The following is a 134922-nucleotide window of genomic DNA, read 5'->3' as shown; positions in this document are numbered from 1 at the left end:
TTAGACGAAGACAGGTGGAAAGACTATGAGCAAAGATAGGTAATGATTTGTCGGCCCAGCTATGGTGAATTCTCCGGAGAGGGCCACTTCGAAAAAAAAATCCGGGAACTAGCCAATAGGTGGAGCCTACCAATCGGGTCATTGAAAATGGGGCTCTGTTTACCGGTTTCAAATTGGATTAAGAGGAGAGCTCCGCCACTGCAACTCCCCTGTTCGCCTGATGGTGAACTGAAAAAGAAGCTCAGTGAACTCACTGGATGACGACTTTTGAAGTAGTTCTAGTAATAGAAAAACGGGGCTGTCGATCAGAAACTCAGTGAGATGTGGTTCTGCCATCGTCAGAGAGAAGATGAGAGGAAGTCGAGTTTTTAGCAAAAGAGTCGCCGCTACAACAGCAAATATAGTTCCATAAGATGGTAGAAAATTCTTTAAATTTCTGCGGAAGTCGAACTCTGGAATGTTCTCGGGAGGATAGAAGCACTCGAATTTTCCCGTTCCGTCTCATCCTTCTTTTCCCTATAAATATCGATTAAACTGCCGTCGTTTCCAATTTCTTGTAGAAGATTTCTCAACCACACTAATTCATAGGTAGTGTGCGCCATGGCCCTATACTCGACTTCAGCACTGCTTCTGGCCACAACCGCCTGCTTTTTACTCTTTCATGTCACAAGATTTCCTCCAAGAAATGTGCAATAGCCTATAGTAGATCTTCTGTCATTCACTGAGTCTGCCCAGTCTGCATCTGTATACCCAATTACTTCAAATTTTCCTCCTGATTTATACAATAGCCCACGGCCTGGAACTCCTTTCAGATACCTCACAATTCTAAGGACTGCATCCCAGTGAGGTATACGAGGGTTCTGCATGAATTGGTTCACCACACTGACTGCAAAGGAGATGTCGGGTCTCGTGATAGTCAGATAGTTCAGCTTTCCCACTAGTCGTCTATACCTTCCAAGATCTTCAAATACTTCTCCTGTATCACTACTCAACTTAACATTTGGTTCCATAGGGGTCTCAGCCGGTTTTGCACCTAATAGTCCTGTTTTTTCCAATAGATCAAGAACATATACCTTCCAAGATCTTCAAATACTTCTCATGTATCACTACTCAACTTAACATTTGGTTCCATAGGGGTCTCAGCCGGTTTTGCACCTAATAGTCCTATTTTTTCCAATAGATCAAGAACATATTTCCTTTGGCACAGATTTACACCTTGTTTTGACCTGACAACTTCTATTCCCAAGAAATACTTTAATGTTCCAAGGTCTTTTGTTTGAAAATGATTTTGCAGAAATACCTTTAGTTTGTCAATTCCTAATTTATCACTACCGATAATGACAATATCATCCACATAGACCACTAATAAAATCTTCCCAGCTTCTGAGTCATAGCTGAACACTGAGTGATCAACCTGACAATGCTTCATTCCAAAACTCTTCACCATTTCGCTGAACTTCCCAAACCAAGCACGTGGAGATTGCTTCAACCCATAAATTGCCTTGTTCAGTTTGCACACCTTACCATCCTCCCCCTGAGCAACAAACCCATGTGGTTGCTCCATATATACCTCCTTCACCAGATCACCATGGAGGAAGGCATTATTTATGTCAAGCTGAAAGAGAGGCCAATCATACATAACTGCCAGAGAGATTAGTACACAAATAGAACCAATCTTAGCCACAGGAGAGAATGTCTCCATGTAGTCCACTCCATACAACTGTGAGTAACCTTTAGCAACAAGTCTAGCCTTCAGACGCTCCACACTACCATCTGGCAAGTATTTCACAGTATACATCCATTTACAACCCACAGCATGCTTACCAGGTGGGAGAGTATTTAGTTCCCACGTTTTAGTATGTTGAAGAGCAGAGAGTTCCTCCTCCATTGTCCACCGCCATCCAGGTGAATTAAGAGCTTCTTGAACATTGTTAGGTATGGAAATAGAGGACAAAAGTGAAACAAACTAGCGATGTGAGGTAGAAAGACGAGATAATGAAACAAAATTGGAAATGGGATGGAGGGTAGAACTGCGTTTACCTTTCCGTAAGACAATGGGTAGGTCAAGGTCTGAAGGTTCAGCAATAGGAACCATGAGAGGATCCGCAAATGAGGTAGAAGCTGGAGGAGGGGCCGGTGTCGTTCGACGTGTATATACTTGTCGGATCAGTGGTCGTTCGGTGGTGACCTGCACTGGATGAGGTGATGAGTCTACTCCCGCAACAGCATCTGGAACTGGATCACTGACGGGAAGAGGAAGAGGAAGTAAGGGTGAAGACAAGGGTGCATCAGGACTTGAGAAGAAGAGTACAAACTCAAAAAAGGTGACATCAGGGCAGACATAGCACTTTCGGGTAATGGGATTATAACACTTGTACCCTTTTTGAGTCCGAGAATAGCCAAGAAAGACACATTTAATTGAGCGTGCATCTAGCTTGTCTATTCCATGACTCAGATTGTGGACAAAACACACAAGCCAAAGACATGAGGAGTTAATGGAAATTGAGATAAAGTGGGAAACAAGATAGAGAAGGGGGACCGACCATGAAGAATAAAAGAGGGCATCCGATTAATGAGAAAACATGCAGTGAGTACAGCATCACTCCAAAACCGTTTAGGAACATTCATGTGGTGAAGCATAGATCGAGCAATTTCAAGAAGCTGACGATTCTTCCGTTCAGCTACCCCATTTTGTTGAGGGGTGAATGCACATGAGGTCTGATGAATAATGCCATGTTGTTCTAAATATTGTTGAAATGAATTAAGAAAGTATTCACGACCATTATCTGAACGGAGAACTTTGATTGGAACACCAAATTGTGTGCGTATTTCAGCATGGAATTTTTGAAAAATGGAAAATAATTCACTTCTTTCTTTCATTAAATAAATCCATGTCATTCTTGAACAATCATCAATAAAGGAGACAAAATACTTGTACACATTATAAGACTCTATTTTGATTGGACCCCAAACATTTGAATGGACCAAAGAAAAAGGACTCAACATACGACTCTCAACTCTTGGACTGAAGAACACACGACAATGTTTACCAAACTGACATGACTTACATTGCAAAACTGACAACTGACTCAATGACGGAACCAACATCTTGAGAGCCTTGAGAGATGGATGTTCCAGTCGGCAATGCCATTGTAGAGGAGTAAGTGAAGTCTGAAGAGCAATTGAAGATCCACCATCGTCAAGGTAATACAATCCACCAGCTTCATGCCCCCCACCAATCTTCTTCCCCGTCTTGAGATCCTGAAAAATACAAATAGAATGAAAGAAGGTAACAGAACAGTTAAGAGCTTTGGTTATTTTACTGACAGACATAAGATTGAATGGAAACTTAAATACATATAAAACAGATGATAAGGGCACAGAAGCCATGTCAACATTACCAACACCACAGATGGGAGATGAGGACCCATTGGCAAGTGTAACAGTTTGTGATGTGGAGGTTTCAGAAAGAGAAGAGAACACACCTGGAGTCTCGGTCATATGATCTGAGGCTCCAGAGTCAATAATCCAGGGAGAGATTTTAGATGACATGCAAGCAATACCTGAATGGGCAAGTGTGGTAGTGGTATGCTGTGAAGTAATTTGAAGGAACCGTTCATACTCATCACACGGTACACTCACCATCTCCCTCCCACAAGTAGATGCAGATGTGGGAGGAGTTCGGTCTGCCTAAGAATGACATGGATTTAGTCGATGGTTTCTCATCTTTTATGTGCTTCAATTTCCTCTTTGCCTTGAGAAAAACTTCCACAGATTTAGCCCATGGAACATAATTCTCCCCATTTAGTTTAATTGAGGTCATCTGTACACCTAGGTAGTCAGAGGAAACCACCACACTAGGTTTCTGATCATTATACCCATCTCCTATTGCTGCCATTGTACTCTTTCATAGTTGCCTCTAACCTGAATTCTCAGCAACAAGCTGACTGTTGTTATTCAAAAATTTGATGTTCTAGCACCTATAGCAACTCCTAAACACAACAGTGGGTACACACGCCTTGTTCTTATTCACACTACTGCTGATTTCACAACACCACTGGCCACATATGCATCAATTTAACACTCACTAATCACATGTAAGCCCTCTTACATCCACTCAATAGGGATTGTGCAACACAAGCACCACAACATAGTTAAACCTGTTACACCCAATTCAGACTAGTTTAGCAGTTTTAAGAGAGCACTACACACCCACAAAAAAAACTCGGCTAGGTCACAGCATTACACCTTACACCACTTGGCCACTTACAGCAGCCCTAACACCACTCAACAACTTACAGCAACCCCTACACCATTCGGCTACTGCACAGACAACCCTTTCTAGGGCAACAATGAACCTACTTCTCTATGTTCTGATCAATACTAACAACTTCTTTAGGTTTTCTACCCAGAAATATCAGCAACACAAGAAGAAGAGATAACCGACCTTCCTTTGAGAATATCAACCAACCATTCACTGCTAAAGTCACTTTTTTTTATGAAGAAGGTTACGCGCAACAGAGAGAGACGACCTGTGATGTTTCAGACCTAGGGTGAACCAGTTCTCTCCATTGACTGACCAGAAACGAAGGAGGGGAGTCACGAACACTGCTGAGGTGCTTTACCAACTGAAGTAGGTCAGGAGCATGGCTCTGATACCATGTTTCGAATGCTGCTATAGTAGTCCGAATCAGGAAGAGAAGGAAGAAGAAGAGGAAGAAGAAGAAAGAAAATAAGGGTCTGTTGAAATCTGATGGATTACACATACAGTTGACCCCCTTAATCTTCATTAGATTCTAATGATCTTTACAAAGACAAAAATGCCCTTACTTAAGTGGGGTAGGGTGACTCTAATAACACTGCCACATAAGCAAGCTACTTAACAAGCATAAGAAGACTAAACTACCCCTATTCGGCACACTTAACATGAGCAAAATACGGCAGTTGGAAAATGGCATTGAGGATAACATCATTAAGAATGCTCCATGGGACCGAGATTCAATAAGAATGTCTTACTTGGCAAATTGTAGACAATGAATACATTCAACAAATAAGGGTGTTCTGTTAATTGTACCGTACATAATAACAAAGTGAAAATTCCCATTTAGTAACCTATACTTTTGGGCCTAGTGTTATTTTGGTTCTTGGAAGGAGTGCAAATACAAATATATAGAATGTAAAACCTTGAACTTTACAAACCATCCAAATTTATAAAAAAATTAATTCTCAAATCTTTGCCTCTTCTATTCAAGAAAGTTTGAGTCACCAGAATGTCCATAAGGATTTGAGACTGTTAATTTTTTTGTCAACGTTTGAATTGTTTATAAAGAAAATTATATGACACTTAAAGGGCATTTATGTCTTTTTCAAATGCCACTTAACGGCTAGTTGATATCTAGTTAACGATAGGTACTAGGTTGACATGTTTTGAAAGCTTGGATACTAAATTATTGTATTTTAATATTTCGGGACCAAAATGACATAGACCCAAAGTACATGTACTAATTGGGAAATTTCCCTTTATAATATCATGTTTTTCTGAGAGATCACATCTGCACCCCACAACGTCCCACAACACATCCCGACCATGTATTGGAAACATCTAATAATGTATCAGAAATGATGAATTGATTATGTCATCATAGGAGATGTTCCCAATACACAGTGGGAATGTGCTATGGGACGTTATGGGGTACAGATCTGAACTCTCTTTTGGGTATTAGAGTTAAATGGTTAATATAATTTTTTGGGTCAATCACTTGAATATACCATTGGTATAGCTAATATACTCAAGTACAATGTTTTTTGAACTTTTGTTGACTCAAACACTCAAATCGTCTGACCCAGGAACCATTCAAGCAAATGGTTCTATTTCACCCTTAATCCATTCTTTGACCAAAACTATTGACTTAGATTGCTGACCAAGCAGTCAAACCATTGACCCGTTTGACCCCACCAGTAGTTTTGGATGTTTTAATTTAATTATTTTGACATTTTTATTATTTTAATTTGAAACGAAACATCCATTCAAACCATATGATCAAACCGCTGACCAAAAACCTATGACCAAAGTGGTTCCAGTTTCATGTTAATTTTTAAAACATTGCTCAAGTATACCTTGTAGTTTGCAAAACCACTTGAATATATCCTATAAAATGGCATCACATGACACAAATAGGTCATCTTTTAACATTTAAGGTACATGCCCATTAGTCTTTTTATATCCCAATTTTACTTCTCTTCTTCTTTTCTTCTTGTTCTTTTTATTATTTGTAGAGGCAGAACGGAACCAATCCGACCTGTCTCCAAACCTAGCATCAACCGATCTATATATCAATGGTGTGTTTTGGTCAGTCATGAGTGTAGTCGCCATAAAGGTTTTAAAAATCGGAATGGACTGGAAACCATTTTGGAGATCGGTTCTTAGATCAAACAGTCTGATCATCTAGTTCGAACAGATAACCCATTTTGATTTAAAAAATTAAAATCAAAAAATTGTCAAAAACTGTTGTTCGGGTCAACGTTCAAGCACATGGGTCTGTGGGTCATTGACCAAATCAGCGGCTTTTGGCCCATGAGTGGTTTTAGAGTGAAATGGAACCGGTTGCCTAACCGGTTCTCTGGTCAACCTGCTCAACCGTCCAATCTGGTTCAGTTTTCAAAACCATGGTCACCATTGCCATTTGAAACAACCATTAGACTTAGTTTAGAAGGAGTACAAATACAAATATATAGAGTATAAAATCTTGCATTTTGTATTATTTTGTATGCATTTATACTATATATATTTGTATTTACACTCTTTCCAAACTGAGCTTTAATGAATTTTGTTTTCCTCAATAAATGTTCCAATCTAGTATGATAAGAAAATTTATATTTTAGGAAAAAAAACCTTTCGTGTGGATAGGGTTGTTGACGCAGCGTGGAAGCAATGAGAACCGGAGCTGGCTATGCAAGCACCGGGCGTTCGCTAGCACCTAGTGAATAACACCGATTTCTCTAGGAGAGAGAAAAGGTGGCGAAAACCCAAAGAAGAGGACTCAAGAAAATCTGAAAATCTGAAGTATGAATTGATGAATAACTTTGGGAAAATAGCAGTATTTATAATACATTTGGAAATTGTAAAAGAACTAGGAAATAATAACTAGGATAGATCTAAACATCTAATTTGATAGGATCGAACTCTCCTTGGTTTGATCTCCTCCGTCCGATCTCCCTAGGTGCATGGATCTTGGATTATCTTGCTAATCTTGATACTTCTTGGAGTCTTTCTTGATAATCTTGGAAGAGTCTTGTTCTATCTTGGAAGAGTCTTGCATTATCTTGCTAATCTTGGAAGAGTCTTGCTAATCCTGGATTCTTAGATCCCTTGCTTATCTTGAATTCTTGGATCTTAGTTAACTTATCCTTATCCTAGGAAATGCCGCCCCTAGGGATGAGATGGGCCTTGTGATGGGCCTCCATCATCCTCCCCCACTTGGAGAGAACTCGACCCCGAGTCGTGACTAGGGTAGGCGAGTGTTATTTCCGGCAGGTACCGATGAAGGTCAGCAACGTTGAAGGTCCTGGACATACCCATATGATCTGGTAAATCTACTACATAGGCATTGTCATTGATATTCTTCACGATCTTATATGGACCATACTTCCGAGGCTTCAACTTGTTGTAAGTACCTACGGGAATCCTTTCCTTCCTTAAGAAGACCATAACCTCATCACCTACATCAAACACTTGAGGTCGACGGTGCTTGTCTGCGGCCATCTTGTACTTGGCGTTGGATTGCTCTAGCTTCTGCTTCACGGCTTCTTGGACGGACTGGATTTGTTCTGCCATCTATTCTGCTGAGATATTTGCGCTGGATACTCTGGGTAGCTTCACTAAGTCCAGTGCATGGTTAGGGACCTTCATGTATACGATGGAGAATGGGGATCTGCCTGTAGAACTGTGCACTGCATTGTTATAGGCGAACTCAGCCTGGGCAATGGCGAAGTCCCACTGTTTTGGCCTTTCTCGGCATATGCTGCGGATTAAATTCCCTAAGGTCCGGTTTACCACTTCTGTTTGTCCATCTGTCTGCGGATGGGCTGTACTGCTGAAATTAAGTGATGAATCAAGCATCTTCCACAGGGTCATCCAAAAGTGACTTAGGAACCGTGTGTCGCGATCTGAAGTGATGGTCTTGGGTACCCCATGTAAGCGAACAATCTCCCTGAAAAATAATTTGGCTGTTGCGGATGCATCTGCTATTTTCTTGCATGGGAGGAAGTGAGCCATTTTTTAGAACTATCAACCACCACGAAGACGGAGTCCATGTTCCTCTAGGTCTTTGGCAAGCCTAGCACAAAATCCATGGATAAGTCTTCCCATATAGCAGTAGGAACGGGTAGGGGCATGTAGAGACCTGTGTTCTGGGTTTGTCCCTTAGTTGTCTGACAAACATAGCACCTGCTTACGATGGTAGACACGTCCCTTCTTAATTTCGGCCAGTAATATCGCCCCTTAACGGCTTCTACTATTTTGTCCCTTCCCAAGTGTCCTGCCAATCCACCCCCATGCAAATCCCTGATGATCTTTTCGCGGAGGGAGGTGCAAGGGATACACAGTTGTTCCCCTTTCATAAGGAACCCATCATAAATAAAGAAGTCCTCTGCTGGCTGGTTAGTCACACATTTCTCCCATACCTGTTGGAAGTCTCCATCCTGGGCATATAAGTCCTTTAGGCACTCAAAACCCACAATCTCAATGTTGAGGGTCTTGATGAGAGCTACACGCCTGCTAAGTGCATCAACCACTTTATTTTGCTGTCCTGTCTTATACACAATTTTATATGGGAACTTGTCTCGGAAAGCAGACCATCTGGCATGTAAATCACTTCTTAATTGCTTTTGCCCACTAAGATATTTTAGGGCTTGATGGTCAGTGTAGAGAACAAATTCTTTTGCAATCAAATAGTGTTCCCATGTTTTCAGGGCTCTAACCACAGCATAAAACTCCTTGTCGTAAATAGACCACTTTCTCCTGGCTTCACATAATTTTTCACTAAAGAAAGCAATTGGTCTTTTCTCTTGGGACAATACAGCCCCTATGCCAACTCCACTGGCGTCACATTCAACTTCAAATAACTTATTAAAATCTGGCAAGGCAAGAACAGGAGCAGTACATAACTGTTCTTTTATGAGAGTAAAATTTTGCTCTTGTTCTTCTCCCCATTGAAATTTCCCCTTTTTCAAGCATTCAGTAATGGGAGCCATGATACTACTAAAATTCTTAATAAAATGCCTATAGAAGGTTGCCAATCCATGAAATCGCCTGACATCTGTGACAGTGGATGGGGTTGGCCACTCCCTAATGGCTTTCACCTTTTCCTCATCTACTTTCACACCATCCTTGCTTATAATAAATCCCAGGAATAATAAATTATCATTCATAAAGATGCATTTCTTCAAATTAGCATATAATTTATTTTCCCTCAATGTTTTCAGAACCTCCCTAATATGTCCCACATGCTCAGTGATAGATTTGTTGTATATCAAAATATCATCAAAATAGACTACCACAAATTTACCAATGAAGGGGCGCAATACCTGGTTCATCAGCCTCATGAAAGTGTTGGGTGCGTTGGTTAGTCCAAAGGGCATGACTAACCACTCGAACAAGCCATCTCTAGTCTTGAAGGTTGTCTTCCATTCATCTCCGGGACGGATCCTGATTTGATGATATCCACTCCTGAGATCTATTTTTGAGAAAACTACAGCTCCGCATAGTTGGTCCAGCATGTCGTCCAGCCTAGGAATGGGAAATTTGTACCCAATGGTGATCTTGTTAATGACCCTGTTGTCGACACACATTCTCCAACTGTCATCCTTCTTAGGTGTTAATAAGGCAGGTACTGCATAAGGACTCATGCTGATTTGAATGTGTCCCTTTTTCAATAATTCTTCTACCTTTTCCCGTAAGATTTCATTCTCCTTAGGACTCATCCTGTAATGTGGGAGGTTAGGTAGACTAGCACCTGGAACAAAATCAATATGGTGCTGTATATCTCTTATGGGAGGGAGTTCATTTGGTAACTCCTCTGGAACCACATCATTAAATTCATCCAGTAGTCCCTGTATTTCAGCTGGAATTGTATTTTCATCATTAACATCTTCTCATTTTACTACTAACAAATGTATCTCACGAGTATCCTTACATTCTTTAACAAATTCAGCATGATGATGGGTGATGGTAAGGAAATTTTTTTCATGTGCCTTTGGAGTATTTGTAATATTTTTTTCTGCTATGGGTAACAAAGTATAACGTGTACCTTCTTTTTCAAATTGGTAGGTATTCTTCCTACCCATGTGCCTTGCATCTGTATCAAATTGCCAAGGCCTCCCTAACAAAATATGGCAAGCATCCATATCTACAATATCATAATATGCTTCATCATGGTACTTACCAATTGAAAAAGGTACCTTGCAGCGTTCTTCCACTCGTACGTCACCTCCTTCCTTGATCCACCCAATTGTGTATGGGTTGGAATGTTTTTCAGGAATCAGCTGTAATTGTTGGATGACATCCCTGCAAATAATATTTTCCTGACTACCACTATCAATAATTAAATTAAATAATTTTCCCTTGACAGTACATCTGGTACGAAATAATCTGTGCCTTTGAGAAGTATCCTTATTTTTCTAGGACAACATTAATTTTCTTACCACACAAGTATACTCCTCATGTTCATATGGACCCTCTTCACCCTCCCCATCAGGTCCACAATATACTTCCTCCTCAATATATTCTTCCTCCTCCCTTTCTACCATATTAACTGCCTTCCTCCTGGGACAGTCACTGGATCTATGTCCAACCTCATTACATTTAAAACATTTAATAGGAGCAAGCCTTGCATAAGGGTTACTGGGTTTAGGAGGGTTGGAAGGATTACCTCGAGTATGTCCTCCTGTAGTAGCCTTACCGGCGTTACTTGTACTTGTCGGGTGAGAGGGTTGTACTGCCGGGACTGATTTGTTCCTGTCGACAGTTGCCGGTCTGCTGCCGCTCCCGCTGTACCGACGATAACTATCACTGCGTGCCTTGTCTTGGAACATTAATTCTGCTTTCAAGGCTAGGTTCCTTGCTTCCTACACACTGAGAACCATCTGTACACCAATTTTATCTTTGATGGTCGGTCTCAAACCGCTTAGATAACGGGCTGCCTGCTGGTTATCACTTTCAGATAATTGATTTCTCTCAGCTAATCTCAAAAATTCAGATGTATATTCATTAACACTGCGAGAACCCTGTGCACACCTCTGATAAGATTCAAACATATATTGTTCATAGTCAGGAGGTAAAAATCTACCTTGTTTCATGCGCCTCCAGGTTCGAACAGGACCCCTTCCTTCTCTCATCCGGGTCTCTCTCATCCGTTCCCACCAAACAGATGCGCCTCCCTTTAATCGGAAAACTACTAATTTTACCCTTCGTTCCTCTGGTATTTCCATGTAATCAAAGAACCTATCGACTCTTGTGATCCAATCCAAAAGTCCCTCTATACCAAGATCTCCACTAAAAGTAGGAATATCTACCTTGAGTTTAAATTCATCATTATTTCTACGGGGATTGAAATTACCTTGATTATGCCAATTTCTACCGTTTCTGTCGTTGCCGGGAAGAACTGGAGCGCCACCAAATTCGAAATCATCATCGCTGTCGTCGTCAAGAACTGGACGTAGGGACGCAGTAGCGACGGGTGGTCTGTCGTGGTTGTCTCCTTCGATCTGCTGTGGATTTTCCCGGTTCCGTGGGACAACCTCCCGTAACAAGGTTTGCAGTTGCTCAGTCACCTCTGCCAACTGTCGTTCGATGTTACGTGTGGCTGTGCGCTGCTCTTCGATTGCTCTCCAAATAGCTGGAAACCCCTGATCTTCGTCACGAGGTGGGTTGCGACTGCTACCATCTGGGTTGGACATGACTAGGTGAATTCCCTGCTCTGATACTACCTGACGCAGCGTGGAAGCAATGAGAATCGGAGCTGGCTATGCAAGCACCGGGCGTTCGCTAGCACCTAGCGAATAACACCAATTTCTCTAGGAGAGAGAAAAGGTGGCGAAAACCCAAAGAAGAGGACTCAAGAAAATCTGAAAATCTGAAGTATGAATTGATGAATAACTTTGGGAAAATAGCAGTATTTATAATACATTTGGAAATTGTAAAAGAACTAGGAAATAATAACTAGGATAGATCTAAACATCTAATTTGATAGGATCATACTCTCCTTGGTTTGATCTCCTCCGTCTGATCTCCCTAGGTGCATGGATCTTGGATTATCTTGCTAATCTTGATGCTTCTTGGAGTCTTTCTTGATAATCTTGGAAGAGTCTTGTTCTATCTTGGAAGAGTCTTGCATTATCTTGCTAATCTTGGAAGAGTCTTGCTAATCCTGGATTCTTGGATCCCATGCTTATCTTGAATTCTTGGATCTTAGTTAATTTATCCTTATCCTAGGAGCTACCGCCCCTAGGAATGAGATGGGCCTTGTGATGGGCCTCCATCAGTTGTAGACTTGTAGTGGTAGAGCTCCAAGAAAGGAAAGAAGCAAAAATGAGAAGAAGAAGAAGAAGAAGAAAGAGGGGAAGGGCATGCTTTGAGAATTTAATGAACAATCAAGGACATCAATGTATTCAATGACAAGTGTATTGTAATATAGCATTTGAGTGTATTCAATGATAAATATGTGACACATGGCAACATATGTAACGCAACGTGGTATTCACACTTACCTATAATGTTGTTTTATCCAAATGTCACACTTTACTTTTACTTTAAAAAGAATGTTTTGACTTTTGCCAAAAGCATTTTACAGCAAAAAATAGATAGATAATTGATTTCTCCATTCGTAATTTCAAAAATATGAAAGTAGAAGCCTATCTTTTTTTATCTTTTTTTTGGTAAAGTAGAAGTCTATATAAACATAACCTAAGCTGATTAAATTAACCTTGGGTCATTTACAAAAATATTTCTTATAGTTTTATGGATTTCTTAAAACACCCCCTATAATTTTCAACTAATTCACTTAAGCAACCTATTAAATAGAAATGGGAAGTGATGTTTTTGACCCTAATGTCCATTCAAACAAGTTTAAATGTTTAACCTACAAAAGTTAAAAATGTAAATTTTGTTCTTGCTACTAATAAAGCATAAACAACCACTTTGGTCAATTTGGTTGTATATTCAAAGGAGGATAGGTTGTTTTAAATAAAGAAATGCCATTGTTCTATCAAACCAAGGTTCAAAATATCGATATAGGGTGATACGCTCTATTGGCGTATCGGCTTGTATTGATACTACTTTTTTTTGTTTTTTTTTTCAAATCTGGTTCAAAGGGTTTGGTTTAAGGCCGTTCTACCCCCTGAACCACTCGTCGACCCGAAACACCTCCAATAGAGGCATATCAGAAATGTCCCGATATGGTATCGACCGATACAGCCGATATGTGACGAAATTTTGTACCTTGTGTCAAACATGTTTCTTTCTAAAAGTTTATATGATGTGCTAAGGGTACTTTTGGAATAAACAACCATGGCCCCATGTTCACTTGATTTAGGTGGCCATGTAGTCATTTTCAAACAATAATATGAAAGGTTCTAAATCGGTTGCAAACTATAGAAGGTATTTTTTTTAGTAAAATGCAAGCTATAGGATTGGTTTTAGTAAATGCATGAAACTATAGGGGTGTTTTAATAAATGAACCAATAACCTTTTACTAGAAATGACAATTTGACCCATCTCCAGGGGACTCTACCCTGCCCCACCCCTATTGGGACAGTTTTTTTTAACCATTGATCGGGGTTCAAGGTGGGTTTTGGGGAACCCCAAACTCTGGAGACTGGGGACAGGGTAAGGATAGTATTTGTCCACCCTGCCCCGGTCCCAACCCTAACTATTATATCATATTATATTACATTACATAATATAATATAGTTCTATGTAGGTTTAAAAAGTAAAAGCAAAAATAAATTTGCAAGTAAGAATAATCAAGCATAGCAAGGAAATTTCGGGGATCCTGAGGATGGGAATGGTGTTGGGATGGGGTTTGGGGTGGAAATGGGGCGTACAAAACCCAACCCTGTCCGTTGCCATTCCTACCTTCTAAATTTCACACTTGTGGTGGGGACGTTGGGTATTGTTCTCAATCACCAAAACGGAAGAACCTACGCTTAGAACAAAAGCCTCTCACCGCCCAAGAAGCAGATTAGAAAATAAGTCTTTTTCCCCTCGTGAAAAGTCAGGAAGAAGATAAGGGAAAACATGCCTATGAAGGTAATTTTTAGGTATTTTAAAAAAATTAAAATTACATACCTACCATTGTATAAGGTGTTTTTTTTGGAGAATGACTGTTCAGCCTACCTCAGAATTCTTAGCCCCATTGTACAAGTGGGATGAATCCTGATTGTGAATTGATGCCAAATCCAAGGGCAGGGTACAATTTATAGGGGGACTACTAATAGACTATGAGAAGCTGTGATTTTAGAATTCTACAGTGGGTTGTAATGTACTTCTCCATTTTTTTATAGTTTACCTTTTTGTTATTTGGTAAAAGTTTTATGTGATCTTGAAAAAAATGAAAAGGCCGGTTGATAACATTAGTTTAGGCCCTTTAGATCTCTATTTGGTAATGTTTCATAAGAGATAGAGGGTTGTGGAAAAATTCTTGAAAATTTTTCTAAAACATTTAAAGGATTTTTTAACGGCCTTGGTTTTCGTAGTTTTCTTTTTCTTTTCTTTTCTTTTCTTTCTTTTTTCTTTTTTTTTGTTAGAAGAAACAAAGACAAACCTTATGCTAAAATTGCATGCCCGTTAAATGAATGTTGAGAAAGCCACTTATCATTGGAAACTTAATCATGGAATACGGAATTAAAAATTGTGTCTTCTGGTTGAATCATAACAATTTAGATCGTCTTTGAGTTTATATCCGGATAGTAAACCAGGCAGGAATCTAGATTCATCGTTCATGTAGATATAAAAACGTAGGGAGTACGCCCTCCATTATCAGAAATGGGATGTTCTCTAATCACCTATATTCATACTTAAATTCAATTCCTTAAAATTGGGATGTGCCGATGTGGATTAGATTGATTTAAATTGATAAATAAATATTAATGAAAGGTTTTCATCATTAATTCACCTAAAGGGAAACTATAACAAGTGGGTTCAATTCCAGAACCCAACTGAGAAAAATGATTGAAGAAATATAATACCATGTACAATTAGTTGAAAGTTTAAACTACCAAACAAAAAGAGGAAAAAAAAAACAGAGCATACAGCACCAATAGGCCTACAACCGCCTTCTCTGAAATAAATACTGAAGTAATACTCGCTTCTCCTAAAGCTCATACATATTATAAGTAAAGATGTTTCTGTCATGGTTTCCCCAGTGACCATTCTTTTTGTGTATAAATGCATTGACACTTTATGTGTTCGAGCTCATAAAATGAGACTGAGCTACTTGCTTTGCTTCCCTCCAAAGATGCCTTTGAACTCCTGGAATGAATCAATTTCATTTCTGCAATTAGCCAGGAGTTGCATGCAGTTGTTACCACCAAAGGGTCACCATCCTAGATTTGGAGGGGCAGAAACTTGTAAGAATTCAATCCCCATCAATAGGGAACCTCACTTTCCTTCGGGTGATCAACCTTGAAAGCAACAATCTTCAATTCTTCATGGTGAAATTCTATAACAAATTGACTATTTGTTCAGGCAGCAACCTCTCAATCTGAATAAAAAATCTCTACACGGGAAAATACCAACCAATCTGACACACTGGATCTTAAACTTATTAATTTAATAGAGAATGATCTTTGTAATAAAAATAACTCTATAGCTCAGCTCTATGCCAGAGTTTGAATCATTGGGTCTTGCTGCCAGCAATCTCATGGGAAACAACCCACCCTGACTGGGCAACACTTCCCCGCTTGACTTCTAGTTGGAAACATTCCAGATGATCTTGGCCGACTTAGCTTAAAATTCCTCCATATATCTTAAAACAAGCTTTAGGTACACCGCATTCCCCTCTCCCTTTGCAAGCCTTAGAGGCTTTATGGTGTTAGGAATAGTAACAGTATAAAAGTTGTATTCAAATCCCTGTATTTTGTTCCACCAAGAAGATTGTGACAAAGATTTAGTTTAAAGAGGCCCTTTAGATTTTCCCACTTTTCAAGCTGGATTACTTCTTTAGGCAACACCACTTTGTTAAGTCGAATTTTTTAGGAGGGAATAGCTTGTGGGGAGACATACCTGCAATCCTTGGAAACTGTCAGCAACTTCAATTATTGCAACTTTCCAGAGTCAACCTTAATGATACCATTTCCATAAAACTTATGAACCTCACCTTTCCTATTCTCTGATTGCTTTAAGAGGCATTCAAGAACAGATATTTCCGGAAATAATTTGACTGGAGAAACCACGATATCTAGAGGAATTTCCGTTTCTAGAGACTTTTAATCCTTTTTCTTTTCAATAATTTGGAGGGTGGAGTACCAAAAGAAGAGGTATTTAGAAATAAAAATGCAATTTCATTACTTGGAAAAAGTAATAAGCTCTGTAGAGGCATTGCAAAACTACAGTTACCTACATGTGGAAATGAAGCACACAAGGTACTAAGTGCAACACCAATCAAAATTATAAACCCAATTGTGAATGGGGTTTCATGTCTGGCAGCTCATTTGTATCTCTCCTACTCTTTATTGGAAAAGAAAGTCAAGAAGAAACTCTCTTCCACATCTTCTGAGGATAAACTTTTAAAAGCTCCCCATCAGGAACTATTCAAATCAGCTAATGAGTTTTCTTCAGTTAATTTGATTGGTAAGGGAAGAAATGGTTCAGTATACAAACAAGTTGTTGCCACAAGTCCTCAACCTTCAGCAGCAACTAACTCCCAGAAGTTTCATTGTAGAAATTCAAACTGTTGCTCAAGTTTGGATCACAAATGTAAATGATTTTAGAGCTCTATCTTTTCTGAATTCATGCCCAACTGGAATCTAGAGGAGTGGTCGCTTCCCAAAGTAGAGAAACATCAGATAAGGAAATTGAACCTTACCAAAATACCAAACAGAAGCCTCTGCATTGGACAATATACGTCACCATTGCCATGAAAAAGTTATACATTGTGATCTAAAAGCCAATGAATGTTCTTCTAGATGATGAAATGAATGTCCACGTTGGTGATTTTGGGCTATCAAGGTTCATTTTTGAGATCTCCATTGATATTTCCTCTCAAAATCAATCTAGCTCCTTCCAGCTAAAAGGAATAGTTGGCCACGCTACTCCAGGTAATACCTCACTCATTTTTCTATCATTTTTACTTCTATTTTTTAATTGTTGCAAGTTGCCTAGTTTGTTGATTTGAGTTGGTAGACTCAAATCATTGGTCAAAATAACCAGTGAACACAAAATATTTAAAGTTTCTAGTCTACAAGTAAATATAAATACATAGGAACCAACCATCATAAGTAATATTAGCAAGAGCAACATACCAATGGTAACCTTTAGCAATATTGCTGGGTATGTTTACTTGGAAAAATTTGTTCTTTGAGTTTCTATTAAAACAAGCTTTATATAGAACCATATATCCCATCCCATGAAGTCAATTAACTAAGGACTAACACTTCTCTAGCTCTCTACAAAATTTGTTGTAGTCTTCTCTGTGCAAAAGTATAATTTTCCTTTATCACCTGCACAAACTCCCGTATATAAAGGAAATGCAGAAATGGGCTTTAAAATACAAGGAGGACAAGTCTTTTCTTTCCCCACTCGCTTCTGCACTTGCCATTCATTGGTTATCCTCTTGGAGGTGCCATCACTTATAAACATAAAAAATCTTGCCATCATAAAATAAAAAACTTTACTTTTCCCACTCAGTTTATCCTCAGTTTAGCTCACAATTTCAATAAGTTTTACCAGTATATAATCGTAATAGTAACAGACTAAATATGTCATTTGTAACTTGCAGAGTAGGGTGTTGGTAGTGAAGTATCTACAGAGGGGAACATGTACAGCTATGGAATCCTTTTGGAGATGTTTATGGGAAAGAGACCTACAGATGACATGTTCAAGGATGGCCTAACCCTTGATAAATTTGCTGCAATTGCCTTTCCAGAAAATGTAATGGAGGTTTTGGATCCAGAAGTCCAGAACTACTTCAGAAGATGTCAAATGTGCGGATAATGGCAACATGCAGTAGCATGAAACTAAGATGATGGACCATCTGGTTCTCTCAAGAGAACAAATGGTGAAATGGGCATTCAAGATGCCATCAAAGATATGCATGCAATTGTGGACTCCTTTCAAGTCAATAATTTGTATGATGGCTTGTAGTTCTCTCAATGGGAAAATTGCCATACGAGGGAAGACACTAATTTCATTCAACAAAAAAAAGGCTTCTTTTTATGATCTACATTCAGATCAAAAGTACCTTTTAATAATGGAGTAAAACAGTTACAGAACATCTCATGCCTGATGATATCCATAAAAAACCAATAATATCTTCACTCATCCTACTTGGTAATGTTGTTCATTCATTCATCCTACTAAAATATCTTCTTAAAAAACAATTAAAATTATAAAATTATTATTTTTTTGTGTGAGAACTAAAAATTTAGGACCCTAACATGGACTTATTTGGGCTTGCCTCGAGTGGCATGGCACAAAGACGACTCATAGAATTAGGAATGTAATATCTTTTACATCATATTAACTACTTGAAGTAATGCAATTGAAAAAAAAAAGAGATTGTGGGCTTTACATGCTTGAAAATGTTTTATATGTTTGATTTTATTTTTAAATTTTCATTTGAATATGCTTTACATGTTATGTTTATGTATTTTAATTTTAGATAATAGGTTTTTTAAAACCATTAATTTTAAAAATTAAGTTTATATTTCTTATTAATATTTCTTATTAATATTTTTTATTTTTTTGGCATTTTTTTGAATTTTCTGACATTTTTTTTTATTTTTTTTTATTTTTGTATTTTTGCGCCTTGCTTCAAAAAGGTGCATATCTCGCCTTGCACTTCTCGCCTCGGGCGCAAATTGGCCCTTGCGCCTTGCACTTCTAAAACATTGCAAGGCATAGTATAAGCCTTAAAATAATTATGGAGGCCACTGTATTAAGATAGGTGTTTTCTTTTGTTTTATTTGTTTTTCAATTTTTCTTTGTGTTGGGCGGAGCATGGCCACCCTCAGGTTTTGATTAGAAAAGATGCAAGTGCATTTGTGTTGAAAAAGGTTTATTTAATAAGGATTGGAAGAAAAAAGTTAAAAGAATAGCTTGAGAAATTCAGGCCTTTTTTTTAAATGATAACTATATTATAAGGAGACAAAATGTCCATGAAAGGAAGTACAAGATCACTCCCTCAACAACATTGAATTAAAAAAAAAAAAAAAAGACAAACCCATCCATACAGACCCGCAAAAGCACTGATACCGAAATTTGCCATCAAACTTGGGCCGAATTCCCCTCTCGATCAAATAAGATAAATATAAATCGCGAACATACGAAACCTAAAATTCCAAAAAAGAGTTTGAAAGAAGAAGACAGTGCCAGAATTGGTAAAGAAATATAGTACACTGAAATTAACGATTAACACAATTTCAAAACCCTAATTACCATTGCAGACTACTCAACACTATAACTGAAACAAATCACCCAACCAGGAAAAAAAATGATGAATTCACGAGAGAATGCAGAAATTGAAATTTCAGAATCACATTAAGCATAATTCTATACAAAGGCGAACTGAAATTAATGAGGAGGTCCTCTCACAAAAAGATCAAAAGCGAAACGATCCCAACTAATATTCACACACAAAAGGTTTGTAATTCATGGATCGACGTGACAAGACAAGATCGAGCGCACCTAGTGTACATAAACATGATCAAACACTTGCTCTCACCGCTTGGCATCGTAATCGACGACTTCCGAATCGGTAACAGATCGGGAGTGCTGGACGATTGATCGTCCGATCGAGTTGATCCATTCCTCCTTCTCTTTCTCTGAATCGGCGATGAAGTACATGGTCTCTCTATTGGTGGAGAGCTCGAAAGCGAACTGTTTATTGAGGACGTCTTCGGCGCCCTTGACGGTGAGGCAAGTTCCGACGGGGATCACGCCGCGGGGCTTGGAAGCACGTGTGACGTACGAGTCCTTGAACCAGAAGAGCTTGCCTTGCTTGAGAACGAACCACCGGCGACGCCATGTCTTGATGTACTCTCCCTGCTTCGTCAGCCATCCGGTACGCTCGGGATTCGACCAAAATTCCACTCCGTCGTAGTCGTCAGCCTTCAGGGATGCACCTGTCGCGGCTCGCCAAAGGCTCGCCATCGCTTTGCTCTGCTCGCTCGTTGTGTGTGGAGCGTCGAAGAAAGTAAAGTGCCGAGAGAGAGAAGAAAGAATATCTCAAGTCTTAAACCTTTAACCTTAACCACCGTTAGTGTGGGCCCCCAGAGCAAGGTTGTCGCTGGAACGCCACTGTGTATGGATATTAATCATATATCATATGAGATTATATCTAACCTTTCACCACGTAAGGAGAGAAAACAGTGGGCGAAGTAACAACTAACAACCGACAAGGAGAAGTGGAGATTTATATGCAAGTGCAGGGTTTCTGGATCTGGATGTATGTATCCATCAGAGGCTCAAATGCCATATCTGCTCATCCCTACACTCGGGGAGTCGTTGATTCAAAACCCATTCGAAACTAGTGAATGATCTCGTACTAACAGTAAGGTTAAATTTAGGTTAGGAAATTAATAATGTTAAATTTATATTTATTAATATTTTAAAAAATAATTTTTCAATATGGATTAAAAATGGTTGTTGATAATTAATTTTGCTTTTTTTTTCATTTTTTAGGAATGTATTAAAAATAGTAATAGTGGGTTGTGGGTTTTAATAATAATTTTTCAGAAAATATCATGTATTTAATTTTTCATAAAAATGAAAAGGTTATATGCATGAATAGTGGGAATTGCCACAGGTCTAATTTTCTAGAAAATGAGAAGGTCATTTGTCTAAATGGCGATAATAGGCTGTAAACTTTACAAAAAATTTCTTATTTGAATATTTACTAAAGAAAATAATCCTTTGAATCCAAATCTGCTCCTCACACCAACTTGATAGCAGATTGCAATCTGCATTTGGGAACATGGAACATCATGGATTCATGGGGAGATGTTACCCATGTGCAGCTCTATAATGCGCCAGGTGGTTGTTAAGGAGTGCCACGTGAGAAGCAGAAGCTTCTTAACTATAACCAGCCAGAGACTACCAATTTGCTAGGTGACACCTTATATTCTTTTCCTCTAGGAAACAAAAAGTAGATTATAGTCTTAATTTGGTCCCCAAATTTTAAAACACGATAATTCAATATCTAGACTTTCAAACTGCAGCAATTCGGTACCTATTGTTAATCAACCGTTAAGTGACATGTGAAAAGACACAAAGACATTCTAGGTATTATCTAATTTTCTTTATCAACCATCCAAATGTCATTCTCAAAATTATTACAATGTTCATTATCTTCTTCCTCAAGAAGATGAAATAAGTTTTTGAAATCCACTCCACAAAGTAGGACGAGTTCTTGTTTTACAAATTGATCAACTGCTCGTCCACTTAGTACTCACCTTACTTCTGAACATAGCTGAGATAGTAAGATAGCGGCCATGGCAAGGGTCATCAGCACATATCATGTTCTTGGCATCCCACAATTGCTAGTCAACTCTCAGACAACCAAAGCCTGATATTGTTGAGAACCACATGAGATCAAGGGAGCAAATCCGACCATAAAGAACTGGACAATTCACGGAAAGCTTCCTCAGATCAGAGTTCAGCTGCCCAAGGAACACGAGACAACGGGTGACACCACTCATGATTGCAGAGATCAAATGGTTCAGATCGCAAAAGCCGATAGTAGTGAGCTTGAGAGTCCTGAAGCAAATATTATACAAAGCTTCGTTATCAACAACCATACACTCATTTGTATTTTCTACAAGCTAATGAACAGAAAAGGGTTGCATTGTATGGCTCAACCACGGTATTCGAAAACCTTTGGGGAGGGAAAGACAGAAAATGCGAGCATCATCCGGTCAAGCTATTCTTCCCTTATCTTTGAAATGGGCAAAGTACCCTTACCAGAACCAGTTCCTCCACCTAGAGTGGCAAACTTGAAATCCCTGAAGATAGTCATAGTTCTCAACCTCCTTCCTTAAGACATCAAGAACGGAATCGATAAGCTCTACAAGGACCCTTCATCTCTCTCTCTCTCTCTCTTCCTCCCGTCTTGTCTCTCTCCAGCAGTCTCTCTTCAAGATCTGATTTGGGTCATTTAGCAATGTTTTAGTATCTCAAGGCAAAAGATAATGAACAATGTTTTTGGAAGGATAGTTTTGATTAGACCTGTTCATGGGTTGGGCTGGGTTCGGGTCGGGCTTTCACTCTTCATTAACAGGTTTTTTTAAGGTTCAAGCCCGAGCCTGGCCCAACCATTGGGCCTACAACTTGGGCCCAAGCCCGAAGTCAAAAGCTCAACTTGTTGCCACTGCTATCGCTGAAGCGGTTGAACAAAGAGAAAGAGAGAGAAATTATAAAGAAAAAAAATGTATATATTAAATTATTAATATATATATTATAATAAATATTATATATTTTATATTACATAAATTAGTCAGGTCGGGCTGGGCTTTTTTAACAAATCCCAAGCCCAGCCCGAAACACAGTCGGGCTTGGTGTTTTGGGCCTAAGGTCAGGCCTGCGGGCCTAACTACATTTCCAAGCTTGATCGAGTGTCGGCCGAGCCGAGCCGGGCTACCCGGCCCATGAACAGGTCTAGTTTTAACATTTTAAAAGTTTAAAATCACATATGTCATCATGTGATATAGATAATTGACGGGCTACTAACGGTAGGTACTAAATTGACACGTTTTAAAAGTTTGGATACTAGAATGCTGCATTTTAAAGTTTTAGGACCAAAATGACACTAGACCCAAAGTATAGGGTACTAATCGGGAATTTTTCCTAAAAAATTGATGAGAATCTTCATTCTTGGCAAAGGAGAATAGCAATGAGAAGTTTAGTCATTAATAAAATTCCTTTTTTATTTAATTCTTTTTTTATTTAGAGTTATATTAGCTTGTAAAAAATATAAAGTATAGAAAAATCTCAGCCTCTAATTTAATTTTTTGGAAATTGTGGTAATAAAGTAGGACCGAGAGTTATAAAGTGGCATGCATGCCAATAGAAGGGTTGTGTAGTCACAGTTCCATTTTCATAGTATGAATTTCCACCTACTTATCATTTGCACTTTTATATGTAGAGTTTTCATAAAATATTACTCTTTTTTTGTCAATCTTATTTGTCATTTTAATAGTAGTGGAAATGTCATGTCATATATAAAACAAATTTTATTGATATAATATGCATATGAGCATGTCTATATCTATATATAAAAGTGCGAATATAAAATAAACAATTTTTTAAACTAAAATTACTCACTATTTCTTTATTTAAATTTAAGAAAGAGTATAAAAGTTATTTTAATTTATATAAATTTAAGTTAAAATTACAATTAAATTCAATAAATTACAAACAGCCACCTTATACTTTCCCATAACGTTCAAGGACTTATTTTGGTAGGGCGCACAGTTTATTTTATTTACAAAGACATTTGTAAGATGGCTCAGTATTTTGAAACTTCTTTTTCTTTTGTTAAGCGTTCCGGTAATCAGGTATTTCACTCCTCAGCAAAAAGGGGAATGAGGGAACAAGGTTATTTTTGTTTTGATTGTTGATTGTTCCCCTTGGCTTGTGCAGTTAGCTACATCTAATTCTCAGACTGTTGCTTGATCTTTGTACTGGTTTGTCATGGCTTTTAATATTAATGAATGTTTTTTTTGCTTTCTCGTCGAAAAAAAAAAAAAAAAAAACTTGAGAACACCTTGATAATGATTTCATCAGTGACTTGGGAACTGTTTTGGGTCTGATTCTTGGGTCGAATGGTCCAATCATCCGGTCCAAAAAGATGGCCCGCTCTGACAGAAAAAATTAAAAAACAAAAAACAGTCAAAAACTGTTGTCCCTTGGCTGGGTGATGGTTTGATGGTTCAGCCATTCGGGTCAACGGTTTACTAATCAAACAACAGTTTTTGGCCTAAAAGCAGTTTTGGGGTAAAACAGAACTGGTCAGGTGACCGGTTCCCGGTTTTTCCTGCCCAGTTTTGAAAACCATGCCCCACCCCACCCCACCCCACCCTGGCCCAAAAATAAATAAAAAAATAAAAATTCACCTCTTCACCTCTTTATTATTCCAGCCTTTGTAGCGACTCTCTCCATGGAATCAAGTGCCTTGATAAACATTTCGAATCACATTCAATTCCATGAGAGCATCTTCGATATCCATTCTATCTCCCTGTTTTTCCTCAGTACATGCAACTCCAGCAGTCCTGCATTTTACTCATCATGACCATCAGAGTTTCTGCATTACTGGTAGTTTGATCACCTTCTTCTTCTAAGAGTAAACGTGAATCCACGATTTCCATTATTCTCTCAGGCAAAACAACCTTACAGAAGTGATGAAGGTTTATGTCATCCCTAAACATCTCATCAGTTAGCCACCTTGCTGCAAGCATCTCCAGCAGAAGAATTCCATAACTATATATCACCATGTGTAGAAACCTCTGCACCCATACCATACTCTGCAATTGATGCATTTCATCATATTTTAGTTCCATACTTAGTATGTTCAAAGGCAAATAGGTACTAAAATCCAAGAGAAGTATATCTTCAGAGGGAAATTCACTGAGATCAGTGACCAGACCATATAAACCGGACTTATATTCTGAACTATAACCCTTGTTTACATAGGTGTTAAGTCGGTCTCAGGCTCTCTCTCAGCCCATGATCACCCCCAGTTACCAATAATCCTCATTAAGATATTAATTAATATGATCAAGATGTACTAATCCTGTTCACGTCATAGTGTTTTTGATTGCATTATGAAAACATTCACTAATGCATTGTAGACGATGAATGGAATCAGCCTTGGGGCTTAAAAGAAAAGAAAAGTAAAGTCAGAATTACTAATATAGTTGTATATAAATTATAATTTATAAAGTAAAAGAATTGCATACCTGGGGCAACGTACCCAATGGATCCCTTTATCGCCACTGAACTGCTATGATCCTTGCCAAATGTATTATGGGGCATATGGAAGAATAGGAATGGCAAGATTTTCAATGACAAAATCATCCCCCCCCCACCCCCGGCTATTCTATTTAATAATGCCAGAAGATCTTGCATCTTGGGAAGAATGTAGTAATCTTCTTACCCAAAAGGAAAGAAAAAATCAGAAGAAAGATGTTTGGGTACGATGGATACCACCCGCAAGATTTGTAATAAAGATAAACTGATGCTTAAAAAAAAAAACTGATGGTGGATCAGCCATAGGGTGTGTAGCGAGAAATGACAAAAGGGAGATATTGAAAGTAGGTGCAAGAATCAGGGTTATTGCTCAATCAATACCGCTGAGGCATGTGCCGCCTTAGAAGCCCATGAAATTGCCAAAAAGTTTACAGGCAAAAACATTATTATTGAAGGAGACTCCAAGTTAGTGATTGATTGCCTGAGGGGTAGAGATACCCCACCATGGAATTTGAAGATCATCATCAAGGAGAGTCTGAATCAGATAGCTACATTGTAAGTACGTTATATAAGCACTTTCAAATTGACACTTGTCCCTTGAAATATCCCTAATTTACTCCTGAAAAAGATTAAAGATAACTTTTAATAGTTGTTAAAATATTTATAAAGTGCTCACTGAATGTGCTTCCTATGTTGTGCTTATTAAATCCAATCTAAGAGTACTACATCATATGCGAGAAGTGGAGGCTCAGCATGCAATACATCCATGTGTTCAGAGAAGTGAATAAAGCAGTGGATTTCTTGGCAAATACAGGTCACCAGGGGATCATCTCGATAGATGTCTCGAGAAGCCAAATGTTAAACTTCATATCTGTTATGCTGACATTTGTGGAAGAGCTACGCTTAGAACCATTTAATTAGTTTGCTAGTTTAGTAGCATTAGTTTGTTGTGTTTTGTGTTGGTTGTTTTCTTTTTCTTGTTATTTGATCCAATTAATTAGGGCTGACAATTAGTTTGAGTAGTGAGTCAAGATGGGTCAAGTCACCCATTTGGGTCATAAATAAAAAAGGTCAAGGCAGATCCGGTCAAGGATACCTAGACCCCTCTAACCCATCGTCATTTACAGAGATGCTTCTCCAGTTCTCCTTGACTCCATCAAATTGCAGTTGCAGTGTAAAGAAAAATAAATCGAGTTTTGCAGATCCCAGTTTTTAGGTTTAATCATTTTAGAGAGTCAAACATTTAAAAAGATGAACTCAAGAGTTTTTGGAAATTTGAAAAGTTGATATTGCAATCACGTCACGTTTTTAAACTATTTTTCTGGGGTCAAATCTTGTCTGTTTTCCTGATTTTGGTGTCATGAGAAAATTTATGAAGTAATCTATCAAATGAGACCAAGATCTTGTAAACCATGTATGCTTTTAGAGGGTTATCACCAATTTACTAATGTAAACCTGTGGTGGGATGTTTATCCGCTTTTTAAGCCTGTATCTTGGAGTTGTTTTGGTCTGTTTATCTTTAATATGATTTCTAGTAGCTATTTAGAGTTGTTTTAGGAGTTATAATCCACATATGAATGTCTTCATGGGATACACATGGGTTTAGCAGTCATAGTGAATTTTGAAATTAATTGCCTATAAATATAGTTCTTGTAATTCAACCTTTAGAAGAGAATAAAATGAAGTAGTTTGAAGCTTGTGTATTTCCAAAGATGAAAGATCGGTGTTCTTAATATGTTTGGTTTGAAGGAAAATGTAGGGAAAGATAAGGAAATGGTTTTCCTGTCTTTCCCTTCCTTTTCCTACCTTTTCCTTCAAATCCAACATAGCTTAAAAGGTTTTTTCATCTTTCTCTCTCTCAAGGTGTAGCTTTTCTACTCTCTCTCTCTATCTCTCAAGTGCAGCTTTCTACTCTTTCTTTTCTCTACTTTCTTCCACGTTTTAGATCAGATACTTTTTTACCTCCCCATTTCTTTCTGCTATATCATATTTGTATTCTTTCTTTACCCACCATGCATACCTAGTAGAACAACTCTTCTTGTGTTACGGACCCCAGACCCAGCCCGAGCCAAGAGATGCTTGGCCCACTAAAGGTTGTCACCGACTCAACCATAACCAATTCCAGAGTCGGTTAATGCCAATACTGGGTGTTATATTGATTCCTATCATAACAACCCATCATTACCAATCATGGCTTAGCACCAATTACCATACACCATATTTGGGTAGTTATAACAGCCATCTAATAGGCTCTATAAATTGTACTCGATGTCAAGTAATGGAGATTATTGAGTATTGATTTGTTATGTTCCATCGTCTCCATCTCTCCCTGAATTAGTTGACTGCCCTCTTTGAGCGGTGCTCCCGCACTACAGCTCGGGAGATTGTGTTTTTCACTCTTCTTAGAGAAAGGCATATATCATTGTGCTACATCAAGTTCCTTGATTTGATGATCCTAAATCCCATTTCAATTGGCTGGTAGCTGATTTAACAATTCTATGGATAGAATCCATTCATTAGAATTACATCATCTCATCGTCATCTAAGCATTGTCCCAATTATATTGGGTCGGCTAAAATCAGGATCCATGACCATCAGTCTGGCAAAAGTCTTAATTCCAGCTGCCATGCTGATACAATCCTCCTTTTTTATCCGGGCTTGGGACCGGCAGTGTAAGACAAGCTCACATTGACAGAGTTATTCATTGCATCATCTAGACTAACATATGTGTCTACTAATATACTAGCATATTATGTTTGCTATACAAATCCAGAAGCATACAATTAATTGGGTGGCCATAGTGACCAAGTTGGCATGATCTTTGCTTAGCGTCTTGTAGATAGAAACTAGCCACCTCCTCTTACAAATTGTACATTTAAATTTTGGTTGGAGATAGCTCAGTCACATTGTTCAATTTCATCAAGCTTTACAGTTTCATCTTCAAAAGGTTACTACTGAAACGGGGGAGGCTTATCTTTGAGCTTCTTGGCTATTTCAGAAACATATTTGCCCTGGTAAAATGCTTGTTGTAGTTCTAATTCTGTTGGTTGGCGTGACCCATCTCCTGCAAAAGTTCCAGCACCATAAGAGGAGCCGCCCTTTACCTCATTCATCTCAAACATGCCACTCCCAAAGGTGTACCCAAGGGGAACATATATCATTCCATGGTGTGCTAATTGTGTTATGGCAGTCAATCTGCAACAATGAAAGCCAACAAAGAGCCAATATTCAAGTGCAGATAAATATTGGAAAAAATAAGGCAAAAAAGAGAAATGCAGACAAATATTTGTTACATACCTTCCAACTTTTCGGAAGAAAAAAAATCCCCGTTAAAGAACTTGAATTCACAATAAAAAGAACTTACTTTGGGATTGTTCAGCATAAATATATGTTGTCATTGAAACCTACTACACCAGTTTGTCTTGCAATGTTCCCCCTCTACCTTGTTTCACTTTTTTCTCTATTGGTCATTTTTACAAAGTACTCTCCTTCCAAGCTACTGGAGGCTTCTAAATACTATTGCTTGTTTGATCTAACGATGTTGAGCTGTACTACCTGAAGGCAAAAGATTTTGTGGCTATGTACTAGAGGAGCAGTCTTGTAGAGGCTTTGGAGTGAAAGGAATGCTAGAACTTTTGATGAAAAGTATAAACAAGTGGAGGAATTTATTGAACTGATAATGATAAGAGTATCACATTGGGTGATAGACATGTGAAATGTTCAAAGGTTTAACTCTAAATGACATTACTAGGGGTTTGGCATACGAGTGGCAGGATTTCAGATTAGAAGACAACAAAGGTAGCTGACTGGACTGTACCGGCCATTGGAATGCTTAAATTCAGTTTTGATGGGTGTTGTTATGGGAATCCAGAGTTGTCAGGTGTATGGCAAGTTGTGAGGGACCACTGTGGCAGCATATTCTCAACTTTCCAGGCCCAATTGGTCATACAGATAGAAATGTTGGCCTTGAGTCAAGGTTTGAAGATGATGGGGTTGTAGGGAATGAAAGATGTAAAAATGGAGAAAGATTGTCAAACAATTATATGATGGATAAATTCCAAGAATCAATTCCTTGGGAATTTAGGCCAATGGTGAGACAGGAACACCACCTAGGTTCCACATTGAACATCTCATTCAAGTTGGTTTCTAGAAGTGCTAAAATGCTGGCAGATTCTTTGGCAGGAGCAGGGGTGGGAAGGGATCAGTTAGAATGGAGATGTCCAGGGCCTGGGTGTAATCTGTAATACATTGATAATTGAACAACTATTTTTGTTTGTCTTTTGCTTTTCTGAGAACCCCTTGTGGGAATTGTAATATACCTTTGGGCCTTCTACTCACTTTGGTGAGTAGTCTGGTGGTTTCTTAAAGAAATTATCATCAGTCATTTATCCAAAAAGAAACTACTACTGCTTGTTTCAGAAGGCTTCTGAACTACTTAAAGAAGCTTCTTTCAGTATTGCCAACATGAATGGTGATTATTTTTTTTAACATTTAACAGCCTGTTATACCCAACTAGGAAAGAAACTTATCAGGTCTTTGTAACTAAAAATCTCTGCAAACTTCAAAGAATCACTTCAATCTTGTTAACCTCAATTACTAGAGATGTTTTCATCTTCAGAATATCAACGGCTTCTAAAGATCAAGAATGCCTCTACAAAATGCTTGTCTAATACAGATCCTAGAATTGCAAGAAATTGCCAGAAAGTGTGCAGACAACAGAAGTTGCAGCAAGACCATCCATTCTTGTAAACATATTTCTGAGGTCCTATCAAAATACTTGCAGGCAAGGACCATGAGCCACAACACAGTTGACCATCAATAGGATCTGTACTGTGTAGACAGCAATGTATATGAAGGTTGTGACCAAGCACACACGAAACTTAACTTGGAAGAGAACAATAGCCTTCAATGGTGGGTTTTTCTGAGGGAAGTCCACAATGGGCAGGACAGGCTCCACAACAGAATATCTATATCTATCTATATAAATATATTAAGCTGAAATGTGTACGTAAGAATGCCTGAGGATGAGGGAAATGTAATCAAACAGTATTTTATGCCTTTTTTCTAGAAATTACAAGAATGCCACTCTCTCCTACCAACTCTCTCTCTCTCTCTCTTGCTTTTTTTCTTTCAAATTACAAGAATGCCACTCTCTCTCTCTCTCTCTCTCTCTTTCTTATAAATTACAAGAATGTCATCTCTCTCCTTATAAATTACAAGAATGTCACTCTCTCCAACTAAGGGAGACCTTAGCTTGGCATCTTGGCTACTAGGGGACCTGCAATCAAAGGTAGTTGAGTTCGAGCTGAGCTTAAACTTCTAAGCTCAAGCTTCAAGTCTCTAATTCGAATCGAGCTCGAGCTAGAGGACACCTCAAGCATTGAGGGAGACCTCGGCTCGGCACCTCGGTCACTAAGGGAGATCTTCACTCAGCACCCCGACAACTGAGGGAGACCTCAGCTTGACACCTTGTCAACTAAGGGAGACCTTAGCTCGACTCCTCGCCTGCTAGGGAAACCTCAGCTCGATACTTCAGCAGCTGAGGGAGACCTTGGTTTGGCACCTCGACAATTGAGGGTGACCTCGGCTACTTGAGAGATCTACAATCAAAGGTAGTCGAGCTCGAACTTCCGAGCTTTTGACTCAAGCCGAGCTCGAGCTCGAGCTCAAGTCTCTAATTCGAATCAAGCTTGAGCCTAATAATTTATGAGCGAGCCCCTACAACATAGGGCCCCCTCCACTAGTAAATATATTAAGATGAAATGTGTACGTAAGAAGGCATGAGGATGAGGGAAATGGAATCTAACAGTATTTTTTGCCTTTTTTTCTTAGAAATTGCAAGAATGCCACTCTATCAACTCTCTCTCTTTTGCTTTTTCTTTTCTTTCAAATTACAAGAATGCCATCTCTCTCCTTATAAATTACAAGAATGCCACTCTCTCTCCAACTGAGGGAGACCTCAACTTGGCATCTCAGCTACTAGGGGACTTGCAGTCAAAGGTAGTCAAGTTCAAGCCGAACCGAGCTCGAACTTTTGAGCTCAAGTTCAAGTCTCTAATTTGAATCGAGCCCGATCTAGACAACACCTCGACCACTGAGGGAGACCTCGACTCGGCACCTCAGACACTAAGGGAGATCTCGGCTTAGCACCTCAACAACGGAGGGAGACCTCAGCTCGGCACCTTGTCAACTAAGGGAGACCTTAGCTCGACACCTTGCCTGCTAGGAAAACCTCAGCTTGACACTTCAGCAGCTGAGCTGAGGGAGACCTCAGTTTAGCACCTCGGCAATTGAGGGAGACCTCAGCTCAGAACCTTGGCTGCTTGTGAGACTTGCAATCAAAGGTAGCTGAGTTCGAACTTCTGAGCTTTTGACTCGAGCCAAACTCGAGCTCGAGCTCAAGTCTCTAATTCGAATCGAGCTCGAGCCTGATCACCTAAAGACGGAACAAAATAGCTTATAACTCTAGAAGAAAGACTTCCATGATAACCTCAACATAGGTGGAAGGTAATGCAGGTAATGTACAAGTTGCTTTCAACATATTTTTCTCCAACTCTATCTCCATACAAACTGAATGGATAGAATCACCAACCAGTTCTAGAAATGATATTGATTCCGTCCATTCGCAAATAAAAGCTAGCAAGGGGAGGATAACTTGACTGATTAATCTAATACTACCGGAGGCCCCTGCAACAATCTGTAATGGCTCCAGGTAGAACAAGAGGCAGGGATGTTAGAATAAAGACTAGATTCAGTGAAAATAATCACCACAAGGACCTAATCCTACAGTATCCAATAGAAAATAGATTACTAATTTACTACGACTCTTCAACATCGAGGAAACAAAAAGAAGAAAGGGACTTACGCACTAAGCTCCTGACCTCCTCCATGGAAACCAGTGCTCCAGAAGATGCCAGCAGGTTTGCCCGCAAGTGCTTGGCATGCCCACAGTTCATTGGATGCATCAAAAAATGCTTTCAACTGTGCTGGCATCATCCCAAATCGAGAAGGGAACCCAAATAGAAATCCATCAGCTTCTGTAAGTTGTTCCGGCCTGATGATTGGCACATCCCCCTCTTTGGGTGGGGCTTTCATCTTTTCCAATACCCGATCAGGGAGGGTCTCGGGCACCTGCACAATTCCAATCAACCAATGACTCGCTTCAAAAAAATTGGAGGCAAAAGGACCGGTGTTTACCTGCCAAAGCGTAGCTTCAACACCTTCAATGGAGTTGGCTCCTCGATGCACTTCCCGTGCCATAGTCACCACATGTCCGTACAGAGAGTAGTAGCTGCAATAAAGAGGAATTGGAAATTATTAATTTTAATCCAGGAAAGAGGAAGAGAAGAGATTGAAATTCAGGGAAGAGAAAATACAATAATCCGTTATAATGAAACTAAGAGTACAGTATCCTACTGTTTGCGGGTAACTTACACTATGTAGACCTTGGTGGTGGACATTGCTGCAATCGAAAGAAGAAGAAGAAGAAGAAGATTATATGAACTTCTTCTGAGTCTGTTTTAACCAAAAATCAATCCTGATGGAATGGCGTGGCGTATATCCTGCAGCGCAAAACAATCAGCGTCGTTTCGACAGAGAAAAAATCGGAAACGTGGCAAGATGGATTGCACTGTTTTTTTTTTCATCTAACAAGTGGCAAATGTAATCCGAAATTTCGAATGCGTGTGGGTCTGGTATCGACTATCGAGTCCGGGTTAGCTCAGTTGAATTTGGTTGGTGACGGTCTGTACGAACGAGTTCACTCCGGCTACGAAAGTCGGACAGCCGGGCAGTTAGGGTCGTTCATAACAAGGCCCAAACCGACTAACCCGGACCGATCCAATCCGAGTCGACCGGGTTTTCATTAATACCGGGCGATTTTGGATTGTACAAATTCATAAACTGATGGTTTGGATCGGTTTTGTTTTTCTTGTGTGAAAATCGAAATCGATCCGAACCGAATCAACTTTGTTCCTACTTAACTAAAAACTGAAATATCTGAAAATATATATTCCAATATCTATATCTAAAAAATATATATTATGAAATATATCAGATATATATTTTCAGAAAATATATATTCCAATATATTTGTATATATATTTTTGTTTATATATATATATATATATATATATATATATATATATATATATATATATATATATTTCTAAAATACATATTTCAGTTTTAAATATATTTTTAGAAAACTAGGTGGCCATGGGGGGCATGGATGAACTTAAAGCCGAAATCGACTCAAATCGACCAGGTCGATTTTGCTTAACACTGGATTGGTTTCGATTTCCATCTCAGATAACTCGACCAGGTCGGATCAATTAGAAAAACCTCAGTAAACCAATCCAATCCGACCCATGAACAATCCTACGGGTAGTGATAAAATCGAAAAAGGCAAAATCTTTAATAATTCTTATTATTCCTGACAATTATTATCTTACATCATTCCTATTATACACGAAACATGATTGTTATATTTTTCAAAAATTCCTAATTTATCTGTTTTATGATCGAACACACGGACATATCCCCAATTGCTGAAGATTGAAAAATGGAGAGGATTAGACCATTCTCTCTCTCACCTAGTGTTTGAGAAAGAGCCGTCATCGCCATTGATTGACTTAAAATTGTGGTTCAACTCTGCCGCTTAGAATAAGGGGGTGCTACAGTTAATGTGATAGGAAGTTAAACTATTTTATATTTATTTTGTTTTTTTCTACATTTGTAAAAAAAGTAATTTTAGTTGGGTATTTTTTACATTTTGTAATCATGGGTTAGTTGAAAAAGTGTATTTAAAGAAGATTCTATTTGGCTTGTTTAAGAAGTTATTGTTATATGACTCTAACCAAGAGAAACTAGAATATGTATGAAGTAATTTCAGCCCTTTTTCTTGCTCTATTTTTGTTTTGTATTTTACTTCAATCTACTGTATGTAAGTCTTCTATTTCTCCATTTTGCATGCACTCACATTTAGTTAAAACTACAGCCAAAACCCAACAAGTGATATCAGAGCTACAAGGTTCGTTAGAACAAGTTTGGGTGCAAGAAAAGTTGAAGAAAATTTGTTTGTGGAGAATAAATCATGGTCAATACTAATGTTGTTAATTTCAATACAGTCCAAGTTCCTATTTTTGGTGGAGAAGACTATGATTTCTGGTATGTTAAAATGAAAACCCTATTCTTGTCCTTGGATTTATGGGATATTGTTGTCCTTGGATATGAAGAACTAGAAAATGTAGCAAATCTCACAGCAGCTCAACAAAAAGAATCGAAGGACAAGAGAAGTAAAAATGCATGAGCACTTTCAATGATTCAAAGAGGAGTTAATAAATCTATTTTTCCAAGGATAATGAGCATTGAAAAGGCAAAAGAAGCATGGGAAACACTTCAACAAGAGTTTCAATGAGACAAAAAGGTAAGGGCTGTTAAACTCCAATCTCTTAGAAGAGATTTCGAAAATATGAAAGTGAAGGAAAATGAAAGTTTAAATGACTATTTCAGTAGATTTATAGAATTAATAAATCAAATAAAAGCACATAGTGAAAATTTTGATGATAGGAGGATTGTTGAGAAGATCTTAATTAGCTTACCCGAGAAATTTGATCCTATTGTGGCTGTCATTGAAGAAACAAAGGATCTCACTGAATTAAGTGTTCAAGAGCTGATGGCATCATTAAAATCATATAAGCAAAGATTGGCACGTCACTCCGAAAAATCAATAGAGAGTGCATTCCAATTCAAGCTCAATGTCAATTCCAAAAATCATGATGGAACATCCTCAACTCATGAGCATGGAAAAGGAGACTCCTATAGAGGAGGTAGATATGCAAGAGGAAGAGAAAGAAGTAGAAACAAAAGATGACGAAGCAAAAGTAATTTTGACAGAAAATCTAGTGATGAAGGGTCATCACAGCGGTGTTCTATTTGCAAAAGAAGCAGCCATATTGATAAGGATTGTTGGTTTAAAGGAAAGACACAATGTCATTTTGCAAAGAATTTGGGCATCTACAAAAAGATTGTAGATTGAAAAACAATCAGCAAGCAAATTTTACAAAAGAAAAAAAAAAGATGAAGGAAATTTATTTTATACATGTCAAAGTGCCACGGAGGAAAACAATGATGTGTGGTTCTTGGACAGCGGGTGTAGCAATCATATGATATGGCACCCAAATATTTTTCTTGACATGGACACATCATTTGGCTCAAAAGTGAAGTTGGGAAATTGAGAAATTGTTGAAGTAAAAGGCAAAAGCACAATTGGTGTTGAAACAAAGAAAGAGAACAAATTTATACATGATATGTTATTTGTACCTGAGTTGAATGAGAATATTCTCAGTGTTTGACAACTTTTGGAGTATGGTTATTCACTCCATTTTGAAGATCTTGGTTGTACCATTTATGACCATGAGAAACATGTGGTGAAAAATGTGAAAATGAAGACAAATAGAAGCTTTCCACTAGTGTTTAATTATACAAGAAAGATTACTATGAATGCCAAAGAGATTGATGAATCTTGGCTATGGCATAGAAGATTTGGTCACCTAAATTTCAATGGGCTAAAACTGTTATCACAAAAGGAGATGGTTCAAAGGCTTCCAAACATTGAAGAAAAACATGAAGTTTGTGAAGGTTGTGCACTTAGAAAGCATTACCGACAACCATTTCCAAAAGGAGTTGCATGGAGAGCCAACAAAGTGCTGAAATTAGTTCATACCAATGTGTGTGGACCCATGAGGACTCCCTTTCATTCCCAAAACAGGTACTTCATTCTTTTTACTGATGATTATACTTGCATAACTAGAGTTTATTTTATAAGAAAAAATCTGATGTGTTTACTATTTTTAAGAAATTTAAATGTCTTGTTGAAAAACAAAGTGGTTGTTATATTAAAAAAAATTGAGAAGAGATCGTGACAAGGAGTACACTTCAAAAGAATTTGATAAATTTTGTGAAGATGAAGGCATGGAAAGGCAACTTACAGCCCGTTATACTTCTAAACAAAATGGAGTATCAGAGAGGAGGAACCAAACTGTGATGGAGATGACAAAATCCATGCTACATGAGAAGAAATTTCCCAAAAGTTTTTGGGCTAAAGCTGTAAACACAACTGTGTATTTGATGAACCGATGCCCCATTGTAACTATTAAATGAATGACTCCATTGGAAGCTTGGAGTTGAAGGAAACCACCAGCTAGATACTTGAAAGTGTTTGGTAGTGTGTGTTATGCCCAAGTTCTAAAAGTGAAGAAATCAAAACTTGATAAAACAAGTGAGAAGTGTATTTTTGTTAGCTATAATAAGTGATGAAACTTGATGAAACAAGTGAGAAGAAATCAAAACTTGATGCCCAAGTTCTAAAACACAACTGTATAGTAGAGATGTGTTGTTTGATGAGAAAGCTGTTTGGAATTGGGAGCAACAAAAAATTGAAGAAAAGCATGTTCCCGTGTCTAATTTGGAAGAGAATACAACCCAAAATGATGAGGGAACTTCTCAATCATCTCCAAGTTCAAGCGCATCCTCATCTAGCTCAACTCCAAGAAAAATGATAAGCTTGAGTGATATTTATGCAAGGTGCAATTTCTGTGTTATGGAACCGGAAAGCTTTGAAAAACTGTTAAGGAAGAAGCTTGAAAAAATGCAATGGAAGAGGAAGTTGTCATCATAGAAAAGAATGAAACTTGGGAGTTGGTTGATAGACCGAACAGCGAAGAAGTGATTGGTATTAAATGGGTTTACAAAGTGAAGCACAATTCTAATGGTTTTGTGCAAAGAAACAAAGCAAGGCTAGTTGCTAAGGGCTATGCATAACAGACCAGTGTTGATTACTTTGAAATATTTCCTCCAGTATCACGGTTGGATACTGTTAGAGCTCTCATTGCACTTGCTGCCCACGAAGGTTGGTTGTTATGGCAACTTGATGTTAAATCAACTTTCTTGAATAGGGAACTAAAAGAAGATGTGTATGTAGAACAACCACAAGGCTTTGTGATTCAAGGCAAAGAAAAAAAAGTGCACAAGTTGAAGAAGGCTCTATATGGGTTAAAACAAGCACCAAGAGCATGGTATAGCCAAATTGGTGCTTACTTTGTTGAAAAAGGGTTCATGAAAAGCAAGAGTAAACCTACTTTGTATGTGAAGAAACAAGGTATAAATGATGTTTTCATTATTGCTTTTTATGTTGATGACTTGGTGTTTACTGGAAATAATATGAAAATGATTGAAGATTTCAAAAATGAAATGGTGAAAAAATATGAAATGAGCGATATGGGACTACTGTTACATCACTTTCTTCGTATTGAAATTTATCAAGTTGATGATGGTGTTTTCATTTGTCAAAGCAAGTATGCTAAAAAAGTTCTCAAAAGATTCAAAATGCTTGGGTGCAAACCTGTAGCTATTCCATTGGTTGTTAATGAAAAAGTAATGAAAGAAGATGGTGGTAAGAAGGTGGATGAAACCTTGTATAGAAGCTTGATTGGAAACCTATTTTATCTCACTAATACAAGGTCGGACATCATGTTTGCTACCAGTTTATTGTCCAGATTTATGAACAGTCCCAATCACATTCATTTTGGGGCTGCAAAAAGAGTGCTAAGGTATATGCAAGGCACCATGGATTATGAAATCAAATATGACAGAGGAAATGAAGTAAGATTGATTGAGGAGGATGTGCTGATGACATGAAGAGCACCTTTGGCTCTTGTTTTTCCTTTGGTAGTGGTGTGCTTTCTTGGTGCTCAAAGAAGCAAAAATCAATGGCTCAATCTTCAGTAGAAGCAGAGTATGTTTCAGCATAATTGGCAACATCTCAAATAATTTGGCTTAGGAGAATTATAGAAGATATTAATGAGAAGCAAGAGAATGCTATAGTGATCCATTGTGACAACAAATCTACCATTGCTATTGATGAGGGGCATTTTGGTCACCCCATGTAGCTACCGACATGTGGACGTTGGTGGCAACACCGGATCCAACTCAGCAAGACAGCTTGACAAACCAACACGTGGCAACCAACATCAGGTGTGTGGCCGAGCTAGGGTGAGCTCGGCCCGCCGACAATACAAGCTCGTCTAAAACCGTTCCACATGTCGTGCCCTCATAAGCACCGTTACCGCAACCATAGGAACAACTCACCGAACCGTACGCCACAAGACCCGCAGGCAATCTGTAATTGCCGCACGAATCTAACAACTGACAGTCCAGCATGCCTCAAACTACGAAAATAGCTCCGCAGAAGCCTCAGAGACGTTGCCTGATGGCACCTGAACCTTAGAACCACTCTAAAACGTATGCACACCAAAGCTATTAGACTTTCTCACATATTCTCTCATAAACCCCTATTCTGACTTAAGAATTAGAGTGTTCTCCTGGGTAAAACCTACCCGAGCACTCTAATCTTTCTTTCTTCACAGCTCTTTTCAGCTCTGACTTACTGATGATGCGCAATCCAGTCGGTCCTAGCTGCCGGTCACCTTGCCTTTGACAGAGCTGAAGATGCCTGAAACAAGGAAGAAAATGGAGACTTCCGGGGACGAACCCGGTAGGAACACTCTGAAGCTCAAGTTAATGCTCTTGGGAAGGCGAGGAAAATGATGGATTACAAGACCAGAAAGCACAAAATATCACATACTTCCTTCTCTTGGGGGGGAAGGCCTCTTATAGCCACTTAGTGCACTTACTCCCAAATTTCTGCTAAGTCAGGCATAACCGCCTCTGTGGGGGGGCATGTATAACCGCCACTATCTTCTCTGTCAGGGCCGCCTCTACCATGACTGAGATGGCGGTGGCAGGTGGCCGTTACGGCGTGATTGTCGTCTGTCAGACCCAGATCAGTCAAGCGTGTTGTCTCAGAGTACGGATGTCAGATATAGTTTCACAGTCGCGCAACCTGGAGCCGAGGTGCCGGAGTGGTGTGCGAGATGAAGTCTTGAGCTCGGATGAGCAGATCCTACTGTCCCGAAGTGCTGGCACATGATCCGAACTGGCTCAAGGTGGGCTGGCCCCGGCCTTGCCTCTCGCGGGCTTCGCTGTTACCCTCGGGATCCTTTAGGGAGAGCTCGGGTTTCCTTTTGGGGAGCTCGGGAACTCGGGCCTCTCTTTGGGGAGCTCGGGAGTTTGGGCCTCTTTTCGGGATACGGCCGTGCTAAGTCATCGTGCCAAGCTGGCGTTCCTGCCAAGTCATCTTGTCTTCTTCCACGTGTCGCACAGCCAAGGGGTCGAGCCAAATCTACCTCCATCAATTGCCCCCACTCCCCATGCCCGAGGTCTTGACCCGGCATGGGGAGTTTACTGACTGACGGGTGGATTTGCTCCGTGGCATGCTTAGTCCAATTCGGAGATTCCGCGGTCTGACCCGCTTATGTTCTTGGTTCAACCAGGGTCAACGCGGCTTGACCAGAGTCAGATCGGGTCGCATACAGCTCACGCACGGATGTCAAACGATTTATCAACTATCGGACGTCAAAAATTCGCGGTAAACTGATTTCACCTCGGGGGTCGTGCAACCGATTTTCCTGAGAGTCGTTGGATGGCTTCGATCTCAACTGTTGATGCACGGGTACAATGGCTATAAATAGTGGGGTCCCTGGCCACTTTTCCTTCGCCAAGTTTCAACGATCGTTCCTTGAGCTCGCGTCCAAAGTCCCCAGCTCACGTCATTCTCCTTAGTTCGGTAGCGTTCTCCTTGGTGAGTTCCCTTAGCCTTTTTCAATTTCCTCTCCTTTTCCTTTCGCGACGTCTAGTTCCAGTTGTTCGGGTAGTTTAGATAACCTTCTAGAAGGGCCTGAAGCGGGGACCTCGGGCCGGGCTGACTCCTTTGACAACCTTCTTGATGAGCCCGAGGTAGGGCCTTCAACCCGGGCTACCTTGGGTAGCCTAGAGTCCACCTCGCGTCAGGTTCGGATGCCGGACACATTCGGACCTTCTATTATGACGTCTGAGAGACTTCGGTCTCTTGTTCATCAATTCAACCTGCCCGAGTATGCATATAGCTTACCTTCGGGCAACTTCCCTTGGGAGCACGGTCTAGATGAGATTGTGGTTTTCCGGGAGCAGCTCAATGCCGGGCTGCGCCTTCCTCTTCACCCTTTAATCATCGAAGTCTTGAACCACTTTGGTGTCTCGGTAGGTCAACTTCACCCGAACTCTATTCGCAACCTTGTCGGGACCATATCCCTCTGTTGCGAGTTCGTCATCCCTTTAGACTTGGAAATTTTTTCTGCCCTTCTTATGCTCAAGAAACAAGCGAGCTACCTTCTCGAGCATAGGCGGGCTTACTACCTATCACCTCGCCTGGGGTTCAAACTCCTTCACAAACTCCCAAACAAAGTCTCGGCATGGAAGCGGGACTACTTCGTGGTCCAAAGTGTTACGGGGTGGCCGTTTCCTACCCATTGGAGGGCAGTCGTCCCTGATCTCGGCATCATGTTAGACAAAGACATGGCGGAGACCTTTCAATCCTGGGCCCAGGTCGGGCTCGAGTGCGAATAATATCTCACGGAGGCCAAGCTTATTCAGGCCGGTGTGAGTCCGGATAGGCTTCTTTACTTAGAATTTTTTTTTGTTTGGTACTGATGCCGAGCTCCTTTTTGCAGGAATTATGGAAGCAAAGAAGACTCACAGCGCCAACTTGCTCGTCGGAATGAAGAGAAGGAAGCGGGTCACCAAGCGGGCTCGGGTGGAGTCTCCTCAGGCCATGGAGCCCGAAGTCCCGAGTCAGCCTCCGGTCATCAACCTGGACTCTCCCAGGGAAACCGAGGCGGCAAGGCCCATCCCCGAGATGGCAGCGGAGCCCGACATTGCAGAGGCTCGGGAGACTGAGACTACGGAGGCCTCTCGTACTCCGACTGTTTTCTCCAGCTCGGGGAGCCAGGAGGGGGTTGGCAGTGTGCTAACTCCGAGTTGCGCTCTTCGCAAGGGCCAGTAGGCCGTGTACTCGAGCGAGGTAGCGGCCTGGTCCGAGCTCCCTCTCAACCACATCGCCACACGTGCAACGTCTCACGTCATGGTGGTAGGTTGTCGAAGTCTTCCCTTTATGCTTTTTTCATTCTCTTTTATGTTCTTGCCGAACTGACTCTTTGTTTGGCAGGCGAACTCCTCTATTCATGCCCTGACAATTCAGGCAGAGAGGAACTTGAAGCGGGCACAAGCTGCCGAAGAAGCTTTGGGGTCGGCTCAGGAGCGGGCGCGGACTACCGAAGAGGCTTTGGGGTCAGTTCGGGAGCGGGTCCACCACCTTGAAGGTGAAGCTTTAGTTCAGATGAGCGAACTGGAGAGACTCCGGAGAGAGAACGGTGCTATGAGGCCGGTCGTGAAGCACCTCACGACTTCGAAGGGCGTCCTGGAGCACGAGGTGGAATACCTCAAGGCCGATATCAAGGAGAAATCCGAGATATTCTTCCAGGCCCTTGAGGATACAAAGGTGAAGGTCGTCGATGATTACATCGCGTCGGAGCGCTTTGACGACCTAATGGTGGGCTCATACCGGAGGGGCTTCAAGCTGAGCTGGTGGATGATAAGGCACGCCTACCCCGAGCTCGATATTCATGCCATCACCACCTCGTGCATTACTTCGGAGATGGCTGTTGCAGCCGATGAAGATCTGGATTCTGACGTTGAAGCCGATTCCCCGAGTGCTGCCGAGGTCCCTTCTAAGGGTAAAGGGGATGTAGCCCCGTAGTGATGTGTACCGGGCCTGTGAGCCCGAAGTGATGTGTCGAGCCTGCGAGCTCATTTCTTCTTTCTTTTCTTGTGAACATTGTAAAGCAAATATTGGTAATGAAATACTTTTTTTTGTTAAGTGTTGCGTAGCTATTTCTTTTTAGCCGAAGTAATTATGTTGCTGAACTGCATAGAGTTAGGTCCCCGAGACGGGGGGGATTCCTTGAGATGAGCTGACATAGTAAGGCTACATGCACGAGCTGTTCTCTACCTGTCTTGGAGTGAGCTTTACACCCCGGGTTTCATATTCGTGTTGCCTGCTCCTTTGGTGCTAACACTTTGCTTGCGCTGATGAGTTCCCAAGGTCATCCTCAGCTCGGCGCTTTAACTCAGGATATCTTCCTAGGTTTCTTGCCCATGCCGGAGAGGTGGTCTGGTCCGCTCAGTTCGGCAATTTATAGGTAATATCGCCTTAGGTTGACGATGTTCCAAGCTCGGGGTATTTGCCTACCCTCCAGGGTCTCGAGCTCGTACGCTCCTCCGAGTGCTCTCTTTATTCGGTAGGGTCCTTCCCAGTTCAGCCCGAGTTTGCTGACGCCGGGCTCAAGTACCATGACCTTGCGGAGAACTAGGTCGTCGACACGGAAGTTTCGCCTCTTGACTTTGGCGTTGTAGTACCGAGCTACCCTTTGCTGGTATGCTGCAGTCCTAATGTACGCGAGGTCCCTCACCTCGTCAAGTAGATCGAAGTTGGTACGTAGCCCGTCGTTATTAGTATTGTCGTTGTATGCTTCCAACCAAAGTGAGGGGATTTCAATTTTGGCTGGGATGACTGCCTCTATGCCATAGGTGAGGCTGAAGGGAGTTTCTCTAGTGGCGGTTTTCTCAGTAGTTCGATATGCCCATAGGACGCTGGGCAGTTCGTCTGCCCATAACCCTTTAGCTCGGTCTAGCCTGGCCTTTAGTCCACGGAGGATAGCTCTGTTTGTGACTTATGCCTGACCATTTTCTTGTGGGTGCGCCACCGACGTGAAGTTTTGCCGGATCCCCATGTCTTGGCACCACTCTTGGAATTTGATGTCCTCGAACTACTTGCCATTGTCGGAGATTAGTACCCGAGGTAGCCCAAAGCGACACACTATGTTCTTCCAGAAGAAGTTCTGGACGTTTCGAGTTGTGATGGTTACGAGAGTTTCAGCTTCAACCCACTTGGTGAAGTAATCTATTGCCACTACTAGGAACTTCCTTCCTCCCGCTATTGGCGGGAATGGCCCGAGTAGGTCGATACCCCATTGTGCGAAGGGCTATGGGCTGGTGAGATACTTGAGGTCGGCGGCGGGTTGGTGGTGAATATTGGCGTGCTTTTGGCACTTATCGCACTTCCTGACTACCTCGACGGCGTTTGCTTTCATTGTTGGCCAATAGTACCCTTGTCGTAGTGCTTTCTGAGCGAGGGCCCTGCCCCCCAGGTGTCTGCCACACAGGCCTTCGTGAATGTCGTGGAGTACGAGCTCGGCTTCGGGAGGCCGCAAGTAGCGTAGGATCTTCGGTACAGTCGTCCATTTATCATGACGTACTTAGCTACCTGATGCTCTACCCTCCTGGCGGTGTTGCACTCTGCGGGGAGGGTTCCGTGTAGTAGGAAGCTCGCGAGTGGATCAATCCAGCTCAGCTCTGCTTGGGCGACAGGGGCGACCTTCTCTGCCCCCCGGAGAATGCTAGGCCGAGGTAGGTCCTCTATGTACACAGTTCTCATGGTGTTGTCACTAGTGCTGGCTAACCGGAATAGGGCATCGACCTCAGCGTTCTCCGACCTCGGGATTTGCTTGATGAAGTGTGACTGGAAGCTAAGTAGAGCCTCTTTTACCTTTGCCAAGTAGGCGATCAGAGTTGGCTCGTGGGCTTCGTATTCGCCTGTAACTTGGTTGATCACAAGCTGGGAATCGCTGCAGATGACTATGTGTTTTGCTTTTACCACTCGCGTCAGGGCTAGCCCGGCTATCAATGCCTCGTATTCTGCCTCATTGTTGGATGCCGCAAACTCGAAGCGTAGCACGTACTCCAGTTTCGTGCCACTCGGACCATGAAAAACTACACCGGCTCCGTTGCCCTACTGATTTGAGGAGCCATCTACGTGAAGGATCTAGGGCTCTTCATCCCAGTTCGCGCTCGGCCTAACCAGGAGAGATACCGAGCTCACCTGAACTGGGAGCCTCGTGCTCAACCGGGTTAAGGACCTCGGAGCTGAACGTGCATTCTATGACAAAATCCACTAAGGCTTGGGCTTTGATAGCGGTTCGTGGCTTGTACTAGAGGTCGTACTCACTGAGTTCGATGGCCCACTTTGTCAATCGACCAGAGACCTCGGGCCTGAGTAATACTTGCCTCAAGGGTTTGTCGATGAGGACGATGATGGTATGGGCTTGGAAATACGGGCGGAGTTTGCGGGCCGCAATGACCAGCGCATATGCTAGCTTTTCTATCTTTGGATATCTCATTTCTGCCCCTTGCAATATTTTACTAACATAGTAGATAGGTCGTTGGACCCGATCTGCTTCCTTTATCAGTACCAAACTGACCACCTCGTCGCTTGCCAAGAGGTACAGTTCTAAAACATTACCCTCTTCGAACCGGGTCAAAACTGGGATACTGGCGAGGTATCTTTTGAGCTCGTTAAACGCGAGCTGGCATTCTGGGTTCCACTCGAACCCTTTGCCTTTTATTGCCTTGAAGAAGGGAAGGCAACGATTTGTTGATTTAGACATGAAACGACTCAGAGCGGCTATTCTGCCGCTTAGCCTCTGAATCTCTTTCACTTTTCGGGGTGGTCTCATATCTACGATGGCCTTTATTTTGTCCGGGTTGGCCTCAATACCGCGTCGGTTGACGATGTACCCTAGGAACTTACCCGAGGTGACACCGAAGACACACTTATTTGGGTTTAGTTTCATGCTAAATTGACGCAGAATTTGGAAGACGGAATGCAAGTCTTGTATTAATTCATGCGAAAACTGTGTTTTGACGACCATGTCGTCTACATAACATTCTATCTTTGTGCCAATTAAGGGTTGAAACAGCTTATTCACAAGCCTTTGAAAGGTTGCCCTAGCATTTTTCACTCCGAAGGGCATGACCTTGTAGTAGTACAGCCCGAACTCAGTTATGAAGGCGGTTTTTTTCTCGTCAGATGGGTCCATCCTAATTTGGTTGTAGCCTGAGTAGGCATCCAAGAAGCTTAGCAACTCGTGTCTCGAGGTCGTGTCCACTAGGCGGTCGATCTTGGGGAGGGGGAAGCAATCTTTTGGGTAAGCTCGGTTTAGGTCGGTGTAGTCGACGCACATGCGCCACTTGCCGTTCGCCTTTTTCACCAGAACTGGGTTGGCCACCCAGCTCGGGTAATGAACTTCCTTTATGAAGTCTGCTGCGAGGAGCTTCTCGACCTCCTCATCGACTGCCCTCTAGCGCTCTGGGGCTAGGTTGCATTTCTTCTATCTAACAGGCCTAACTACAGGGTCAGTATTCAGCTTGTGAGTTATAAGGTCGAGGTTTATACCGGGCATCTCTGTCGCAGACCATGCAAAAACGTCTAAATTTTGGAGTAAGAAACTTACCAGTTTGGTTCGTAGGGGTTCTTGGACGGAAGCACCGATCTGGAGCGTCCGAGCTAGGTCTGCGGCTGAGATTGGAACAGCGATTGTTTCTTTCGTTGGCGCAGCTCGCTCTTCGCCTTGCTCTGTAGGCCGCTCCAGTTCGAGGCCGCTGGCCACCTTGGTCTTTCCCTTTAGGGCGGCAACATAGCACTTGCGGGACTCGAGCTGGTCGCCCCGCGCTACCCCCACACCAAAGTCTATAGGGAACTTCATTGCCAAATGATAAGTGGAGACCACTGCTCGTAGGATGTGGGTGATCGACCGACCTATTATGGCATTGTATGGGGAGGGGGTTGCGACCACCAGGAAGTCGTGGTTAATTCTGACTACGCAGGGCCATGTGCCGACTTCCACAGGTACTGTCACTTTTCTGAGGGGTCTGACTTCTTCTCCGCTGAAGCCCACCAAAGGAGTGTTTGCGGCTTTTAAGTCGCTCCCCTGCAACTGAAGTTGGTCGAACGCGGCTTTGAAGAGAATATCTGCCGAGCTGCCCGAGTCAACCAGTACGCGCCTGACCTCGAAGTCATTGATCCTTACCTTTATGATGAGGGCGTCGTCGTGGGGCTAGTGAACCCCGCGCGCATCATCCTCGATGAAGAATATGGGGTCTTCCATACTTTGCCGCTTTGGGGGGTTTTGTTCTTCTCTGAAGGCCTCACGGGTTCATGTCCGAGCTACTGCCGAGGTGCATCCTGCTACAATCGATCCTCCAACAATCACATGGATCGTTCCCCGAACTGGCCTTTCCTCTGGGGGCTGCTTCTGTGACTATTCTGCCGGCCGGTTGCTGGACTCCGGGGCATCTCTATTGTGCTCCCCCTGTCGACCTATCTTATTATTGTTATTATTACTATTATGCTGTACAAAATTTCTTAAGTACCCGCGACGAATAAGTTCTTCTATCTCGTCGTGGAGATTATTACAATGCTCAGTGCTATGATCGTGGTCTCTATGAAAGCTGCAATACAAATTTTTGTTCCTCTCGTTCAGGTTCCCTTTCAGACGAGGGGGCCACTTTACGTACGGGGCATCCTTGATCGTTATCAGTATCTCAGCCCGCTTCACGTTCAAGGGCGTGTAGTCCACCCGATCCGCCATGGGAGCTCGGAATGACTGACTTGGCTTCGCAACCCGAGCAGGGTCTTTCTTCCTCCTGTCATCCTGGTTGGAGAGTTTGGTTTCCCTCTTCCTTTTTTCAAACCCGCCCTCAGTCCTCTGGTTGATCTCCTCCTCTGTCCTTATGAATCTGTCTGCAAGCTTGAGGAATTCAGCTATGGTCACGGGTTGGCTGACCACCAAGTGCCATTTGAATTTCTTGTGCGTCACCCCCCTCTTGGCTGCCGCGAGCTGTACCGCGGGGTCTAGGCGCGATATCTGCAAACATGCATCGTTGAACCGTTTGATATAGCCTTGGATGGATTCTCCTTCCCTCTGGACTATCCCGAGGAGGCTCTCGGTTCGGGGACACCGCTTACTAGTAACAAAGTGCACGGTGAAGGCTTGTACAAACTGGGTCCAGCTCCTTATCGACCCGGGGGCCAGGTTCCGGTACCAAGTGCGGGCAACTCCCCTGAAGGTGGTGGTGAAGGCCACGCAAATGCAGGACTCGCTGGCCCTCGCCAGGTGCATCTGGGACTGGAAAGCATCAATATGATCACTAGGGTCAAAGGACCCATAATATTTGTCTAGTGGGGGGAGTTTGAAGTCCTTGGGCATGGAAACGGCGAGGAGTTCTGATGACAGGGGGGAAGGGACTGAAAGAATAGGAGCAACCTTTACCTCGTCCGAGCTTGCTTCTTTGCCTCAGAGCTTGGGCAAGACGCGGGTGGTAGTTCGAAAACTTCGTCGACACCGCCGCTGCGGCTTGGAAGGCTCGGTATTGGCGTTGTTGGCCTCGGTGTTACCGAGCTCAATGGGCCCGGACTGTTGGTGGTAATCCGCGACCAGGACGCCGAATTGGTTCTCTACGAGCAGAAGCCCAAACTTAGAGTGCCGAGGTGCCGACCTGATCGGCTGGGAGGTTCGTAATCCGCCGGCAAGCTGTGAGGCGGGGGTAATTAGTCTTTCCCTCCTGCTCGGGGATGAGGTCGGGCTTCTGGAGGGGTTGATCTGTTGGAAAGCTTCCCCTTGGCGAAGGCACCCGCCCTGAGGAGAGGGCTTGACCGGCTTGACAGCAGGGTGCCGAGGTGGGAGCTACGGTTGGTTTAGAGGCAGTTGGGGAAACTGCTGTTGGTAGTGACACTGAGAAATGTTGTGTAGTACTTGCTGCTAATGGAGTTGATGGTGCTGGAACTGTTGCAATTGGGCTTGCATGGCCCGCATGCATTGCATCAAGTCATCAAGTTGATTCTGACTAGTCGCCAAAGGGACAACGGTCGGTTCGGCGAAGGTTGTTTCAATAGGGAGGGGAAGGGGAACACTCACCGGTGCTACCGTGCTTGGTGCATTGAGGCTAGGGATTCCGCCTGCCGAGAGGGGGACAATGAACTATCCAATGCATACAGTGGCGAGCTGAGGGTGTTCCCCTACAACCTTCAAGTCGGCGTTGTGCCTGTTACTGCTAGAGGAAGCCATGGATACTAAAGGTTTCTTTGAGAGAGAGAGAGTTAAAGGTTAGGGGAGGCCTTTTGAAGTCTTCCCACAGACGGCACCAAATGATGATGCGCAATCCGGTCGGTCCTAGCTGCCGGTCACCTTGCCTTTGACAGAGCTGAAGATGCCTGAAACAAGGAAGAAAATTGAGACTTCTGGGGAGGAACCCGGTAGGAACACTCCGAAGCTCAAGTTAATGCTCTTGGGAAGGCGAGGAAAATGATGGATTACAAGACCAGAAAGCACAAAATATCACATACTTCCTTCTCTTGGTGGGGGGGGGGGGGGGGGGGGGGGGGGGGGGGGGAAGCCTCTTATAGCCACCTGGTGCACTTACTCCCAAATTTCTGCTAAGTCAGGCATAACCGCCTCTATGGGGGGGTAGGTATAACCGCCACTATCTTCAATGTCAGGGCTGCCTCTGCCATGAATGAGATGGCGGTGGCTGGTGGCCGTTACGGCGTGATTGTCGTCTGTCAGACCTAGATTAGTCAAGCGTGTTGTCTCAGAGTACGGATGTCAGATATAGTTTCACAGTCGCGCAACCTGGAGCCGAGGTGCCGGAGTGGTGCACGAGATGAAGTCTTGAGCTCGGATGAGCAGATCCTACTGTCCCGAAGTGCTGGCACATGATCCGAACTGGCTCGAGGTGGGTTGGCCCCGGCCTTGCCTCTCGCGGGCTTCGCTATTACCTTCAGGATCCTTTAAGGAGAGCTCGGGTTTTCTTTTGGGGAGCTCGGGAACTCGGGCCTCTCTTTGGGGAGCTCGAGAGTTCGGGCCTCTTTTCGGGATACGGCCGTGCTAAGTCATCGTACCGAGCTGGCGTTCCTGCCAAGTCATCTTGTCTTCTTCCACGTGTCGCACAGCCAAGGGGTCGGGCCAAATCTACCTCCATCACTTACAGTTTCCAGCTCGGTAGCATAGCTCAGCACTACCAGATCAAATCCTAGTTCGAGCCCATTCATCAGACACGAGGGAGTGAGCAGATTGCGCATCACCAGCTATGTCAAATAACCTGTGTTATCATAGCATAATCAAGCACATTGCTCTTAAACATCACTTCATTTGAGATGCCATTGAAGATGGAGAAATTGAACTACTGTATTGTAGGACTCAAGAACAATTAGCTCAATTTTCACCAAGCCATTGGCAAGAGAGAAATTTGAAGAATTAAGAAAAGCATTAAGAGTCCAACAACAACACATTAAGGGGGAGAATGTTACAGTTAATGTGCTAAGAAGTTAAACTATTTTATACTTATTTTGTCTTTTTCTACAATTGTAAAAAAATAACTTTAGTTGGGTCATTTTCTACTTTTTGTAAACCTGGGTTAGTTGAAAAGGTATACTTGAAGAAGCTTCTATTTGGCTTGCTCAAGAAGCTATTCTTGTATGACTCTAACCAAGAGAAACCAAAATACGTATGAAGTAATTTCAGCCCTTTCTCTTGCTATGTATTTTACTTCAATCTGCTGCATGTAAGTCCTTTGTTTCTCCACTTTGCATGCACCCACATTTAGCTGAAACTACAACCAAAACCCAACAGGGGGTGTGACAATTCACAAAATGTAGAATACAGATTGGCCAGAAGAAATCCGCGTTAGAACTGAGGGCTATGTGCAATAGAGTCTGCTATGATTAGTCCCTTCTGTGCCAACATTTCCCGCATCTCTGCAGGCAAAGATGGGTCTAGGACTTGCAGCTTCAGCACAATCTCCCTACCTTTGATTAGCTCGTTGAGCAAAGCCTAAAGCTTGAAGTTGTCGACGGTTTATTGTTGAAGTTTCAATAGGCATTAGCTTTATTCAACAGACAACCTATCTTCAACAGGCCTGCTAAAGTTGTCGATGGTTTGTTGCTAAAGCCTAAGGTTATATTCATAGGAAAGAAAACGGAAATGGGGTTTTAGGGATGAAGAAAGATAAGGAACAGAGGGAGAATTCTAGCTTTGACTACCGGAAAGATAATAGAAGATGGAGTTTTGGAAAGTCAGGGAGAATGGATCAGATCTCGTCTAACATTCTGAATAACATAAGTCAAACGGATGCTGCTTGATTGAGGTCTTATTACACCGAGATTGAGAAGGAGCAGAACAAGCACGCATTATGGTAGTTGCAGTCATGGAAGCAGTAGCAGATATGTCGTTGCAACTGTGTAGGCAGTGGTGGCCGTTGTGAGCCTTACAAGTCAGGGCAGAAGGACAATTTTGGTGGTGGGCGGGAAAGGTGGTCCGCGATAAAGATTCAGACTGTTTTTTAAGGATATTTGGTAAGTATACTTTTGATCTTTACCTGTCTGGGGTGGTTCAAGACAATAGTTAAACAATAAGGGTATAGTTAGTTAAATAACTAAACAGTAGAACCAGTTCAAGAAATTTGCCCAATCAAAAATTATGATCTTACAAGTGAGCATCTGTAGTGGCCCCACTAAGTTACGATACTATCTTAGTAAAAGAAATCGGATTTGCTCTTCGAAGTACATCGCAACTGTACATTGGAGACAATTCTTTCTGAAAACAATAACATCAAGTACATAAGATAGAAAGAATGATGCTTATTTTCAATTGCTGGCAGCATAAGGCCACCATATTGAATTCTTCTCATAAAAGCTTTTTCTCCAAAATTTGAAAGTTAAAAGGGAAAATTCCACTTTAGTACCTGAACTTTTAGGGGTAGTGTCAAGTTAGTACCCAAACTTTCAAACGTGTCACTGCAGTATCTAAACTTTCAAAATGTGTCAAGTTGGTCCCTGTCGTTAACCGATCACCAGTTATCATTGAAAATGTCAAAACTACCCTTCAAAAGAACTGTTCATTGTCTTTTACCTTGAGACTGAACCGATTGAGGTGTTTGAGATTCTAAACTAATGAAGTTGTTGTCTTCTACCTTTAGATCTGAAATGCATTCTTGTCTAATTATTTCTTTGCTTTCAATTATTGTTTCTCTCATATTTTATGTTTTTCTCTCTTTTTCTTTGAAGATAACTGATTCAGTCTCAAGGTAGAAGGCAATGTACAATGTCTTCTTTTGAATGGTAGTTTTGACTTTCTCAACAGATAACTGACGGTCGGTTAACGGCATGGACCAACTTGACACTTTTTGAAAGTTTAGATACTGCAATGACACGTTTGAAAGTTCTGGTACTAACTTGACACTATCCCAAAATACAAGGTACTAAAGTGGAATGTACTGCTTACGTTTAAATTCTTTATTTGGAGAATTGTTAGAGGTTTTGTGACAGTTTTCGGTATGTTTGTGGCGAGGGGTTTTGACATGCATTGGCCGTGTATTTTCTGTGGTCATCTAGAGGAGAATGTTTATTTGTGTTTTTTGCTTGTCTTGTAACTAGAGCTGTGTAATTCTCTTCTCCTTTTTACTTTTAATGGGGATTTTCCTATTTTGTCTTCTGTTATCGATCCGCCCAATGCCCCACAGCACATTCCCGCCATGTATTGGGAACATCTCCCAATGATGACATCATCGGTTTTGATACTATCATAGGGAGATGTTCCCAATACACGATAGGGATGTTCTGTGGGGCGTTGTGGGTCGGAGATGTGAACACTTTGTATACTGGCTAGCCTAGCAAGATTCCGAGGAAATGGTGGATCTCCAAACATTAATAATTAAGACCCAGTTTGGAAGGAGTACGAATATGTATTTATACTCTTTCCAAACGTTTGAGTCTAAAGTGTGATTGTCCAATCACGACTATAAATCTTTTACTGATTTTGATATAATTTCTGTTGTTTCTTCTTCGATCAAGTATCCTGTTTATAAGTTGTCAGCTCTAAGGCAAGGGCAGGTGGTTTGTTATCGATAGAGGTTCATAATACATATGGTGTGGTGGCCTTTTCTTCTCTAACTAGGAGTTTTATCTTTGCTGCAGCTAGGGACTATATGGCTCAGGAAGCGATGAGTGTTGTGGGTGTTTTCGGATTCCTTGATTGCAGTCTCGATCGGCTTTAAATGGATCTTTTTGTTCGTCTTTCCCATGGGCTTGTTTTTTCTAATTATTTGGTGGACAATAAAATTTTATCTGTCTGTAATAACTTGGATTTTGTTTCTTTTTGTTTTGTAAAGAGGGACTTAAATAGGGTACCCACCATTTAACCTATAGGGCCAAATTTCTTCCTCCCCCCTCTTTTTTTGGACTAAGATGATATAAAGTACGCTTTGTGAGGAATAAATCCGAATTCATAGTAAAACAAACCACGTCAATAAGATATAAGAGTTGAAGTGTGCGAGAGCCGAGTCCAACACTCTTTAGTTTAGAGTCCGAATCACCTGCCAATGAATATGTTCCAACACCCTACCAACTGGATCTGACACCACATATCTCATGGTCTCACTTGTATGGTGGGTCCTAGTCTCATTGTGAGATGTTCGGTGTCAAATCTTGTTGGTAGAGTGTTGGAACGTGTTTTGATGGCAGGAGATTCCAACTATTTAACTTAAGACACTCCGCGTAGAGTTTGGATGATTGGATCTACTCCTTACAGCCACATCCCACCGAACATTGGGAAATATCTCTCATATTTGTATTTTTTATTCATGGAGAGATGTTTCCAATCCCACCATGTATTTTTTATTCATAGAGTTTGGGATGTGGCTGTAAGGTCGGCGTGAGGAACGCTCTGTGCGGAGCATACCAATCTTTTCTAGTGACCTTTTTCTTATTCCCACCACTCTTTAGTTTTGTTTTCATGGTGTATAAACTGAATTGGGATCTACTCCTCACAGCCACATTTCACTGTGTATAGGAAACATCACCCCATGAATAATAAATACAATTATGGGAGATGTTTCTAATGTGTGGCCAAGACATGCTGTGAGGTCAGTGTGAGGAGCAGATCCGGACTCACATAAACCACAGATGAATCTCACTTTTAGTTTAATCCCGTGTAATCTGTTGTACCATGAAAATGATTGGTCGATGGAAGCAACCATAGGACTGCAGTCAAATTACTCTCAACCGCTCTCTATTGGTTGGGTTTCTCATTCTAAGATTTCAAATTGTTTTCAAGTGAAGAGAAAAGAATTAAAGGGGTGTTCCTTTTTCGAATTTTGAGAGGGGGGAAAGTTGGCCAATGGGATTTTGGTTCCTATTGATCAAGAATCCCATGTTCTTTTTCAGATTTATGTGGGGACCAGGGAAAGTTAATTTTCCTGGGTATCACTTACCTGGTGGGTAAATAACTTTCCCACCTAGGAGGAAAGTTGCCAACACTTGAATGGGACAAAAATGCCCCTTTTAATAATGGAATTTTATGGATAAAATTATCATTTCCTTATTTACATGAGTAATAAAAGAACATGGGTAAATGCACTTATTCGAGTAAGTGTTTCCCAGGAAAAACTTACCCAAATAACTGTATTTACCCAAGTAAGTAATTTACTGAAAAGTGAACGAGGCCTAAGTGTTAAGTGAGGAGAAAGATTCTTGTTATACCTATTATAAAGAAACCCCCCCTGTTTCATTTGAATATTAAATATAATTAAAAATCTACAAAGATCTATTAGAGCAACCTAGAGGACTTCAATATTATATTTAAAAAATTAATTGAATCATAAATTATTCAAATAAATAAGAAAAAGGTAATTTAGGATTTAAAACAAATTTAAACAATAAATGACAATCTTTTTCAAAATTAACTGATGGAACTCTAATGAAGGGGTTATTTGTCCTAAAGTGAAAGTTCAGGAGGATCTTTATCACAAATAAGTTTAAGAGGTAATTGTCACTAATCCCAATACAAAAGAGTACCCCATAATTTATAGTGAAGAGTTCTATGGTGCTATTTGTTGACAAATATTTTGGTTGAATCATGTTAAATTTGGTATTCTCTCTTATCTTTCTTTGGATTTTGTTATTTTCATTTTCTTTCTTTCCATGTGTGTATAGAATTGTATTATTCGATGTGCCACTCCCGAGTCCCAACACTCTAAAAATGAATATCATATAATCCAAAGTAAAAGAAAAAAAAAAGTAGGACAAATTAAAAAGACTCGCTTGCACTATGGGGTTAGTGATAGATAAATGTCCCATAAATTTTTATTTGCAATAGACCCCTTGAACTCTTTCACTTTGTAACAAATACCCCTAGTGAGATGATGGAATGTGTTAAATTATCAAAATGACCACCTAAATTTTCCTTATTTTATTTTTCTTGCCCTTTTTCTTAAATCCTATTTGATCAAAAATACCTCCATTTCTCCAAATGAAATTAGTTATAATAACAAGAATCATTTCAATGGCATAGAAAAAAAAATTAATTTTTTATTCATTTCATTTTCATGAATGTCTCTCATCATCTTAAAACATAAAAATTATCAACTCCTTTCTCCAATAAATCAAGAAAAAATAAACAAAACCATAAACTTATACCTATTAGGAAAGAAACTCTACCATTTCATTTAAATTTGAATCCAACGAAAAATTTGCAAGGATCTATTGGAGCTAGACTTGTTCATGGGTCGGGTAGTCCGATGGGCCAGCCCGGCCCCCGAACGGGCTTGAGCATGTGTTTTAGCCCGCGGGATTGACCTCAGGCCTAAAAGCCCGAGCCCGACTATTTTACAGGCCAGGCTCGGGATTTGTTTAAAAAACCCGACCAGAGCCCAGCCCGGCCTGGCCCAACTTTTCCTAAACTGCCTAACCCTAACCCTAAATACTTTTCTTTTCATTATCCTTTCTCACTCTCACTCTCAAAAGCGGCTCCCATTTCTCCCTCTCAACTCTCAGAACCGGCGAACCTAGCTGCACCTGCGAACTCAAGCACCGGCAGCTAGCGCCACCAGAACTAGTCATCTCTCTCTCTCTCTCTCTCTCTCTCTCTCTCTCTCTCTCCAGTCGGCACCATTTTCATCTTCTTTCTTATCATTCTCAGTTCTCTCTCTTCTTAGAACTAGGTCTTCTATCTTTTAGTTCTCTCTCTAGCCGATGCCACTAGAACCTAGGCGCACCGTTTTCATTCTACAAACTCAGGCACCGGCGGCTGGCGCCACCAGATCTAAATCGTCTCTCTCTCGAGCAATGAGCTCTCTCTCTCTCTCTCTCTCTCTCTCTCTCTCTCTCTCTAGCCGGCACTATTGTCATCTTCTATCTTCTCACTTTCTCAGTTTTTATTCTCACTCTCAGACTCCTAGGAATCGACAAACTTAGCAGGCACCATTCTGTCAATCCTCAGAGGGCACTGGCACTCAGACTCCCAGGTCGGGCTTTGGGCTCGGGCCCAGGCTTCAGGCTTTTTATGAGGGCCGGGTTCGGCCCAAGTTTTAAGCCCATTGGTTGGGCCGGACTTGGACTCGGGCCTGAAAAATTTATGTTAATAAAGAGTAAAAGCCTGGCCCATGAACAGGTCAAATTGGAGCAAGGAGAAGGAGAAAATGGCTTCAATGTTATATTAAGAAAATTAATCAAATCATAAATCGTTCAAATAAATAAGAAAATGATAGGTTGGGAATTAAAAAAAAAAATAAACAGCTGAATGAATTTTTTTTTTTTTTGAAATTAACAAACAAAACTGGAATAAAAGGGGTATTTATGGCAAAGTAAAAATTTATGGGATTTTGTCGCAAACAAAAATTCAGAAAATATTTATCAGTGACACGATAGTACAGGGGTCTTTATAATTTACCCAAAAAAATATAAAAAGGTAATATTCAATCAACCTACCAAAAATATAAAAATGTTTATATTCACACAACACGACGATACCAAACACTCAGATAAAAATTTAGTTTGGTATTCGGTACAGGTTCTATAATTGCTTTTAGTGTGATCATCAAAGGAAAGGAAAAAGAGAAAAAGAAAAAAAGAAAAGCTAATTTATGCCTGCGGGCTCTAGGCATTATTGTGTGATGTTTTATTCAATCTTTCTATTATTTACGATATGTAAAAGGTGAACCCCGACCGAAAAGCCAAACCATTATCAACCTGGTGAGTGGCGTGGTCCCTTCGATTCGATTAACGTGCTTTTGGCCTTTTGCTTAGTGGTGTCCACATCAGCCTCAAACCCCACATCTAAATAATAATTACTTTTAAGTTTTTTATATAAAATCATAATAAAAAAGAAAAAGATTCTTTCTTGCCACGTGGCAAGAGATTATCAATGAAAAGAGGGTGATGACAAAGAGAATATATGGACCCTACCATTTCATCCATCGTCATCATTGCTATAAATGGTGAATAAATATATGGTATGAGTCCAAATTGTCGAATTGCTTTAGAAAGTTTAAAGTTTAAAGTAATGCTATGTTTTGTTTGATAGGAAAATAAAAAGAAAAACTAACGCTATGTTTTCTTCTATCAGTTTCATTTCTACCAAACCGAATACGGCTTAAAACAATCACCAAAGAGGTCCTTAAACTACAACTACAGGGCATGCGACTATTTGGATCAAAATTATTCTAATGAGAAAGGGGAGAGGACAGCAAACTATATAGTAGAAGCTTTTTGGACCACCTTCCCCACCTTTATCAGGAAAAGCCCATGCGTCTTCCTTGTTAATTAGGCTAATAATTAACCATTGATCTTGGTTCCAAAAAAGAGAAACCCAAGATTTTAATTAGCATCAGAATTCTGATATAATGATTTTGTAATTAAGCCTACAAGCCTAAGCGTAAAGCAGGTTGTTTCCTACAAAGTCCAAATTGATCAAACTTGGTTTTCCTTCTAAACAGAACTGATTGAAAAGGTGGAGTACTAAGTACTATCAACTGTAAAGGAAACCTTATCTAGTGTTTCATCAGATTGAGGCACATGAATTGTCTAAAGTCTAAACTCTAAAGAAAGAGACTGACATACATCTGACAGAATATGACAAAATACACGGGAGAAGCTCTCTCCACGTACACAGATGTGTGGATAAAACTTCTCACTAACCCAGGTCCCAAGTCTCATTCCCTGACCGATTGATGTTGGAGGACCCGTGCTTTGCCTACAGACAGTGGACCGATCGACAACTGGCCGGGGGATGTTAGGTTTCTCTGTGCAGAGCTATTTGAGCGTCATCTCGACGCCATTTGCAATGGGCCATGGCGGGCGGAGGCGGTGCTAGCCAGATTAATTGAGGAGGGTATTTACTATTTAGGGTTGCCAAAGGATTTTTCAATTTGCTAATGTTGGATAATGGAGAGGGCCAGTAGGCCAGCACAACTGGACTGGACCCATGATGTTTCCAGTCTTGACTCTTCTCTTGAGGTAATAATGGGACAAGCTTTGTAGTCCGGCCTTGGCCTTCTGCTATCTGCTGTGTCAGTGTCCATCCAACCGCTTCCAAATCATTAACCTCCCATTTTACTTTAGACCCCGGTGTACTGAAAAACTGCATCTCAGAACTCCTATCCTTTTTTCTTAAATAAGGAAGAATCTGGTGATTAATTTACTACATTTACCACCATAGAATTAGAAACCTCAGTGGGAGTGGGAGCTCAGGATGAGCTGTTTCCTGCGTCCTGAGTCGCCTGATCCGGCCACGCTGCGGTGGCGGCAGCTGCAGAGCAGACTCGCAGCTATCACCATCACGCTCGCTCGCTGTCCACGTCGCCCTTAACAGTTGCTAACTATTGCCACCTGGCTTATCATTTACGAACAAATTGCAGAACAGATTATCCGTTTATACTGGTCTAGAATGTAGACTTGGAATGGTTCGACGACCCGGAAAAGGTGTTAAACCGACCAAACAGTTACAGTCTGCCGCGGGAAATAAAAGTGTAAATCCAGAAGTTAACTACCAAGTCACGAAACATAATGGAAGTTGGAAATTTTCAAGTTTGAAGTTCCACTCCAAACTCCAGTTTTCTCTCTCAACTCGCCTGAGGGGCGAGGGCTAGCCGCCCACATGGACTAAATTACAAGTGAAACCTTCCAGAGTTGCAGTCCAAATTCCGATATTTCGTTTAGTCTTTCCTTCTCTCACTCCTCTCCCTGCCATGAACGCTCCGCCCAAGCTCTGCTTCTTGCTTATATCGTTTTGGTCTTTTGAGTTCTCGCGTAACAGTGTGCAAAATCTAACAAGGAATAGGTTCAATTCATGGCGGCTTGGTAACATGAAATTCTCCATCTTCTCTACCATCTCATTTGCCGCTCTCCTCTTTGTTGCTCTCTTTGCTGGCAGTACTCTCTGCAATCTCTTCCTCCATGATGCTGCATCAAGACACAAACGAGACACCACCCTTGTGTTTCCTTCCCACAAAGCTCACCGGCAATTCAAGTCAATTTCTTCACCTCTATCGCTGCTTTCTGTGAAACGGGAAGTAGAGGAGGCTTGTATCAAAGACCCTCCTCCTTCGATCAATGTCACCGAGCAGCAAGGAATAGCACGGTTTCATAGAAAGCCGCTGGAATTCGAGATATTACGGCCAACCGCTTTGGCCCGGCAGTTTGCCAGGCGAGCCGGGAAGTTCTTCCAAAGCCGGTGTGAGATGAAGTTCTTCATGACGTGGATTTCGCCTGCAAGAACCTTCCGTCGAAGAGAATTCTTTGCCTTAGAGAGCCTCTTCAAAGCCCACCCTCATGGATGCTTGATGATTCTATCTGCAACTATGGATTCTAGACATGGAGGCCATATCCTGAAACCGCTGCACGATCGTGGTTTCAAAGTTCTCGCGGTCACACCAGATTTGCCATATCTCTTTGAGAACACAGCAGCTATTACCTGGTTTGATGAGATCAAGAAAGGGAACAAGGATCCTGGTGAAATTCCATTAGCCCAAAATCTATCTAATCTGCTCAGGCTTGCAGTTTTGTACAAGTATGGGGGTGTTTACATGGACACAGACTTCATAATCCTGAAGAAGTTTTCAGGTTTGAGGAACTCAATTGGAGCACAGAGTATGGATGCAGAGACCGGGAGCTGGACCCGGCTTAATAATGCTGTTCTGGTGTTTGATAAGAATCACCCACTTCTTTTAAATTTCATGGAGGAATTCTCCATCACTTTTAATGGAAACAAATGGGGATACAATGGGCCATATCTGGTTTCAAGGGTGACACAGAGGGTGGAGAAAATGCCTGGGTATAACTTCACAGTCTTGCCACCAATGGCCTTCTATCCAGTGGCTTGGAATAAGATAGATGGGTTTTTTCAGCGACCACAAAATCCAGCAATGTCGAGATGGATATCAGCAAAGCTGCATCAATTGAGTGGAGAGACTTATGGAGTCCACCTCTGGAACAGGATGAGTAGAAGATTAAGAATCGAAGAAGGGAGCATCATTGGAAGATTGATCTCAGATCATTGTATAATATGTGAAGACATATACAGTGCTTGAATAAGCTCCATGAGATGGATGGGCAGCAAAGCTGCTTCAGACAGGCAGGAGAAATTTACAGTCGAAGATGTGTGAATATGCAAAATAACATGTCGAGACTTGAGACTTGAGAGAAAACCATAGGCGGATTAATCTCAAACCATAGTGTAATTTCTGAACATATACAGGGTGCCTGATGATGTTACCTCAGTTGGATGGCAGCAAAGCCTACCAGCTAAGCAGGTGAGGCTCAAAAAGTTGACCTCTGTAATAGGCATATTGTCAGTCCTAGAATTGAATAGAGGAGCATTATTTTGGTGGGTCGCAGATGATTTTGGTTTATCAAGTAATTATAGTTCCGATTCGCTTTTCTTTGGATGTAAAAATAAGAACATTATTGTACGATGCAACTTTGTACACAAATTAATTGATTCCTTTTTTTTTTTGTCAAAAGAGAAAAGGAACCTCAAAAAAACATTTACGGGAACAGCTTCCTCCCCCTTACACCAGGAGTTATCGTACTGGTTTTGATTGATTCAATTAAAGGGTTTGAGCATAAAATTGTTAAAATTTTACCATTTAAATCAAATACTTGGGGATGGGTCTTAGAACTTCTTTCCACAGATCACAATCCTAAAACGCCTAAACATCAGCCTGGATCTGAAACTCTTGTATCTCCACAAAGTAAATCCCTCTGATGTCCACAACTGGTGTTATTAAGAGATTTCTGCAACTAAAAGTCTCAAAAAAAATTTAAGTATATCCATTGGCCAACCAGGAATGCCCATTTGACCCCAGGCAATTACATCTTTAATACATTGTTACATCTTGAACTCTTTAAAGCAAAACCCCTCCCCGAAAATGCTCGCACTAAAATGCAGCTAGATCTTATAAACCTACAAGGAAAAAAAAAAGTTAATGTACAACCCATTCATTTCTCAATGAATGTTGACTCAGCAAGATCGATGGCACGAGCAAGAGCAGCAGCTTTGTTCTCGCATTCCCTTTGTTCATCATCTGGGTTACTGTCAGCCACAATCCCAGCTCCAGCTTGAAGGTGGGCCACCCACTCCCGTCGCTTGTTCGAATCCTTGTATGAGTACATGGTATCATAACGAGCCCCAGTGGGGAAGACCATGGTTCTCAAAGCCAGAGCAATGTCCATGTCACCAGAAAAACAAATGCCTCCAAATCCACCACTGTATGGCCCTCGCCTCTTGACCTCAAGCTGATCTATCAGCTCCATTGCTTTGACCTGGTTTGAGTTAGAGTTTCCATTGAGAATAAAGAACTAAAGTTCCCTAGTATAGGAACATAGATGTGCATAGTGTATTATTATACACACATATATAAAAATATGCATATACGCATACTCACAATACATACTAGAAACACACAATATGCACAAAGAACAAAACTCCATACTTCAATAGTTGCCTTTAACAACTGGCAGAAGCAATAATGGCTTAGTATTTATATAGTCAGCCAGAACCAGTCTTCTAATTCCATACTCAAAACAACTTAAGAAGGGCCATGACATGCATACCAAACAGTGGTTGGAACCTCTCACTTGATATCTCTGCCTACTGAATCTCCCAAGGCAACTGCTTTCTCATAACATGATCTTAACCACCAAACTTGTAATAATCTATTTTGGGAAGTTTGCCAATACCTCTTTTATCTTTAGAAGAAAAAAAAAAACATCGTTGTCTTATGTTATATTTTAGTTTGTCTTGTTTTATTTTATTCTTTTACTAGATTAAGTGGGACCATGAAAATGGAGTTGCAATCCGCCTACACATTCAGCAAGGAACAAGGCATGCATGAAGTATTCCAGCACCCATCTACTTTTAGTTTTATCGATTATTCTTGTGAAATCAAGTATGCATGTGAGAGCCTGGCCAAACCAAATCAACTAAGCCAAGTTCCAGAAAGGACCAAGAAATACCCATTATTGGTAGGCTAGGTAAACATGAATGACAACAAATAGGCAAGTTACTGCAAACCTTGGGTGCACCACTAACTGTTCCAACAGGCAATGCAGCACGCAGAGCATCCCAGCAAGTGAGATCATCAAGCAATTCACCTGTAACCTGCAAAGAGAATAACTCGTCTAAAGTCAACATCATTAAATTATGGCCAATATCCATTGTTAAAATATGAGCAGAATTAACTTGTCTGAAAATTGAAGTCTATATCTACACAGTTCATATCCATGTGTAACGTCACCGGAGATGAGATGAATTAGATTATGCATTTAACTTTCGTGTTATGTTTTTCTCTTTCTATTATGTTCAATTTATAAGCTATGATACTCAGATACCACTATACCAGTACAAGGGTGCCGTATCATATTTGATACTTCAACTTTTAGTGTAGTATCTAAGATTCAGGATTCATGTAGCCGAACCCCATATAGTTGGGATAAGGCATGGATGATGATGATGATGATCTGATATCCATATCCAGCCCTGTTCTCGCTGTGTTCAGGTACATGGGTTATAATCTCCACCAAATCTCAGAAAGTGCAACTGAAGTTTCTTACCGTGGAGCTAATATGCATTACATGAGAGTACCGCTCAATATTCATAAGCTTCTCTACCTTCACAGAACCAAATTTGGATACCTGCAGCAACAGTCTTTTTCAAAAACAAATATCTCTTAAGTAATCTATAATAATTCATGGACAAAAAGTTCTAAGAATACAGAATGGAATATGTAAATGCTCCTGCTTATACAGTTACAACATCAGAAATAAAAATGCATCTAATAACAGTGTTCATATCAAGGAAGCATGTAAAGATATAAAACAAATTCCTGGTGTTTTTTTTGAGAATGGTAGCTATACCAAGTTCCTGGCCTTTGCACTGGGGCAGCTACTTTTGCTACTTAGTTTGTCATTTAGGTGAATTACCTAGGCCATCCTCATATATTAGCTTAATAGCTTTCTATGAACTTATTCATCTGCTTGTTTGACAATAACAGCATAATTGTAATCAACCATGGTTATCTTCTTGTAATTATGTTGTGTATCCAAATATTAGTCTAGTTCATTTGGTTCATGGCCCTACTACCCATTCTTCAAAATTAAACCATAAAAAGAAACAGCATTTGGCATCAATTCTGCTCCAAAGGATGAATATTTGAAGTATGAGTCTTGAGTTAAAAATGATTCTCTTTCAAAGCCAACATTTGAGTTCCTTGGTTTCCCAATGACTTTTAAGCCAGGCCCACTCATGATCCAACTGTTAATTGGGTTTGAGACTTGAAAATATATCCTTTTTTTATATTATCTAAAGCTGGATAAGAAAACGAGAGCATAAATAAGAGAAACAGAAGCTGACTCTTCAAAGCTTGCCCCCTCAAGGAGCAAGCTTTTGGCATCAATTCTGAGGAAATTTTGGGATATGATTCTATTCACAGTTATTTGGTATATATGTAATGAAAGAAATCCACAAATTTTTCAAAAAAAAAAGTCAGTTCTGAGGAAATTTTATTATTAAGGAAAATCAAGGGTACTCTTTGTGGCTGGCTGTACACAATCGCTTCCAGTATAGCTTTTTATTTTTATGTTGAAAACCTCTTCACAAACAGTTAATCCTTTTGTGTATTCCCATTGTACGGTACCTTGGTGTACATTGGTGCTGATGTAATCTTTGTGTTGATTTTATACATGAATAAAATATCTTACTTCTTTGAGAAACAGCTTACCCCCTCAATGATTGAACGACAGAAATATAGATATGCTACTGCATAAGAGACCCATAATACTATACGTAAAACGTCACTTTCTACCAATGCTGAAAATACGTGTAGCTAAAATAACAAGGAAATACATCCAAATTGGTGAGTGAATTATGCACTTGGAGCCTTGATTATTTAACCTATACAATAATGTTTCATTGGAATGCTTGATAGGGAGAGACTAAACCTTTCCAACATCATTCCTTCCCAAATCAACTAGCATAATGTGCTCTGCACATTGCTTTTCATCATTTAGTAGCTGTTCTTCCAAAATCTCATCCTCCTTGTTTGTCCTCCCTCTTCTAACAGTTCCGGCAAGTGGTCGATTTGTAATCTTCCTCTGCCAAAAACAACAGAATAATGTGCATCTTGGTTGCTGAGTGTTCAGGAAGAGGTCAAAACTACAAACATCAAAAGACTCTATTTTGAAAGTTAAGGAAGATGTTAACACTATGAACATGGAAAGCCTCTCCACATGCCAATCATCTCAAAGCAAGATAGAAATAGAAACATATAACCGAGGATCATCTTGAATATTAATGTTGGAGTTCAAACTTCAAACTCCTAAAAATACACAATATGAAAGATTTAGGTAAAATCATGAGCAATTAATTCTGTTTCATAGACATTATGGTGAAAGGTGACTCATGTTATCATGGGTTGGCAAAGAAACAACAACTAAGGTCCATGGCAGTATATGCTCACTTTGATAGAACATAGCTGGTACATGAATGTAGAGCAAAGTTTCAGTAGACACAAATATCAGCAAATGGTTTGGTAGATCCTTTGGCCAAGCAAGGGTGAACAAGGAGTCAAGGACCAATTATATCGGGGGTAATTACCAGGGAACCTGTTCTCTTGTATTGTATAATGACTAATGGGTCGTAATGGATAAGGTAGCAGAGGCTATTGAGGGACAAATTGGTTGCTTGGAGCATACCCCTTATGCAATATGCATATCCGACATTTTTTACCACTAATTAATAAAGTGGGCAGTTACCAACCAAGAAAATTAATTCATTTTCATAGAACCAAATGCAAATAATAACTTGCAATAAAAATAACTGATCATTAAAAACATCCATAACCACGTTAGGTTATTTATCTTGAGAGAGGGGATTTGAGCTGGACAAGTAGAAACTCAGTTAAAAAACCTTGGTCACAATTGGTTATTGCTGGTTATACCTGCTTCACACGAGTAAGAATTTCAGGGCTTGAAGCAACCAAGATACATCCTCTAGCCTGAATAGTACAAAAATATAAGATCAAAATCAGTTATAAATAGCAAAACTTGTCATAAGCTATGATACCCAGATACCCGTACAAGGGTATTGTATCATGTCAGATGCTTTAATTTTTAGTGTAAGTTTCATACCCCATACTGTATCAAGCCATATCCAGGCAACATTAAGACACTTGCAAGTGAAGCAAAGTTACAAAGAAGCAGACATACCTGTAAATAAGCCATATATGGACTTGGATTCACAACTCTCAATGCCCTGTATATTTCAAATGGGTCTGCAAATGTTCGGCGTTCAAATCGTTGACTTAAAACAATCTGAAAAATATCCCCTGATAGGATATGTTCTTTTGCCTGTACTACTGCTTTCTTGTATGCTTCACTTGTCATGCTTGAGTTCTTCAATGAAGAACCAAAATGATGAGTATGTAATTCTATAGAACCTGCAGATAGCCTTGGGCTAACAATTGACGATCAAATGAAATGAGCTAAAGGTGACCACTCATTGAAACCAATAGGAAGGACAAATCTCAGAAAATAACTAAGTTAAAAGGCAGTTTACTCACGGATCAATATTTTGAATTTTAGACACTAAAACCTGCAAACGTTTCATTCCATCATTATAGGCCTCATCAACTGAGGAGTACCGATCTAGTAGCACCCAATGAATCACAAATGCTTTCTGAAGGCAAAAAGAACATCAAGTAAGCTAAACTTTTCATCCATTCAAAATGATTATAAACAACAAAAGCTACAACTAATTGAGGGGAAAAAGAATAGTCTCTCCTATGTAATATAATTTGGAATGATAAACATTGAACGAGGAACATGATAGACAGAAACTTCCTTTCTTTCTAAGACTTCAATTTAGTTGAGTGATCAGAGTAAGATTACCTTCTCTACATGATCAAACACAATTACATCGTCATAGAGACCTAGATGAACATCTGGCAGGTTTCTGTCATCCTCTGGTGCACGTGAGAAAGGAAGCTTTTTCTTTTCAACATACCTCACAGTATCATATGAGAAATAACCAACCCATCCACCTGTTCATAGTAATACCAAATTACAAATATGCCTTTTCAAGAATTAACATCGATCAGCATTGAAATGAGTAGAGAAACAAAAATAGTTTTATTTTGCATTATACGACTTGTCTCATTGTGAAGATGTCTACAACACAAATTATAAAAATCATTAGTAAAATATAAATGACAAACAATTTCATGGACCAAGTAGCATGAAACTACTCTAACACCACCTCATTTTCAGTGACTCTAGTGACTAAAACTACACAAGTACTCAATGAACCCTTAAAACCCTACAAAATTATCAGAAAGAATGACAAGAAACTGAACTCTGATTTTAGTAGTCCTAGTTACATCTAAATTTTTAACTCCATGCAATTTTCTAGAATCATTTTATTGAAAATTCTACATGGATTAGAAAACCATATCACCACCAGATCAGAAGGAGCACGTGTCATCTTTTTGAATGCCTAAATTTTAGGTTTTTGTAATGATCCTATTAAGAATTAATAATTGTAGTTAACTTATATCAAGTAGCAAGAAAATATCTGCATCATTTAAATTAAACATCCTAGAATATGATTTATATTAGGGGCCATTACTTGGTATAATGGTAAAACTTTGGTCTGGCAAGCATGAGAGCACAGATTAGAGTCTAAGAGCAGCCACATTGTGCAAATAAATAAATAAATAAATAAATAAAACAGAGGTTAGGATGATGTCCAGTCTACCCATCCCAAGATCCCAGATAACTAGGAGCAATATTGGGTAATGGCCTTTTTATATTAGGATATGATTGGAAGGCTAGGTATAAGTTTTATTTTGGGAACAGAACTAATATACAGAATAAGACCAATTAACCAATAAACATTAGATATTATATGGCTTGGTAAAGAATGAAAAAAAATAAAATAAAAACGATAACTAAAACTAAGCTAAGGCTCTTCTGGAGGTCTACTTCACCCTTGAAGTGGGCATTTCCCATATTTCTTTTCTTTACTTGATCTTCATCACTTCATCACCAACATCATTATCCAAGCCTTATCCCAACTATATGGGGCCAGCTACATGAATCATGTTTCACCATTCCATTCTGTTTAATACCATCTAAAAAATAATTTTATATAATGTATATATAATCGGATTGGATCAGATCCTAGCATATCAGATCAAGCAATATCTGAATTCAATCCAATTAATATCATATTTTCAGATCCAATCATGGCTAAACTGATATCTAGACCGAACTTAATAAATTGGATTCAAATTCAAATCAGATTAAATCTGATCCATTTGAAGCCCTAGGTATTGGTTATCTTGTATGACTCTGTTAGGAAGTTGCTGGTAACTCTTAGACTAGAATATCTTTCAATAAAATCTTAATCATTTGTTTCCAATCAAAAAAAAAGTAAAACTAAGAAACTTAATAGGATATTGCATAATTAGATATGATAAATAACATTTATCACTTATTTTGATTAGATTTGTTATTTATGGATAAAGGTATTTAGGAAAGAAGCAACATGTCCATCTATGCTGTATGGAGTAAAGTGTTGGACAGTCAAGAACCAAAAATGTCCAAAAAAATGAGTGGCAAAAATGTGTATACTGAGCTAGATGAATGGAAAAACTAGAAAGCATAGCATCAGAAATAAAGTCATTCAAAGGAACCTAAGAGTATCTAGAATAGGTGATAAAATGAGAGAAAGTAGACTAAGATGGTTTGGTCACATGCATAGAAAATCACCTACAGCACCCATAAGATGTAGTCTATTACAAGTTGAAGTGGTTAGAAGGACTAGGGACAAACGCAAAAGGATATGGGACAAAGTAGTAAGAAATGATTTAACTGCTCATAATTTAACAATGGATATGGACATATGGTGTTAAACAGAATGGAATGGTGAAACAAGATTCATGTAGCTTACTCCATATAGTTGGGATAAGACTTAGATGATGATATGGAGGAGGAGGAGGAGGAGGTATTTTGGAAAGACTACTCTAAATATCCTACTTATCTGAGTCAAATTATGAAAAAAAAAAATCCATTTGTTGAAAGTTTTAGTAGAACCTAATTTTATTTGTTTAAATTTTGTAATTGTCTAGTTAGAATAGGACTAACCTGATACTAATCAAAATTAGTCCAATTTCTTCCCCAAGATGAATCTGGGACTCCTTGTTGGCATTTAAAGGGCCTCAATGAAGGAGGAAAAGCCTTATGGAGCATCCTCCTATTTGCGATATTTTGGCTAGTATGAAATAAAAGAAATACCCTTCTATTTAAATTGTCCAGCAGTCCTGGGGAACATCATGGGTACAAGTTGCTCTTATCTTACACTTGCAGGGAATCCAGAGAAATCCATCCTTCCTTTTTTTTCTATGTTTGTGTATCTCTGCACTGATATTGCACTCCGACTATATAGATACATGTACATGAGCTCTACAGTACATGCTCTTACAATTTGATTTATATATTATACCGTACCTTATCGAAGAGAAGAAATATAGGGAAAAAAACATAACACATAAGGAATTCATAATCCACATATCAAGACGAAACTCACACTGCATGCATCATTCACAAGGAGAGTAAGCCATTCAAGTGTTGTTTAACAGTTGGAAGATGAAATTAAAAACCAGTGAAAAAGAGAACACAAAAGTTAAGCATTGAAGTTCTGAAATCAGGACTAAAAAATCAAGTTGAAACCAAACAATCAGGAACTCCAATAGCTATTAACAATTTTTCAATATGCACGTACCGTGCAAGATAAATTACCCAAAAGGGGGTTTACATTGTTTGCATTGCATGCAATTGTGATCGACCTATTATGCTTACCACAAAATACACCTGGAAGCTCATCAATGCGTTGGGGCTTCCAGTTCTCCATGATTTTCCGAGGAATTACCATCGGATCGTCAACATATTCCTCAATCCTACTCCCATTGTCATGATCCATGATTGTAACAAAATTTTCCTTTGCTACAACTTCCATCATTGGATGAGCTCCGATGACACTATATCGTCCCTAACAAAATGAACTCAAAACTGAACTAATAAAGACAGAAGGCAAAGAGAAACTCCAAAAAGAAAGAAGGAAATGGAAGGAATGAAGGAATGAAGGAACGAAGGAAGAAGGGAGCTTACAACACTCGAAACTCCAAAACCCTGCTCGACAGATTCGAACAAAAAGCTCGGAGCTTCTCGATCGTCTTCTTTAACCAGACACCGGTAAGCAAGCACTGAAGTCAGGTGGTCTGAGAAAATGCAATGATAGAGCGGAACTAAGTTTCCGTCCTTTGAAGCTTCTGCAAACTTCACCGCCTCCTCGTCGACTAAGCATTGGAACCAGAAAAAAAAAAAATCACATTGCAAAGAAATCGGAAGAAAACAAAAATGGAAATCTAAATTTTTCCTAGACTCAATTCAGGAGAAACTTCTTTCTCTGAAGTAGAGAGAAATACCTAAAGAAGGCGGAGAAGAGATAGCTGAGCAGTTCAAAGCAAGGAAACATGAGCGGGAGTGGGAATGGGAATGGGAAGTAGAGGAAGTCAGGGAGCTGATTGAGCTTCGGGTGTTAACAGCGCCAATGGGAACCTTTGGAGATAAACGTCTACATGAAGGGAGAAATTGAGTTGAAACGGCCAGGGTCTTCATATTCAGGGAATTCATCGGAGCAACAAAATGAGCAAAGCTCTACCGGAAAAAGGATGAGCAAATCAGATAATCCTGTGTGGTTTCAGTTTATTAGTTTCGCAAACTGCTTTTTCCGAATTCCGATCATTCGGATTGCCGATTACCACAGTCTACTGTTTAAATAGAGAGGAAAACTCTATAGTATCAAAACTACCCTTGAAGACTAGAAATCCTAAAAAAGCAATGCTCGGTTGACAAGTGCTGTGAACACGATTTTGTGAGTAGGTAGATGATCGGTCATTCGGATTCATTGATTCGGTAGTTAAAAATGGTAACAGGTAACTGGGCATCCTTGTGAATTCGCCATCCCTGAGCATGGTTCAAAGTATGTATATCTGCACAAGTGCATCGGTAATTTAAACTTTTTTTCTTATTTTTTAGTTTTTCTTTTAAGTTTCAGTTTTAAATATATTTTTATATATTATTTAAAAAAGAAGGTTTTCCAAAATACCTGTAAATAATTATATTAAGAATCAAAAGTGGTACAATACACCTTATATATGACAGCTATCGTATGATACTTTGAACCTTATTATTGAATCTATTTCTTGTATGCTATTTTTAGGGTAAATTGCATATCAGTAGTTCAGTACATTATAATTTGGGTTAATTTCATTTTAGCACCCGAACTTTAAAATGTGTCATTATCGTGCTTGAACTCTTGAAAATTATCAATTAATATTTACTGTTGCAGTTTATTAGTTATCTGTATTATATACATGATAATATGTGCGCTTTAATTTAAAAATATATATATATATATATATATTAAAATTATCCTTTAATATTTTTAAGACCGTTTACCTTGATTGTCTTTCTTAGGGATGGTAAGAATTACTCGTCTTTCCTAACAATAACAATAGTCTAAACCCTCTTCTCTAACAATGATAACAAAAAAGGATTACAATGACAGCAGTCTAAATCCCTCTTCTCCAGCAACAACATCATCTTCTCCAACAATGTTTTTTAGTATAACTTATCCAAAGAAAAACACTAATTCTTCAGCAAGAAGGTTACGATATAAAGTAAACAGTGGTGCCTAATTGCAGTGAAAAGGGATTTAAACATATGGGATGTTGGTCAATGGGCCTTTGGGTAAGTTTTGGACAACCAACATGTGCTTGGGGGATTCTTAGCCCACAAATCGTTTTTTATGATAAAAACCCTCCCTGAGTTTTTGTACTCTACCAGTTTGCCCCTACCATTAACATTTTATTAGTTAACTTCATGGAATATTTCTTTAAACATTTCTAAACATCTAAATATTTTGTAACAATGTTTATAACCTTTTAATTTAATTTTTCTAAAACCCTAGCTCTCACAGTTTTCTCTCAACTTTCTTTCAACAAGTTCACCTTGAGAATGATTTATACTTTAAAATAGTTATTTTCATAATTTTGACGTTATTGTTGTAAATCTATAAAAATTTGAATAAACAATTTAGTCATTTTGCTTTCATTGTCAATACAATTAGTGGGTTAGGGGCAAAGTGTTGGAATTTAAGGGCAACATAGTTGTTTTTATTTTTGAAAGCAAAAACAGCCACCACATCACCAATACTCTCATCATCAATACTGTTAGTGGATCAAGGGCAAAGTGTTGGAATCTAAGGGGGTGTTTCACAATATGATTGATTTTGTTTTTGAAAACAAAGTAGGTGTTTGGCATGATGCCGTTGTTTCAAAGATATTTTTGAGAAAATGGTGATATATGCATAAAAATCTATTCTATTATACCGTTTTCCCAGAAAATAGCTCCTTTTCTTATTTGGTATCGATGCTGCCACAAGCTGTTTTCCGGTGCTATATAACCGTTTTCAGCATTAGTTTATATTCAATGCCCACAAATAATGTAGCACTGTAACATCAATGTACGGTATCAATGCCAAAGACCGCCAAAAACAACCACCGCATCAACAAAGTTTGAAGGGCTAATTGTTATCACCCCCAAAGTAGAGGATGGCTATCTCTAATTTATCCTAATTTCTAGGTAAGGTTGGCACATTAATTGTGGGCCATGTTTTGATATCAAGAAAATTCAAATTTAAATTCCTTTTACCATTATAAAAGTATTATGTAAGGTCGGTTCATTGATTGTTGTCTTGTAATTTACGCTAATTTTATTGTAGGATCTGTGCATTGATTCAGGGGGGCCATGTTTGGAGATGGAGAAATTTCAAATTTTATTTTATTTACCAATTATAGAACATATTGTGCTCTTAACAAAAATACCCGGCAATTGGCATGCATCATATGATACAAATACACCAAACAAAGCATCTGCATTATATTGTATAGATTTCCCAAAAAAATCTATTCATGACATTGGACTAATTCAGTTGGCAATTCTGTATCACGTGGGGAAGGACTTAGGTTTTTATCAAAGAATAAGAATAAATCTAGAATGTATGATCTACGAAGAGAAAAAAAAAATGAAGACCAATGCCCTATACCTAAAAATGGGGACCAAGTTCTCATACCGGTGGAGAAGAATGTAGAAAGAAATAAAGTTGGATGAAATGACAAGACTATCGGACAAAAATAAGATTCTTATAATATTAAATGACATGACTAATGGAACCCTAGGCGTTTATTCAATAAATGCTGTTACATAGGTGTTGATTCATTATTTCTACATTATGTGCAATCTATACATATAAAGACTTGCAAAAGCAGGCTTTGATTTTTGTGTACGTTTTTCATTGGAGGAAGCTTAAATGCCTACGGTTTATCAATAAATGGGTTTATTATTGTTTTTTTTCAATTTTACAAATAAATCAAATATAAATGTTTAATGAATAAATACCAACGATTCAAAATATTTATCAAGTTATAAACTCAGAGATAAAACACTAACAATGTGCAATGAGTTACAAAAGTAAAAACAACAAGCTGAAAAGTGAAATACCAAATATGGGTCATTTGGCATCCTCTTACATGACATTAATTGGAAATACACTGTGATGCGTCAAAGAATAAGGATGGGCAAACAATTGGAAAAGATCATTGGCACACAACACGTAGAAGATCAAAATATATAGATACCAATGCAATAAAGGTAATAAAAACTTAAGGCTCCATTTGGAAGGAGTACAAATGCGAATATGTAGAGTGCAAAACCTATTTGCATGTGTACTCCTTCTAAACTGAACCTTAGTTTGGAAGGAGTGCAAATATAAATATGTAGAGTGCAAAACTTTATATGTTATATTATTTTGTATCTATTTGCACTGTGCATATTTGTATTTGTACTTCTTCCAAACTGAGCTTTAGGAAATCATAGATGATAGCAAGTGAAAGTAGATTTAATGTATGTATTTTAAGAATGGACTCAAGGCTGAACCATTTTTCCCTCTGGATTGCAGTCAGCTGTTCAACCCAAAGATGGATCAGCCCGTGGCATGTCATCATACACACACGCACACATTTAGACTATATAATTATATTATTCATATAATATAATATAATTGAAATGGTAATCATTTCATTGGAGTCATCCTCTGTATTAGGGTGTCTACAGTCCGGCTCACTCTACTTTGAAGAATATTTTAAACTGAATCAAAAAAATTATGATCTGGGAAATTCTCAAATCAGACCAAACCATTTTAGTATAGAAATCAAATAAGACTAGATTATTTTATTATGGTCTGGCCTCGTTTCTAATACAGTTTGGAATATTCTATTGGGCTTAACTCAATTAAAAAGCCCAAATAACATATATACCTGCATAAATATTAAATATAATTCAAATATCAAATATAAGTACGCTCACAATTTCTTGAACATAAGCATGGCTTTCGACATCTAATTATAAGTTAAAATCAAAATAATAATAAATATAATTCAAATATCAAATTGAATCTTTTGGCCGGAGATTATGTTTAATTGTTTTGTTTGATTAGGTGTTTAATGGTTAATAGTTTCAAATCTTATTATATTTACTTAATAAAGAGTTATGTAATATGTTTAAATGTTAAATGAATACTTCTCTCTCTAGTCCAATTCCGTGGTCTGGACCATATAATGAATACCTCTAATTAGAGTTGTTTACGGGTCGAGTTGGGTCGGTTTATTGAGGTTTTTCCAACTGGCCCGACCTGGTCAGGTTACCTGAGATGGAAATTGAAATCAACCCAGTGTTAAGCAAAACCGACCTGGTCGGTTTGAGTCGGGTTGGGTCGGTTTCGGCTCTAAGTTCATCCATGCCCCCCATGGCCACCTAGTTTTTTGGAAATATATTTAAAACTGAAATATGTATTTTTTTAGAAATACACATATATATATAAAAACAAAAATATACATACAAATATATTGGAATATATATTTTCTGAAAATATATATCTGACATATTTCATAATATATATTTTTTAGATATAGATATTGGAATATATATTTTTCAGATATTTCAGTTTTTAGTTAAGTAAGAACTAAGTTGGTTCGGTTCGGGTCGGTTTCGGTTTTCACACAATAAAACCGAAACCGATCCGAACCATCGATTTATGAATTTGTACAATCCGAAATCGATCAATGCTGATGAAAACCCGACTGACTCAGATTGGTCGATTTGATCGGATCGAGCCTTCTTATGAACAGCCCTACCTCTAATTTGCATTTCAACCCAATTTCCATCTCTTTCTCCCACGCAGTTCCACCTGTATTGGCTTGTATTGGCCAATACTACACTCCCTATTTCTCTATGACTTCAAAATCAAATCTATTTTATATCTCTCTCATTATTTCACTAATTCCCATATTCAAATTCGAGTTTATTTCTTTGAGTAACTCCCATTATCTCTCCTCATTATTAATTATTTATTTAAGTCATTAATTTTAATTTTAATTTATTTCTTTAATTGATTCCATTGTCGTGATGAATGAATGAAAGTTGCCCTTAGGAGAATTGTAAACAAAAAAAAAGACTGCCATTGTCTCTCCTCATTAACTTATGCCATTGACTCTATCCTCTCAATAGCTCCATTGAATTCCAGAGTTAAATCCAAAAAAGTTACAAACAGAGAATAACAGACTACGATTTTAAGTTGAGAGACAATAAATCTATCACCCCGTTCCCCTTCAACTATTTGTAATAATCCCATGATTTCTAATTAAATTTTAATTTACATTTTCTCTTATTGTCACAAGCCTATTAACAAATTTTAAGAAAGAAACTCATTATAAAATTTATGTTCGATCATTTTTCAACATTTTCTGTTTACCTAAGAAACATTTTTCAACTGTTTCCTGGTAGTTCATATTTCACATAAATTATACATGTTTTTTATGTTTATATACCCCATTAGTCATCTAAAAGCTAAATATAATGTCATTAATATAACTTTTGGTATTTATTTTAGTTATCCCAATGTATCCTAATTATTTCACCATATCTATACATATCCTGATACATTTCTTAATTTTGTCTTGGTTTAATTTAGGTATTGATTTGATAATCCAGAACTACTTTGAATCTACTAGGACAAAACATGTGCAGCAGGCTATGCATCTGATTACAAATAAACACATTAATAACCTGTACTGTTACAAGATTGGTCGTAATTGGTATGTTCTTCTAGGTGACTGGGCCTTGGGGATGTATAGTATGTTATACCTATCTTATTTCTAGGGAATCTAAAGTAATCATGAATGTGTCAGGATTTACTACAAATAAATGAGACTTGACATCTTACAAGCAAAAACTCTGTTGTGTACATTGGAAATATCTCTTCTACCTCTACATATATATTAAATTCATAAGAGAAGTTCCCAATGTGCTGCAAAGGGTGTACAAGAGTCGGGGAATCCCATTGTCAAATAAAGGCATATATGATGCTAATCTAGTCTCTTAAATAACAAGCCAAAAGTCGATCTTCATCATCAGCCAAGCTGAGAAGACCCGATTATAATTAACAGGCCCTAATAACTTAGAAATTTTATTTAATAAACTTGATGGTTGAGCCGTTGAAGTTAAAATCTTAGATTTTTTTTTTTTTTTTTGCTTCCAAAATTTTATACCAAAGTTTTTAAAACTGGACCGGACAGGGAACTGTTCTGAGTCTGGTATTGGGTCAAATGGTCCGACTATTTGGTCTGAACGGATGGCTCACTCCAATAAAAAAATAAAAAATTAAAAAAAACATAAATTAATCAAAAAATATTGTCCGGATCAACAATTCAACCGCCTGAATCAGTGATTCGCTAACTAAATCAATGATTTTGGAGTAAAATGGAACTGATCAGGTGACGGACCTGATTTTTCTGGTTCAACGATTCCATCCGGTCTGATTTTGAAAACCATGTTTTAAACATATTATTTGGAGATAATACACTTAAAAAAAGAAAGAATAAATCAAGGAAATAGAAGATTCTATGAATCTGGATTTCTTATCCAGATAATAGGCCTCACAAGTCACATCCACCCTATAGAATTTGCAGTCATGCATTGAAAACATCTCCCTGTTAATGAAAACATACAAATATATATATATAGGAGATGTTCCCGATGTATATCTGCAAATTGCTGTGAGGACCATTCTGTGGGGCAAAAATCCAAACACGCATATTACATACACTTGATCAGGTGGTCTTTTATGATTTGGGGCAATTGGGCATGATAGACCCGGGTCCAACCCAATTGTCAGATCCGGAATTGGCCCACCAAGGAAAAGGGCCACTCCCTATATAACAGGGCAGGGTCAGTTCTTTTGGACCGAGCTAGCTTCTTGACAGTTCTACCACCTAAATTCATTCATTGATACACACACCACAGTCTACAAGTCTTATGGGCTCAATGCAAAATTTATCCTTAAGGTTGTATTTGGTTGCAGTGCAATTATATTTGCATTAATATAAATGCAAATGAAAAAAATATAAATTCTCATTTAATTTTGTTTTGGATTTTACTTTGTTTTGCTTTATGTTTTAATTTACTTTATTTGTATTACAATCAAACAAAATAAATTAAAGTTTGAAATAAAAATAGATAAGAATTTATATTTAAATCATTTGCACTGCCATAGTTTTGCATCACTACAAATTTATTTGTACTGCAACCAAACACAGCCTAATTAGTAAAATCCAACAAGTAGTTGGAGGATATAAAGTTTTTAATTCCCCCAAGTGATATTGCTATTAGGCTGCGTTTGTTTGTGATGAAAATACGGACCGGTATAATTAAATATTCTGATCCCTATTTATCAGTGGTGTAAATCGATGTAAAACTCCACTCGCGATAGAATTTAGCATTAATAAAATCAATGTAAATATAACATTCATAAAATCGATATAAATATTTACATCAATAATCATACTTTTCACTTTACAACAATTCACAACGTTTAACCGATCGGTGCTGAACTCCATCAAACGCAGCAATATTTTCCACCTTAGGAGATTAAATTTTGAAGGCCCTGACCCAGCAATATTTTCCAGCCAGTTTTCTCGTTTGGCGGGTTTGAGGTTGGTATGGTCTTGTTAGGTTTCTGTTGTGTCCTGTGTTTCCTTGTTGTTTAGCTTTGTTTCAGTTTGTTCTGTGGTTGTTTGTGGTCGCATTTTTTTGTTTGTATCTGTGGGTTGTTTCTTGTTTGTAGTTGGAAAATGAAAATGAAAATGAATTTCACAAAAAAAGAAAAGGAATTTATTACTGAGATTTCCCTTAATTACCCCAATTATCTCGTGTTATTTAGTTGTTTGACCAGGTTGTTGCCCATAGTAAGGAAGTAATTGTTCATGAAAACATCATTGCCTTTTCTTGTTTGAAAATAATCAAATAAACGTATCCTAATAATGCAGCACTTTTTTTCTGCATTGATCTATTTCATGATCATTTTCATGCAAAAGTCACTCAAGACCATAGACTTGCTCTTGCCGACACTGTTCATTATTCAGAGCTTAATTGGGAGGTTCATTAGATGTCAATTACTGGTGAGTGGTGGTATCTACTCAAATCTTCCCAGGGCCAGTAGAACGAGTTCCGACCAAAGACAATGTTGATGAGGCCCATCAGTATGGCCCAGTCCGAGCTGACACGTGGCCACCAGATGAGGAGCCATGTGGGAACTCGATCGAGTGAATTGGGTGCAGAGTCCTGAGCTGACCATCGTTGCCCAAACCAGCCTCAGCTAGGGGTGATCACTCTTGGCCTGGCCCAACCCAGCCCAGCCTAGCCTCGCATTAAGCCCATAAAATTCTGAGCCGGGCATGGGACCAACACTTCAAGCCCGGTCCAAGCCCAACAAGTAAGGAATTAAATGAGCCTCATTCCTTATTTTTGTGCAATGCACTTTTTTCATGTATTCTATGTATATGTTTGGCATCGATCCTGCAGTTGCAGCAACGTTGCAGTTGATGTGTGGCTTGGAGTGTTGGTCCCATGCCCGGCTCAATGCACTTTAACTGTTTGGTACCAATGCCCCAAGAAACGTTTTCTCCACTTCTACCCATTATCCACTGCCACATCACTGCCCTGTTGGCAGCAATGAGATGCAGCTCCAGGAAATGCATTCGGGTGAAGATGATGATGTTAATATTTGGGTATGGGTCGTGTGCGACCCGGTATTTAATTAATTATGGTATATTTTTAATAAAATAAATAGCAGTATTTGTTAACAGTATTTAACAGTAATTAGGGTATTTATCATTAATTCTGGTATTTAATTATTTTTCTAATAACAATATTTATTAAAATAAAGTATTTCTTTTAGCAATCAATATTTATTTAACTACAGTATTAAATTGCTATAATTTAATTGCGATATTTTTTAATAATTACAGTATTTATGTCAATATTGCGGTATTAAATGGTATTTACTATGGTATACCACTTAATAAATATGGTGTTTATTTAACATTACGGTATTAAATGGTATACCCCTTAATAAATACTAAAATGGTATTTAAATCCATGAAATTATGGTGTTTATACCGTAGTATCGTAATTAATAAATACCATAATTAAATACATACCATTTTAGTAAATCCATGAAACTATAGTATTTATTTAATTATTGTGTTCAACTATTTAATTACGGTATTTATTTAAATTAAGTACCGTAATTAAATATATACTGTATTTCAAATACCATAGTTTAAATAAATACCATAATGGTATTTATTGTGTTCAACTATTTAATTACAGTATTTTTCACTAATTACAGTATTCGTTAACATTATTTGAAATACAGTATATATTTAATTTAATTATGGTATTTATTTAAATAGCAGTAAAATTAAGGTATTTATTTAACTATGGAATTTAATTAAATATAATATAGTATTTCTTTTAGCTAACAGTATTTATTTAACTACAGTAATAAATTTCTGTTATTTAATTACAGTATTTTTCAATAATTATAGTATTTATTTCAGTAATTACAGTACTTATTTAATTGCGAAGTTTCAATAGATATGTATTATTAATTTCGGTTTTTAATTAATTATTTTAACTAACACTACTTATTTAATTTTTTAACATTATGTTAAATATGGTATTTACTTAATTTAATTATGGTATTAAATTACTATTATTCAATTTAAGTATAGTTTTATTAATTACAGTATTTATTTAATTATTTTATTTTTTAATTAAATTACTTTTATTTAATTATGTTATTAAATTACTATTAATTGTGGTATAATTTTATTAATTTAATTATGTTATTTTTTATAAAATTACTAATGGTATTGATTTAATTACAGTATTTTTCATTAATTACAGTATTCATTAACATTATTTTAAATACAGTATTTTTCATAATTACAATATTTTAGTAAATCAATAAAATTATAAGAGAGTATTTTAATAAATGCCCCTTTCTAATATTTAACTTCCGCTTAATAAATCCGGTGCATCACACGGATCCCCACTAATAATTGCTTATAATAATGTGTTAACGCTTACTTTACTAGGGCTGGATCCTTCCAAATAGATCTACAATTGAAAAAAAAAAAAAAAAACTTTACAACTAGATCCTGGAATGGTGACTTGATTCTCTAAAGACCCACATACATATGAGACCTAAAATTAATCAAGCAAAAAAAGAGGTTCGACTATGAAGCCGGGAAGACATAAGCACTTTTTTTTCAATACGCCAAAGTTTAGGTTTTGTGTTTTGAGCTGACAAGTGTCTTAAGTTTATTATATTTAGAAGAAATACTTACCTACCACTTAAAGCACTTTTTTTTCACAATTTTTTTAGCAAAAATCCAAAACTCAAAAGCATAAGCTAAACATAGCCTTATGAGGTCATTCTAAGACATGACCATGATAGCGACTTTAGAATTAGACTCGGAAGTCTAGACAAAGAAATAAGAACATTAGCTAGAGGGGAAACATTCTCCGTGAACAATCAAAATTTATCTTTATGTAGCACCCACATGCCTATTAAGGCCCAGTTTTGCGTGTCCCCGTGCAGTCTTTTGGCTGTTTACAAGATGGACATTGTGTTATGGTCTTTTTTTCCTTTGGTTCGTAACAAATCTAACTGTCAAAAGCTAATACGTAGAAAAACATGAAAAGCTCAAAATGGGCAAATTTCAGAAAGCTCTAAATAGAACTTTTTGCGTCTTTCTCAGTTTATTGTCGTCAGGACAGATGCACAAAAAGACATGCAGTAGCCAAACCAGCTTCAGGCTACTCAAATCTTAATGCAAAAGCTCAATGCGTCTTTTGACTATCAGAACTACCAGAAGTTCTTTCCAAAAAACCTTGCCAAACGGTCCCCAAGATTTTGAGGTCATGGACATGATGTTGCCATGCCAAATGGCCCAATTTAGGTATCCAATTTAAATTCCATTCTCCTTCTATTAATCATATTTGATATTATTATGACCTGTTTGGTCTACAGTTAGAATTGGAATCAAAATCCTTCAGAATTAGAATTGGAATGATCTTTTTCTATAGTCTATTTGGTTTAAAGTTAAAATTGGAATCAAAATCCTTCGGAAATATAATTAGAATAATCTTTTTCTATAATCTATTTGGTTCAGACAAGAATTGGAATGGGAATTGAAATCAGCTGAAAGTGGATTTCATTCCCAAGGGAGGAGGAGGGAATGTCATTCCACCAGGAATAGGAATGAAATTTCATTCCCCCAACCAAACAGTTGGAATCATTATGGGCCATTCCGATTCCAATTCCAACCCCTATTCCCATGAACCAAATAGGCCTTTAATTCTTTATTAAAATTGTATTTAGTTTCTAGGATTCAAAACCAGGTTATAACTGAAAACAAATTGGATCAGATCAAATTTGGATATTGAATACCATTAATAAATGAAACTCTTTTAAGCAACAACTAATCAATTAAATTTATAATAATCAAAATATTATATATTATTAATAAAATGAAATACAAATGACTCTGATGTTGTATATAATAAATAAATAAATAAAATGAATTTGAAAATTACTTTTATGAGACTTGAATCTATGATTGGATTAGATCAGATTAAATAAGGATGGCTCCATATTTGATCCAATTATAATTTCATCGGATTCGAATTCAAATTTAGACAAACAAATACCATTTTGTAGGCTTAACCCAGGTCAGTTTAAAAGTTAAGAATTCTTACCAACATTCCATACTACAACTTGTTATAATTAATTAGGAACTTTCAGTTTTATAATTTTAGCCACCTTCATGAATCTTATTTTGTTAGTGCCGCCATATACATACATACATATTAAGGCCATGTTTGGGAGTGCTTATGTTAAAAATAAGTGCTTAAAAACAAATGCTTAATAAGCATTTTTTTGCATTTGACACCCAGCTTTTTCAAGTGCTTATTTTGTTTCATATTGGGCGTTTGGTGGTTTTTCTCCAATAAACACTTAAATAAGCAATTGTGAGTCTTTTGTCCTTCATTTTCTTTCAAAATTTCAAAATTCCCAATCCAAAGTGAATGAATAGAAGTACTTTGATAGAAGTGTTTTTATAAATGTGTTTTCATAAAAGTACTTCCGTAAAAATACTTTTATAAAAATGGTTTTGTAAAAGTGCTTTTATAAAAGTGCTTTCATAAAAGTACTTTTATAAAAGTTTTTTTTTGTAAAAGTGCTTTTATAGAAGTGCTTTCATAAAAGCACTTTTATAAAAGTTTTTCATAAAAGTGCTTTTATAGAAGTGCTTTCATAAAAACACTTTTATAAAAGTACTTACATAAAAGTACTTTTAAAAGTATTTTTGTAAAAGTATTTCCATAAAAATACTTTTGTAAAAGTGCTTTTGTAAAATTACTTTTATAAAAGTGCTTTCGTAAAGTACATGTATAAAAGTGTTTTTGCAAAAGTACTTTTATAAAGTGCTTTCATATAAAAGTACTTTCCTGAAAATACATTCGTAAAAGTACTTTCTTAAAAATACTTTACTTTCGTAAAAGTAATTTTCATAAAATTACTTTTATAAAGTGCCTTTGTAAAATTGCTTTTATAAAAGAGTATAATCATGGTTCAAAGTATCGATACAATATGCACGATACGGGGCATATCGTATCGTATCTTTTGAAAAAGATACGGTCTGAAACGCCTGTTTCCAGGTGTTTCGGACCCTCAATTTTTTTTTAATAATAAAAAATATCTTATAAGTTTCCCAAAAAACTAAACTTTGAAAAGAAACTAAAAAAAAAAATACGTATCGGTTGTTTCTAAGTACCGATACGATATGACCGAAACTCGTATCGTATCGATACTTTGAACCTTGGGTATAATTGGTATTCTAAAAATTTACTAGGAACAATTATGGGAGAAAAAATTTGAATAAGTGCTTATTGTATGTACACTTAAAAAAAGCTGAAAATTTGGGCTTAAAATAAGCCCTTATTTTTCAAATAAGCACTTATTTCAGGCTTATTTCCCAAACATCAATAAGTGCTTAAGGGTGTGGTTCCCACCCAAATAAACACTTATTTTTAAGCACTACCAAATATGGCCTAATTCTATTACTATTTTCCAACATATCCCAAATGTACTTGATGGTTTAGACTTCACGTATATCATTAAGATATATGTTTTCTATGTATTTATACCTTATTTAAAGACATTTAATTTTACACAGCATCTATATGTTTCTAATGTAACTCTTAAAATCATCTTTCTGATATCCTTCTTGATTACAATATTTTGAACCTTGTTTGGGGAGTGTTCATCCATTTTGAATTTCTAATACCAAAACAATTTTGACCAATCGCAACCCCAAGTGAATTTTGATGAATAGCAATGTGAATTTCAGTTATATAAGCAGTCTCATAACAAGCTAGCCTATACCAAAGCTCAAAGTATCTACTACACTTGAGTTTTTGAGTATCAAATGTGATGAAGAGTGCAAATACCGGTTCACTCTAATTCAGTTTTGATGGTGTTTGGTAAGAATGCATTTTTGTATTGAAAGTGACAGTTTTCATAAATTTCAAGTCATGTTTGCATCCAAAATGAGAGTAAAATTTACATAAAAAAAGGATGTAAAAAGTAATGTATCAATGCAAAACTAAACAAATTTTATATTTACATGAACCAAAATGCACTTTACATATATGCATTTACACTATTTGCACTCTTCCCAAAAGGAGCCTTAACTCAATACTATTTTCTAAGTTTTTCAGTTTCATAATTTGTATATATAATAACACGATTTAATTTAAATCTATTAAATTGATATAGACCTAGTTCTAAGTATTTCCGCATACATGGTGGATTCAAAAGCCAATACGCATCATATGAATTTAGACTTTGGCTTTGTAAAATAGATCGGGAACCAGCGTTGGTCCACCACAATGGAAAAATCTGGAGAAACTTTCCTCCAGATGATATGCTGTAATAATTAATATAATCTCCTTCCCCTATTTACTTACTACACACGCGTAAAACTAAACGCACATAAGAGGCCCAACTTGACATTTAGTTAGTTTGATCCAGCCCATTATCTCTTGGGCCTAAAAATCTTGAGCTGTCCTCCCTAAAGTTGGGCACACCATCCCCACACATTAAACTAGTCTGCTTGCCATCGGCCCTATGTTTATCGAAACTCTCCATTACGTGGGCCCTACTCAAAATGATCTGCTGCGTCAGAAATCAGCATCCAAGGTTTCTCGTCAAGATGTCCCTCTTTGTTTTGCTCAACAAGAAATCTGAGGCCCAGCCTCAGACCCATTACAGCAGAGACCGAATCTGCCCCCACAACGTCCTACATCACATCCCCGCCCTTGGGAACTTTTCCCAATGATGACATCATCATTTTTAATATTATCATCGGAAGATGTTTTCAATACACGACGGAAATGTAACAATCTTGTGGAGTTGATTTGAACTCATTACAGCAAACGACGCAGACGCTCCCTATAAGAATTGACATCCTCCATTGTCGTCATATTATCCTATGCTATGCTATGCTATGCATTGCCACATATATCATCCGTAGAAGGCAATACGTCACTATATAGTTTGGCTGTTGGCAGTTAATGGATCTTACTAAAAGGGATGCAATTTGGGCTGGCCCAACCCAAGCCAGGGCCGACTTAACCCGCACTTTTTAACAGGCTGGGCTTGTATTTCTAAATTCTAATCATTGGGCTTTCCTAGTTCCGGGTTTAGCATGGGCTTAAACCCTTAGTGACCCAATCTGAGCCCAGTTATTACAGATTCACACATACATATACACATATATATAAATTATATAATTATGCAAAATGTATAAATTTTCTATGTAAAGATTTAAATCATTGATATAGTAAATAAGTTCATACATCTTTTTAATCCATTTCGGCCCATCTAAATCTGATTGATCAATTTGAGCCTGATGGGGCTCGGCCCAACCCAAATATGTCAAATTTCAGTACGGAAAGGCGGGTTGAACATATGAGGCTTGGCTGTGGGATTGGTCTGGGCCTGGACCTTCAGTTCAATGCTTAGGATTGAACCTGGGTGTACCTAAAAGTTAAAGCTGGCCCAGCCCTCCCAAATTGTCAGATAATATAAAGTTGTACTTGTATATATGCTATGCGCTGTGCTGTGCGCACCTTCTTCCCGGAGAATGTAGGAAAAAACGAAACGACAGCAAGAAGAAATACAAAGAGATGCGGTAAAGCTTAAAGGAAGCACAGATATAATAATAATGTCGATATGATCTTACCGCAAAACGTATCGGGTAGTTTGTCCATAAGTTGAGGAGTCCTCCAACCCTGCATTATCCGGCGGGGGATGACCATGGGATCCTCCACCAACTCTTCCACCCTTCGACCTTCCACGTGGTTCAGAATCGTCACCCGATTCTCCTCTGCTATGATCTCCATTGTCGGTTGGTACCCCACCACGCTATAACGTCCCTAACAGTATTAAACGGAAAAAACGTCAGTCACAATGTCCGACTCTCCATAGAGGAAGATGGGATGGGCGGGATGGAAGCAAGGAGTCTGTTTTGTTACCAGAACGGATGACTGAGAGTCTTTCCCGAAGGAATCAAACACAAAGCTGGGAGCTTGTGGATCACTTTCCTCAACCAAGCAACGGTAGGCGAGCACCGGCGTCAGATGATCGGAGAATAAGCAGCGATGCATAGGTACTACGTTTGCTGTCTTCGAGGCCTCAACAAATTTCGTCTTCCCACTGGAAGCTGCCGCACAGCGGGAAGCTGCCACAACAGGAAACACCTGGCTAAGACGGAGATTTGACAGAGTAGGACGCGATGAGACTGATAGGAACGGAAATTCCATTTTTGAATTACGAGCGTTTTCTGAAAATGGGTCGAGTTGGTATAGAAAACATGACGGTTGACGGCCCCGGCGTGTATTAATTATTAAATTCAAAATAAATAAATACTGAATCATTTTTAATTCTTTATCACTTGCTCTACTATAGTATAGCTCTGGCGCTGCACCGGCTCATTTAAGAGTATTGGCCAGAAATTAGAATGCATTTATGGTGGGTGGCCTGATCCATGTGGCTGTGCCATAGCCCATAGCTTCAAGCTTACAGTTACTTGGTTCAGCACCTGTCGAGTGTCGACCATCACCACACCACATAATGTATTATAATCGATTCATTCTGGCAATGTTAATAGAATTCAGACCGGCGTCCAGGCAATTCAATAATCCTCTGTCCTAGGGGTACAACTTGGACCGGATTGACCAAACCCAACCCGAAAAAGTTGGATTGGTTTGAATGGGAGGTAAGTTAGGGTTAATGTTGATAAGTATGAACCTGATAAGTCTACTTCCTGTAAAAGAGAGATAAATTAGGGTTAAGGTCCTAGATTCTTATAAAAAACAAAAAAAGATGAATGTTAGGGTTGAGGTATTGGGCAACCTGACCCAACCCAAATCTGACATGTCTTAATATGGCGCTTTTTTGTTGATAAATGAAAAAGAGTTATTAAACAAAAAGATTAGAAAGGTTCCAATCAAATCAGTGGGCTATTCTACTACTAACAAACTTCCCTTTTTTTTTTTTTGCTTTGAAAAGTGAAGAATTGGGCCAAACCTAAACCAATCATAACTGATCATCATGTGTTTGTCCATGCTTTAATCTCAACAGACTTATGTGTGAAGGCATATTAGAGAATAAAAGTTTATTTAGGGACTTCAACTAAACCAATCATAACTGTTCATTTGCTCTCAAGTATGACATAAGTGTAGAGAATGTTGGTGAATTTTCTTTTTCCTAAATTTTCAATGTAGAGAATGTTGTTCTAAATTCTGAAAATTATCAAATATCCATTTTGACTCATATGTGAGAATTTTTGTTTGTTTTTTTTAGAATCTTTTTGAAAAACAAAAAGTTTGTATGATTGCACTTTAAGAGATAAGAGGAAACAAACAACCATTTTTCTCTTAAAGTTAAAAAAATTTCTCTTAAGAGATAAGAGTTAAGAAGAAACGAACAAGCCCATAGCTTAAATTAAAATGTTAGTTTGGCTTCATGTCAAAGCCATAAAAGTTAAATTAAAATATTTTAATAGTATCATATAATGTTAATGTTTATTTGCAAATGGCAATTCAGTGGTTGTCTAAATATTTTGATCTTTAAATTTAATTATTGAGTTTAAAAATGCAAAAAAAAATAAATTTAAATGAATTCTCATTCATATAATGAAAGTATGACATCTCAAATAAAAATAAAAGTTCATCAGCTTTCCTAGCTTTTAGTATTGATTTGGGCAGCGTTAGAGTCGTGACAGATTTAACTTGGAATGGTCACGCCACATCTTGCATTGGGTTATATGCAAAGGGATGTTTGAATTTAATTTTTTTTTTTTTGGGAGGGGGGGTATTTGGTAATATGCGTCGTATTAATATCATATTAATAACCCCTATGTTTGGTTTGAAGGAAATAGTAGGAAAATGCAGAAAAACCTATATTTAAGTTGCATCATTATAGTTTAGAGTTTTAGACTTTAGAACACCATGGCACTATGTTGATCACCATAGTAATTCAAACAACTTTAAAATATTGATAAATTTTTGAACTGTCCTCTATTATGAAACGGAAAGCAACATTGATACAACTTCTTTTAAAAAAAAAAATTGATTATGATGCCAGAAAGACTAATCAATCAAGTGGGTTTTCTTCAAAATTCAGGAATTTTCATTGGTTAAATCCATTCTTATATTATGCCTTTGCATCATAGATTTTTCCTTTGCGACGACTATCTTTCTAAAGATGATTTTCAACTATAGACATTATTTGTTGAAGTAGCAATGAAAAAAAAAAAAATTGGTACTTTCATTAAAAGCTTCAGTGGCAAACACCGTCACAACTCACAATCTGCCTAGATGGGTTCCCAGTTTCCCACGGTTCCGTGTAGAAAACTTGATTTTCACGACCCTGCTAGACAAGGAATCGATATTTAATATCCGGTTCAAATGGTTCTCTGTCTGATACATACCGATAGTGGTTTGGTTGGTATGGTCATTCATTGTAGGGCAGACAGGATTCGAACCCAACTTCAAATTCTATGATACGACCAACAGGAGACCTTTATCAATCAGTTGATTGACACCTTGCGAGAACTTAACTCTGTTTTAATTGTTTTAGGTGAGCTGTTTTGCAGCAATCAACTATATCTATGTTAAAGGAAAGAGGGTAGGTGAAGAATCCTCCCACCTCAATGCTTACACGTGGATCAATCCCTAGGCAGTGGCAGATGGAGGACGTTTCATCAATGGGGGGTGGGGGTACATATATGGCCTTAATCTTAGGCCTTTTAAAACCATGAAAACATAACCTCATTTAAGAAGATAAATTTTATTTGACCCCCTACTATTTTATTTGAGTAGGGGCAATTGTAAAAAAATAAATAAATAAATTTCTTCATATGCACATAAAATGTTTTCAAATGTAATGGAGGCAATTGCCCACATTGACTTCCATATAGATCCTTAAAGTCCTCTGAATTTAAGTTTTTTTTTCCCTAAACCAGGTTGGTTTTGTGGGTGGGAACTGGGAAGGACTCTATAACATGGTTTTCAAAACTGGACCGAGCCGGATGGTCGGACTGGAAAAACCGGTAACTGGTCAGCCCCCGAGTCCAGTTTTATTAAAAATCGAAAATTTTTAAAACCCATTGAAAAAGTCAGAAAATCGTTGACCCGGGCAGTCATACCACTAAACCATTCGACCCAAGCAGCAGTTCACGGGTTACTTTTTTTATTTTCAATGTTTTAAATAAAAAAAAAAAACAAAAAATAAAATACCTTCTCCCCAACCCAGTAACCCAGTTCGAATGTTTAGTCACTTTAGCTTTAGGCTTTCCCGGATTCCCTCCGCCCAACCCTCACACCCAACCGACCACTTGTGACGGCTAACACCTCCATCGTCCGACGGCAACATACATCGGTCGACGATGACTGGCGACGGTGAACTTGCAGGTAGTAGTAAGAGTTGCGGGCCTTGCGGTGGCTAGCACTTGTAGCGGCAGACAGTGAACTTGCCTGCGACCAAGTTTGCAACGGCGGACGATGAGTTTGCAATGGCAATTTTGTAGCGGCAGGTGAGGGTTTCTAGCGGCAGTAACAGTTGCAGCCATTTGCAGTGGCAATCACCTATGACAATCAAGAGGGATCTTGGGTCCTCTAAGTAGCATTTTAGAGATGTATATGGAAGAGTTCGACAACACCATGCTCATCAATGTGCGAGAGGTGGCATCGACGATTAATCACGCAGGTCAGGCTATGGTGGAGAGAAAGATATCTGGCTCGATCGTTTGCACTGAAACTATGGCAGCGGCCTTAGGTTGCTCTTCTACTCGTACATACACCACTTCTAAGGGCTCGGTTTCTTGCTTCACACGAAGTAGATGGAGGATTCATAACTACTCCACCATCCAATGAGAGAGAGAAAGAGATTTAATAATGAAGTTTTATGGTTTTATTTTTCTATTTTTTATGTATTTTTTGAATTTTTTTGTGTTTTTTATGTATTTTGTATTGTATTATTTTTTATTTAGATAGTTTTATTTTTTGTATTTTACTATATTTTTTCTGTTTTTATTTAATTTTATACTATTTTTTATTATTTATAAATATATTTTTTATTATTTATCTTAAATTTATTTATGACATCATGGGTCGAGCGGTTCGACCCAGACAGTTGAACCATTTAACCATTTAACCAGCGGTTCGACCCTGATCGGTTATGTTTCCGGTTCGTTTTTAAAAACCTTGCTCTATAATATTGATGTCATTTGTTCAGATGTTTGTCTAGTCCATACTAAGGTGGCGTTTGGTAAGTCTTTTCGTGTGGTCTTCTAGGCTTCGACAAGCTTGAAATATCAAATATCGGTCTTTTGCTATTTGGCAATCAAAAGCCGAAAAGATGAGAAGACATTTGCAAAAAGACCCAAAAAGACCAAAATCATCGAATTTCAAGAAGTTTCAAATGGAGTTTTCTAGTCTTTCTACGTGATATTATAGCTTTTAAACACATTTTTAAAAGCCTAGTAAACTAAACCACTTACCAAACGATCTTTGTCTTTAAGGACAAGACCCTAAAAGCTCAATATATCTTTTGGCCATCTAAGCTACTCGAAGATCTTTCTAAAAAATAGCACCTAAGTTAATGACCAAATAAAAAAAGTAAAAGACATCAGTTATTTTTTACCTTTTTATGCGCCTCTCCTAATAAAAATAAACTTTTTTTATACTAAAAGGCAACTCTTCATTGAAAATACTTAGATTACAAGATACAATTACAGAACTTAAAAAAACCCAAGACTCAAAAATTAAGCGTCTATTTGGCATCGCTGTCGTTGCTCTAGAAAATGGTGCCACGTCGGAAAAAAACGATGCTCTAGGAAATGGGCATTTGTTTGGAACCATTTTTTCATAAAAAATGATGCTCCAAGCCATGCCTTGAAAATCAGGAAGGCATGGCTTGGAGCAACGCCAAATTTGGCGTTTCCTAGAGCTGTAGCTCGTTGCTAGGATGTGAGGTGGCAGTGATGTGGCACTGAATAATGGGTACCAGTGCTGAAAATGTTTCCTGGAGCATTGGTAACAAACAAAAAAAAATTATTGTTATTCCAGGAAACATCTTACCTAATAACAACTCCAAACAAAAAGAAACACAATTTTCTCAGAAAACGATACTTCATCTACAGCATCAATGCCAAATATATACTAAAAAAACCGACCAAAATGCACTAAAACTAATTTACACCACCACCAAGAAAGAAGCAACAACTTACGTAAGCTAAACAGCAAAGGTGTCATCAATGAAGACACAACCCAAAACCTAAACCGCTAAACGCACCAAAAACCCTTGACAAAAACAAGAAACTTTAGTTGGGCAGAAAGTTATGCCTTGTTCTTTGCACCAACAGCCATAACACCAATGAGCAATGACAATCACCCAGTCCTTCCAGTCCACAAGTAATGAAAAGCTTTTTCCATTTTTCGAACGTAAGGTAGATTACTGCCAAGTGCCAACTCTCCAGTGCTCCCAAAAAATTGACGAAACCACCGCCAAGTATAACTCCTGCTCTAGTGTCGTTTTCATTTCTCAACCTCCCCTGTATCATCAGAGGAAATAAACAAAGGATTCTTCCAACCAAAACAATACTACATTCACCACTCACCATAAGCCCTATACACAGTCACTGAAACCAAATCGTCCAAAAACACATGGGTGCCATAAATAGTGCCTCTAGCGACAACATCGACGACGTTTAACCTTCATATTTATTGGTTGTACAAAGTACAAACCAAGAGACATACCCAAAATAAAATCCTAAAGAAAATCCACTTAGGCATCCCTTAAAAAACTAACATCAACATTGATCATTGGTATCTTTAGTGGCCAAACAGACAGAGCTTCGCTTGCCATGGATGACAAGTTAGGGCAATTCTGCAACTGAGTCTAGTACACATAGCGTCTGTTTGGAATTGTTGCCGTTGCTTCAAAAAATGGTGCCATATCAGCATTATGTCAGAAAAATGGTGCTTCAAGAAATAGGCATTTGTTTAGAACTGTTTTTTTTATAAAAGACGGTGCTCTAAGTCATACTAGAAATTGGGAAGGCATTATTTGGAGCAACGCCGAATTTAGCGTTTCCTAGAGCTGCAGTTCGTTGCTGCCAATAAAGATGTGACATGATAGTGATGTGGCACTGGATAATGGATATCAGTGCTGAAAATGTTTCATGAAGAATTGGTACCAAACAAAAAAAATTGCTATTGCTCCAGGAAACGTCCTACATGGCAACAATAATTTCAAACAAAAAAAGACACCATTTTTTCAAAACGGTACTTCCAACCCACACATCAGCAGCATCGATGTCAAACATATACGAAGAAAGCGGCTATCATTCAGAACATGGAAAGAAAAAAAAATAAAAAGGGTAAATTACAAAGACCTCCCTATACTATGGGGTCTGTGACAAACACCCCCTTCCATCAACTTTCCCTTGAAATCCGCATTGCAATAATTTTAATTCCCATATTACCCTTATAATAAGAAAAACACTGTTTATCTTCCCCAAGCTCACAATATACGAACATCTGACATAAGGGTCAAGGAGCGGGAACCCAACTTCGTCCTCAACATCAAATAGCTTTTGAACCTTGAATTAATGAAGAACGACCGTCTTGCCGCTAAGTGGCGAACAAGGCAGGGTGGGCCTCGCTATCATAAATCTGTCCATTTGAGAAGTCAGATTTTGAATAGCGAGCTTTTCCTTGAGACCTTTAGCGATGTCCTCACCGAAGTGTGAATCTTCTTCTCTGATCTTCAGCACTTGATGATGAATGATACATTTCCAATTTGCCACCAATTTGAGGGACATCACATTCTCCGGCGATTCCTGGCTTCGTTGATAATTTCCAGACTCGTAGAATCAACCTTTGTCAGTACCGGCCCTTCTGTATCCATGTCGATAATCAAGCTTCCAAGATTGCTGGCATTCTACAAAACACGATGAGATGATGGCAGATTTGGCCCTCCAGTGAAATTGTGACACGTGGCACCTCGTGACAACTAGGCGACACTCAGGCAACAACTTACCAAGTCGGTGTCCCGCCGGGGCACCGACCTAGCCGGCCTGCGCGCGGCCTGCGCGACCTGGCCAACCTAGATCAGCCCGGCACATGATCCGACCTGGCCGACCTGGCAACCCATAAGACGCCCACCGATGAACCATAACAGCATACCCCGCGAGCTCGGTAGCTCACCAAAGAGCTCGCCAAGGAGCTAGGCAACTCTCCAAGGAGCTCGCCACCAAGGAGCCAGGCAGCTCGGCACAGCTCGCCACAAGCAGCTCGGCATATCTCCCCCGGGCAGCTCGCCACTTGTAGGGTAGCTTGGTACAGAAGAGTAGTTTGACGTATCGCAGGAAGATCTCCTGCCTGACAACCTGGCCCAGACACCGATCCGCCGACCTGACAACCTGGCCCAGGCGCCAACCTGGCCGCCTGACACAAGCGCCAGCCTGATAACCTCAAGGAGTTCACCACCGTACCCCGGTTCTGACGGGATGTGACGAGTCTTACCGTTTGAAGGCTTTTCACCCACCTAACCCGCGAGGACACCACTATATAAGGACTCCGACCCCCAAAGCCAAGGGAGAGGGAAAAAAGGATGGTAACCCCTGTTCTCTAGCTCTCTCATTTCTCTCCAAGCTCTTTGTAATCAGAATGCTAACTTAGGCATCAGAGAGTCCCCGCCGGGAAAATACCCCCGGGTCCTCTGATTCAGTTCTCGCATGTTCCTCAGCTCCCGCCGCCTACAAAGGAGAGGAAATCACCTCACGCAGAGAGTAGTCGGGTTGTGCTGCACCAGGGAGCTCCACCATCCTCTGAGTTGCAAGCCGCCTAGGAGCAGGTCAAATGACGAGTCCACCAGGCGGTTCGCCACCAAGCAGTTCGCCATCAGGGAACTCGCCACCAGGCAGTTCGCCACCAGGCAGTTCGCCACTAAGTAGCTCTCCACCAGGGAGCTCGCCACCAGGCAGTTCGCCACCAGGGAGCTCACCACCAAGCAGTTCGCCACCAAGGAGCTCGCCACCAGGCAATTCTCCACCAGGGAGTTCGCCACCAAGCAGTTCGTCACCAAGTAGCACTCCACTAGGGAGCTCACCACCAAGCAGTTCTCCACCAGGGAGTTCGCCACCAAGTAGCTCATCACCAAGGCACGTCACCACCGGGTCAAATAACGAGGTACTTAACCAAAAAAAAATTATACATCACAAAAAATGGTACGTGACCAGAAACGGTTACATCACTTCCAGACTCGTAGAATCAACCTTTGTCAGTACCGGCCCTTCTGTATCCATGTCGATAACCAAGCTTCCAAGATTGCTGGCATTCTGCAGAACACGACGAGAGCACTGGTCTCCGGATTCTTTCGCAGGCTCTACTTTCATTTTTTTACCTAAGCCGAAGAACCAAGAATAGGGATTCTTTCTCTCAATCTGCAACTCCTCGGCTTCGTTGCTGTGGACGAAGCAAGGATATTGTTGACATTCTGTAGAACACGAGGAGAACACTGGTCTCCGGATTCGTTTGCAGGCTCTGCTTTCATTTTTTTTTACCTAAGACGAAGAACCAAGAATAGGGATTCTTTCTCTCAATCTGCAACTCCTCGGCTGCGTAGCTGTGGACGAAGCAAGGAGATTGTTGACATTCTGCCGAACACGACGAGGGCACTGGTCTGTGGAAAGTAGCAGAAAGTCAAGGACAAAACCATGGGAAGCGTTGCCATCAAAAAAGAAAACGAATGTTCAAATTTACATTTCTCCACCCAGCCCAGTTCGTCTCCATTTCTCCACCCAAAGCGCAACATGGGTATGCAGGGCGCAACTGGACTGTTTACATTTCTGCAGGGCGCAACATGGGAAGCATTGTCATCACGTTGAATCAGTTCCGTTGAGAGCACTGGTCTGTTTACATTTCTCCACCCAGCCCAGTTCGTCTCTATCATCTTCACCCATTCTTCCATCAGTCCAGTGGACAATAGAACAGGATGCTGTAGAATCTGCTGCATTTGGGTTTTGGAGCATTTCTTACAGAGGAAGAAGAGAGATCGGAGAGAGAGAGAAATGTGGTTCTACTGTTCCTGCAGTGTGAGTTGGGGAAGATGAACAGTATTTTTCTTCTAATTGTCTACAAGGACAGTATGGGAATTGCAACAGAAGATTTAAACGGAAAGCTAGGAACACGGTCATAGTACAGGAAGGTCTTTATGGTAAAACAAAACCCAGAGGGGTCTTTGTAATTTATCCAAAATAAACTATGAGTAGTGAGACCACAGATCAAATTTGTTGCAGGTAATTAGTTGGCGCCTTACATGCACATTTCAGCGTGCATTGGAAACATTTTCTGTATTTGTCTTGAGGAGATGTTCTTAAAACACGGCTTATATGGGTTATAGGGCACTGATACGAATTCTGCTTCCGTACTTGTCATGAGAAGATATTCCTAATACACATTTGGTATGGATTGTGGGCACTGATGCGAACTCTATTGTAGGTCTGGCTTAATCCAAACCTGATGTCCGTCAAATTTGCTTATCTCATACCTGACCTTACACCCGATTAAGGCAGGCCCAAACACGACTCATTAGGGTATGGTCAAGGCAGCAGGTTTTCCATTCAACCCAAGTATGAAGTACCCAATGCATTTGACATCCCTACACTGCACACCAGCCATATATCCAATGACTTATTAGACCATTTCCTGTGATGTGGGGCACCAGCCATATATCCAATGACTTATTGAAACACATTCGGGCATTATGCACGAATGTGTTTCAAGTTCGGATCTACTCCTCACAGAGCACGCCACACACTAACCTCACAAAACATCTCAGTCGTCATATGGAATATCTGCATAATTGTAAATTTTTATTCATCGAGAGGTATTTTCAATGCATGGCTGAAATGTATTGTGAGATCGGTGTGAGGCGTGTTCTATAAAGAATAGATCTGAACTCAAATGTTTGGATCATTTCGAGTGATTAATACACTTTCTTCTTCACATTTTTATAAGGATTTATAGTACATGCATTTGAGTTCGGATCACCTGCCCATGAGAATTCTGTCCACATTTATCTCAGCCATACATGCAAAACATCTCATCGACTGCATAATATTATGCAGGGGGAGATATTCCCAATTCACAGGGGCAGAATTCTCGTGGGCAGGAAATCCGATGTCCTTGTATTTAACGTTTAAAAACATCAAAATCTCAAAAATCATAAAATGCATTTAGGTGATCCTCCGATAAGATAAAAGACGCCCCATAACCTTAACCTTGCATGATTATTTTGTTAACACCTGTTCCAATACACGTCTTAAAATTGCATGGAGGTAAAAGAATATTTGCATGGATAGAGAACAAACGCCAGCCCGCGACGTAGAAAAAGACTACTGCCCAGTAGCACCCTGAGCCTGTTAACAATCGCAAAATTCCTATCTGGTACTTTCTTGTGTTTCAGGTTCTCAATTATGGTTTTCAAAATTGGACCGGACTGGATGGTTGGACCAGAAAAACCGAGAATCAGTTAGTTGATCGGTTTTGGTTTTTCCCAAAATTGGAAATTTGCCCAAAATCATTGATTTTGGTCAGCCAACCGCTGACTCGAACAGTTAACCATTCGAACCGTTTAAACAGTTTTGACCCTTTTTTTTTAATTTTTTTTGTCATAATGGGACGGCCATTCGGTTCAAACAATCAGACCATTCAACCCAATAACCGGACCCCTGACCGATTTGGTCTCTTGGTCGGTTTTAAAACCATGTTCCCAAGTATTAACAATTGCAAAATCCAATTAATTACTTTGTTCGCTTGGTCATATTTCATTAGGCTGCGTTTGTTTTAAACGTAATTACGGACCGTATAAAACTCTATTATTGGTCTGTTTTTTTAATGCATTTATTTTTGTGTAAGTTATAATAAAAAATCGATATAACCCCAGTTGAGTTTTACATCAATTATCACACTTTAAAAAATTCCAATGATTCACTCATTTTAAATCTATCGGTGGAGAACTCTCTTATACATCTATGAGTTTACACCAAAAACAAACGCAGTCATAATGTAGTTGTGTCTAAAAGTGCCAATGCCTGGATTGAATTGCATTGCCTAAGATCATTCAAGCATTGACAACGAGAGTGAGAGTCTCGTCAAAATAGGAACCTATGACTGTGATGAAGGATCAAGGTATCGGAAACATTATCTGTAGCGAAAAAAAAAATTTAAGAAATGTATCGGGATACATTTTCGATACGTATGGATACGGATAAAAATTAAGATATGTATATATATAATAGAAAATTCAAATAAATCCTAAAACATATATTACTAACAATATTTACAAATTTTATATGATTGTAAAATAAGTCGCTTAAATGTAAAAAAAAAAAACAGAATTTAATGGTTTATATAAAGTGTGACATATCGGGACACAATTAGTAACTATTGAAAAATGATGGAATAACTAAAATGTAAAAAAAATCAAAAACTAAATTATTAATGTCAATTTTCAAAAACTAATATAATTAATCTTAATATTTATTAGTATATAAATTTTAATAATTAATTCTAGCATTTATTAATAAACATTTGTCACACATTAAGAAAAGTGAAAATTTAATTAAAATTAAAAATACATATGATCATAGCAAACAAATATGTGAGGTTCATTGACCAACTTGTGGTTGTTAAAATCAAGTGACTAAGGTTTCAAATCTTGTTATATAGCTAAAATTTGAAGTTTTTACACTAACAAAACAAAATTAATGAAAGGGGATTATTAATTAAAAAAAATTAATGAGGGAATTTGAATTAAGCGCTAAAATTTAAATTTAAATTTAAATTTACTTTGGAATAATTGACTAATGAATGAAAGAGAAGTTAGACTTAAATTTAGGACTAATGACATTAATGAGAGATTTGGTATAAAATATTGATTAATAAATTAATGATGAACCGAAATCAAATGTACCGAACTGTATCGAGTTGTTTTGGATGTTTATCGGGCCTATATCGGCCGATATGTATGAAAAGAAATGGAACAAAGGATTTATACACATTTTGTGTATCGGGTTCTTGTCGGAACGATACGTATCGACTGATATGGCCTGATACATTGTGATATTTTGAATGTTGGTTGTGATCACTAGCGAATTCAGTAGGTGCTTAGGTTTAACATATATCAAATTTGTGCCATATGAAACTTTAATTTTTTTAGGACTTTTTGCAAAAAAAAAAATGACCATGTTTGGTCAATTGACAATTTTAGTTATGTTTTAGAAACAATAGCAAATAAAGTGAGTGGGAGAAAACTTTAATCATCCATTCAAACTATGGCTAGTTGGAGGCATCGACTCCAAGCATTCAAACGACTTTAGATTGGGAAGCATGAACTTGATCGATTCAAACTGCGGCTAGCTGGGAAGCATCAACTCCATCCATTCAAACGACTTTAGATTGGGAAGCGTCGACTCCATTTGGCTAGGAAGCATCAACTCCATTGATTCAAACTACGGCTGGTTGGAAAGCATCAACTCCATCTTCAAAGCAAGTGTACTACAAGAAGGTGGTGAATGGTAATGCTAGATTGGCTAAAACAGCAGGACAATTGAAAAAACCTCATAATGCTTATCTCTGTGACTAATACCCAAACTACATATCTACTTATGCGATCAACAACAAGAACATATTTTGTGCCTAGACTATCTGGTATGGAGCAACCTAGGTGGTTTTTAACAGATTTAGGCACCATCCGGCATGGGGAAGACCAGATGGTTTATTATAGTGTTGTAAACCATCTGACATTACACAGACCAGATGGTTTATTGCAAAGTTGGAAACCATCCGACATCACATAGACCGGATAGTGTTTTATAGAATTGGAAACCATCCGACATTATAGAGACCGGATAGTGTTTTATAGAATTGGAAACCATCTGGCATTACACAGATTAGATGGTTTATTCCAATTTTGAAACTTCAATTGCAATTATAATTTCAGCCCCTCGTGTGATAAAATAGTATTTACACCATCAAAATCATCTAAAGCCCAACATTCCATAAGGTAGTATATGATTCTCACAAATGTATAAACCATCCGGCATGGAGAAGACCAGATAGATGGTTTATTACAGAGTTGGAAACCATCTGGCATTACATAGATCAAATAGTTTTTTACAAAGTTGGATACCATCCAGCATTACAAAGACCAAATTATTATTTGCAACTTTGAAACATAATTTTTTTGAATACTTTTATACTTTTTGAAACATAAATTATAGTTGCAAACATCTATCCCTCCGCATCATAGTTACACCATTAAAATCATTTAGGACCCACAAAACCCCTTTGTTTTGTATGATTCTTATATGTTTACAGACTTAAAAACCATCTGGCAGTAAACAGACCGGATAATTGTTTGCAATTTTGATACATAAATTACAGTTTTGAACATCTATCCCCCTGTAGGTAATTACACCATCAAAACCATTTAGAACTCAATGAACCTCTTGGTTTTGTATGATTCTCATATTTATAGACTTAGAAACCCAAATTGCATCATGTATCTATTGGGCAAGTGCCACTCCACGATGTTAAAGCACACAAGCTATATTTGTGCACAACCATAAATCTCAGCATCTAGTGCCTTTACAATGACTTCTTCAACATTCAAATCATTTTATGGTTGTTAGTTATATAATTCAGGTTCTAGAGCCCTATGTATATTAACTCATTTTATGAGCTATTATATATTGACATTTTGGTCAAAAGAAATTGTAGCTTCTTCAGCATTCAAATCACCATATGGTTGCCATTTATATAATTCTGGCAACCATTCATTTCCAACTTTCTATTGACTTCTAAGTCTTATTTCTTTTACTTACATTTTGCAAATACTCAACTAAATCATCATTTACTTACATTTTTATAAGAAGGGGTTTCTTTCATTTTTTTAAACAAAAGAATACATAATCAAAATTTGACCAAAGAATTACATCAATTACTTAAACAATGAAATGCAAATACAAAGAAACAACAAACAAAAAATAAAATTTGTAAAATCTTCCTAATAATTCTAAAGTTTTCGAGAAAATAAACAATCAAGCAGTAATTTCAAACTCGAACTTGGAGAATGGGACTCCAAATCACTCGAACTTGGAGAATGAGACCCCAAATCACTCAAACTCAAACTTGGATGGAGAATGGGATCCCAAATCGCTTGAACTCACACTTGGATGAAGAATAGGACCCCAAATCACTTGAACTCGAACTACGAGGAATATTGCTTTGAAGATGGAGCCTTCGTAGCCAACCACAGTTTGAATCGATAGAGTTGATGCTTCCCAGCCAAATGAAGTCGATACTTCCCAATCTGAAGTCGTTTGAATGGATGGAGTCATTGCTTCCAGCCAAGCGCAATTTGAATGAATGGAGTCAAACTCGAACTTGGAGATGCTTCCAACCAACTGCAATTTGAATGGATGGAGTCGAACGAACAAAATATGAATGCTCTTTGGATTCAATGGATTCTATTTTTAACAAAATGGTAATTTTGTCCTAAAAACTTTATGTTTCCTCCCATTCCCTCAATTTTCTATTATTTTTAAGACATTGTCAATTGATCAAACTTGGTCAATTTTGTTGCAAAAAGTCCATTTTTTAATCGAAAATTTTGTCAAACCTGCATGAAGGTTCAAAATATCGCAACATATCGATCCGTATCGAACGATACGTATCATTCCAACAAGAACCCGCGAAACGTGTATAAATCATTCGTTCTGTTTCTTTTCGTACGTATCGGCCGATACGAGCCAAAAACAGTCTAATGCAGTTCAGATCCATATCGTTAATCCATATTTAATACTGAATCTCTCATTAATGTCATTTATTTAAGTCTAATTTCTCTTTCATTAATTAGCCAATTACTCCAAGGCAAATTTAAATTTAAATTTGAATTTTAGCGTTTACTTCAATTTCTCTCATTAATTCCTATAATTAATGATCCCCTATCATTAATTTTGTTTTCTTGGTGTAAAATTTTCAAATTTTAATTATAACAAGATTTGAACTTTGCTCAATTGATTTTAACAACCACAAGTTCGCCAATGAGCCACACATATATGTTTGCTATGATTATATGCATTTTTAATTTTAAATAAACTCACTTTTCTTAATGAGTGACAAGTTTTTATTAATAAATGCTAAAATTAATTATTAAAATTTATATACTAATAAATATTAATATTAATTATATTGGTTTTTGAAAATTGACATTCACATTTTATTTTTTATTTTTTGTTTTTTTACATTTTAATTATTTCATCATTTTTCATCGATTACTAATTGTGTCCCAATATGTAACTTTATATAAACCATTAAATTATGATTTTTCACATTTAAATGACTTATTTACAATCATATAAAATATATAAATATAGTTAGTAATATATTTTTAAGATTTATTTAAATTTTTTACCATATTTATGCACATCTTGATTTTTTGTCTGTATCCATACATATACAAAGCATATCCTATTTCCCTAATCGGTTATTTGTATGTATAAGACCACTCACTGGCTTTTGATGCCAGTACCAGCATGTATTTCAATTTCCAATACAGGAATGTACATGTAAGTATGTAAGATATGTACAAAGCTAAATGTTCTAATGTAATTACACACTTATACCATGAGTTATCTACAAAGCCAAATGTTCTAAATTTACATGTCTTCTGGCTTCACATCCCACCGCCTCTTGCGAGTTCTGTTAGAAGCCCGTCCAACATCGACTCCTGGGCGCCTCAATGCATCATCCATTGTTTGGAGGTAAACAATTTCCTCCTCATCATCACTAGTGATCCACCCATAATAGGGTCTTCGCCTCTGTTGTGGGACACCAACCACAGGTGATGGTGTGCATTCCGAAAGAGCCATGGAAGGCAAGGTTGTTTCGATCAATAACTTTTGACCATCCAGCTCTTGAGAGCCTTCTTCTGCAAGAGACGGGTTCCAGAAAGAGCAAGAGAGAGCTACTCATCAAGGAAAATAACTACATAAATTGAAAAGAAGGAAACCTGAGATACCATCTATAAGGATAAATTATGAGGATGGTGACCCATTTGATTTCAGCATGAATGCATGATAAAGTGATTTCATTGGCAGACCTTTGCATATTCACTCCGTGTTTGACATCACTGGGTTTCATCGAATGTTCCATTTTACCAACTTGTAATCCACACAAACAATGACAACAGGGCATCCAGTCACACATTGGGAACATCTCCCCATGAATCTAACATACATGTACGGGAGATATCCCCAAGGTGCGGTTAGATGCTGTACAAAGGAAACAACAAGAGGTGAAAAATCGTCACCTATTCCAACTTGCATTACACATTGAGGTTCGATGGACACTAGTTCAGCTTCAGCATCTTTCAATGATTCATCTTTCTGAACCTGAGGATATAGTAAGAATTCCTATAAAATTATTGGTGAGTCTTCACTAGTTTATGCACAAATAACTACTACATGTAAAGCACACGTGTACGCAACATATTTATGTGAGAATCCAGTTGATGTGATCACCCAGTGGCCAGTGGTTACCAAACTAAAACTGACAAAGAAAGAGAGTAGCACCAAAATTGGAATACACTCTGTCATCAATCATACAAAGCCACAAAGGCAAAAGACTCAACTGCTCCATGGCAATGGAGACATCTGCTCTTAGATGTGAAGGAATTAGCTTCTTGCATACACTCTGTTTCTTTCTTTGCATATTAGGAGACAGTTTAATGTATTAGCTCATATATTGGCTGCATGGTGTTACAGGCCAGAACTTGAGGATGAATGGGTTCTGACCCCACCAAACTGTATCCAACATCTTTTAAGTAATTAAAGTTTTTTCGAAGCAAAAAACACCAAAATTGGAATAGGAGAATCTGGATATTGAGTAGAAAAATGAAGGCAATGCAAAACTGTTTTGTCATGACAAGAGTGAAGTATGCTGTTATAAACCAACAAAGTAAAAATAGTGTATCACTATCTAAAACAGAAATTGACCAACTATAAACAAAGCACAAAAACCAGACAAATGCGGACTGAACTTCAAAATGTGCAAAAGGGGTACCAAACTAATGTGCACAATATATTCATGATATAAACAGACCATAACAAACATTCATCCTAGTGTTTTCAGCAAATAAAAATAGACTTCATCCTAACCAGAGATTACTGATCAGAGAAGTGAGAATGGACCAACTGGAGAACAGCTGAGCAGTTAGAAATAACCTGAAAACCAATAGAGGTGCAACAAACAAAAGAACATCACAAAAAATCAATGATATAGTGACAGTCTTTGAGGAGCATCACTATATCTACATTATAAGTAACATTTCGTTGTGAAAGTCACTAATTACAACATTACTAGCGATGGTTATAAATTAACGTCACTCTACATTGTAGGACCATCACTGAAAAAACCCAAAAAAAAAGTATTTATTGTTAAACAGTCAGTAAATCAAGTATTTCATTTAGAACTATTAGAGGTCAAAAAACAAAAAAAAAAAAAAACAAAAACAAAAAACAAAACAAACAAAAAAAAAAATCCAAAAAGGAAAACATACACGTGCGCAATGTGTTTTTTTGACTTTTCTCACCCGCCCTTTTGCTGTTTTCAGCTTTTCTATTTTCAACTTTTCTTCCCTTCCCTTCTACTTTCTCTTTGCTGCAACTGAAGCATCTTCTTTCTCTGTAAAATTCTCAAATCCTACTTTTTTTTTTTTTATAAAATTTCTCAAATCCTACCATTTCCCTTCCTCTTCTCTTTCCTACAAGTAAACTTGTCACCTGAACCCTCTCTCCTCTCTCAAATCCCCACCTCTTGCTCCTTTATTTCTCATTCCATCTCTCTCCCTTGCTCTATTTCTTTTTCTCTTACAACCCATCCCTCCCTACCACACTCTTTCGTTCACTCTCTTCAACAACCTCCCCCCCTCCACTCTCCCTCACCCTGCCTCCACTTAACCATGAAGCCACTACTCCGTAGCCTACCGTCATGTACAGAAAGGAGAGGATAAAATTCACGAGTCTCAGACACCTTCTGAGACCTCTATGTAATTGATCGAGAAAGAAAGCAGCTCCCACCCTATATGCACTGGACTCTACCTAGTAACAGCTTATTTTGAAAGTTATTATTGATACATAAATGATAAAACTTGATAATATGTAAATATTTTTTTATATCCAAGGGCAGAATGCAGAGAACAGGCTTTTTTTAATTAGAAGTTCCTTCCCAAAATTCCTGCCAGAGTACTGCCACGGAGTAGTGGCAGTTGGGCTTTTTTCTCCCTTTCATCTTTCTTTATGTGTTCTGAGGTATTTGGCAGTTGGGGTGGTTTTTTTTATTGCAGGATCTGCTTTGGGCCATTTGTTTTACATATACTTGGAGTAAATGCCCCAATTGCATGTTTGATTCAGCTTTACTGCACCTACCTAGCCATTCTTCTAAGCTCCAAGGTGAGGCAAAATTTTCACCTTGCATATACTTTAAATTTGGTGTTGTTCTGTGTGAAAAAAAAAATTACAAATGCACCCAACTAAAAGTAAAGCAGGCTGTTACCCTTTATATTGAATCCCTGCTCTTATATTTTTATTTAGATAAAAATTGCAGATATGTCTTACTTCTCCCATTTCCACTAGTTTTCTTTTTCTTCTATGAAGTTGAAAACTAAACACCTTGAGGGCCATAATCTTGTAAAGCGGATCTTAGCATGACAAAGAACAAAAGCCTCCTAACCATGAGAGTATCTATTAATGGTAAAATGAACAATTACCAATAAAAAAATCGTAGAATGTTAAGACAATCTTCACTTTGGAAATAACATAGTTTGACAAAGAAAGGCTAATCTGTTTCCTAATGATTCAATTTGGTTCCTCAAAAATAGGTGATAAAAGGAAGGCTTTGGGGAATCCTATAATCATTTTCTAAAATACTTGAAGGAATTTCCAACTTTATCTTACTCACTTATTACTCCCTGGGGAACTTATGGCAGCATGTTTAAAAACTATCTATTAGAATCATCCAGCATTACAGAAATCAACCTATAAGTTATAACCTCAAAAAATAAAAGACTAGAGATAGAAACCAATTCTATGTTGCCTAAGTGATTGAAGAAAGGCATGCTGAGAAATTGAAAGAACAAATATATACAGCACAGCATATAGAATTTTAGTATAAAATCAACATCAAAGGACCCCTGAGTATATAACCTAATATAAAATCACTTTTAATAATGACATTTAAGGCTACCTATGTATTTACTCATGCCATTTGGCTTGATTTTAGAGTCATTAGATGGACAAGGAAATTAGCTATCCATCTAGACTAAGGCTGCATTTGGCATTCCTTATTTTAAGGAAATTAACTCAACGTTCATAGGGGCATTTTGATAGAATAAAGGAGATAAGTCCTTAAAATTAGGAATGCCAAATGCAGCCTAAGACTGCAAAAAAATGGAAGTTTGGGTTTGTGGATTTTGGAATCATTTATTGGGTGTTAATTTTGGGTGTAGGTTGAGGCTCCTCTTGTATTCTGTTGCAGCTCAAGAAGCTTGAGTTTGGGGTTGGATTCATCAAGGGATTGTTGGACTTTGTTTTTGGGTGTGTAGGCTGTTACTGGTATTTTTTTTCTTTTTCCTAGGTGATTTCTTGTCACCTGTTTGTCTTTATTATCCAAAAATATTTCAGATTTTCAATGTCTTACCAGTGATTTAAAAGGTGTGCCTAGGCACACAGGCGAGGTGCATTTTAGGGTAGGCGCCTCACCCAGGTCCTAGGCGCAGCCCTTTCAAAAGGTGCACGCCAAGTGCGCCTAGGCGTGTGCCTGGTGCGCCTTTGGAAAATTTGACGCTTTTTTGCTTTTTTTGTGTCTAGCAGCTGGGCCGGGGGCGGAGCCACGTTAGGTCTTAAATTCTTAGTTCTCACAAAAAAAAATGATGATTTTATAGTTTTAAGTTTTAACTACTTTTTAACAAGATATTTTATTAGAATGAATGAATGAACAACATTACCAAATAGGGGGTTCTCGAAGCTCCAATTCGAGTGTGGCACAAAGGCGGCTCGTAGAATAAGGAATGTAATATGTTTTACATCACATTAGCTACTAGAAGTAATGCAATTGAGGAAAAAAGAGATTGTGGGTTTTATATGTATGATTTTATTTTTAAATTCTCATTTGAATATGCTTTACATGTTATATTTATGTATTTTAATTTTAGATAATAGGTTTTTTAAAACATTAATTTTAAAATTCAAGTTTATATTTTTATTAATATTATGTTTAATAATTTTTTGCATTTTTTTGAATTTTTTGGCATTTTTTTTTGTGCCTTGCTTAAAAAGGCACACACCTCATAAGGCGCAAATTGACCCCTGCGCCTTGCGCTTTTAAAACAGTGTCTTACATGATGGAGTGTTCTATTGGCCACAGCAATCATCTATACACATGCTGGAAGATTTATCTTTAGGGGAAGCAAAAGTATCGTCCACTGCAGTCACAGAATACGACCAGTCAAAGCCAGAGATAGCTTTGCCATCTGGTGGTCCTCAATATTCAGTTGCTCCCACTGCCCCAGCCTACAGCTACGGGTTCATGCCATCCAAACCAGGGAACCAGCTTGCACCATTTGAAAGCTCTGAACCTCAGGCATACGATGTCTCTCAACTTCCAAGCTTTATGATAAGCCTTCAGTTCTGTCTCTATGTGGCCCTTGTCAGTTAAGATTCCAAATTGCTGTCTTGGTCCACCCTTTTTTTTTTTGAGTTTTTACCCTTAATAATTTTTGTTTCTTTTTTTTACCACCAATTTTGGTTCGAATTGAAATACCTAGTGTTCAGATTTCCCCCCATCAAATCTTTTTAAAAGTTAAGAATTGTTTGGCAACCACAATTTTCCACTCAGGTTTAGTAGCAATTTGATCCATCAACAGGCTACTATACCCAATTTTACTGGCCTGGTGCAGATACTGGCGGCAGGCAGATTCTCTCCCTTTCTTGCACATGGAGCTGTGACCAACTACAATGGGAATACTGCAGTGTTATCCCCACAGACTGGTCAACTACAAAAGGTTTGTTCTTTTAAAGTTTTTTTTTCCTCCATGAGGCTACACAACGGGAGGTAGCCCATGCCCCAAGCCCATAAACCCCTCAACCCAGGTGCAAGCGGGAACCAACCCCAAGCCTCCGATACAACCAGCAGGATATTTACCAACCAGCCACTTGGCGCCTTCCTGGTATATGTTAAAAATTTCATATATACTTTTTTGAAAATAAGTTTATTACTTTAAACATACACTGGAGGTGTATTTTAAATTTTCACATGAGAAAAAAGGAGGAAGCAGGGCATCAAAGGGCAAGAGAGGTTCTGGGGGAGTTTATGAGCAGATGGGAATTAGTTGGCATCCCTCTTTTGGGAACAAAATACACTTGGACAAGCAATCAGCAGGAAGCAATATTAGGAAAACTTGACAGATTTGTAGTTTCAATAGACTGGGAAGAACAATTTGGCCAACTCTCTATGGAATCCCTTCTTCGTCCTCTTTCAGATCACATGTCAATCTACTTGGACAGTAACGGAATCCCACTAAACCATCTCCTTTCAGATTTGAGAATCTCTGGCGGGGAAAGGAGGGCTTTGTGGGTCTGTTGGAGTCTTGGTGGTTCAATTTTATTTTGAAGGTTCAACAAGCTATATTGTTAGCAAAAAATAAAGAGCCTAAAGGAGAAGATAATGGTATGGTGGAAACTGGTACGTACGGGGGTGGAAATAAGAAAGAAGGAATGTCCGGATACTATAATTGAGGTGGATAAAGCTGAAGAAAATGGACAAATCTCGGAAGAGGATAAAAGCAGATTTTGATAAATTAGTGTTTCAAGAAGAAATGAAATGGAGGCAAAGATCAAAATGCCTATGGATGAAAGAGGGTGATAAAAATACCAGGTTCTTCTATAAAATGGCAAATGCTAGAAGAAGAGAAAATTTGATAAAGAGGCTGGTCATAAATGGGGAAGAGGTGGAGGAAGCTAAACTTAAGGAGGCAGCAATATGTATCTTCTCCAACCTCTACAAGGAAGAATGGAAGAGAAGACCCAAGGTAGACGGTTTGGAATTCAGTAGACTATCCAAGGAACAGGTGAGGAATTTATAGGATGTTTATTGAACAGGTGTGGAAAGCAATGAATGATTTGGAATGTGATGAATCTCCTAGCCCAGATGGTTTAAATATCAAGTTCTTCAAGAAATGTTGGGGTTTTTTGAAGAAAGATATCATGCCTATATTTTCAGAGATTCAAGCTTTGGCTACTCTAGAAAGAAGTCTAAACTCCACTTTTATTTCCTTGATCCCCAAGAATAAGGGGTTGAACAGCTTAAGGACTTCAGACCGATCAGTCTTATTGGAAGTGTTTATAAAATCTTATCCAAACTCCAAAGTGCTGGAAAAAGGATAAAACCAGTCATGAGTTATGTTATTTCGGAGTTTCAAGGAGCTTTTGTTGAGAGAAGTCAGTTGACGGATGGGGTTTTAATAGCAAATGAACTACTAGATTCCCGGTTCAGGAGCAGAAGAGCTGGTTGTTGTGTAGGATGATGGTTCTAGAAAAATCCTACTATCATGCAAATTGGGATATTTTGGACTACATTCCAGGGAGCATGAATTTCAGTTCTAGGTGGAAGAATTGGATGAAGGTGTGTGTTACTACTCCTTCCTTTTCAGTGTTGATTAATGATGTGGCTTGCAATCACTTCAGGAGTTCAAGGGGTTTAAGACAAGGTTATCCTTTGTCTCCCCCCATTTTTTTTTCTGTGTGATGGAAGTTTTGGGGAACTGACTTTGAGAGCAGTGTTGAGTGGTTTTATGAAGGGTTTCACGGTGGAGGAGAATAGAGTAGAGATTCCTTTGTTACAGTCTGCCAATGATTCAGTATTTTTCTGCAATGATTCTCGAGAGCAGTTAGACTGTTTGATGGCAACATTGTGGTGGTTCAAAGTGGTTTCTGGACTGCATTTGAATGTGCATAAAAGTTATCTGGTAGCAGTAGGTGAGGTGCAAGACTTGCAACTTTGGGCAGATTTTTGGGGATTTAAATTCCCAATAAAATATCTGGGAATGCCCTTGGGGGACAAATGCAATGCTAAGTCTATTTGGGAACCAATTGTGGAGAGGATAGAGAAAAGGTTGGCTGGGTGGAAAACAAGATACCTATGAATGGGGGTAAACTCACCTTAATAAAAAGTGTTATACTTCTCTACCTGCTTATTTATTATCACTTTATCCAATTCCAGCAAGGATGGTAGAAAAATCATTTATTAAAATAGGGAAAGGTGTGTAAACAAAAGAAGAATGGAGGTTTGGGAATAAGAAGACTAAGAGAATTGAATGGAGGTTTGGGTATGAGAAGGCTTGGCAAGTGCTTTTGGAGGTTCAGTCAACAAGGGAGTTTTTTTTTTTTTTGTGGAAAAGAGCACTTCAAGCAAAAAATAGCACGAGAAATGAGGGGTGGGATCCAGGTGAAGCAAATTAGTTGTATGGCTGCTTGGTTTGGAAAGAAATTGAAAAAGTTGGTCTTTTCAGTAACGCAATTGAGTTTGAAGTGGGGAGGGGAACCATGGTCAGGTTCTGGAAAGATTGTTGGTGTGGGAATAATTCGTTAAAATATGATTTCCCGGAACTTTTTGCTGTTGCTGTTGATAAGGAGGTAAAAGTGGCAGACTATGTGCAGTTTCAAAATGGGGAATACATATGGAATCTACAGTTCAGAAGAGATCTGAATGAATGGGAGATTGAATCGTTTGGAATGCTACTTCAGAAGCTGTACAGCTTGCAAATTGATTGGAATTCAGAAGATAGAAGAGTGTGGTCAGAGAATAGTAAGGGAGATTGAACCGTTTGGAATGCTACATCAGAAGCTGTACAGCTTGAAAATTAATTGGAATTCAGAATATAGAAGTGTGGTCAGAGGATAGTAAGGGTCAGTTCATGGTTAAATCTTCTAATAATAAGTTGACTCAAGAGGAAGAGCAGGATTTTTCCTTCAAACATAATCTGGTGCAAGCATATCCCATCAAAAGGGGCTTTTTTGGTTTGAGCTGCCTACTTGAACAGGATCCTTACAAAGGACAATCTGATTAGGAGGGGAATGGTGATCGACTCACCAGAATGTGTGCTTTGTATAACAGGGTTGAAGAATCAAGTGATCATTTGTTACTGACTTGCAGTTTCACCTATAACAATTGTGCGAGAGTGTTTTGGGATCTTTGCTCTAAAGAGTTGCTGTCCAGCTTCAGTTGAAGATTTTGTAAAAGGTTGGTGAATCCAATGCTTGAATAAAAAAAGGAAAAGCCAATTGGCAAACAGTTCCAGGAGCAGTCTTTAGTCGATATGGCAGGAAAGAAACACAAGGCTGTTCCAGAGCAAAGGGTGGCAGGAGGAAGAATGGCAGAAAATTGTGGGAAGCTGTTATCCTGGGCATCAGCACACTGAGTATTAGACAGATCAGTCCTTGGTTCTCTTTTGGAAGTTGAAAATCTTTTTGTAATCTCAAATGGGATAGTGGTCCAATTTGCTTTGTATACCCCCCCCCCCCCCCCCATTGTACAGCCATGTGGTTGTACTTGGTTATTTTTCTGTTTCAATGAAATGATACTTTATCTCTTCTCCAAAAAAAATATTTCAAATTTTCAAATTTTACTAGGAATTCTGTTACATGTGCACATAATCGTCTATACATTTGAAAGTGATAAACATGAGTGTCAAATTTGTGTAGAACATCAAGAATAGGTAACTAGGCATTATTAAGAAGAAAACATATTTTAAACATCATCATATTGAGGATTTTGTGCAGATTTATTAGTTAATTTTGTTTATTATTTGTTCAGATAGGGAGTGGGGACCACAGCACACTTGTTGGGACCCATTGGAGTGATGTTTTTAAGTTTTTTATTGAGATTTTGTGTTAGCTGCCCTATAAGGGCATATTAGTCATTGTACTATTTTTTTACTTAAAGTATAAATACCAATGGAGAGGGCGGCCAGATAAGATTTGCTCTTTCTTTCTCAAACCCTTCTCTTCTCTTTCTCTTCTTCCACAAGAAACACTACTTTTCTTTTCTTCTTTATAATTTTTTTGATTCAGAAGATTTCTACCCTCACTTGTGTGCATGGAGATCAAGCCAATAAATAATTGTATAAATCCATTTTTAACATAGTTGTATGAATCCTGTTGGATACATTACTTTTAGAAGACGAGGAAAAGTATTTTTTCCAGGGACCACACAGAGATCACTAGTTTGAATGGTGGACCCTTGCAGATATATTATGTTAGGCAAAGGACTTTGGAGATGAAAATCCCATCCTTTTCAAGAATAACTTATATGGTATGAATGATCCTTGACTGAATGCTTCCCCTGTTTGTGCTTATTTTATATCTATTAATTTGAAAGTAGGTTGGGAAGCGTTTGCTAGGTTGGGCTGGCAATGGTTCACTATTGGATGACTCTAGCTAGGATGGGCTTGAAGACCTGCTGAAGCAAAGCCACCTAACAATGGATTATTTACTATGGAGGGGTGCATTGGAAGGAGGGCACCATCTTACTATGATGCTGTCATGAGAAGTTTGAGCTTATTTTATATCTATTAATTTGAAAGTAGGTTGGGAAGCGTTTGCTAGGTTGGGCTGGCAATGGTTCACTATTGGATGACTCTAGCTAGGATGGGCTTGAAGACCTGCTGAAGCAAAGCCACCTAACAATGGATTATTTACTATGGAGGGGTGCATTGGAAGGAGGGCACCATCTTACTATGATGCTGTCATGAGAAGTTGGACTGATTACCAATAAGTTGATAGTCAGTTGTAATGATTTTCTTTTATAGAAAGGAGAGTAAAAAGGAGCGGAAAAGAAGAAGAAGAAGAAGAAGAAGAAGAAACCAACTATTTTGGGGAGTTAATTGAAACCAACTATTTTGGGGGTTGTCTTCCCAAGATAGGGAGTTGATAGTCAGTTGTAATGATTTTCTTTTATAGTGACAGACATAAAATGTCACTATATAATTGGCAGAGATGCATATTTCGGGGATTTTTGTGACACCATGAACCATCACTATAAGCTTTAGTGAATAGTGACAGTCAATAAGCATCACTATAGATGTACAGATAGTGATGTTTCTAAAGTTTTTTAGTGACAGTCAGAAACCATCACCATAGAACAGTTTAGTGATGGTTTGCAAGGAGCATAATTAATACCTTTGTGTCAGTCACACAAGTGATCCTTTTAAGACCATCACTGTAGACAGACAGTTTTAGCATGATATAGTGACACTATAGGAAAATCACTATATCCCAGATTTCTTGTAGTGGAAGCAAGCTTGACTGACTCAGTAAATCAAAACGGCAACAGATGGTGAAGATGTGTGTTGTAGCAGCAATAATTCTCTGTAGCAGAAAATGAAATCCAGTGAGCAGTGACTGCAGCACTGAGGAAGATGCAGTGCAAGTGATATTGACAACAGCACACCCTAATTGACATCAATCCCATGATGGTTCTAAAAAGCAGCACAAACTCAATGGACAAGGAAATCTAAAAACAGGACATGAAATTCAGACCAATCAGTGATCCAAAAAACATCAAGATAAACATTGAAAAAGTAGGAAATAGCTTGGATGAGTTGCAGTAAGCCAGTAACAAAAGTGAAAGCCCACAAGCATAACTATGAACACTGGCAGACTGAAATCACTGATTATGGGTAAGATTAGAGAATATCAAAAGGAAAAGAAAACCAGATTGGGAAAGCAAAGAAAACCAAAGGTTATAAGCTTGAGCAGAGATTCAAAAAGATAAGGAAATACTTACCTATAAGTGGTAGTAAGGGGCTGTTTGATAACAGCTTAAGTAGCTGGACTAAAAACTTATTGCTTTGTCTCTTGGTGAACAAGTTTTTAAGGAGGTAATGAGTTCCTTAAAGGCTGAAGCTGAAGTTGGATATATTATCACCCCTCGAATGTTTTATTATTTAATTATTTTATTTACTAAAAGACAGAAATAAGTCATTCAATTCAGTAACTTCAGCCATTATCAAACAGTTCTTAAAAAACACTAAAAAAAACATTGATCCAACTCCAGTCTTTGAGAAAAGCTTTATTTGTGATTCCCGAATGTAAAGTCCTCCTTTCATTTAGAATGTAATCCCGGTGGTATTTCCTCAAGAGCCAAACGACCCAAACCCTAAATCCCCTGCATGGTCTCAATACAGGTCTCTAGGACAGCTTGTCTCCAATCCTCAAATGCTAAATCACCCTTTGTTTTTTTTTTCTTTTTGGAATAATCTTCTTTCCAATTACAAGGTTGTGTTTCCTTTAACTCATTCCATGCCAAAAAGAAATATCTCCTATATGGATAGATTTAAGAATTTGCATGTAGTGTTCCCTATTTCCACTAACTCTATAACCTGATTCCATGCCAACTAGGTGCAATAGCTAGCAGCCAATGGAGAAACCTAGTAATTTGTTACAAATTTGTTCACATTGCACCCTGTAAATTTATGTACCTTAGCTGCTGGTGGGAAGTTTTATTAAGGCCATGTTCATTTAATATCTAAATGCCTCTAAATTGTGAATGCTGAGTTCTGAAAAACGACAATTGACCATTTTAACATTGGATTTGAGAATGTTTGTTGACAACATCATAATATAATAATTGATAATAATTATTAAAAAAGGGCAGCCCAGTGCACGAGGCTCCGCAAATGCAGGATCTGGGGAGGGATGGATGTAAGCAACCTTACCCCTGCACATACACAGAAGCTGTTTCCAAGATTTGTCCCTGGTCACCCAGGTCGCAATGGAGCAACCCAACTATTGCACCAAAGCCCACCCTCTGATAATAATTATTAAAATATTTGCTAATTACGTTATATTAATAATAATAATATTCTTATAATTATTATATTATTATAGTAATTACTTTAATAATCAATTAATCATTAATAAATAATCATTAAGTTATTAAATAATTAATTAATAAACAATTAAATAATTGAGCATTCTATTATTATTATGAATAATTTATTAGAACCCATATTCCACATGGGTCACACCCAAAACAAGTAGCCATGTAGAATACAGGTATAGATATAAAAATAGAAAGGCAAAACGAATAGTAAATGATGAAAGTTTGGAGAATGATGACATATCCGTGCAATCAGTCTCATTGCATAAAGTTAGTAGTCAAACACTCTTATTGCTAAAACTTTTAAGTATGAAGTAGAGATAAGAGTTTTTAAGAGGAAACAAATAGAATATAAAAAAGACATAATCATCAATGAAATTAAAACAAAGTTAGAACAAGGAATCCCTTCCAATTCCTCCATTGCCATCATTGACTCTAAGAGTTGTTGTTACACATATAAAGCGAGCAAAATCAGATTGTATTACCTTAAATCTTAGAACAGCAAAAGAAATCCACAGTCAGTGTTTTAAAAGTGCAGTGGATGGTGTGAAACTGTGTAACTGAAAGCAAAGATATGTGGATTGTACCAATATTTTTCAAGCAATCAGAGGAAAATGCAAAACCTCCAATGATCCTCTTACTTTGGAAGTGATTGCAATGGTGCCCAAAGATTGTGGAAGTTCTATAAGATGAGATACTAATTAAAAACAAAATTGACAAAGAAAAATACCACAACCCACTGCTTCTCCTGTTCTTCCAAGATTGTATCAAGTACAAGCTTGTAAGAACCCTCTTCAATGAAGGGCCACCCATCATCTCCGCCATAAACCTGAAAATAACCTTTGAATATTAATAAAAGCTCAAAGGAAAAGAAGTTCAAAGAGAGGCCATTAGGGAGAGAATTAAAAGAAACCTACCTTGAGGAGGTTTTTCACTGTGTTCCTAACTAGGCTCTTAGAAAACCCCATCTGAAACAAGGCATCAACTGCAGCATCCATACGTTTTAGACCCACCTGCAAAGCTTGTCAGTCGAGAGAGGCATAAGAACAAGGAGAAAAAGAAAAAAAAAAGAAAAAAGTTCCAAAAATAGCAATTGCGAAGCAATGAAGAATGGATAGAACTTTCAGACCTTTTTGTTTCTCCTTCTCGGTGGCATTGCTGACCTTCTACGTCACTAGAAAACAGAAACAGGACTATGAAGAATCTAGGAAAGCATATATTGAGTCCATAAGTGATGGTGGAAATGTAGGTCATCTAAATAGAGGGAAACATGTTGAAAATGTCATACGGAAATATTTTTAAATTATAGACAAGGTGAAAACATTATAAAATATGCACATATATGGGATGCATAGTTGTCAAGGCGCCCTTGCAGGCTCACCTTGCCTAATCAACAAGCAATTTTGTACATTGTGTTATAAAATACTTTTATATTCTTAATTTTTTCAGATTAATAATTATAAAATAGGCATCATTTTTTTCTGATAAGCTATAAAATAGACATTATTAAACTAAAATATTCATTCTGTGTGCTTATATACTAATTTCTTTTTATTATTTTCTTTGTTAGGGTTTAATCAACACAAACATTGCTAAATGCTGTATTGAACCCCAAAAAACTTCAAAACCTGAACCAATAAGTAAGGAATAACATAAAACTTTTTTCCTAATCAACACATCTTCTTCCCCCACCTTTTCTTTTCTTGTTTTCCTATAACAAAAATAGGGGTTCAGTCCCTATATTTTTTGAGCTTTCTTTTCTTTCTTCTTTTTCTTCTCATGAATATGTTGATTTTCTATACTTTAACATGAAGTTTATACTTTTCCTATGAAAATTATGGATAATTATTAAGGAAATATGGTTATGTAACCTAGGGAACTACCCTAGGATATATGCTTTTTACTTAAAAAAAATCCATTGCCTAGGCAACTAGACGACAAGACAGCCCCCTATCACCTAGCCTCGCTTTGGCGCCTTGAAAATTGTGATGGGATGATATTTTATGGAATGAAAAAAGACAAGCAGATAGACCCTTTTAGTTATTACTAGTAAGTATGCACGTGGGAATTCTGGATGGTGATAATGATAGTAATAATGTATCCAAATTTTTTCTATAAAATTCATTTATTTTTTATTTTTTTATATTTTTTGTTTTCCACTATTAATCAGATGCAAATTGCAAAATCTGAATCTGATTATGTAAACACCTCATATTGAGCTGCAAAGTTTTGGGTACCATTGACAACCTACCTACTTGGTTGGATTCTTCTTTTTTTGTAATGTTTTATCTTCTTAATGTTTTTTTTTTTTGTTCATTTATCAAAACAAATGTAAGATTTAAAGAGGGAATTGAATGAGGTCAAAATTGTATTTCAAACTATATTTTAAACCTCACAATTAAATAGGGATTAAATTCAAAAAATGGTATTTTAATCAAAAGAAAATTCCACAATCTTATTCATATTTTTAATAGTAGTGTAAATATGGAGTTATAAATGTGTTCAATTTTTTCTATAATTTTTCTATTTCTATGTGTGTAAAAATAATACTGTTATGTACACTTATTTTTGTTTAATATGATAAACATATGATATTATACATGTGCCTAATTGTTTTTTTTGTAAAACTTATGTATTTTTATATTTTATTAATTTTTATTATTTAATTATGACATCAAAGGTTGACAGATTTGACCCAAAAGTTGAATTATTGATCTCCACTAAACAGGAAAATAATTTCATTTTTTGTTAGTTTTAGATTATTTCATTTTCATCATCAATAAAAATAATTCTTGTTTATTACACTTATTTTTTTTAATTTGATTAATAAAAATATCATAAATGTGTCTATTTTTTCTACATTTTTGTAATTTTCTATATTTTTTCTATTTAAAAATTTTATTATCTAACTATGACTTCATAGGTTGACCAATTTGATTTAAATGGTTGAATTGCTTAGTCATCACTTGGGTAAAGAATGGTTTTGTCTTTTGAGTAAGTTTTGAAATATATGGGTTTATATTGTTAAAAGTATTGGACATAGATCTAATTAGTAGCATTTATTAGTGAAAAAAAAAAGCTTAAATATAGAATTTAATGAGAGAATGGGAGTTAATACCTTAAATATAAGAGGTAATGAGAGGAGATTAAATGAGGTGAAAATCATTAATTGAAATTACATTTTCAACCTTCATAATTAGATATAGACTAAATAACAATTGTGGGCATTTTTGTCTAGAAAAGTTTCACACTCTCATTCATACTTTTTATAATAGTATAGATCTTGTTCCAATTTCCAAACCATCAAACAAAACCAAGAAACTAAGATCTATAGACAAAATAGTTAATATAATATACATACTATTTATCAAAATATATATATACACACACATTAAAGGGAAAAGGGAAAGAGGAGGCACAAAATGGAATCTAAAATGGGCTACGTGGATAGTCTCTCCTTTCAAAAAATGGTATCTATATGGTGGGAGTGCCACTCGTGCAAAGCCATTCTCCTTTTATTTTATGTGTTTATCTACTAACCGTGTGGCTTTCTCAAAAAAGACAAGGTGTGTTTGAAACGTGTCTTCCTTCGGAAATTTTCGAAAGAAAGCATTGCATGTCTCGGTTCTTGCCTCTCTCTCTCTCTCTTGCTCAACAAGCTTCTCCTGGGTTAATGTGTTGAGGGGGTCTTATGTTTTCTGTTTTTCTTGGGGGTTGTAACTGTCCAAGGAGAAACATTAGTACAGTTCTTGCAAAAGTATTTTCCTAACTAGGTACTGTCCAAGGAGAAACATTAGTGCAGTTCTATGCAAAAGTATTTTCCTAACTAGGTTTGATAAATTGAAAACTTCTTGTCCTTTGTCATATTAAACTAAAAATCAGCTCTCAGGTTTAGGTTGGGTAGGCTCCAAGGTGCCTGGAAACAGATTGAGCTGTAGGATGTAGAAAAGGTTCTCATGTCTTTAACAGATAAGCACAGGGCTGCTCTTTTCTCAGTATTGTTATCAAGGTGATTTATGGGCAGACACCTAGGCTATATGACATTTTTTTGTGGGTAAGAAATTCAGGTATGTTGCAACTTAACCATGTCTTTTGTACATAACATTTTATACTTTAAATTCCTTTCCAAAGGCTAGCCCTGTAAGTGTTGTCAAGTGGATCTGTTTTACAATCAAGGGATCAGGCTTCCATAACAGCATAGGATTACACTTGCTATACTCAAGGGGTCATTCTTGATATAATGATAAAATTTTGGGGTGACAACTCAAGAACATAGCCTTGAGCCAGAGAGCAGCCATTTTGTGTAAAACATGCAGCATGTTGGGTCCTTGAACAATCCATCCCTCCCTATATCTTGCATATTAGACAGACCAGTATTGGGGAATGACATTTTTATGCTATTTGGCATTGCTTTCATTGCACTGTTGATATTTTATTTTTTCATCTTGTATGTTTGCTAATTTAAACTTAAACTAACATGAAGCAACTTTGGGCAACTGTCCATATACCCTGATTGGTTTTTATTTTTATCGTTAGATGGTTTGAATATTAAGTGATTAGCTAATGTGCAACATTACTACTGATAGGCCTTGATAATGGTTATTTTCAATTCTAATAACCTAACTATCAATAGCAGGCACTGTCATCCTCAATTCTAATAACTTAATTATCCATGCAAGAAACCAGCTCTTTCTGAAAGGAAGTAAAACAGTGGGCCTTGATATGATTAATGCGATTCAGGAATTGGATTGGCAGAATTTTTTTTGGAAACTTTAGGCCATGTTTAGTCCGCTGCCACAGGCATCATTCTTTCAATTCTTACTGAATAACATGAGAATCTTTGGTTACAATATTCTTGGCATGAGCCTCATTCATTTTAGAATGAAAAAAAGAGTTCATGGCATAAAAATTGAGCCAACTTACAGCATGAAAAACAATGATGCCTCATATTGCTCATTTTCATTCTTCGAAGAAAGCTCTATGCCAGCAGTCACCTAGGTCTCAATAACTGCCAGCATAGTTTTTACCAGTGGATGGCCAGCGACCTGTTGTAAAAACTTATGCCAATAGACATTAACAGTTGGTCATCTGCTAGTGAAGATCTAGGCCAGTGGTTTATGACCGATTTTATGAGAAATACAAGGCTCGATTTTATGATCTTTACCATATTTTATGATTTATTAACATATTATCTTTATTGAATATACTATTATCAATTTTATAAAATTGTTAGATATGTTGTGCTTCCTCATATTATTAATTTTATTTTTAATTTTGCAATTTTTAAATTCCATTTATATTTTGAAGTTCTAAGCTCTTTCTTCATTTGCACAACTGCCTACTCAATTCAACAAACTAATTTCCTTTTAATTAGTCTCAAATAGGTAATCTTGCATAAATGTTCTTTTATATTTTCTCTGTGGAACCAAATGCAAAAGCTTTTCTAGTTTCTTGTCTTTTCTTTTTTTTATATTTTATGTTATTGATGTGCGACCCACATGGTTGATTTGTGTTTTGTTGGTGTGGATCTTGCATGTTTCCACTATATATCCACTAATGAGTATTGTATGTATACCATATTATTGTTTTGGTTGATGAGAAAAATGAACGAAAATGAAATTTGTAACCAAATAGGTTCAAAGTTTATTCTCATCCTTGCCACAAAAAAGAATTAATTTTTTTTTTGGAAAAAAAAAAGTGTTTGGTTTGTAGCAACATTTTCTCATTTTGCTCATTTCAACCCATTTTTGTCCAATGCTAGAACTTTATTATTGGAAAGAATGAGCAAGAATGAGAGTTGAACCAAATATGGCCTACTGCGTTGATGATGCTGAAAGCTTTTGTTAAATATCAAGTCTGTTTTGTAAATAGAGAGAACTTTCTAAAGCAACTTATTATGCATGTATGATGAATAAGTATGATGACATGACATCAGAAGTCAGTTTAGGGTATGGATGTAAAGAACTTATTATAAATGATAAGTTATTTATATATATCAATAAATAAAAACAAAAATGCTCATTATAAATGATAACTTCTTTTTTTATAGATAAAGAAGTATAAATAATAACTTCCTGAATGCTCTATCTACACATCTTTGTTGAACCATGACAAATAAAACACACCTAATTTTTTGTATTATAAGCAATTTGTTGTCGTTTAAAGTAATATCAATTTGTTGTCGTTTAAAGTAATATCATCTTGCATATGACGTTTACCAAAAAAGAAAAAAAAATCTTGCATATGAAAAAGATAAAATGAAGCTAGATGTAAAAGAATGTAATTAGAGATGCAGAATGGACAATAGATAATATGAAGAAACATTTCAATTTGGTCGGAAAATGAGAAATAGAGAAATTAAATACCTGATTTTGGCGCTTATACTTTAAGCATACAAAAGCATAAAAAATCAGGGTTTTAACAACACTACAAAAACAACAAAACAAAAGAAAATTTAATCTTTTTGAGTAAGACGAAATTACATCTCATATGTTCACGCTTCCTAGCTTCAAAAAGCCACAAATGCATATTAGGAAAAACCATAGAAGAGTAGCCCGTGTAAATGAAGTTGAAGAACATCGGTGGTAATGGAAGTGAGAGAATGAGGAGATATTTGAAAGAGAGTTGCTTACCCGATATTCTGGGGTCCACAATCCAAGGATGGAAGAGGAATTGAAGTACATATGAGAGATTATGACGTAATAGTGGATTTAAGAGGATGTGTGTGTAAGCTCCCGGGGCTCATATCTCTGAGGAAGTCGCAGAAGCCAGCTATTACTCAGAGCTGGAGGAAGAACGACGCCATGAAAGAAGAAGCATTCGGAGATGGAAAGAGAAAAATAATGGAGTGAAAGAGTACAAAACTATTTGGGCACTCCATATATTATTACTAAAAAGCCGATGGTGTCCATCTATCAATAAACTTATAATACCACATCATTTGGGTAGCAATGTAAATTTGATAGACTGATGAAGAATTTAGTTGCTTTTTGTGTCTCATTGTTGCAGCGCGTAATTTGGAAGCTGCCTGAGTAGTCTATCAGAAGCTATAGTTGTTTATATTGGTTAAGTTTGTATAGATTCTTTTGAATATTTGATTGAAGATGAGAACAGTAACTCGAGCTGCTCGTCATGTTCGGGCTGCTTCATGGCTTCGTGAAAGAGATAGTTTTCTTAGTAGTTTGTCGAGAAAGCAAAGAACTTTGGTCAATCCAGTTCCAGTTAGTACCAACTGAGGATCGCATATTGATGAAATCAGTGGATACTCACAAGCCATTATGATATCAAGAACTCTGTGCAGCCCTGCTGCCAGAGACACCAGTTGAGATTTGTATTCCTACTACATCAAATAGGTGCGGTTTTTTTCCACAGTGGAGGAAAACCCGGCGACGATCCTTCCGGTGATGGCCGGTAGTGGGTTCCTCCCCTTCTCTATTTTGTAGTGAAAGAAAAAAAAAAGTGCCAAAGGATGTGTGTGAGAGAGAGAGAGAGGGATGAGAGAGACGGGGACATTACCTCCGGACGGTGTGACTACCGAAAGGATCGTCGACGCCGGAGAACTTCTGGATTCCGAATTCAGTGGAGGAGAGTGAACACGTCGAGAGCAGGAATGGGGAATGGGTGAATTTTGGAGCCGTACGCATGAAGAGGAGCTGCGAGGAAGGACAGTTGTCGGCGTTTGATTGTATGAGGCGCTGATGCGACTCAGCAGTTTGGGCGGGAGATCGGGAGTAGCCATATGCCCGAATGGAATTCGACATCTCTCACTACCAAAGTCCATTTTTCTTGTTCGCGAAGCAAGCACCGCGTCGGCGCGTCCTTTCGGCTCGAATCGATGAGTTCAAATCTGCGCCCCACCACTTCTCGCCCCACACATCGAGCGTCCGCCACTTGTCTATTCGCACGCGGTTAATATTCCCACGTGCAGGACTAACGAAACGGTCGTTAACTTGTTCCGTGAGCCCCAAAACCCTCATTTCAACATTTCAGCCCCTTCAACCGATCCCTCGTGCTTAAACTGGCCGTTCCCTGACCCCGTTCTTCTCCCCTTCACCCGAGCTCTCCTACTCCGGCACCGGCGACCGCTCCGGTTGACGACTCCTGCCCAACCACATCAAGAACCTATGCAGCGCTTCCGATCGGGTCTCTATTCGTTACGGGAGGGAGATATCTTTCGACAAGACGCCTCTCTTCCACTTCAAAATGCATCGCCCCCCTTCGCCGAGATTTCAAATTCTATGTTTAAATCCACCCCATGTCGATTTCGATTTCAAGGGCGACTACTTGGACGATATAGATGGAATCTGTAACAAAGGCGGCAGGAACAGTTTTCTCATCAAAGCTGATGATGATGAAAAAGAAGACGACTATGGGGTGACTGGGATGATAAACAACCCTCTGAAATGTTTCCATGCCAAGAAGAGAAAGGGAATATTGATCTCAAGGCTGAGAAGTTTACAGCTAACTTCTATGAACAAATTAAGTTGCAGGGACAGATTTCATATCTACAATACAATGATATGCTAACAAGAGGTGCAAGTTAATGAAAAAGAATACTGATGATAGTGATATATAGATACACAAGTGTCTATAAATTTCCTGTATTTTTTCAGATTTTGCTGCCTTCTTTTGTTCTTTTTCTATATAAGAGTTCTTGCAGCGTTGTAGTAAATACAGTGTAGAGGCTCTGTTTTCAAGTATCAACCGGCCGGAACCGAGTGTTTACGGTGCCAGAATACGTGTCGTATTCACAATATGAATGGATTGACGTAACAGAATCACATAATCACCGTCTCTTTGTGAGATGTTAAACGTCAATATATAATTGATAAGGGCGGATTTGGCCCTCCAATGACATTGTGAGACCTGGCATCTCATGTCAAAAGTGGAGTCCCTTGACAGCTAAACAGTTCGAGCTCGCCACAGGCAACTCGTCATCATGCAGCATACAGACAGTTCGCCATCATGTAACCTGACACATCAAAACAACTAGGTGACACCCGGGACCACTTTGGCAACAACTTGCCTTTGCTAAGTTGATGGTATCCCACTAGGCGCGGCCTGGCAACCTAGCCCTGGTGTGACCTGGCCCTGCCACGAGCTGGCAGCCTTGCCCTAGCGTGACCTTGCCCTGGCACGAGCTGGCAGCCTGGCCCTGGCACGAGCTGGCAGCCTGGTCCTGGCACGAATTGGCGGCCTGGCCCAAGCACCGACCTGGCGACCTGGCGGCCTGACACGGGCGCCACCCTGACAACCTCGAGGAACACACCACCGTACCCCGCATTTTACGGGATTGTGACTTATAACGGCTATATTAACTCACCCACTCCCCAGTTCTGACGAGAAGGGACAGTTTTACCGTTTGATGACATTTCATCCACCTAACACGCAAGCCACTCCCATCACAGTTGGGATCCAGGAACTGCTCCACCTAATCCATGAGGACTCTAGTATATAAAGACCTCACCCCCCAGGGGCGAAGGTATGCGAAAATGAGGCAAAAAAGGGATAGGTAACCTCTGCTCTCTAACTCTCTCATTCTCTTATCATCTTCAAGCTCTCTACTACTATACTGCGCCAACTTAGCCATCGGAGTGACCTCACCGGATAAACACCCCCGGGTTCTCTGATTTGGTTCTCGCAGGTCCCTCAGCTCCCGCCGCTTACAAAGATGAGCAGATCATCGCCAACGGGGAGTAGCCAGTTCAGTTCCCATCGTTATTGGTAGTTAGATCACCTCCTGCCGGTAGTGGTCGGTTTGCACTACACTAGGGAGCTCGTCATCAAGGTAGCTCACCTCCAGGCAGCTCATCAAGGTAGTTCACCACCAGGCAGTTCGCCACCAGGGAGCTCCACTTCAGCCTCTGAGTCATAGGCCACTTGGGAGCAGACGTCACTAACGAGGTACTTAGCCAAAAAATTGACACATCACGAAAAAATGATACGTGACCAGAATTGGTTACATTAATTGGCGTCGTCTGTGGGAAACACACTACAAAAAGCTTACTTCTCATCCTACAAAAGCTAAGTTCTTATCTTACAAAAAGGCTAAGTCCTCTTCTCCCTAAAAGTTAAGTCCTCCCCTTTTTAGAAACTGAAACTCTCGCTTTATAGTTTTCATTTTTTATGAACTCAAAGACTGTTTAAGGAGCTAACAGACTAAGTAGCCCTGGCACGGCTTGGCGCGGGCGCCGACCTGGCGGCCTAGTCCAGGCACGAACTGATGAATTGAAAAGGCACTAGCCTCAGAAACAAGTAAGCAAGCTCTAGCTCTCATATTATGATTTATAGCTCGCAATCTACTATGAGAGTACAGACTTAGCCATTGGAGCGACCTCACCGGGTTGGCCATCCCGGGTCCTCTGACATTTAGTTCCTTGCAGGTCTCTAAGGAGCAACGAAATTCATGAGTGGACTACGGGTCCCTCCCAAAGCCTAAGGGCCACAAGAAGACCCAGTCGCCTCTACGGCATGGGCAAAAGTTCAGGAGCGGACTACGGGTCCCTCCCAAAGCCTAAGGGCCACAACAAGACCTAGTCGCCTCTACGGCATGGGCAAAACTTCAGGAGCGAACTACGGGTCCCTCCCAAAGCCTATGGGCCACAAGAAGGCCCAGTCGCCTCTACGGCATGGGCAAAACTTCAAGAGCGGACTACGGGTCCCTCCCAAAGCCTAAGGGTCACTACTGCTGAAAGACCCAGTCGCCTCTACGGCATGGGCAACACTACTGCTGAAAGACCCAGTTGCCTCTACAGCATGGGCAACACTACTACTGAAAGACCCAGTCGCCACTTCGGCATGGGCAAAGTTCAAGAGTGGATTACAAGTCATTCCCAAAGCCTAAAAGCCACAATACTGCACAAGACCCAGCCGCCTCGCCGGCATGGGAAAAGTCAAGGTGAGTGGACTACAAGTCGCTCCAAGAATCTAAGGGCTAAAGTACCGAACTGGCAGAAACCTCGGCGCCTCACGGGCACCTCGCTTCCAAACAGCTCCCAGAGCCTAAGAAACTGAATCAGCGCCTACGAGCTCGTCAAATTATGGGCCAAAAGGAGAAATCTACTCCCTTCGCCGAGTTACTTTAAGCTCGAGAGTGGGGGGCAACTGATAAGGGCGGATTTGGCCCTCCAATGACATTGTGACACCTGGCACCTCATGCCAACTAAGTGCAGACCCTTGACAGCTAGACAGCTCGAGCTCGCCACAGGCAGCTTGCCATCATGCAACACTCATAGGCAGTTCGCCATCATGCAACACACACAGGCAGCTCGCCACCATGCAACACACAGGTAGCTCGCCATCATGTAGCTTGGCACCTCAGAACAACTAGGTGACACCCGGGACCACTTTGGCAACAACTTGCCTTTGCTAAGTTGATGGTATCCCACTAGGCGCGGCCTGGCAGCCTGGCCCTGGCACCAGCTGGCAGCTTGGCCCTGGCGCGACCTGGGCTTGGCACGAGTTGGCAGCCTGGCCCTGGCACGAGCTGGCAGCCTGGCCCTAGCGCGACCTGGCCCTGGCACGAGATGGCAGCCTGGCCCTAGCACGATCTGGCAGCCTGGCCCTGGCGCGACCTGGCGCTGGCACGAGCTGGCGGCCTGACACAGGCACCACTTTGACAACCTCGAGGAACACACCCCCGTACCCCGCATTTTACAGGATTGTGACTTATAACGGCTATATTAGCTCACCCACTCCCCAGTTCTGACGAGAAGGGACAGTTTTACCGTTTGATGGCATTTCATCCACCTAACACGCAAGCCGGTCCCATCACAGCTGGGATCCAGGAACTGCTCCACCTAACCCATGAGGACTCCAGTATATAAAGACCTCACCCCCAGGGGCGAAGGTATGCAAAAATGAGGCAAAAAAGGGATGGGTAACCTCTGCTCTCTAGCTCTCTCGTTCTCTTATCATCTTCAAGCTCTCTACTAATATACTGCGCTAACTTAGCCATCGGAGTGACCTCACCGGGTAAACACCCCCGGGTTCTCTGATTTGGTTCTCGCAGGTCCCTCAGCTCCCGCAGCTTACAAAGACGAGCAAATCATCGCCAGCAGGGAATAGCTAGTTCAGTTCCCGTTGTTATTGGTAGCCAGATCACCTCCTGCCGGTATCAGTCAGGTTGCACTACACTAGGGAGCTCGTCATCGAGGTAGCTCACCTCCAAGTAGCTCATCAAGGTAGCTCACCTCCAGACAGCTCATCAAGGTAGCTCACCTCCAAGCAGCTCATCAAGGTAGCCCACCTCCAAGCAGCTCATCAAGGTAGCTGACCTCCAGGCAGCTCATCAAGGTAGTTCGTCACAGGCAGTTCGCCACCAAGGAGCTCCACTTCAGCCTCTGAGTCACCGACCACATGGGAGTAAACGAGATGACGTGGTACTTAGCCAAAAACTTGACACATCACGAAAAAATGATACGTGATCGGAAACGGATACATCTATAATATATACTTGTGATTGCTGATTTTTGGTACAGAGCTTACGGACATGACATACCAAATGCCTGAAAGCGACTCTGGATCGGATCCAAGTTAGTTTCATACAACCGTCCCACAACCTGATCAACTTAACCAACCGAGAGATCTGCCTGTTGTAAACCCACTTTGGATCTTAGACCTCTCACCCTTCAACTTCAATTCATCATATTCATCAGTTCCTTGCACTTCAAACCTACTATAGTATCGGCCCACACAGATACAAGTCGTTCATTATTTACAAGGTTTAAGCGCTTCAAGCACCTAAACGGCTGAACCTGAACGATAAGGGTGTCTGAAATGAGAAAACAAAATATCAAAGAATAGGGGTAATACCTGGTCAAGGTGAATTCACCGGAGCGGTCGCCGGTGCTGGAGAAGGAAAGCTCAGATGGAGGGGAGAAGAACGGGGTCAGGGGACGGCCAGTTCAAGCACGAGGGATCGATCAAGGGGTCAGGACTAATTCCCGTTAGCCCTACACGCGATAATGCTAAATGCGTGCGAATGAACAGGGCGAACACTCGGTGTGTGGGGCGTTTGTGGGGCGCAGATTTGAGGCACTTGTGAGGCGCTAGGTGTAACGAGCAGATCTGGTCTCCAATCAATGAGGCAGAAGCTCGAGAGATGTACACTTAGGGTCTATGCACTCCATATCCAAAATAGGATTCAGTAAGAGCAAAGTCCATTCAAACAGCTATCATAATCTTATATTGAGAATATCTTCCCATGAAATAAAACATATAAGTATGGAGATATTCCCAATGTAAGGCTATAAAAGTTGTTTGAACGCAGTTTTAACAGACCTTGCTCTAACTGAAGCCGATCTCTCCAGATCCCAGTCCGTTTGGATACAAATCATTTTGAATTTTTCTGTTCGAATCTAGTAAAGAATTGACATGCCAAGGGACAAGGGTATAGGGTCAATTCAATTGGACTGGATTTGGTCCAAATCCATATGGTCGAATGTGAGTCTATTACAAATTACCAGGTCCAATCCATTCCAATGAATATTTTGGACCAGTCTAATCCAATGTCTGGACCATTCAATATGTTCAAATTTGTGTTAATTTAGATCGGTTCCAACCTAAACGCAATCCATTGACACTTATATGGATCAGGCGCAATCCCAACCAATAAGTAGGGTGTCAATTGGACTGGATTTGGTCCAATCCGATCCAGTCCAATGTGAGTCCATTATAAATGGACCAGGTCCAATCCAGTCCAATGAATATTTTAGACTGGTCCAATTCAATGTCCGGACCATCCAATCTGTTTAAATTCGTTTTGATTTAGATTGGCTTCAACCCAAACCTGGTCCATTGACACTTGTATTCTTATCTTATATCAATGGACCAGATATTAGCTTAATCCAACCCAATCCAATATAAATTTATTATGAACAGACCAGGTCCAATCCAATCTAATAAATATTTTGGACTAGATTGGTCCAATCCAATATGTCTTGTTGGTCCATCTAATCCATCCAAATTGATTTTGGACTAGATGGGGTCTAATCCAAAATCGGTCCATTGACACCCTTACCAATAAATACTTTGGACCATTAAGTATGGATTGATCCAATTCAATATGTCTTGTTAATCCATCCAAATTGATTTTGGTTTGGGCGGGGTCCAACCCAAAACCAATCCATTGACACCCTAATAGGGGTTTAGGCACTCATGTTTCCCCAACGGAAGTTCATGGTACCATAGCCCCAATAGCCGTAGGTAGGGATCCAAACATATTTGATTGGGTTTGAGTCGGGTATATCCAAATCCAATCCGATAACACATGATATCTTATATCCAATCTGATCAGAAGATCCAAATGGCGATTCAAATTCGAATCCATTAAGGATATTGGATATTCAAATCTTATCCAATTCAATTTCTGATAATTTTAATAACTTATGAAAAGAAAAAAACATAATAATTTATAGGGTAAATTACAAAGACCCCATTGTACTATGGGGTTAATGACAAAGTCCCCCTATACATTTTTTTACAATAAAGACCCCCTGAACTTTAGCCGTTAGACAAAGATCCCCTTCTGTTAATGTTCTGTCAGTTAACTTGGAAAAAAATTTCATCCCACTGTTTAAAGTCTTTTAAATGTACAAACTACCCTTCTTATACTGTTCATTGTCTTCTCCATTAAGGTTAGGTGAAATGGCATAACCTTGCTGGGTAAAATCAACCAACAAAAAAAGCTTGCTGGGTAATGCATTACCTCTGTGAATAAGGACGAGATGACGATGCCTCTTGCTTGGGCTCTCTCAAGTACCCGAGTAGTGTTTCGGCCTGTCCAAACAGTATATTAAATATTAAAATCCAATTATGATAAAGAATGATTCATGATCCACAATACTTCATGCTTCGCCTCATCTCTACCACAACCACAATCAGACGCTTTCTGCATCCATCAATATCCCGCCGTAGAGATAGACAAAGCACGCCAGGCCATTAGAGACCGGAACACGAGTCACAACTTAATGGAGGAAGATTTGACCCGACTCCTTGACCATACGACACGTGGAAGCAACCAAGAGTGACATGGTAGAAGCGCCAACTCGGCACGACAGCGAACCTATAACCCGAGCTCCGAGAAAAGAAGTCCCGAGCTCCCCTAGAGGGGGAACCTACAACCCGAGCTCCGAGTTGAAGATTCTTGAGCTCCCCAAGGAGGAACCCGAGCTCTCCCTTCGAAGTCCTGAGCCTTACAAAAAGCACAAAACGCAAAGACCCGAACTGCCCACCCAGAGGCAGTTCGGGCCACACTTCTATCTGAGCTCAAGACTTCACCTCACATGCCACTTCGGCTCCAAGTGTCCTGACTGAACAACCGTACCTGACGCCCAGGAGACCCATACACGGAGGCGGCGCACCTGACTGATTACGGGTCCAACACATGACAGCCGCCATCCAACGGCCACCTGCCACCGCCATCTTAGACGAACAGAGGCGGCCCTGGCAGCTGGCAGTGGAGGTTATGACACCCGAACTGGTAATTGGCAGAAGAAATGACACCCGATCTGAAAGAGGAAATGACACCCGATCTGGCAAAGGTAATGATACCCGAACTGGTAGAGGTATGGAAGTAAGTGTACAGGGTGATTATAAAAGGCCCCAATCTCACAAAGAAGAGGGTAAGTGATTCTTGCGCTTTCTGGGTTATAATTCCTCATTTCCCTTGCCTTCTGAAGAGCACTAACTTGAGCTTCGGAGTGTTCCAACCGGGTTCCTCCCTGGAAGTCTCCATTTTCTTCCTTGTTTCAGGCACCTCCAATCTCGTCAGAAGCGAGGTAACCGGCAGCTAGGACGGACCGGATTGCGCTTCATCATTTGGCGCACGGGGTCCACTACCCCCACGACGATGCACTTGTCATAAAGATGAAGATCAACGACTTTGAAGTCCGACGGGTACTTATTGACTCCAACAGTTCGGCAGACATCCTCTTTAAAGAAGCCTTCGACAAGCTCCAGTTCTGAGAGAGTGACTTGAAGCCCGCGAACACCTTGTTGGTCGGCTTCAGCGGAGAAGAGGTCAGACCCCTGGGAAAGGTCACAATACCTGTGGAAGTCGGCACGTGGCCTAGCATGGTAAGACTCAGTCACGATTTCTTGGTGGTCGCGACCCCCTCCCCTACAATGCCATAGTAGGTTGGCCAATCACCCACACTTTAAAAGCTGTGGTGTCCACTTACTATTTGGCCATGAAATCTCAACGGACTTTGGCATCGGGGTAGTGCGGGGCGACTAGCTCGAGTCCCGCAAGTGCTACGTTGCCGCCCACATGGGAAAGGCCAAGGTAACCAGCGACCTACGGAACAGAACGAGGAGCAAGCTGCACCAACAGAGGAAACTGTTCCCATCTCTGTCTCGGCAGAAGACCCCGCCAGATTACTTCAGGTCAAAGCATCCCTTGAAGAACTCCTGCGATCCGAACTGGTACGCTTCTTACTCAGTAACCTAGATGTTTTCGCTTGATTCGTGGCAGAAATGCCCGGCATAGACCCTATTCTCATAACTCACAAGCTCAATACTGACCCTGTAGTCAGACCCATTAGACAGAAGAAACGCAACTTAGCCCCAGAACGCTGGAGGGCGGTCGATGAGGAGGTCGAGAAGCTCATCGCAACAGACTTCATAAGGGAAGTTCATTACCCGAGTTGGGTAGCCAACCCAGTTCTGGTAAAAAAGGCAAACGGCAAGTGGCACATGTGCGTTGACTACACCGACCAGAACCGAGCTTGCCCGAAAGATTGCTTCCCCCTCCCCAGGATCGACCGCCTAGTGGACGCTACCTCGGGACATGAGTTGCTAAGCTTCCTGGATGCCTACTCGGGCTACAACCAAATCAGGATGGACCCGTCTGACGAGGAAAAAACCACCTTCATAACCGAGTTCGGCCTGTACTACTACAAGGTTATGCGCTTCGGACTGAAAAATGCTGGGGCGACCTTCTAAAGGCTCGTGAATAAGCTGTTTCAGCCCTTAATTAGCACAAAAATAGAATGTTATGTAGACGACATGGTCGTCAAGACACAGTTTTCGCATAAATTAATACAAGATTTGCATTCCGTCTTTCAAATTTGGCGACAATTTAGCATGAAACTAAACCCAACCAAGTGTGTCTTCGGTGTCACCTCGGGTAAGTTCCTAGGGTACATCATCAACCGGCGCGGTATTGAGGCCAACCCGGACAAAATAAAGGCCATCCTAGATATGAGACCACCCCGAAAAGTAAAGGAGGTTCAGAGGCTAAACGACAGGATAGCCGCTCTGAGTCGTTTCATGTCTAAATCAGCAGACCATTGCCTGCCATTCTTCAAGGCAATAAAAGGCCAAGGGTTCGAGTGGAACCCGAACTGCCAGCTCGCATTTGACGAGCTCAAGAAATACATCGCCAGCATCCCGGTGTTGACCCGGCCCGAAGAGGGCGATGTTTTAGAGTTGTACCTCTCGGCAAGCAACGAAGTGGTCAGTTCGGTATTGATAAAGGAAGCAGATCGGGTCCAACGACCCATCTACTATGTTAGTAAGATATTGCAGGGAGCAGAAACAAGATATCCAGAGATAGAAAAGCTAGCCTATGCGCTGGTCATTGCGGCCCGCAAACTCCGCCTGTATTTTCAAGCTCATACCATCATCGTCCTCACCGACAAACCCTTGAGGCAAGTATTACTCCGGCCCGAGGTCTCTGGACGATTGACAAAGTGGGCCATCGAACTCAGTGAGTACGATCTCCAGTACAAGCCCGAACTGCTATCAAAGATCAAGCCTTGGCGGATTTTGTTGCAGAATGCACATTCAGCTCCGAGGTCCTCAGCCCGGTTGAGCACGAGGCTCCCAGTTCGGGTGAGCTCGGTGCTCCCGGGTCGGTTGAGTCTGAGCCCCGTGAGATCGCACTCAGTTCGGTATCTCTCCTGGTTAGGCCGAGCGCGAACTGAGATGAAGAGCCCTGGATCCTTCACGTAGATGGCTCCTCAAATCAACAGGGTAGCGGAGCCAGTGTAGTTTTTCGCGGACCGAGTGACACGAAACTGGAGTACGCGCTACGCTTCGAGTTCGCGACATCCAACAATGAGGCGGAATACGAGGCATTGATAGTAGGGCTAGCTCTGGTGCAAGAGGTAAAGGCAAAACACATAGTTATCTGTAGCGATTCCCAGCTCGTGGTCAACCAAGTTATAGGGGAATACGAAGCCCGCGAGCCAGCTATGATCGCCTACTTGGCAAAGGTAAAAGAGGCACTGCTTAGCTTCCAGTCACACTTTATCAAGCAAATCCTGAGGTCAAAGAACACTGAGGCCGACGCTTTGTCCCGGCTAGCCAGCACCAGTGACAACACCATGAGAACTGTGTACATAGAGGAGTTACCTCGGCCTAGCACTCTCCGGGGGGCAGAGGAGGTCGCTCTTGTCGCCCAAGCAGAACCGAGCTGGATTGATTCACTCGCGAGCTTCCTACTACATGGAACCCTCCCCGCAGAACGTCATGATAGACGCACGACTGTACCGAAGATCCTACACGCTCCCCTACCTGCGTTGTTTGCGACCTCCCAAAGCCGAGCTCGTACTCCGCGACATTCATGCAGGCCTATGTGGCGGACACTTGGGGGGCAGGGCCGTCACTCAGAAGGCACTACGACAGAGGTACTATTGGTCAACAATGAAAACAGACGCCGTTGGGCTAATTAGGAAGTGCGAGAAGTGCCAAAAGCACGCCAATATTCACCACCAGCCCGTCGCCGACCTCAAGTACCTCACCAGCCCATGGCCCTTCGCACAATGGGGTATCGACCTACTCGGAACATTCCCGCCAGCAACAGAAGGAAGGAAGTTCCTAGTAGTGGCAGTACACTACTTCACCAAGTGGGTTGAAGCTGAAACTCTCGTAACCATCACAACTCGAAACGTCCAGAACTTCTTCTGGAAGAACATAGTGTGCCGCTTCGGGCTACCTCGGGTGCTGATCTCCAACAACGGCAAGCAGTTCGAAGACATCAAATTCCAAGAGTGGTGCCAAGGCATGGGGATCCGACAAAACTTCACGTCGGTTGCGCACCCACAAGCAAACGGTTAAGCAGAAGTCACGAACAGAGCTATCCTCCGCGGACTAAAAACTAGGCTAGACTGAGCTAAAGGGTTATGGGCAGACGAGCTGCCCAACGTCCTATAGGCATACCGAACTACAGAGAAGACCGCCACTGGAGAAACTCCCTTCAACCTCACCTACGGCACGGAGGCAGTCATCCCAGCCGAAATCGAAATCCCCTCACTTCGGTTGCAAGCATACGAAAATACTAATAACAACGAGCTACGTACCAACCTCGACCTACTTGACGAGGTGAGGGACCTCGCATACATCAGAACCGCAACATACCAGCAAAGGGTAGCTCGTTACTACAACGCTAGAGTTAAGAAATGAAACTTTCGCGTCGGCGACCTGGTCCTTCGCAAAATCATGGTACCTGAGCCCGGCGTTGGCAAACTCGGGCTGAACTGGGAAGGACCCTTCTGAGTGAAGAGAGTACTCGGGGGAGCATACGAGATCGAGACCCTGGAAGGTAAACAGATACCCCGGGCATGGAACATCATCAACTTAAGACAATTTTACCTATAAATTATCAAACTAAGCAGGCCATGAGCCACTACTAGAGCCTAAGGGCCAGAATGCCGAGTAGCAAAGACCTCGACACCCTAAGGCCCAGAATGCCGAGCTAACAAGGACCTCAGCACCGAAAGGGGCAGAATAGCGAGCTAAAGATGACTTCAACACCTCATCAACGAAAGCAATCTGCACAAGTATGGATCCCGAGGTGCATAGCCCGGGGCCCAATTCAGCCTACGTTAACTAACCCGGGCGGAGAACAGATTGGGCACATAGCCTTACTATGTTAACTCGCCTCGGTGCTTAAGTCTAACAGCTCGGGTATATAGTCACTTCGGCAAAAGAAGAATATTTGCACAACACTTTTGAACAGAAAAAGTACTTCATTGCTAAATGTTTGCTTTACAGTGTTTAAAAAGAAAAAGCAAAAACAAACAAAAAAACACAAACGAGCTCACAAGCCCAGAGGTCAATCTTCCTCGCCTTCAGAAGGGACTTCGACAACACCCGAAGGACCCACTTTGTCTTCGGAATCCGCATCATTATCAGCTGCAGCAGCCATTTCTGGGTTGATGCACGAAGTGGTTATGGCACTAATATCGAGATCGGGGTACGTATTCCTTATCATCCATCGGCTCAGCTTGAAACCCCTTCTGTACGAGCCCACCATCATATCGTCAAAGTGCGGCGAAGTGATGTAATCTTCGACGGCTTTCACCTTTGCCTCCTCAACGGCCTGAGAGAAGATCTGAGTCTTCTCCCTGATATCTTCTTGGAGGTACTCAACCTGATGCTCCATGTCCAACTTCAGGTCCGGCATGTGCCTCACCACCATTCCTAAGGCCTCTTTGTCCCTCCGAGACCTCGACAGCTCAGCTCGCGCAGCACGGGAAGCCGCTTCGGCAGCTTATGCTCGCTTCAAACCCCTCTCCGCCTGGATTGCCAAAGCGTGGATAGAAGAGTTCACCTGCCATAACGAGGACAAATCAGTTCGGTAAAAAAAAAAACAAACAAACAAACAAACAAACACTACTTCAACTTACCACCATGGCGTGAGAGGCAGCCCGAGCGCCTATGAGATTTGTAGGAAGATTGGCCCACGCTGCGACCTCCTCGGGGCAAGTAGCCTTCTTGCTTTTTCGGAGAGCGGAGCTCGGCGTTAGCACGCTCCCAACCTCATCGTGACTTCCCGAGCCCGAAGGCATAGCCCGGGTATAAGCAGCATCGGCATAAGGGATCCCTGCCGCTTCCTGAACTGGAGGGGACACCTCGGGCTCCCCAGAAGGCTCCATTCTCGGTGCCTTGGGCTCCGTAACCCGGGAAGGATCGGCACGGACCTGCTTAGCAGCTTGCTTCCTCCTTTTCATGCCAGCAAACAAGTTCGCACCTCGAGTCTTCTCTGCCTCCATAACACCTGCAAAAAGGAGCTCGGCGTCAGAAAACGGGAATAAAAGCAAAAGCAAGAGTATCCTCGTCTGAGCAAGAAACCTACCCGAACTCAGACCGACCTGAATAAGCTTGTCCTCCGTCAGGTAGACTTCGCATTTGAGCCCTTGCCGGGCCCAGTCCTGGAGGCCCTTCACCGTATCTTCGTCTAATGCAACACCGGGGTCAGGAGCAGCCAAACCTCAGTAGGAAATGGCCACCCCGTAGCACTTCGAACCACGAAGTAGTCCCGCTTCCATGCCGGGACCTTATTTGGGAGATCGTGTAAGAGCTTGAAGCTTAGGTGAGGTGACAAGTAGTATACCCTCCTACGCCCGTGTAGGGGACCCGCTTGTTTCTTAAGCATGAGAATAGCGGAAAAAAATTTCCAAGTCCAATGGAAGGCAGTGCTCACAGCAAAGGGAGATGGTCCCGACAAGGTTGCGGAAGAGTTCGGGTGAAGCTGACCTACAGTGACGCCGAAGTGGTTCATGACCTCGACGATTAGGGGATGGAAGGGAAGGCGCAGCCTGGCAACAAGCTGCTCCCGGAATATCACGATCTCATCCGGACCGTGCTCCCAAGGAAAGTCACCTGAGGGTAAAAAGTAAGTATACTCCCCGGGCAGGTTATACTGGACGATAAGGGACCAAAGCCTTTCAGACGTCATAGTGGAGGGTCCGAACTTATCTGGCACCCGACCTCGACGGGAGGTGGATGCCAAACTACCCGAGGTGACTCGGCCTATGGGCTCGAACTCGAGCTCTTTCTCGAGCTCTACCTCGGGCCCCGCCTCAGACTCATTAAGGCTGTCGGGGGCAGCAGCTCGGTTCGTAGAACCAGCATCGGACCCCCCAGGAAACTACCTAAACTACTCGAGCTAGACATCGAAACAAAGAGGGCTGGGGACTAACCAGGAAAAGCTACCGGACTACGAACAAGTGACGTGAGCTGACAGGCTTGGACGCGAGCTCAAGGAACAAATGTCGAAGGATGACGGAGGAAAGTGACAAGGGGCCCCCCCACTATTTATAGCCACTGTACCCGCACATCAATGGCCAAGATCGAAACCATCCAATGGCTCCCCGCGAAATCAGCTGTGCACTCCCCGAGGAAAAGACACTTTGGCGTGCGTTGTTTACGCTCAAAAATTTGAAATCGTTTACGCGCATGAGCTACACGCAGCCCGGGCCTGACCCCTGGTCGAACCAAGCCGACCCCGGTTGAGCCAAGAACACAAGCAGGTCAGATCCAGAGAAGTTCCAAACCGAGGCCAAAGTGTCCTGAGGCAAATCCACCTGTCATCCCGTGAACTCCCCATGCCGGGTCAAGACCCCGAGCATGGGGAGTGGGGGGCAATTGATGGAGGAAGATTTCACCCGACCCCTTGACCATACGACACGTGGAA

At 39.6% G+C, this 134922-nt stretch overlaps 5 protein-coding genes and 1 pseudogene across 23 annotated transcripts; 1 reads left to right on the top strand and 5 right to left on the bottom strand.

Annotated features, from left to right (window-relative positions):
* Positions 1 to 14907: 14907 nt before the first annotated feature.
* Positions 14908 to 24768, bottom strand: LOC104597324 (tubulin beta-1 chain pseudogene; annotated as a pseudogene).
* On the bottom strand, positions 19727 to 20442 carry LOC104596955 (pleckstrin homology domain-containing protein 1-like). The gene has a single exon (XM_010258284.3). It carries the CDS (start codon positions 20363 to 20365, stop codon positions 19934 to 19936), a length of 432 nt encoding a protein of 143 aa, XP_010256586.1. The 5' UTR covers positions 20366 to 20442; the 3' UTR covers positions 19727 to 19933.
* Positions 24769 to 27891: 3123 nt separating the features above from the next.
* On the bottom strand, positions 27892 to 32846 carry LOC104596956 (putative NAD(P)H dehydrogenase (quinone) FQR1-like 3). The gene is made up of 4 exons (XM_010258285.3): positions 32612 to 32846; positions 32375 to 32468; positions 32043 to 32308; positions 27892 to 28372 (listed from the first exon to the last, which is right to left on the bottom strand). The coding sequence occupies exons 1-4, from the start codon at positions 32635 to 32637 to the stop codon at positions 28129 to 28131; spliced, it is 630 nt and encodes a 209-aa protein (XP_010256587.1). The 5' UTR covers positions 32638 to 32846; the 3' UTR covers positions 27892 to 28128.
* Positions 32847 to 57740: 24894 nt separating this feature from the next.
* On the top strand, positions 57741 to 59807 carry LOC104596957 (uncharacterized). Its single transcript, XM_010258287.3, has one exon. It carries the CDS (start codon positions 58028 to 58030, stop codon positions 59366 to 59368), a length of 1341 nt encoding a protein of 446 aa, XP_010256589.1. The 5' UTR covers positions 57741 to 58027; the 3' UTR covers positions 59369 to 59807.
* A 274-nt stretch (positions 59808 to 60081) lies between these two features.
* LOC104596958 (anthranilate synthase alpha subunit 1, chloroplastic) lies at positions 60082 to 84782 on the bottom strand. 3 transcript variants are annotated; one of them, XM_010258288.3, is made up of 11 exons: positions 68822 to 69242; positions 68505 to 68692; positions 68196 to 68385; positions 65226 to 65377; positions 64898 to 65013; positions 64545 to 64791; positions 64277 to 64333; positions 63279 to 63431; positions 61893 to 61973; positions 61354 to 61440; positions 60082 to 60602 (listed from the first exon to the last, which is right to left on the bottom strand). In XM_010258288.3, exons 1-11 carry the CDS (start codon positions 69027 to 69029, stop codon positions 60279 to 60281), a joined length of 1803 nt encoding a protein of 600 aa, XP_010256590.1. In that variant the 5' UTR covers positions 69030 to 69242; the 3' UTR covers positions 60082 to 60278. The 3 variants fall into 3 exon arrangements, with proteins under 3 accessions (XP_010256590.1, XP_010256592.1, XP_088753352.1); XM_010258290.2 differs by lacking the exons at positions 68196 to 68385; positions 68505 to 68692; positions 68822 to 69242 and adding exons at positions 84173 to 84365; positions 84465 to 84780; XM_088897226.1 differs by lacking the exons at positions 61893 to 61973; positions 68196 to 68385; positions 68505 to 68692; positions 68822 to 69242 and adding exons at positions 84173 to 84365; positions 84465 to 84782.
* Positions 84783 to 100049: 15267 nt separating this feature from the next.
* LOC104596959 (uncharacterized) lies at positions 100050 to 121300 on the bottom strand. 17 transcript variants are annotated; one of them, XM_088897612.1, is made up of 8 exons: positions 120015 to 120151; positions 119132 to 119283; positions 118865 to 118925; positions 113629 to 113703; positions 113417 to 113512; positions 113230 to 113328; positions 100876 to 100978; positions 100050 to 100494 (listed from the first exon to the last, which is right to left on the bottom strand). In XM_088897612.1, the coding sequence occupies exons 4-8, from the start codon at positions 113653 to 113655 to the stop codon at positions 100223 to 100225; spliced, it is 597 nt and encodes a 198-aa protein (XP_088753738.1). In that variant the 5' UTR covers positions 113656 to 113703; positions 118865 to 118925; positions 119132 to 119283; positions 120015 to 120151; the 3' UTR covers positions 100050 to 100222. The 17 variants fall into 17 exon arrangements, with proteins under 17 accessions (XP_088753738.1, XP_088753739.1, XP_088753741.1 ...); XM_088897613.1 differs by having other exon boundaries at positions 113629 to 113673; XM_088897615.1 differs by having other exon boundaries at positions 119132 to 119248.
* Positions 121301 to 134922: the final 13622 nt, after the last annotated feature.

This window comes from Nelumbo nucifera, chromosome 2 (assembly GCF_055504915.1).
Source record: "Nelumbo nucifera cultivar China Antique chromosome 2, China Antique-T2T, whole genome shotgun sequence".
NCBI lineage: Eukaryota > Viridiplantae > Streptophyta > Magnoliopsida > Proteales > Nelumbonaceae > Nelumbo > Nelumbo nucifera.
This window is presented reverse-complemented; position numbering and strand designations above follow the sequence as displayed.

Excerpts from the sequence above, each read along its gene's own strand:
- LOC104596955 (XM_010258284.3), bottom strand. The coding sequence starts at position 20,365 with ATGGCGAGCCTTTGGCGAGCCGCGACAGGTGCATCCCTGAAGGCTGAC.
- LOC104596956 (XM_010258285.3), bottom strand. The coding sequence starts at position 32,637 with ATGTCCACCACCAAGGTCTACATAGT. Across the intron at positions 32,469-32,611 it reads ACCACCAAGGTCTACATAGT|CTACTACTCTCTGTACGGAC; the intron begins GTAAGTTACCCG and ends TCTTTATTGCAG. Across the intron at positions 32,309-32,374 it reads TTGAAGCTACGCTTTGGCAG|GTGCCCGAGACCCTCCCTGA; the intron begins GTAAACACCGGT and ends GGAATTGTGCAG.
- LOC104596957 (XM_010258287.3), top strand. The coding sequence starts at position 58,028 with ATGAACGCTCCGCCCAAGCTCTGCTTCTTGCTTATATCGTTTTGGTCT.
- LOC104596958 (XM_010258288.3), bottom strand. The coding sequence starts at position 69,029 with ATGAATTCCCTGAATATGAAGACCCTGGCCGTTTCAACTCAATTTCTC. Across the intron at positions 68,386-68,504 it reads GTTTTGGAGTTTCGAGTGTT|GGACGATATAGTGTCATCGG; the intron begins GTAAGCTCCCTT and ends TCATTTTGTTAG. Across the intron at positions 64,792-64,897 it reads AAAATTCAAAATATTGATCC|CCCAAGGCTATCTGCAGGTT; the intron begins GTGAGTAAACTG and ends GTCAATTGTTAG.
- LOC104596959 (XM_088897608.1), bottom strand. The coding sequence starts at position 120,259 with ATGTCGAATTCCATTCGGGCATATGGCTACTCCCGATCTCCCGCCCAA. Across the intron at positions 113,666-120,014 it reads GGTAGTCACACCGTCCGGAG|AAGGTCAGCAATGCCACCGA; the intron begins GTAATGTCCCCG and ends CTAGTGACGTAG. Across the intron at positions 113,329-113,416 it reads CAGTGAAAAACCTCCTCAAG|GTTTATGGCGGAGATGATGG; the intron begins GTAGGTTTCTTT and ends GGTTATTTTCAG.